The sequence below is a fragment of the Ptychodera flava genome, chromosome 20 (genome assembly GCF_041260155.1).
Source record: "Ptychodera flava strain L36383 chromosome 20, AS_Pfla_20210202, whole genome shotgun sequence".
Taxonomy (NCBI): Eukaryota; Metazoa; Hemichordata; class Enteropneusta; family Ptychoderidae; genus Ptychodera; species Ptychodera flava.
Genome location: NC_091947.1, coordinates 2,317,101 through 2,461,279, shown reverse-complemented (window position 1 = coordinate 2,461,279; position 144,179 = coordinate 2,317,101). Strand labels below are relative to the sequence as shown.

General features: G+C 38.6%; 1 protein-coding gene across 1 annotated transcript; it reads left to right on the top strand.

Moving 5' to 3' along the window:
* Positions 1-50,514: 50,514 nt before the first annotated feature.
* Positions 50,515-121,758, top strand: LOC139119606 (growth hormone secretagogue receptor type 1-like). The gene is made up of 2 exons (XM_070683449.1): positions 50,515-51,073; positions 120,288-121,758. The coding sequence occupies exons 1-2, from the start codon at positions 50,608-50,610 to the stop codon at positions 121,226-121,228; spliced, it is 1,407 nt and encodes a 468-aa protein (XP_070539550.1). The 5' UTR covers positions 50,515-50,607; the 3' UTR covers positions 121,229-121,758.
* The last annotated feature ends 22,421 nt before the right edge of the window (positions 121,759-144,179 follow it).

The following is a 144,179-nucleotide window of genomic DNA, read 5'->3' as shown; positions in this document are numbered from 1 at the left end:
TTAAAAGTTGGTCATTGAAGGACGTGTTTATGAAACTGCGGGCGTGTTATGTTTTGATTAGCGTGAAGCATTGTTTCTGCCCTGAGAGCTCACAAAGTAAGTATGGTTGCTACGCGACTGGCAGAACGATGCCATCTCGTCATACTTTTTGCATAAACTCGTGCAATTATCAACCACAAACAAAGGTCTCAAAAAATCTAACACCTGTGAAGCTCATTTTAATATGAAAAGGCCATAGTCTACCGAGACGACCATGGAACAAAAGCCATGCCGCGTTGCTAGTCTGTTTCTTCTATTTGTCTGTGCGTTGTCCAACAAAGTCCTTCAAAAACAAAAGGCTTTGTTTGTTTGTAATATCTTCAAATAAACCCTGAAATAAATCAGTGACATTCCAAGAATCTACTTCTCAAACATTAAAAACATATCAACTAATTTTGAATTCGTTTCATTAGTTTTGATCTGCGTATCAACAAGCATTTGCTGTTGAACCTGGAAATTTCAGTCCTTACTGAAATTCACTTGTGAAAGGAAACTACAGTCTGAAACCAATGACAACAAACTGAATACTAGCCATTTCCTCACCAATATAGGAATACAACAAGCAACCTAGCGGTCGAAAGAGGTCGTTGTTTTATGTAGAGAATCTTTGACAGCTTACTTAAGGATGGCCTCACCAAAAATTGGAAAATAGCTACAAAATACACAATGAAGATTTCATCATAATTTGAACATATCAAACTAAGATCATTCCTACCAAACCTATCAGACGGGCAATTTTTAGTGACACATTTTTTTACCAAAAAATAGTAAAAATTGCCCCAAAATAAAAAATTATAGATTTCATCATAACTTGAATATATCAAATTTTGATAATTCCTAATGTCTTTAAATGTCTAAAAAGTTTTTAATATCTTAAAAATACAAATTTGCGCATTTCTGCATAAGTTGAACAATCTGAAAAAGGCTATCAGTAGAGACCTATGTCCTAATCAAAGCTTTTCAATTAGCAGTTTTGAAGAAGATTTTTAAAGATTTTTTGACCAAAATGAGAAAAATTGCCATGAAAAATAAAAATTTGAATATTTCATCACAACTAGCACAAATTTGACTAAGGTAATTCTTAGAGACATGTTTACCAAATATCAAAGACGTCGAACAACCAGTAAAGGAGAAGAAGATATTTGCCGAAAAATAGCAAAATTAGCCGCAAAAAATATGAATTTGCATATTTCATCATAATTTTAACATATCTGATGAGGGTAATTTCTTGGGATCTGTAATCCGACTATTAAAGGAATCATACTTGCTGTTTTGAAGACGCTTGGGATGTACAAATTTGAGGACGATGCCAGACATCCACATGTTTATATAAGCTCCACGTCGCTGACGGCAAAGCTAATAGCAGTTGCTAAAAACAAGAGACCTGTTCAGCTACAATACAAAATAATCTAAGATTTGGTAGTATGCTATGATCAACTTAATCTTACTGGAGCATAAGCTTTGAAAAACGCGAAGTCTCCTTAATCAGATGCAAGGGTGAATGAAGAATTGATGCAGAAGTGACAGAACATTCAGAGTGAAAATTTCAGTTATTCTTAGTGGACATTTTTTCCTCTGAATTTTCTGTCGCTTTCAGCTTTAATTTTCCATTCCACCCTTGCATCTGATAAGGGAAACTATACGTCTGTGAAAGCTTATTTTCCAGCGACATTTAGTTGATCATAGCGTGCTACCAAAGCTTATAATTAATCCAGAACAAAAATACAGAAACTTATCAAAATTAAGTTACTGATCCTCGAAAGTTTAAGTCTACATTAGAGATGAACTGAGGTTCTCAAGCTTGAAGCTTGTTTCCAGACAGCTACCTGTACATTCATCTTCTTCAATTTCTGTACCACCGGCTTCTGTAACAACTCTTTGATTTCCAGTTAAATCCAACTTTTCACATCCTGAAAATAATGCAACAATAGGTAATATGGGGCTGATTAGGTTAAGGAAAAAGGAGAGACTTGCATATACAGTGCCTCTTTTCTATACTGTTACAAAATATTGGCTTCTTCTTGTCATCAACTGATGAAAAGTAAAAAGGCCAACTCTCATATGCTGAAACAATACAGTGTTTACTCTGCGATGTTCACTGATGTTTTACATGCGACAGTGCCTACTGAAAGAGATGTGGTGGCTTTGATTACGCAGCGGTACTGTCAAAGGCGAATAGTTCGCGTTCGGGTCAAGGGTTATCGCCACAGTTCTGTGGCGTTGACCCTTGACCCAAAGTACCGCCGCGTATTCGCAGCTAGTGTTTGGTATACCAGACACTGAAAGAAAAAAGGTTTCTTCACGTATTTTACCTATTCCAAAGTACAATACAATTAATTTCAAAAGATAATCATACAGATGCTTCAAAATTTTACACCTTTTTGTAATTTGGATAAAAAACTTACCCTTTCTGGTCTTGCTTCAGCACAATTACGACATCAGCGTACGTTTACGAGAAAAATGTCGCAACTTCCGTTTTGATGCATCATGGGATAAGAAAAGGCACCAAACATGAACACCAAGTGTTTAGAAGTAGAACGCCTCTTGCATGCCGATGTTAAAATTAAAACGTTCATCGTGGTTTTCGGATTTTCTTTTCAAATTTTCAGAATTTCAACCCGTAATAAACGTGTAAAATTATTTTCTATACTTCCTTTTTGTAGAAAAAACATGCTTTCAGCAATTGTAGCCTGGATATAATTTTCATTTAGTGGAAAATTCGTTACATCAAAATCCGTGTACGTTTGCCGGACAGCGAGGCAGTAGTAAATTTAATATAGCCCTATAGTAATGTAAAAAACACTTAAGATTGCTAATTGTTTCACAGTATTGTAAAATTTCTGTAATGCCGAGTTTTCGAACACTTCAAGGAGATGGTTCTTGACACATCGTGTTAAGTTTTAGAACATCATTATTAATAATATGAACACTAGTGTTAACAATATGAACACTAGTCGTTCAAATGTGAACACCTACATCCACATTTTGAACACGTAAAGACGCGTCTGGCGTCCGCTATTTTTACAGTGTAAGTACAATTAAAATAAAAAAGACAACTGTGTGTAATGAGCAGTCAATAGTGAAATTCCAGAAACTGATCTTTTTTGTGAATCTGTTTATTATCGTCTTCATCTGATAACAACATAATTAGTGCAAAAGAAATAGATATTTGTGAGAGGTATGCGAGTTTGTTTAGAAACGTTTTAAGAATCAAATGGTTCAAATGCTTTTTCAAGGATTGTAGTCCAGACTTCAATTCGTATTGACAACATCAACAATATCGTCGACGTCAAGAAAGCTTCGCGTCAGAAAAAGTTATAAGTTGTATTTCTACCGGCATTAGTGAGACAAACAAGATATGTTCTTGTTTTGTAGCATTTAATAACGAAATATTACCAAAAGTTATAGCTATAATTGTCTTTTGAAGTTCCCACACCAGCTGAGGATAGAGCAGCGTTGCTCTGTGTGAATCTCGTGGCATATTTCATCACAAGTGCCACATGTATAGACAATCCCAGTATGCAACTTTCCAATCAAACCTAACCATTTATAAAGTTTCTCCGACGTATGATGAGTTGAATGCACACATCACGTTCATCAGCACTATTCACCAACTTGTTCATGCCTTTGCCCTCCATTCATTTCATCTTGAAGTACGACAACACGAAAACCATAGGAGGTAGGCTTTGAACGATGCCGGTCGCACCACACGCCGAAACTTCGAGGGCGACTTCAGCCTTGGGCGGGGATTAAGAACAATTTTCAAAGTGCTAGGGGCCCTTTGCATATGTGTCTAAAGGGCGTTGTCCTATGTTACCGCTACTGTTGGCAAAGTGTGCAAAATTGTTTCAACTCCATTTGGCATTTCAATGATGACACTACTCCTTTATTTAGGAAGATAGTTTGCGTCACTGCGCGCAATTTTTATTTTTCTTCAGATTGTATCAGCCTGAAAGTAAAATTGTACGTTTTCTACCAAACCATAACCATTTTAATCATAAAGATTGCACATAATTGTTGTTTTCTCAGTCGCAGTAAATACCAGGATTACGTCAGCATGTCTTCAGAGTAAATCAACGACACAAATATGATGTAGGTATCTAGTTCGCCAGAAGTGCCGTTCGTTCATCTGTTGAACTCAAAATTTGTTCGTTTTAGCTGTGTCAGGACTATACCATTATTAATCTTGCAGAGCCAGGGACTGCATTTTCCGGCTTAACATTAAATAGAATTCTCTACTGTCGGCATTAGCCAATGCAATCAATTACTGCACTCCCATTGACACAAAAGACCATACCTCTCATTCGGGTGTTTTTGCCTTCAAACACAGACAAATGTATAACAGACTAGTAACAGGCATTGTTCTAGGTGTGAACTTGAAGCGGTTACGTAAGCCATCCATGTTTGCCACGTCTCAGGAAGCTCTCGACTCTCTTTTCCGAAGAGTGCCGACCATGCACCTTTCAGTAGTTTCCGGATTTTCTTTAATTTTTAAGCGAAAGTATGTTCAAAGCAAAGTTCATTTTGTTGTTGTCTTGTTGTGCTGAGCAGAATTGGCGTGCTGGCGAAAAGTGTGAAGTTTTGAGCGTCAGCGAGGTGAGTTTTACCATTTTAAAAATTCCTCTTACCTTTTTATGAATATATTATGAGCGCGTTTGAACCAAATTTGAAAGTCTTTTATCGATACTGTCAGATTTTACTCAATGGTTTACGGTCAGTCATACTGTCTTTTACACGTTCGTCAAGGAAGGACATGTTTATGAAACTGCTGGCGTGTTATGTTTTGATTGGCGTGAAGCAGTGTTTCTGCCCTGAGAGCTAACAAAGTAACTCTGGTTGCTACGCGACTGGCAGCACGATGCCATCTCGTCGTACCTTTCTTATAATCTCGTGCAATTATCAACCACAAACAAAGTCTCGAAAAAGTTTAACACCTTTGAAGCTCATTTTAATATGAAAAAGGCCATAGTCTACCGAGAGACCATGGAACAAAAGGCATGCCACGTTGCTAGTCTGTTCTATATTTGTCTGTGCTTCAAACAACTGTAGGCTTATCTTCGGCCCTACCCATATGTAAGCTCCATTATCTGTAACTTTTGAGAATGTTTAAATTTATTTTGTTCTTTGTAAATCACTTTGAAATGAATGGTTTGCGATGTCCGATGTTATTGTTGACAAGCCATCCTGCAGCCGTGGCCACTTTAGTGTTGATCAAGGTTACTTGATACAGACAGAAAGTCTGCTTGTACAAAGGCAAAACTAGCTCTGTCTTGGGTTGTAAATGAGAGTTTACGATTGACACCCTGTGCTCAAGATTGCGGTACGATGTAACATTACCATGCACTGGTCAATGTTCAAGTCTTGTTTATTTCAATTTCCCTAGACACACAGTCTGCATGGGACATACAATTTTACTTGATGCTATAGCAGTGAGCTCATGAAAGTTTGTTGCCTCAACAAATTAATTATCTAGTAGAGGCTTTCATGAATGGAGGTGATATCTTGTGTCTCAATTTTTAACACGGGGTGTCAATCGTTAGATCTCATTTACCACCCTTGGCAGGGCCTGTTTTGTCTTTATACAAGCAGAATTTCTGTCTGTATCGACTGATCAAGTAGCCTTGATCAACACTAAAGTGGCCACGGGTAAGTCCACTTGAGTTTCTTTCTTGAACTAAATAGCTCCATACTGTGTTAAATGAGTTATACTTGCGGCTTATACACAGTTGCAATATACTCTAGGAAGAAGAAGAATAAAATATACTTTGCTTTCTTTGCTTATATGACAATACATATAAAATATTATCAAATATTCTTGCTATTCAACCCATAGGGGGATTTTAAATACAATCATTAATTTCGACAAAATCTCAGTTCGGGAACAATTACAGACAATCGTACGCGTTTGGAAATCCATTCTCATATCAAGTTGTTATGATCTGTAGACTCTGCTACTGTTTTGATTTTTGTGAAGCGATGATACTTTATTCTTATTCAAATAAATACGCGGATGATTAACTATATCACATCTTCCGATCTCATTTCCTGTAGCTTCACTAAACATACTACAGTTACGCTATTCTCCGGATCTATGTCGGTAGGAAAGTTGTAAGAGTCTCGGCGTAAGCGTTCTTTTAACACTCATGTATCAGGTATTTTACTTTGGCGCATCATTGGTTGTTGTTACATAAACCATTTATTTTCATCCTTTAATTGATAAATATACGTTGTGGCATCAAGCCGGATGATCAGCTTAAACTTTAAATATGCCTTTACGATCTCTTGTACTTATTTAGGGGCCTTTTCTTCTTCTCCTCCTTCTCCATCATCTCCAACACCACCACCTCTTCTTCTTTTTCTTCTTCTTCTTTTTCCGCCATATTGGATAGACGTACAGAAGAAGGGCTCCTACTTGTTTTGATTTTCTACCAGTGAGAAGTGCCATCCTTCGTCAATTGTCATCTGTTTATGTTGTGAGTAGTGTTAAGTTCTTTGGGGTCTTGTTTCCGGTCCGGTTTCATCTTCGACAAGGCGGATTTCTTTCGATTTTATTTTTTGTCATTTGTTAACCCGTGGTCGGCAATATGGCCGCCCGGGAGGACAAGCCATTTCGGAATCTGACACGCAAGCATGCTGTCAGGTGTACTAATATTGAAGGTGTTCCCGTTGAAAGCTATGTTGAAGAGATTGCAAAGAAAGTCGGAAGTGAAAATGTTATTGCTGCATCTAGAATGAATAAGTCCGTTGTTGTGTTCTTAGCAACACTCGGTAATGTTGAAAGTATTGTTGAATCCAAGTTTGCTTTGTTTGATGAGTTAGTCGATGTGGAACACATGGTGAAACCGGCCTCAAAATTAATTCCGTCAAATGTTCCTCCTTTCATTCCTGATGAAGTTTTGGAGGAACATTTATGGAAACTTGGTAGAGTTGTTGGACATTTAAGAGCAATCCCTCTTGGTTGTAAAAATGCTTCGCTGAAACATGTGAAGTCGTTTAGACGACAAGTTCATGTTTTGTTACACAATGAGAACATCAGTGGCGTAATTCAGATCAAATATGATGACCGTTTTTATTCCGTTTACGTTTCTGTAGATGAACTGCGTTGTTTTCATTGTGGACTAAAAGGTCATATCCGTAAACGTTGTCCTAACTATCATGATCATAGATCGTCAGAAAACAACGATAATGACACTGAAAATGTTCAAAAAGACAATAATTGTGTGGATGAAAACTCAGGTTTAATGGATGTTCTCGAAAGTGAAGCAAATGCAAATGAAGGTGTTAATCAGCATATCAGTACCACAGAATTTAACACCTCAACTTCAAGTAACGCCTCAACGTCAACTCGCTTTGTCGAAAACAATGAGGCACAATCAGAGTCAGCTCACAAAGTCACATCTGTTGATGAAAATTCTGTTGATCAAAGACCTCTCACCAGTAAAAACAGTCAACCCACTGACGCTCAAGAGAACTTAGAAAAAGGTGTTAATTCTGCTGCAAACGTTAACGTCCATGCCGATGAAGACAGGGTACGAACCCCTGCTTCGCCTTCGTTTTCTCCGCTCCCCTCTACTCCCGTTGTATCATTCGACCCCCCTTCTTCGTCATCATCTTCACTTATTCAGTCTCAATCACTTGAGTTTCCTGAGACGCCTTTTTCAGATATCAATGTAAATGAGTCTCAGGATTTGTTTATTTCTCAGTCGCAGTCTCCAAGAAAAGCTTCTCAAAATCAGCTTATTTTGTCAGGAGTAAAAACATCAAACTCCTTTGATGTTCTCAGCGAAATGTCTGATCATGACAATGAGTCTGTTGCGTCTGAAATTTCTGACTTATCAGAATTTCAAGAAAAGCTACAAATCAAGCCGTCTAATTTGCTTGAGTTTTTAGAAGACATTAAAGGCTCTAAAAATATGATAGAAAAATGTAAAGATTACTGCTCAGATTTTAAAGTTCTCATAAAGTCATTTTCTAACTTACGCAGGTCAGATATTGTCACTAGTCAACAAAAAGTTCGTATCCATAAACTTTTGGCAAAGTTACAACAACATGTTAGACAATGTAAAAGCTTGGCTATTACTAAACATGGGAAGTAAAATCGTTCTTGTTTTTGCTTGTCTAGTAATGGCAAGTTTCATTTCTTGGAACGTTAATGGTTGCCATGATTCTTTGAAACGGTATAACATTTTGTCTTCGTTGAAGTCCAATCATTATGCTGATTTTTATTTTTTACAAGAAACCCATTCTACAGTAGCTAATCAGGCGCAGTGGCAAGTAGTTTGGCGCGCGCCTATTTATTTCTCACATGGTACTAGTAATTCTGCTGGGGTTGCAGTGCTGTTTCCACGTAACAAAAATGTTGATGTTGTTTCTGTAAATAGTGTCGTCCAGGGTCGTCTACTTCATTTGCATATTAAAATGGATGACACTTCCTTTCATTTGCTTAATATTTATGCTCCTTCAAGTGGAGATGATCGTTGTATTTTCTTTGAAAGTCTTCGTAAATTTCTTCTTGATTTTGATCTTGATAATGAAAATATCGTCATAGGGGGCGACTTTAATTGTACTCTTGTTCCTGATTTAGATAGGTCGTCTCATATTGAACCACATTTAAAGTCTTCGCAGTTTTTTGCTTCTCTTGTTCATCGCTGTAAGCTTTCTGATACCTGGCGTTATTTTCATAAGCAGGCTCAAAATTTTACGTGGCAGAGAGGAGAGCAAAAAAGTCGCATTGATACTTTCTTCATCAACAAGAGGTTGACTTCGAAAATTAAATCTGTGTCTATTGACTCTCCTACTGATTTATCTGATCACTCTCTTGTCTTAACTATGAATTCGAGTGTCAACAAAAATCCAGTTTGGTGTCTCAATACTAGTCTTCTTAACGATGAAAATTACTGTACTTTAATTAAGGAATTCTGGGAAGGTTGGCGTAATGAGAAGGATAGGTTTTCTTCTCTTCAGTCTTGGTGGGATATAGGAAAACAAAAGATTAAAGAATTAAGTCAGCAGTACAGCGCTGAACGTGTTCATCACTTTAAACGTTCTAAACAAAAGCTTATTGAGGAAATTCGTACTTTGGAAACATTGATTCATACTCAGCCTTCTCTGGAAACAAGATATCATCAGCAAAAAGACTTGTTAGACAGTTTTCAGAAACTTGATACCAGAGGTGCAGTTATTCGTTCTCGTTTTCAACAGCTTAATGATTCTGATACTAATTCACAGTTTTTCTTTTCTCTTGAAAAATACAAAGGCTGTCGTAAATCCATTACTCATCTCCAACGTGAAGATCATACAATTACTGAAAATCAGAGAGAAATTCGTCAACTTACTCGCCAGTTTTATCAAAACCTGTTTACTGCTGAGCCTGTTTCGCCCGAAGCACAAAATACTTTGCTTCATGATCTCCCTCAATTACTTTCTGACAAAGTTACGCAACTTGATGAACCCATTAGTCTTGATGAGTACACCTTTGCACTCAAGAACATTGCGAATGGTAAAACACCTGGTGTTGATGGCATTCCTTGTGAATTTTATAAAAAATTCTGGTCTCTATTGGGGAACGATTTTCACCAGGTTTTTCAAAAGTCAATTTCCGATGGCCTGCTTCCAACGTCCTGTCGTAGAGCTGTTATCACACTCCTTCCGAAACAAGGTGATAACTCCCTTCTTAAGAACTGGAGACCTATCAGTTTGCTTTGCTCTGATTATAAAATTTTCACTAAAGCTTTATCGCTTCGCTTAAAGCAGGTTTTGCAAGATATCATTCATGTAGATCAAAGTTATACTGTTCCAGGCAGACAGATTTTTGACTATATTCATTTAATTAGGGATTGCATTCATTTTCATAATGACATGAATCTTCCTCTTGGTATTCTTTCTTTAGATCAGGAAAAAGCTTTTGATCGTGTCAGTCATCATTATCTTTTCCAAACTCTGCATGCGTTCGGGTTTGGTGAAAATTTCATCAATTTTTTAAACTTCTGTATACTCAAACTGATAGTCTTGTTCGTGTTAACAGTTCCCTTACTGCTTAAGTTCAGTTTTCACGTGGTATAAGGCAAGGTTGCTCATTATCGGGGCAGCTGTATGCAATTGTTATTGAACCTCTTTTACACAGAATAAGACAAGACGACAGTATTCAAGGTGTTATGATTCCAATTCAAGTGATCGTAAATGTAAACTTTCAGCTTATGCTGATGACGTTAATACTCTTGTAACTTGTGATACTGATTTTTTGAGGTTTAAATATTGGTTTTCTGTCTATGAGCATGCCAGTAATGCAAAAATTAACTATCGTAAGTCCCAAGGTCTTTGGGTCGGCTCATGGCGTGGGCGTGCTGATCATCCGCTTGAAATTCTTGGAATGGTATAGGTCTCAAAGTCCTTGGTACTTATTTGGGTAACAGTAACGAGTATTTTTCAAAAACTGGAGTGAGTGTGTTACAAAGATTGACAATAAGTTATCTTGGTGGAATAGATATGCTCCTGCTATGTCATTCCAAGGCCGTGTTATCGTTATTAATCAACTTGCTGCAACTAAACTCTTTCACCGTTTAATTTGCCTCTGTCCTCCTGCTTTTATCATTGATGAAATTCAGCACAAATTTCTTGATTTCTTCTGGCAAGGAAAACATTGGTTGCCAAGTCGTACAATTTTTGCTCCATTGAAGTTAGGAGGGCAAAATCTCATCGATCTCTCTTCACGTGTGAAAGCTTTCAGATTAAATTATCTTCAAAGATACTTGTATTCAGGTCTGGATCATCCTTCATTTTTGTTTGCTGATTTTTATTTTCGGAATGTTGGTAATCTCAAGTACACCTCTCAACTTTTTACAGTGAATTATCAGTCTGTTCCAGATTATCTTCCTAATTTTTATCTTGAACTTTTGAGAGTCTGGAAGTCATGTATTTTCCTGAGAAAAGGTGGACCCCTTTCAATCAACGATATCTTCCATGAAGCCCTTTTTTTCAACGATTGTGTTAGTTTTACAAACCCTCTTGATAGTACTCTTGTTAATCACTTTATCAATGCTGGCATTACAAAAGTTGGAGATCTTTTTGAGCCTTTCCAAAAATCTTGGCGCTCCCCAAGCCATTTTAAAAACATTGTTTCTATTCATTCGGATAGAATTTTAACAAATACTGTCAAGACGTTGGTCGACTCTATTCCCTGTGATTGGAAAAACAAAATCGAAAGTTATTTTGAAGAGGAAGTTGATTTGGATGACGTTCATTCTTGTCATCGTCCTTCGTACTCTTTCGAACTTATTTGTAAAGGCACTGATGACCATATTATTTTGAATTGTCCCTTGTATAAATTTGAAAAGGGTAGCATTTATAAATTCTTGATTATGTCCAATTTTCATAGGAACAATAAACGTCAAGATACAGTTTGGAGAGATCTGCTTTCACTTACGGAAAATATCAAACCTTTGTTCACTTCTTGTTATCTCAGTCCAATTCCCAAAAAGAAGGAGATCTTCAATGGCGTCTTCTCCACGGTGCGTACGCAACTGGCTCGTTTATGTTCCATTCTGGGTATAGCTCATCCTCTGATTGTATTTTCTGTAGTGCCAGAGATGACCTTTTACACATATTTTAGAATGCCCTCGTCTTTCTCCTTTGTTCATTCTCCTTCGTAAACTCTGTCACCGTTTTCTTGGTCAGGAATGCAAGATTTTATTCTGGTGGTTTGTTTTAGGCCCACCCTTTGATAAATCGTACATGGACAAGAATACTTTTGCGCTTTTAAATTTTCTTTTTATGACAGCTAAAATTGCAATTCATGTAACAAGACGAAATGCAATTAATGGTCATGATCCCTCAATCAGTAATATGCTTGTTTCTGTTTTTAAAAGGCGAGTTTGTGCTCGCATTTTAGAAGAATATAATTACTTCACGCTCAATTCAAACATAAGTGCTTTCAAAAACATTTGGTGTATTAATGACGTCATTGCTTCTGTAGACATTGATGGAACTTTTACTATTAATTCAATTTTGTTGTAAAGAAAATGCTTTCACCTCTTAGCACTTTCCCTTTTGCCAAATCCTTTCTCGTCCTGGGCACCGTACTCCTCACGGAATGGAAGGGGGTGGTCAGTTGGGAGGATTCTTCGTAAGCATGTACATGCCAACGAAAAGTTTTCTCAATATACCCCTTCTCATTGGCGGTTAGGTGGCTTTTTTCTGCAAGATGTAAGGTGTTCCTGTCCTATTTCCTCGCAAATTTCTGTCACTTTTTCTTGTTTCGGATGTTTGTTTCGCTTTCTCCTATTCAGTGGAGATTTTTCATGCACCTCGCATCTTGCCTTTTGTCATTAACAAAATTGTGCTTTTTTTCAGATTTAATTGGTTTCCTTCCCCATGTTGCAAGTGATATAGCTACCTGTTTGCCCTTTCACCAGTTCTCTCCGTCTCGCTCCAGCATCAGTTTCATAGTCATTTCGCAGTTTTTGCTGATTTTTTACAGTCCAATTTTGTTTAGTATTTTCAGAAATTGACCATCATTTGCTAAATTGAAGCATTTGTCAGATTTCATTTTTGCTTTTTGTCTCAAAATTTGAATTGTTTTGATATGTACTTGTCTGTACAGGAGACTAATTTTAGTAATAAACGTTTATTTGAAAAATCAAAAGATCTTCTTCTTCTTCCGCCATATTGGATAGACGTACAGAAGAAGGGCTCCTGCTTGTTTTGATTTTCTACCAGTGAGAAGTGCCATCCTTCGTCAATTGTCATCAGTTTATGTTGTGAGTAGTGTTAAGTTCTTTTGGGTCTTGTTTCCGGTCCGGTTTCATCTTCGACTAGGCGGATTTCCTTCGATTTTATTTTTTGTCATTTGTTAACCCGTGGTCGGCAATATGGCCGCCCGGGAGGACAAGCCATTTCGGAATCTGACACGCAAGCATGCTGTCAGGTGTACTAATATTGAAGGTTTCCCTGTTGAAAGCTATGTTGAAGAGATTGCAAAGAAAGTCGGAAGTGAAAATGTTATTGCTGCATCTAGAATGAATAAGTCCGTGGTTGTGTTCTTAGCAACACTCGGTAATGTTGAAAGTATTGTTGAGTCCAAGTTTGCTTTGTTTGATGAATTAGTCGATGTGGAACACATGGTGAAACCGGCCTCAAAATTAATTCCGTCAAATGTTCCTCCGTTCATTCCTGATGAAGTTTTGGAGGAACATTTATGGAAACTTGGTAGAGTTGTTGGTCACCTAAGAGCAATCCCTCTCGGTTGTAAAAATGCTTCGCTGAAGCATGTGAAGTCGTTTAGACGACAAGTTCATGTTTTGTTACACAATGAGAACATCAGTGGTGTAATTCAAATCAAATATGATAATCGTTTTTATTCCGTTTACGTTTCTATTGATGAACTGCGTTGTTTTCATTGTGGACTAAAAGGTCATATCCGTAAGCGTTGTCCAAACTATAGATCTTCAGAAAACAACGATAATGACACTGAAAATGTTCAAAAAGACAATAATTGTGTGGATGAAAACTCAGGTTTAATGGATGTTGTTGAAAGTGAAGCAAATGCAAATGAAGGTGTCAATCAGCATATCAATACTACAGAAATTAACACCTCAACTTCAAGTAACGCCTCAACGTCAACTCGCTTTGTCGAAAACAATGAGGCACAATCAGAGTCCGCTCACAAAGTCACATCTGTTGATGAAAATTCTGTTGATCAAAGACCTCTCACCAGTAAAAACAGTCAACCCACTGACGCTCAAAAGAAAGACAAAAATGTTAACGTCCATGCCGATGAAGACAGGGTACGAACCCCTGCTTCGCCTTCGTATTCTCCGCTCCCCTCTACTCCCGTTTTATCATTCGACCCCCCTTCTTCGTCATCATCTTCACTTATTGAGTCTCAATCACTTGAGTTTCCTGAGACTCCTTTTTCAGATATCAATGTAAATGAGTCTCAGGATTTGTTTATTTCTCAGTCACAGTCTCCAAGAAAAGCTTCTCAAAATCAGCTTATTTGGTCAGGAGTTAAAACATCAAACTCCTTTGATGTTCTCAGCGAAATGTCTGATCATGACAATGAGTCTGTTGCGTCTGAAATTTCTGACTTATCAGAATTTCAAGAAAAGCTACAAATCAAGCCGTCTAATTTGCTTGAGTTTTTAGAAGACATTAAAGGCTCTAAAAATATGATAGAAAAATGTAAAGATTACTGCTCAGATTTTAAGGTTCTCATAAAGTCATTTGCTAACTTACGCAGGTCAGATATTGTCACTAGTCAACAAAAAGTTCGTATCCATAAACTTGTGGCAAAGTTACAACAACATGTTAGACAATGTAAAAGCTTGGCTATTACTAAACATGGGAAGTAAAATCGTTCTTGTTTTTGCTTGTCTAGTGATGGCAAGTTTCATTTCTTGGAACGTAAATGGTTGCCGTGATTCTTTGAAACGGTATAACATTTTGTCTTCGTTGAAGTCCAATCATTTTGCTGATTTTTATTTTTTACAAGAAACCCATTCTACAGTAGCTAATCAGGCGCAGTGGCAAGTAGTTTGGCGCGCGCCTATTTATTTCTCACATGGTACTAGTAATTCTGCTGGGGTTGCAGTGCTGTTTCCACGAAACAAAAATGTTGATGTTGTTTCTGTAAAAAGTGTCGTCCAGGGTCGTCTACTTCATTTGCATATTAAAATGGATGACACTTCCTTTCATTTGCTCAATATTTATGCTCCTTCAAGTGGAGATGATCGTTGTATTTTCTTTGAAAGTCTTCGTAAATTTCTTCTTGATTTTGATCTTGATAATGAAAATATTGTCATAGGGGGCGACTTTAATTGTACTCTTGTTCCTGATTTAGATAGGTCGTCTCATATTGAACCACATTTAAAGTCTTCGCAAGTTTTTCTTCTCTTGTTCATCGCTGTAAGCTTTCTGATGCCTGGCGTTATTTTCATAAGCAGGCTCAAAATTTTACGTGGCAGAGAGGAGAGCAAAAAGTCGCATTGATACTTTCTTCATCAACAAGAGGTTGACTTCGAAAATTAAATCTGTGTCTATTGACTCTCCTACTGATTTATCTGATCACTCCCTTGTTTCTCTTGTTTTAACTATGAATTCGAGTGTCAACAAAAATCCAGTTTAGTGTCTCAATACCAGTCTTCTTAATGATGAAAATTACTGTACTTTAATTAAGGAATTCTGGGAAGGTTGGCGTAATGAGAAGGATAGGTTTTCTTCTCTTCAGTCTTGGTGGGATATAGGAAAACAAAAGATTAAAGAATTGAGTCAGCAGTACAGCGCTGAACGAGTTCATCACTTTAAACGTTCAAAACAAAAGCTTATTGAGGAAATTCGTACTTTGGAAACATTGATTCATACTCAGCCTTCTCTGGAAACAAGATATCATCAGCAAAAAGACCTGTTAGACAGTTTTCAGAAACTTGATACCAGAGGTGCAGTTATTCGTTCTCGTTTTCAACAGCTCAATGATTCTGATACTAATTCACAGTTTTTCTTTTCTCTTGAAAAATACAAAGGCTGTCGTAAATCAATTACTCATCTCCAACGTGAAGATCATACAATAACTGAAAATCAGAGAGAAATTCGTCAACTTACTCGCCAGTTTTATCAAAACCTGTTTACTGCTGAGCCTGTTTCGCCCGAAGCACAAAATACTTTGCTTCATGATCTCCCTCAATTACCTGCTGACAAAGTTACGCAACTTGATGAACCCATTAGTCTTGGCGAGTACACCTTTGCACTCAAGAACATTGCGAATGGTAAAACACCTGGTGTTGATGGCATTCCTTGTGAATTTTATAAAAAATTCTGGTCTCTATTGGGGAACGATTTTCACCAGGTTTTTCAAAAGTCAATTTCCGATGGCCTTCTTCCAACGTCCTGTCGTAGAGCTGTTATCACACTCCTTCCGAAACAAGGTGATAACTCCCTTCTTAAGAACTGGAGACCTATCAGTTTGCTTTGCTCTGATTATAAAATTTTCACTAAAGCTTTATCGCTTTGCTTAAAGCAAGTTTTGCAAGATATCATTCATGTAGATCAAAGTTATACTGTTCCAGGCAGACAGATTTTTGACTATATTCATTTAATTAGGGATTGCATTCATTTTCATAATGACATGAATCTTCCTCTTGGTATTCTTTCTTTAGATCAGGAAAAAGCTTTTGATCGTGTCAGTCATCATTATCTTTTCAAACTCTGCATGCGTTCGGGTTGGTGAAAATTTCATCAATTTATTAAACTTCTGTATACTCAACTGATAGTCTTGTTCGTGTTAACAGTTCCCTTACTGCTCCAGTTCAGTTTTCACGTGGTATAAGGCAAGGTTGCTCATTATCGGGGCAGCTGTATGCAATTGTTATTGAACCTCTTTTACACAGAATAAGACAAGACGACAGTATTCAAGGTGTTATGATTCCAAATTCAAGTGATCAGTAAATGTAAACTTTCAGCTTATGCTGATGACGTTAATACTCTTGTAACTTGTGATACTGATTTTTTGAGGTTTAAATATTGGTTTTCTGTCTATGAGCATGCCAGTAATGCAAAAATTAACTATCGTAAGTCCCAAGGTCTTTGGGTCGGCTCATGGCGTGGGCGTGCTGATCATCCGCTTGAAATTCTTTGGAATGGTATTGGTCTCAAAGTCCTTGGTACTTATTTGGGTAACAGTAACGAGTATTTTTCAAAAAACTGGAGTGAGTGTGTTACAAAGATTGACAATAAGTTATCTTGGTGGAATAGATATGCTCCTGCTATGTCATTCCAAGGCCGTGTTGTCGTTATTAATCCACTTGCTGCAACCAAATTCTTTCACTGTTTAATTTGCCTCTGTCCTCTTTTATCATTGATGAAATTCAGCACAATTTCTTGATTTCTTCTGGCAAGGAAAACATTGGTTGCCAAGTCGTACAATTTTGCTCCATTGAAGTTAGGAGGGCAAAATCTTTTCGATCTCTCTTCACGTGTGAAAGCTTTCAGATTAAATTATCTTCAAAGATACTTGTATTCAGGTCTGGATCATCCTTCATTTTTGTTTGCTGATTTTTATTTTCGGAATGTTGGTAATCTCAAGTACACCTCTCAACTTTTTACAGTGAATTATCAGTCTGTTCCAGATTATCTTCCTAATTTTTATCTTGAACTTTTGAGAGTCTGGAAGTCATGTATTTTCCTGAGAAAAGGTGGACCCCTTTCAATCAAAGATATCTTCCATGAAGCCCTTTTTTTCAACGATTGTGTTAGTTTTACAAACCCTCTTGATAGTACTCTTGTTAATCACTTTATCAATGCTGGCATTACAAAAGTTGGAGATCTTTTTGAGCCTTTCCAAAAATCTTGGCGCTCCCCAAGCCATTTTAAAAAACATTGTTTCTATTCATTCGGATAGAATTTTAACAAATACTGTCAAGACGTTGGTCGACTCTATTCCCTGTGATTGGAAAAACAAAATCGAAAGTTATTTTGAAGAGGAAGTTGATTTGGATGACGTTCATTCTTGTCATCGTCCTTCGTACTCTTTCGAACTTATTTGTAAAGGCACTGATGACCATATTATTTTGAATTGTCCCTTGTATAAATTTGAAAAGGGTAGCATTTATAAATTCTTGATTATGTCCAATTTTCATAGGAACAATAAACGTCAAGATACAGTTTGGAGAGATCTGCTTTCACTTACGGAAAATATCAAACCTTTATTCACTTCTTGTTATCTCAGTCCAATTCCCAAAAAGAAGGAGATCTTCAATGGCGTCTTCTCCACGGTGCGTACGCAACTGGCTCGTTTATGTTCCATTCTGGGTATAGCTCATCCTCTGATTGTATTTTCTGTAGTGCCAGAGATGACCTTTACACATATTTTTAGAATGCCCTCGTCTTTCTTCCCTTGTTCATTCTCCTTCGTAAACTCTGTCACCTTTTTCTTGGTCAGGAATGCAAGATTTTATTCTGGTGTTTGTTTTAGGCCCACCCTTTGATAAATCATACATGGACAGAATACTTTTGCGCTTTTAAATTTCCTTTTTACGACAGCTAAAATTGCAATTCATGTAACAAGACGAAATGCAATTAATGGTCATGATCCCTCAATTAGTAAATGCTTGTTTCTGTTTTTAAAAGGCGAGTTTGTGCTCGCATTTTAGAAGAATATAATTACTTCACGCTCAATTCAAACATAAGTGCTTTCAAAAACATTTGGTGTATTAATAACGTCATTGCTTCTGTAGACATTGATGGAACTTTTACTATTGATTCAATTTTGTTGTAAAGAAAATGCTTTCACCTATAAGCACACTTTCCCTTTTGCCAAATCCTATCTCGTCCTGGGCACCGTACTCCTCACGGAATGGAAGGGGTGGTCAGTTGGGAGGATTCTTCGTAAGCATGTACATGCCAACGAAAAGTTTTCTCAATATACCCCTTCTCATTGGCGGTTAGGTGGCTTTTTGCTGCAAGATGTAAGGTGTTCCTGTCCTATTTCCTCGCAAATTTCTGTCACTTTTTCTTGTTTCGGATGTTTGTTTCGCTTTCTCCTATTCAGTGGAGATTTTTCATGCACCTCGCATCTTGCCTTTTGTCATTAACAAAATTGTGCTTTTTTTCAGATTTAATTGCAAGTGATATAGCTACCTGTTTGCCTTTTCACCAGTTCTCTCCGTCTCGCTCCAGCATCAGTATCATAGCCATTTTGCAGTTTTTGCTGATTTTTTACAGTCCAATTTTGTTTAGTATTTTCAGTAATTGACCATCATTTGCCATAAAGCATTTGTCAGATTTCATTTTTGCTTTTTGTCTCAAAATTTGAATTGTTTTGATATGTACTTGTCTGTACAGGAGGCTATTTTTTAGTAATAAACGTTTATTTGAAAAATCAAAATCTTCTTCTTCTTCTTCTTCTTCTTCTTCTCAGAGGCAGGGATAGGCAGGTTTTGATTTTATTAATTTCGTGTGATCCGGAACGATTTGAACTGAAATTGTATACTCATATTATTATAAGTGATATCACTTTCAAGTTTGTGGAAGAATCAGTTATGTGGTTTGGCGGCCATATTGGTTTTTCCGCCTATTATAACCATGGGATAAACATCTTCTTCTCAAAACCCAAAGCACTATTTGAACAAGTATTTTTCACATATCGCCATTAATGTATTATCTTTCTAGTTCGCGAAATGCATTGGGGATGGTCACTCGGTTAAACGGCCATTTTTGTTTTCGCACAAACCCTAAAATAATGAGATGACATTCAATTTTTTTTAAAAAAAAAAATACTAAAAGACCATTTGATCGCAAATTTTGCACATAGATTCATTAATGCAAGTACGTTCAACACTGACAGCCGCTTGGGCCCCGCCAATGCTGTTTGCAGTTTTCATGGCGTGGGAGTCGTGTGCTTTTTTCTGTAACCTGAGGCAGGGATAGAGTGGTCTCTGCATTAATTTAGCGTGATCCGCAACTATCACGTTCGGGTATTAGAAACAATTTTGCATATATGTCAACTTTGCAACGAACCACCGTGGAAGATTTTAATCCAGCTACTGTCTGATGTCATTACATTCTTTGGCCTACTTTACACGTTTCTCATGCTAACTGTGCCGATTCGGATCTACTTTTTTACCAGCCCAGAGAAATGTCTCCTTTAAATGTGTATGGATCGCTGGGCATATTGTCCCTTGCTTTTAGCAATATTGACTCTATGCCATGAAAATTCGAGACTTCATTGGGGACGCCGTTTGCGGAATGTCTGAAATTTGTTGCGTCGCCAGATGGGAAGAAGTAGTCATCATAGCATTTTTATCTCAGCCGTGACGTATGACTATCACCATACCGGAATCCGTCATCAAAAGCTGCATCAGTAATTTTCATCAAGATGACGAAATCAAATCAGAGAATACATTATTTTTCTCTTGAAATATCCGACTAGTAGTTCGTCTGTAGAAATATCGTAAGTACAATGCTGCAGGAAGCCATTTTCTCTCCGCATTTAAGACAATTCATACGCTCTCGTGCCCAAAACTTATCTATTCATGCATTTATATACGATGAATGCTGATGCGATTGCCGTAAAATTTTTGCCTTGTCTTATCATATGTCCGAAGGTATGTATGTATGTATGTATGTATGTATGTATGTATGTATGTATGTATGTATGTATGCATGTATGTGTGTGTATGTGTGTATGTTTGTATGTATGTATGTATGTATGTATGCATGTATGTATTGATGTATATGTATGTATGCATGCATGCATGTATGAATGAAGGATTGTAATGGGAATGTTTATTTTCCTTTGCTCCTGTTCACTGATTACGATGGAGCAAGCCCTGACATCTAAGGGAGCATTTGATTGTAAGGGAGGGGTCAGTTGAAATCGGAGGGGGATGAGTTAAATTTTACGAAGGTTTGTATGGTTATGGCAAAACACAACAGAATTGACCAAAACGTATATAAAACAAAGCGAACATGGCTTTAATCTGGCTGAACAGGTGAAAGGTGCTATAAAGCAGAAAAGAGCACTTTTGTTCACAAAATAAATTTTCAAGTTGACCAAGAGAAATAAGTTTCGTGCCATGTTCACGATATAACTTTTATAGCACTTTGAATACTGGGGAAAATAGCTCAAATTTTTGAAAAGAATGTGTTACATGAAGTGTTTTTTCAAAGATTTTTTACTTTGCCATTACACACATTTAAACAAGAAATTTGATTTTAGAATTTCACTGAAATGTTGATTCCTTGTACATAATGTAGTCTCTGAGGAAACTGAACAATAGTTTTCATATAATACTATCTAAATCTTTGTATTTATAGACGCTTGATCATTGATATTAATGGATTAGTTCAGACTATGATGGTTACAAGTATATTTGCGTGCAAGAAATTTGATTTTGGAATTTCACCGTAATGTTGATTCAGTATACACGGTAGTCTATATGGAAACTGTGGATATTTTACATAACAAAACCAGTTAATTCTGTGTATTTATAAACGCTCGGTTATTGATATTAATGTATTTGATTACTCTAGGGTGGTTACAAGTACATGTGTGTGCAAGAAACTTGATTTTTGAATTTCACCGAAGTGTAGATTCACTATATTGTAGTCTATGAGAGAATAATGAATATTTTTTCCTATACAAAACTCGTTACATCTGTGCTTTTATGAATGTTTGACAATTGATGAAAATGTATGTGATAAGAATATCGTTTTTGAAAGAGCAGATGTGAGCAACAAATATGATATTGGAATTTTACCTAAGCGATTATTTGTAAAGTTCAAAAAGGATTCTTTCAAAGTTCGAAGGTCTATTTGGAAATTATATTTCATTTAAGATATTATTGATACGGACTGTGGTATCTTGGGGAGGATCACTGATTTTTGTGCATGAAAATTGGGGAGAACCACTCTTTTTCTTGCAAACAGCTTTGAAGGGCACTATTTTTCACCCCTGGGCTTTAGGATGCAAAGTGTTGATGAATCAAATAAGATGAAATTTTTTCGGGAGGAGGGTTCACATTATACAATAGTGATAATTTTTTTTTGGGGGGAGGGGTCAAATTTTAGAAATCTAATTTGGAGGGAGTCCCTTTTTGCATTTCATTTATAGCTTAAGTTCCACCGACCGACCCCCGTAAAAACGTATGCTCCCTAAATAAACCCACATTGGCACAAATAGAGAATATATATATATATATATATATATATATATATATATATATATAATATATATATATATAATATATATATATATATATATATATACATAGACCAAGTTATCCCTATAGTGTGACATCACACTATAGGTATACAGTTTACAGGATTTCCGTATACCCCTACTTCTGACGTCAAAAGTAGGGGTATACGGGGTCGACACTTTTTTTCCACTGAAACTGTTTGTAAGCATTCTCGTGCAGATGAAAATTGAGTGAGCACAAAGGAGTTTACTGAAAAATGCCCTAAAGGTAATAAATAGCGAAAACGTCAAGGTTTTTGGTAGCGATTGTTTTTCTGGGTTTTTTGGTGTTTTTTTTTCAACTTGGGAAAACGAGAGCGTTCACTGTCGTCTGCTCCCTAGGACTGCTACTACAACTGCACTGTGCTATCTCGTTACGAGCCGTAAACAGCCGAGTCATCGCTCAAAATCGACCAATTTATCACCGAACAAGAATCCAACATAAGCTTATATATAAAGAATATGATGTATCAAAATCAACATCTCATCCTGTCAGGTGACGGGTTAAATTTTTATCATCGGCAAAGTGTTGTATTGCTGTTGAACTTCTGTGGTAGGCTGTAATAAAGCGAGAATGTGTTATACTACTCTTTGTCTCGTGCCCATTATTTGAACTCGACTGCTTAGTTTCCATAGCGGTCAGTTTATCAAAGAAGCATACTAATTAATTATGCATTCCAGTTAATGGGTACTGTTTTAAACAAAAGAAGTGTACAGATAACTGGTAAACCGGTACTCTTTTAGACAAAGAAACTGTACTCTGCTGGTAAACCAATACAAAAGAAAAGTCCGCACACGGTTAACCAATACAATACAAAAAAATTACATATTCATTATGGTAACAGCTGAGTTCACTTACATATGAAAAATGCACATAAAGAAACACATGTGACGAAAGTATTTTCCGACTACAAAATTTTACAATATTTCAAAATTTTACTTCAAATATCACATCACCTTTCACGACATTTATTGTGACAAACGAGTTGGCTGATTTTGTGTCAATCTTGATGGTAGATTGTTCATCGTTTGAGTCTGGTACTTTACTATAGTGGCAGTGCTGGATCGTACGCCTTTCAGTTCAGCACTTACATTGATCCTTCGCTGGACGATGTATCGGTATACTCAGATTTCATCAACTGGTCCGTTTGTAGTTTCGTATTGCCGAGCTCCTATGGCCTGTCTGCTCAGCGATCAGTTGCTCGTCCACGTCGAATCACCCCATTTCGTAGCTTTACTAGTAGCTTTCGGAATACGTTCTTGTTGGTATTTGTGGACCGTTCCGTTAATTGTCAACTGGAGGTGGAAAGCGAAATTCTTTTTGGATATTCGTTAGTTTGAAATCTTCAGTGTCGTCCACATCTATCTATGACAAACAATATTCCAAATCCCAGTCAATTTCCGGCAAGTTAGATTCAGAAACATGGACTGCCATCGTACTGGTGACATAATCGCTCAGCATGAAGAAAACGTGCGGTGACTAGGTACGTCTGCCGACAAGAAACAGGGATGAAATCGAAGCATGAGTGCACGTGGTAGAGCTACACCTGCGAATTTGAATAATAATACTTACCCAATCATCTACCTGATAGTTTGTTGTTTTCTATGCGGCATCTGTTTGTCAGTTTAATTATGAAGAAATGCAAATGATTTCAGATTTCAGCTGCATTGTTTTGCGCTTGATTTTGCCCCGTGAGTGTGCATTGTGATGTAAAAGACTTGCGTAACTTCAGCAACACGTACATAATTTTCAAGAATGTCGGTTTTCCGAAAATGTCGCTGAAAACTAGCCAAAATCGCAGTATAAATGGGTTATAGTCCTCGTACTCGGAGGTTTACTAGGAATAGCGGACACTTTTGGGGTCTCAGTCAGGTAAAAATCCTCGGCGCTGCGCGCCTCGAACTTTTACCAGACTGAGACCCCAAAAGTGTCCGCTATTCCTAGTAAACCTTCTCGTACTCGTACTATAACTACCATGTAGTAAACTAACGTCCGACAAACGCTGTTTTCAGAAGCTTGTGCCACTTCGTCGACAGGTCGATAGGAGCCACGGCCACAATTAAGTGTTTTCATAAGACACCAGTAAAATCGAGATCGAAATGAACATTACATGCCAAATGTTAAAAGTGTTTTTTTGCCCTTTGTTTACTGTGATTGATTATGATTTTAGTTTCATTTATAATTAAAACGAACGATGATACACTTTTCCTCTCAATTTCAAACAACGTCCAAGGCGTTGAGAATATATGCGAACGTACGATCTTAATACGGCATCGTACTCCTCCAGTCCTCGCCAGTTTCGAGCAATATAACTTTCCTAGGTACAGTGTGGTTGCATAAATGACCAACAAGAACGATGTGATACAGTTCAGTTGTGGTTTTATTCATATATTATGACCGAAGTCAGGAACTGACAGCAGTAAAAATGACGACTGCAGCATTGCACAGCGTGTTCGTTCGAATCGTACAGTGAACAACGTGTAAGCACCGCTATGAACAGCAAGACAAGGTTAAATTTACTTTACCTTCAAACAAAATAATACATCTGAAGATACTATAATCATCCTCCTTTCCTTTGTCCTCGCTGATAACGGCTATATCCATTCAAGTTTTACGCAGAAAATCCGACAGCGAGAGACTACTCTGACGCATCGTGAGGAACGTGCGTCCGAATGTGAACGGAATCAGCTGGAGCCGTACCACTTCATCCGCCACGCCGTCATAATAGAGGTCCAAATTACATCGCACGGGAAAGTGAAAATAAAAAAGTGGGTCTATGCATGTGATAAATATATAATCTCCCAGTATTTCTCACTCATGTGACGTCATCGAAGACTTGGGTTTCCCCCAACATAGCTCTATCCCCCTCGCCTCGGAGGGATACTGCCGCTATGTTGGGGGAAACCCTCGTCTTCGATGACGTCACACTCGTTCGAAATACTGGGAGATTATATATATATATATATATATATATATATATATATATATATATATATATATATATATATATATATACATTTATATATATAATACTTCAAGTACAAAGTAATGATATCTGTTACTTAAGTTTCATGCATCCTGCAATCATCAGACAGAAGAAGTAGTAAATGTATGTGATAAGAATAGCGTTACTACTTTTTCTGTCTGATGATTGCAGGATGCATGAAACTTAAATAACAGATATCATTACTTTGTACTTGAAGTAATTTTATGTAATTATTTATAACGCTCTGCTTTAGGGTCGAACACTGTAATTTCCCACGAGGACATCAGTATACTTAGAGATATGTATATATATATATATATATATATATATATATATATATATATATATATATATATATATATATATATATATATATATATATATATATATATATATATAATATATATATAAAGCCACCAACATAAAAGAGACGTTACGTACTACAAGTCGTTACAACCGTCCATCAAGAAGTGAGTGCCCGTATTTCCTGCATAGTTTGGTACCGGTGGGAGTATTGACTGTCTTCTTTGCAATATGCTAAAACTTATCCTCACTTCAAAGACTGTGCCAAATGCCACGACTCTAGCCTCTGTTAAACTTGCAAAAAACGTGCGATTTTCATACATAGACTATGATAATCTCTGAAAGTAGGACAGGCCATAGCATTGCAACAATATCATTATTGAAGATGCTGTCATACACCAGAAGGACGAAGCCCTACCAGAATGCAGGAATCACAAACATTATACAAGAGAGGATATTATCGATAGTCTCCTATACAATCTCCCCGGAAGCCCTATTGCTGTGATTTAATAGCGGCAGAGTTGCAGTCCGCTAGGTTCTCCACTTAAACCATTTGCTTATCAAATGAGGAATAAAAATCAGCGGTTACCGTGAAAATCTTGGCAATAGAAAAACAAATTGCCTGAAATTTCTTATCGATATTTGAAATTCAAATTGGCAGCCATCCCTGTATTAACTCTTGTGGGAGAATATTAAATGATACATTTTCCCGAAACAAAGACGATGAAATCTCTCTTACTTCAAGAGACTTACTTCAATTGGGGAAAAAATTAGAGTCCTCGTCGAATATGCGTCCCCGAGGAACATTCTACTTTATGCCATGGAACGCCCAAACAGAAGGGCAACTACCACATCTTTTAGCGTATGTCTACACACATCTAAATGGTTCATTACATCGCACCCAATGTTTATTTCAGCGCAACAGTGACAGCTCTTTAAGCCTTAAAGTGTAAGCGATGTCGAATTTTAGAAACGAGTGATCGGAGAACTCGCATTAGAACGTGAAGTCATATGATTATTTATGTAAAACTTGCCAAGTACCCGACGTCAGTTTTTATAGTTGTGTTGTTAAGATACTTTGCGCTGTGAACATAGAAGTTTTTATTTATTTATTTATTTATTTATTTATTTATTTATTTATTTATTTATTCATTCTGACATCCAACAGGCATAGCCCAATAACTGGATGCAAACAGAGAAAAATTAAAACATGAGAAAGACAAATTACAACATGCAGAAACTAATTTAAAAAAAGGCACTAAACAAATAACAACAGAGACTGACAAACATCAAAAACTCTCGACAGTAAAATGACTATCAGCAAGAGATAATAAAACAGATGACACTTGTGTTTTAAAAGCACTAAGACTGGTAAACAAATCAATATCAAAACGATAGACACTATTTAAAAGTGACATTGCCCGAGACGAAAAACAATATTTAGACAGGTTAACGCGGTGAGTTGGAATCCGGAAAAGGTCAGAAGACCTGAGACGCCTTGGGGGCACAAAGAAAGTGAAGGAGCTATTAATATCCGACAATCGGTAATAAATTGACACACTTGTGAATAAAACAAAGATCTAAAACTTGACGACGAATAAAAGAGGCGAAAGTTTAAAATAAGAACATAATGTAAAATAATTATCAACATTGTACTCCACACCCTCCTTAAAACAAAGAAATTTAATAAATTTCTTCTGAACTCGTTCAATTTTGTCAATGTACGACTTCTGGTGTGGAGACCACACTACTGAACAATACTCAAGGATACTCCTAACAAGTGCAATGTAAATACTTTTGATGGCAGTGGTATTAGTGAAGTCGCAGCAAGTCCGTTTAATAAAACCGACCAATTGATGTGCTCTTTTGATTGTGCAATTGATGTGATGTACAAAGCTTAGATTTTTGGAGAAATAAACACCAAGATCCTTGATGACATCAACACGTGTGATTGATTGCTTATAAAGCTTATAATTGGAATGAACTGGAATACGCTTGTTGGAGAATGAAATAACAAAACATTTTTAAGATTTAGTTTAACTTTCCATGCTTTGCACCAATTACCAACAAGAGAGATATTGATTGCAATAGTCTGCAATCCGATTCAGTTTTGATGATCCGAGAAAATTTCGAATCATCGGCATACAGAAACATGGTCGAATGATGGATAGACATGGGCAGGTCATTGATATATAAATAAATAAAAGCGGACCCAGTAGTGAGCCTTGAGGAACACCAGAGGGAACACACATCTCCGCAGACTCGTGCCCACCGATGACAACCCTTTGTCTCCTACCCTCTAGGTACGAATAAACCAAGAGAGTAGGTTTCCATGTATGCCGTAATAATTTAATTTGTGAACCAAAAGCTGATGATTAACTGAATCGAAAGCTTTTGAAAAATCGGTGTAAATGGTATCTACTTGAAGACCAGTGGAAACAGCCTCAGTAATAAACTTGTTGTATGACAGAAGATTAGTGGCTGTTGATCTGCGCGGAAGAAACCCATGCTGAGAATCGTGAATTGTACTTTTAACGTGATTGTAAATATACTTATGAACTAAACCCTCAAAAATCTTGCTAAAAAGTGGCAAAAGAGATATTGGTCTGTAATTTGTGACATCGTTCCTAGCACCAGACTTAAAAATCGGAACAACATTCGCGATTTTAAAGGCAGACGGAAAATAGCCAGCACTGAGAGACTTATTAAAAATAATGCAGAGCGGGACACTTAACTCATCTGTGCACTGTAATAAAATTGTGGGCGGAATTTTGTCTGGGCCGCATGCCTTACTACAATCGACCGTCTTCAGAGCCCTAGAAACTTCGTCAACTGTAAAGTGCAAATTACTAAAAGTGTCATTTTTGAAAACCTGACAGGATGGGACATCGGTAAGATCAGAATCTGCACAATATGTGCTCAAAAAATAACAACGGAACATTTCCGTGATATCATCGATGGTCGAACATTGAGAATCGTTGTAGCATAAAGTTGAGGGGAAAGAAGAACATTTACGTTTGCATTTAACAAATGACCAAAAGCGTTTAGAATTATCGATAATCGACACCTGAATGTTGTTGATAAACTCAGCATAAGTAGCACGCTGTAGATCTTTGAATTGGGCACGTAAACGAGAAAAGGTCAGGTTTTGTTTCGTCATTAAGTTTTATATTATTCCCTTTCATATATAAGAATAAAATCACCGATTAATTTCTTGGATCAAGGGTGCAAATCACATTTTAGTCAAATCTACCTATATATGAAATTTAGAACTGCTGCTTTTCTCTGTCTTAATATTCTGAGAAAAAAAAACATTGCAGATTTTTTACCAAAGAAACCTAATACTTGATTTTTCGTAGACGGATATATCAAAATAATTGAAAGGAAGTAAACAAGCCAAGAATTATCATATTTCGAAAACTTGAAAATCCTTCCCTGAGGTATGACACATTCTTTCTTTAATGATTAAAACAGGACCTGCAGATTTGTAAATTAAATATAGAGTTTGATCTTCTGTGTCGCGGAGCACGTATTTTCACCATTCTTGCAAAGGATTTTACGGAAGAAAATGGCTCTTCGAGGTGAAATGGATCTCGTCATGGACTTTTCTTAGAAATCCCCTTGTTTTGAATGGTACACAGAAATCCTCTCCATTAACATTGAAAAGCACCTTCTTCGAATGTCTGAATTTTAGAGTACCCGCTCAAATTCTGTAAGTTACAAGTAACAGCCTCTTATAACTAAGTATATATTGAATACTTTCTTCACTATATTTTTAATCCTCAAGATAAAGCTTGAGGAGAAGTAAGTGCTTCTAATCATTTTTTTCAAATCTATTTCCTAATTTTCTATGGATTACACAGATGGCCGGCTCCTAATTCATGAAAACGTTGACGGGAGATTCAAAGTAATAGTTTTGCGATAATATTTCACCGGCAGTAAATGACATCCAGGCAGACAAACTTGATTCTGTTTTATATTCTGTGCTTCTGGTTTCACGGGATTTGTGCGATGTTAAAACCGTTCTGCTCTTTGCCGTTGCAACGATGCTTGAGAAGTTCAGACAAGACGGTGCCTCCTCGGGCTGCGTTACTTACAGTGGACAAATGCTCTACAAAGGAGAGCGATTGTAACACTTTAGCCGAAGATTTAAACTTGAAAGCTCCATAAGCTGTCATACTTTTGATGTCGTTTCCAGTATTTTATTGCCTTCGTAAACTCTTTAATTCTACTCTTCAGCATCGTGTTCAAATGCCTAGAGTTCTACTCGTCAACAGCCTGTACGTCAAAAAGTATTGTTGGGAGGCAAATTTTAGCCCGACTAAAATTCAATTGCCAACGAGGACAGCTTGTAGAATGCAGCCTTATATATTTGCAAGGCTAGAGTTCAACTCTTATAGTTTCTGTGACGACAGACTTAAGGGAAATGAATGAGAAAATGTTTTTATCTACAGAGAAAAAATAACGACGGCATGTATCAAATGTTACTAATAGTGTTTTTAAACGTTGTTTTAATAGAAGACGTACCACGAGATAAATATTACGATAAAAGCGAAAACCTTTGCTGTATACGATAGTTCAGTAATAGTCGTTAAAGGCCGTAAAGCCTATCGTCTTCACCAACATTTTACCTATTATATCAGTGGCGGCTTTGATACCGACATTAAAACACAGGAACATCTCACATTAAAGTCTGGAAGTAACATTTTAACTTCAAAGTAACCATGTAACCGGATACAACAAAAACCACCAAGAACAATCAAGAGGCCTACTCGTCAGTTAGTTTCCGGTTTTAACTATCAACTTGCTCTTAAAAACACATTTTTCACCTGTTCATCTCTCTTGTCTGGCAAATTTTCATCCTTTCAGCATGGAAACCTTCTCATTGTCGATCTTGCCCCAAAGGTGAAGCCGATACAGTCTTCAAAACTAATGATTTGTCGTGGACTGAAAGTCCAAGGTTTCTTCGCAATCGACCGGCCAATTTGATCTATAATACCTGCTTACATGCCAACGCACTCTGCCTAGTGGGCTTGATCTCCGCTGTAATGCGTATCGTTTCTTGATCGGCAAAAAATAATGCTTTGCCTGCGATCATTTATGCTTCGCAGGTCATGTGCACTCTTGGCAATGCTCTTATACATAGCATTTGGAGCTCATCAGGTAGCTTTGACATCAACTGCCGCAAGACTGATCTTTGAATTTTTCCAAATAATGATGAAATTTGCATATGCCAATTTGTTTTCAAATATTCTCATTTTATGGTGATAATAAATTTGAGTATATAAATTTCTCGGTTGAATGTTCCCATTTTATGTTGAAATATTTTCTTCCGAATGCTCAAATAGGCTTCAAACTTGTTAAGCTGTTTTACGGGAACGAACTAACACCGATATGTTCAAATGATGATCAACTTTGCAAATTTTAAATATTTTTGACCATTGCTGCTACCTTTGGCTATCGTCTTGCGGCGCCTTGTGATATTGTTCACAAATCAATGAGAGACAATGCGTACCTACAGTTGTGAAATTGTCTTATGTCGTCATTTGGCATTAGGGGTTAGAGCGTTTGCAGACAAGTACAAAGTAATAATATATGTTACTTAAGTTTCATCCATCCTTCAATCTCTAAAGATTTCTTCTGTCTGGACATTGGAGGATGCATAAAACATAAGCAACAAATATTATTACTTAGTGCTTGAAGTATTTGTGTTTCTATATAAAACTCTCTGCTTTAGTATTGAGCACTACAATATTCCACGAGGACATATGTATACTTATATATATATATATATATATATATATATATATATATATATATATATATATATATATATATATATATATATATATATATATACATATATGTATATATGTAACAGGTCTGACTTGAGAGCGACCGCAGCATAGGGTATATCGTCATTGATGTTTTCAGGCAATAGCATGCTAATTTCTGTGTTTGATGTATGCTGCACATTTTTGCCATTGACGTTGATTTGCTGTCAATTGTTTTCAAGAATGACAATTATAGAGTATTATAGCAATTTAACTAGGAAATGCCAAGTTCACCAACGAAAATTATTTAAAACTGGCAAAGTACATTATTTCGATCAGTTTATTGTAACAGGCGCGGGAACAGAGTCAGTCTAACTAAATGTAAACGAGCACTTGATATTGCCGTCGGTAGCTCTCACTGCCTCAAGCACACGATTTTTAATTCTCGTGTGAGTTGACCGTTTGTTCTCGCGTGAGTTGGCTTGTTTCAAAATGGCGGCGCACTGGGAAGACCGAACCTGGCTTTCAAAAGTGATCGAAAATAGTCATTTCGAACTAAATTTCTCACTTTCTTTGGAACAGAGGGATTCTTTTGTCGAAAAAAAAAATTGTCGAGTAGGATTTGTGGTAGATGACATCTTTAAATTCACGCAATCCATGTAAAAGTATTCAAAATGGCCCCTCCATGTAAACGACCGGCAGTGTACTCTTTTCAAACTCGTAGGTATACAGAGATTCCATTCTAAATTTCATGTACACACGTTAGTCTTGATGCTCTCTTCGCGAGTGGCCGAATATATATATATATATATATATATATATATATATATATATATATATATATATATATATATATATATATATATATATATATATATATATATATATATAACATTACCTGCATGAAGAAGGAGGCATAACTAGGAATAGCTGATATCTGAAGTGGCTTTTGAAACTGTTTCCATTCCATTTAGCGGGCACTTCTCTGCTTGTTATCAGATGATGGCGGCATCTAGATCCAGTACAAGGCTACTCTCTGATTAGAATATCTCCTATGACAGTTCATTTCAATCTGCCCTTCACTTGAATAACAAACACAGCCAAACAGGCAGAGCAGACACTAGCTATCTCCGGAAACCATATTAGCTATGCATGCGTAGCCTATGAGACCATTTATACACATAAAATATCCTCTACCCGTATATTCCTAACTTCGCCCTCTTCATTCTCTAAATAAAATAATTCGTCGACAACAAAAGTCCCTCAATGTCAACAAAGCTGTAAGTGAGAAAAATGGATCTTCTTTTGTTCTAAACGTTCTTCGTTGTCGTTGCATTTCTTAGTCAGTCGTTTGTGTAATTTTTGATCCGTGCAACATTCTATGCGCTTTCAAGATGAGACCGACGGACTCGTTCGACGATCGATGGCTTTATTTATGGATGGTTATGGTAATTGCTCCTAAATGTATAAATGGTCCGTAACTTGTGTAAAATATATTTTCTGTTTTAGGTATGCGGTAGATAGATCATTGAAGTGCGGTATTTGGCCTTCGCGACTATTTATCTGTGTTAGCAGTGGTATTCGGTGGATTGCACGGCGGGAGCTAATATTAGCTTACCGTGACACTCGGAAAAATTAAGGTCAAATTTATGTTTCTGATAAATCGACATTGTCGAGTTCCCCCTAAACTTATCGAAATGCTTTACCTTGAAAGAGAAATATTATATGCGAGAATTTAAAGATTTAAGGCAATTCACTGCTGTATTGCGAAAGAAGAAATTCCTCTTGCTTTTGCATTGATTGCGAAGCTGTTTAATCATCTGCTTCATTTGACGTTTGTGTATCTCCTTCGACGATTTCGACGACTTACATATTCCATCGACGACAGCTTTATGAAACCAGACTCGAGATTATTTTTCTAGGAATACGAGTGCAGAGGTCAACGTTTTGAAAGCAATATAGAAAAACGATAGCAAAAGAAAGTTATGCGTAATTCATAAATTGTAGGACGATTGATTCGCAGAGAAGAAACCCACGAAAGTGGCGTAATATGCCTTAATTCAGTCTGTGCTGCTCAATTTTGAAAGAAGACTTGAAATACAATTCGCCTCGGGGACAGATATTCGGACTCTCAATCTTTTTTACAATTATTTTATGAACCTCTTGTGGAAGCTCATTTTGAAATCGTTTGAGAACCTAAAGTTGTCGCCGTCTTAGTTTTGTTTAAAAATACTAGATGGTGGCCATTTTGAATTTCAAATATTGGTGTTTTTTATGTAATCTGTTTCTCTAGAACACCAATCTGCGGTGACCCATGATTTTATGTTTGTTATTGCTTTGTTAAGAGAATGGTTGAAACAAAGGTTAGTTTAGGAATGATTCAGCAACATTTTAAGTTGTTTTATTTAGACGCGTCTATAACCTTAAAGGTACAAAGCCGAACAACGTTTGCGTCATGCTCCATTATTTTTTCAAAATCAATTTCTCAACAAAATGCCAAATGACGGCATAAGATCACGCCGCAGTATCTGCCTTCACAACTGTAGGTACGCATAAACTCTCATTGATTTGCCAATAACATCATAAGGCGCCGCTAGTTTCCTATGTGCGAGACTACTGCGTATGTAATTTGAAATGGGGTTTGCAGAATTACTTGAGTTTGCTTATGATGTTTACGGATTGTACAGAGTAATATTAGAAAATATGTTCGACATCGCGCCTATATTTGTACTTCCTTAAATATCCGGTCGAGTACTGTCACACTATATGTACCAGCTATGTTAGAGTTTACTTGGGCACATGCGGACTAATACACTATCACAAGCCACACTTACGTGCATGATGGCTAAGTCAACATTCCTGATGTCTGATCATTTACATATTTCATTAAACTGAACCCGCCCTATCAGTAGATATGATTATGTTCATGTGGTAAACGTCACTGTCAACAACATCTGTACGACCAACTTAATGGTCTTGCCACTCGAAACTACCCAAGATTTTAAACTCATTCCAGACTGAAGATAGACAAACATTTTATGAAATAGACATTGCTCACACCGCTGGACAGTGAAACTGAGTTTTATTAGATTTTTTGATGCTTTTTAAATCCGAGGTTATTGCTAGCAAAAATTCAGATAAGTAATGTCACATTTAAGAAATAAAATCATTGGCGCTCTGCTTCTCTTTTAATTATAACTTAGAAAGGTATCAAACCGGGGATGGGTTCACAGAAGTGCCAATACAAAGGCAAATCTCATCGCATTGTTTGATGCAGACGTGAGAGGCGAGCATTTTATACCAAGTAATCAGGTCTACTAGCTAATCAGTCATAAGCAGCATGTACAGTGTCATGGATTCCTCCATTCTTTTAAAAAAATGGTCCAAAGTCCGGCCGAGCATATACAACGGAACTGGACGGGCTGCACGTGTGTCGGTTCGATGCACATTCTTGGCAAACTTAAAAACCGATATGACCGGTACTTTGCGATTTCCATAGTCAACTCATAACAACGATTCTTATTTCCGACTTACACCGCGATATAATCAAATTCAATATCAAATTGATCTCGATTATCCCAGTAAAATGGCAAAATGGTAAATTCGATCAGTGCTAATTAACATATAAATCAGTCGTGGCTTAAGAAGAAAACATCTGCTCTAATGGTATTGCTCGGATTGGTCCATTTAAAAACATTCACACCTGGGTTTACTAATAATCTGTACACGTGGATAGTTCTGCACTTCCTTTGGGTCGAAGCTATCTCGAAGGATGGATGTAATTTACTTCCCTGACTTTTTGGACAGCGATTATGAAAGTGACGTTGAGCAGTATAATGTTTCCCAATTTAACGTTTGCAAGGAGGAGGCAGCATTGGCCAGTGGCTAGAGCAGTGGACTCACGATCAAAGGATAGCGAGTTCGAGCCCTGGCATGGCTGTGGTGTTGTGGCAAGGCACTTTATTCCTCATTGCTTCTCCCCACCCAGGAGTGATGGGTACCTGGTAGGACAGTGTTTGTAATGTGTGTGTTTAGCTCTGCTGCGCTTATTGGCTGCATACGTGAGCTGTTGTTTACTCGCCAGGGAGTTGAGTGGTATCATATTAGGTCCAGTGACAAGGGGTAATAATAATTGTAAAAAGCGCCTTGATCACATGTACCTGTGGATATATAAGAACCCAATATTATTATTATTGTACTTGGGCCTCAGCCCAAGTACATTTGTTTTCATTACGTGGGAAAAAACTATAAGGTATAACCATTTCTGGCTGAGACCAGGGAGGGCAAAATGTCTTGGCTTCATCTTCTTGGCATAATAAATGGCGTAATGATGTTAACTGAATGGAAGTGCTGCTCTCAGCCAGTCTTGAATAAGTGAGATGTGAATATTAATGCTTCTCTATCTGAGTTTTTGCCACAAAATCTTCTGAATATAATCAAAATGTGCATCGAAATGCAACAATTAATGCACCCTCCGTTTCCTAGGCGATGGCACGACCCTTGCTACACCCACTGGACGAGCCAAAGTGGGAGGGGTAATTTCAGTTTGGTCGAACAAGAGGGCTCGAGACCAGAATTTAACATTGAAACTTGAAACATGTTTAATCGCTGACAAGATGTGGACTAGTGTTAATCAAAGTAAAAGTGTGAAAAGGAAAGATTTTATATCCCGGACACAATGAAAAACATAACGACTGGAAGCTGTACCCCCAGTTGAGAATAGTAATGCCCACAGCGATGGAGAACACTTATCCTTGAGCTGAGAAAACCAGACCATCATTTCGAAATAGAGCTGCAGATTCGAGAAGCTCGTTCAAAATAGCTAGGTACACCCCATAAAGGGGTGGTTTCGAGTTCTGAGGGCAAATTTCGCCTCCTTCATATAGAAATCGCACGTTTGTTTTTCCAGGAGAATACACCATTTGACACAAAATTTGCATGTAAAGGGGTCACCAGTAAGCACGTGGTCAAATCTGGCATAAGAAACAATATGAAATGTTGGGTAAAGCCAGTCCAAAATAAACTGATTTGAACTTTTGTGTTTTGTCATTTATACAACTGCAGTAACATTACCTTTTTTGACAACATCACACAATGTCATACGTTTTGAAACTGAATACTCCGACGTATTCTGTGTCTCCTTTGCTAAAAAATATGTTATGCCGATTACCATGTAAGGAGATGACGTCAAGACAGATTTGTAGTGCGTTTGGTCCTGGATGGTGCACGAAGTTTTGTCAAGGTAGCTTGTGTATTTATTTCCTAAATGGGAGAGATTAGGGTCGATCTAACGAAGGCCGAAGAATGTTATGATACTCTAAGCGAGCTAAACTCCAACGCGAATGGTTGGATAATTTGGAGGATGTCTATAATGATCTCGTCTCATTAAGATTATTTGGCGGTCAGTATTGAATTTCAACTGCGTCACAAGTTTGCGAAATGAGTATTCCGTCGAACGGTCAACAAACGATATTTTAGAAATCTGGAGACATGGCACATTGCATTTTTATTTTAGTATTTTATATTTTACAAAAGATTTAAGAAGCAATGATTTTGTCGAAAATTCTGAAAAAATATAGGAAGATTTGATCGCGAACACATTTCACATGGGTCAACTAGCCCTGCGTACGATGCTGTGTTCCGCTACAGCTAATCGCCCCGCTCACCACAGCCCTGCAAAGACCCGTACGTAGGGTCGGTGACTTCAAATCCATTTTGGGACTTGACGTAAAAAGCCAAATTACTGCTGAAATTCAGCGTTCTTGGGCCCAAGTCGTATCCCAGCCTACCTCAGCTACTCGATCGCTTCCAAAAATGACAGTCTTTTATTCACTTCTCGTAAATAACCGTCGATGTCGGCAACTCTCTCGCTAGCCCTGCGTACGATGCTGTGTGTTAGCTGTAGCACATAGCATCGTACGCAGGGCTAGGGGTCAACATGGGGTCGCAGCCATGTTGCCTCAAAACTTATTTCTGTCTGCACTCAAAACTCAAAAATGTCGGATATGAACCTGAAAAAATCGATGCAATTTTGTCATACTTCGGCAAAATTTCAGCCTATAGACAAAATTTCATCTAGGTAAGGTAAATTTACTGAAATTTGATCGACAAATAATCCTGAGCTTGAACGTGACAGCTCGCCTTCTCCGGGAAGTCAAGCATCCAGCTGCCCATACATACACAGTTGCCCATATGGCCAGGTTTATGAGATTGTTTTCAAGCGACGGCGGCAGACCGTACGGGGCTCTGGATATGAACCTACCGCCGGTGTAGCTGTAATAACTGTTGCGTTGTTTTTAGTGCCAACGGACGAAGTCCTGGGGGAGTTATAGGTTTGGTCATGTCAGTCCGTCCGTCCGTCCGTTCACGCAGATATCTCAGACATGCCCCGGTCAATTTCTTTCAAACTTTGCACAAGAATAGTACCCAACCCCATACAGATGCACGTCGATTTGTTTCACAATGCGATCAAATTTGGCAGTGTTAGAGGACTTTTTAGTTTACACCTCCATAGACTCCCATGTATAAGGCAGTTCTCCATAGACTCCGAAGAATAAGGCCAAGATAAATAAAAATTTAGTTTCTCATCGTATTCATATTGCCTAAAGGATGCAGTGACACAGTTTTTTGTCCCCACAAATAAAGTCCAGGGGGCTTATAGATTGGGTCATATCCGTCCGTGAGTCCATCAGTGAGTCCATCGGTTCACGCAGATATCTCAGACATTTTGACAAAATATCATGTGACCTTGGTGACCTTTGACCTCAAATATACATTATTGTCCATAACTCAGTAACCACAAGTGCTAAACCTTTCATGTTGGTATGATGGGACACCTTATGACGCCACATATTGTACACCATTAATTATGCGCATATCTAATTTTGAGCAAGCCAATAGAGCAAGAGGTCTGATTTTTGGTATATAGGGATAAGTTAACAATATAATTTGTTTGACAAAACGTCACGTGACCTCAATGACCTTTGACCTCAAATATACATATTTGTCCATAACTCAGTAACCACAAGTGCTACACCCTTCATATTTGGTATGATAGGACACCTTATGATACCATATATTGTACCTCATTAATTATGCGCATATCTTATTTTAAGCGAGCCAATAGAGCTAGAGGTCTGATTTTTGGTATATAGGAATAACTTAGCAATACAATTATTTTGACAAAATGTCACGAGACGTCAATGACCTTTGATCTCAAATATATATATTTGTCCACAACTCAGTAACCACAAGTACTACACCCTTCATATTTGGTATGATGGGACACCTTATGACACCACATATTGTACCTCATTAATTATGCACATATCTAATTCTGAGCAAGCCAATAGAGCTGGATGTCCGATTTTTGGTATATAGGGATAACTATAGGGTAGGAATCTAAATATGCCAATCTAAATATTAGACATCTACCATCGAGAACAAAAGAAATTTGCTGTAATTTGAATATTTAAGGAGTTTAAGCAATTTCCACTATAAATCAATAACCCCTGCCTCAAACTTCACAAAAGTTGCCAGACATATTTTGCCGTTGTCATGCCATTGCTTCGTTTAATAACCAGTTAATCAAATACCTAATTGACAGGAGGAGATTCAAGACCATATTTGAATAGTAGTATATATTGTCCTCAAAATTACTCTATCACGGCCCAAGTACTCATTGCCTTCAGCAATACTGCCTTGTTATTATTATTATTATTTTAAGTTCCATACTGTTAGTCTCCCTTGAAGACGACTTGCAGGAAGATTTTAAACTTACAAAACCACAAGAACTTTGCCGAACAGATGAGCATAGAGAAATTAACAGAAATTCAACGCTGACAAGTGGCAAGAAATACCAGGAAATCTATCAATTTGGGGATCGCAATAGAATACGGAAGTGACAAGTGAAATATGCACACTGGTGCATGATCGTACTGCAGAATTTGAAGCAGGTGAGTCATGTTTTTGGTTGTGCCATTTTGTCACAGTGGAATCTAGTTTCGAAAAACTGACGAACGTGTAAGCGATGGTATGCTTATATGTATGTAGAAGTGGTATAGCCAATAAGTGATGACGTCAAAATCGCCATACGCAAAAGGATGCCACTATGACATTAGAGCGTTTGTCTTTTGAGTATAATTGTTTGACACACACGGATTTCTTTACTGTAACGTACAAGTTGTTCAACTCTGACTTACAACATAAAAGGATGTGACGATTGCCACGCGCTCTCTTATCGTGCCGACTATTTCAACATAAAAATCGCCCCGAAAAAGTGACAGTTACGGTATTTTCTTCGGCATCATTTTATAAGTGGTGTAGCCACAAACTGATGACGTCAAATCATCTGAGGCGTCTGTGTTTTGTGTACGGCGATTTGACGTCATCAGTTTGTGGCTATACCACTTGTAAAATGATGCTCTTTCTTTTTACTCGGGAATATGATTGGCTCAAAACTTCGCAGTCCGGTCAATCCATAAAGGTGCTACCTCCATGGTCAGCCACGTCACAAGGTTCGCCCATTTTAAAATCAAGGGGCATTATATTTGCAAGGATAAGTAATTTTGGGGGAATATCGAAATCAATGCAGAAATCGAAATTAGATCGAATCTTTATGGAAATAACCAAATCAACCAGAAATGTAGCTGAAGGCGTGCTTCTAATTCGTTATAAATTGTGACCAACGGCACATCAGTTTTGATGGCGTCTTGTGAACTCGACGCCAACATCATTCGTACTCGTTGTCGACCGCTGTAATAGGCTTGCAAAAAATATCAAAATATTCTTTACTGTCAATGCTACCAATCAAAATATCTCTCTTTGCCGTTTGTACGTACAATCTACAAAACCAATGTCCTTATCACCATAAATGTCTTCATTTTTAGCGAACTATCAGTTGCTGGAGATCACTGCTGGTTGCCTTGCCACGACTCTGAAAACGGACGTACGTTCTTCCCTATGCAGTGTACTTTCTTTCGATACACGTCACACGGACATGTTTTTCATTTTTTTTGTCAAACACTTGATCAGAGACACGCACAGACATATATGTATGACCTGACCAATACTACGTAGTTTTGAACCAATCATACGTCTTATACTTTTTCGAGAGGTAACAGTTCTGCTACAGTGTACTGATTTTGTATGGTAAGAGAACGTGCGGGAATCAATACATCCTTGGATGTTGTGTGTTGAGTAAAACAAATTGTTCCTCGCAGTCAAGATATCTGTGTGTGCCAAAAACTGAAACTCCAAACGCAAGTGACAAGCGCTGTAAGAGGGGATGACGTGAAAACCGTGATTGACTTTTTTTTTCAGTCACTTCCTTCTACGTTTCCAAGCGCCAATTCCCACCTGATTCCCCAAAATAATTTCTCATCCGTTTTGGAACGTAAAAATTGAACTCATTTCCATATGTACGCACACACCTTTGACTTCATCACTTATAAGCTATACTTTAGAAGTATAGTTTTTGTTGAAAGTTAAAAATAATCGCTCCTTCTTCACGGCGTTGACGTAGAGGTGTTTTTAGGTCAAAGGTCAAATAGCGTCCAATAACACATAAAAGATATTGTACTTCACTTCAAAATTATTGGACTCCGCGTCCACTGATACTGTAACTTACTGTACGACGAAACTACATAGGTTACAGACGCAGGTGTATAATAATACTGCTCACTATGGATTGTGTTAGCAAGACTAATACTTTGCATGTTATCATACTTTAGTAAGAAGAAGGAAATGTGTATTCCAAGTTGTTTTGCCGTACAAAATCACGGCACAAGCTCTATATATTTCCCCCATGACAAAGCCTATAATGTTGTCCCTCTGAAGTAAAAGATCAAAAGGTCAACGAAGACTTCAAAACACGTACTACAAGTGCACTGACTGACAAAGGCTTTATCAAAGAATCATATTACACCAAGCCCTGTTTTTTAAAGATGATTACACCAAAAACATCTTCTCTGGGTGTAATTTATTACAATTACGTCATACCAGTACATTGACAGCGCAAATGCAGCAATTTGACGTGAAAAGAACTGTGGTATATTCGCGATCTACCACGCTTGGCACAAGCGCGAATTCTCGGCAAGTGCAAAAATCCTTTTTTGACGTTATGATATAATAGAAATAAAGCATACCCAGCGACGGTATATCACTCAGTTTTTACCAGTCCACTTCATATATGCACTCGCTATCTCTCGTGCATATATGTCGCGAACTGGTTAAAATCTCGTGGTATACCATCGCTGGGGGTACTTTATTGCTTAAATATTTCATCCCGAGCGAAACTTTAATGCCCCTTATTTTGGTTTTAATGTTAAAGTTATCTCGGGTCAGTAACTTTTTAACTTTATCTTTTTTTAAATTTATATCAAGTGAAAAAATCGTAGTTTGGTCAAACCGTATGATGACGCTCTCACAAGCAGTGTAGGATTGCAATGGCAGAGACTGGCATTGGTCACGGAGAAACGTCGTCCCCTAGTGACTCAGACGCATGCGTATCAGTGTGTTCCTCGCGGATGCTTTCTACGACCCCTGTGTGACTTATTATATCATAACAGTATATTAAAATTCTTACATGAAACGATAAAAAGAGTATTTTCTCTAATTTAGAGCTCGAGTATGCTCAAACTGTCCTCTATCGCGAATACAGTGCTATTATTTACAATACACGCATCGACCAAAAAGATCGCTGTATTCAAAGTTTGCGCCATTAACATGCCGGTACGGTGCAATAATTCTTTTTAGCGTTCTGCTCCAGACTGACGTCAGAATTGAATAAATCTAGGACATGCTCTGAACGAACTTGATCGGCTCGACTTCGCTCTTTCTATTACTTAAAATTTGAAGACCTACTTATCTGATATGTACGTAGTTTAAATCTAATTTCCCTACGGGCGTTGACTAACATTTGCCGGATAGATTCTGTCATTCAGATAAATCTGCTTCTCTTTCAACAGTGCATTACAGTAGGGTTTAGTTTCGGAGACGCTTTTTTCGTTTAATATAAGATTGATACCTCTTGTTGATATTGTTGTTTTTTTTTTGTTATTTTATTTTCATAAGTGTAGACAAAAGATGCTCCTTATTCTTTTGTTTGTTGGTTTCAGTCAACGATAGAGGCAACTATAATTACTTACCTCTAAGATTTTCACCATTGAACATAATCAAAGACCAAGTCAGCGTTGCAAATGAAGATCATGACCAAGAGAGTGGCTAGGGTTTGAGTTAGGGACAGACTGACTACACAGCGACTACTTTTGATACTCCGTACCTAAAGGTGTGATGCAAATAATTTTTCACATGTGTATAGCTAATTTCAGGATCTCTGGCTTACGAATATAATTTACAAAGTTTTTTCCACTCCCCGCTGTAACCAAATATTTCACTGTGAACTACTTGATCGAATTGAGGCATGTAATGAACTTTGGAGACAGAAATTGATTTTGAACAGACATTGATACGGTTATGAAAATTCGCGGAGAACTAGGTGGTACAATTACGTTCATATTTCATCGTAGAATTTCTGAGTATTTGAAGAATGTCTACGAAACTGAAGATATAAAAAGTTATGGCTGTTTAATATTCATTTAAATTATATCTAAAAAGTGCTCAATGTTATATTTTTGCTGTTATTTCGAATTTTATCCTGCTATGTGGACAGTTTTTCCAAAACTTGACAGAAACGCATTTACTGAAATTTACCACTATTTGACATTGCCTTGGCTAACTCTCTAATGAAAATTAAATTTCGGTTTTCACAAATAATATTCACAGGATTCAAATCAGGTCTGAGTAAGCAGAACTCCAGCAGACTTTGATATAAAAAAATCCTATAGACCGAATGTCATTCACTGAAGTACATGCTACCTTATAGCGAACAGTTTTGATATATTACGCACAAATTTAAGGTGGGTTCAAAAATTGTGACAGTAGAACGCAGCACGGGGACAGAAAGTTGGGCTTTCAAACTTTATTAATTTTCTTCTAATCTACCACTGGTGGGGGCTGCGTTTAAAGCTATTGATGAAAGAAAACTTTTTACTGTCTTAATTTTTCGAACATCGAAAATGTTATTGTTCCCCATAGAGTTAACACAGGGATGGCGGCCGTTATGAGTTACAAATATCGGGAATCTTAGGTAATTTGTCTCTCTAGTACCAAATTTTGCAAGGTGACCTCTGACTTTATTCTTGATTTGGTAAGAGAATGGTTGAAGCATTCCTTGAGGAAAGTTTTTTGCAAATGTTTAAGTCTTTCATTTTCGAGGTGCATATTACCTTCAGCAACGCTTAATAGGGCCAATATCTATCATAACCTCGGTAAGACGTTAGAGAAATCTTTCATTATATCCCTTTCAGGGTACTCTGTTCAGTATTTTGTCATTTTATATTTCCTCAAATACTCAATGTTATCAAGTATTCGACATAGACAACGTTGTGCGCGAAGATTATCCTTGGCAGATGTGGCTGAAGTTTCGCTTGCAATCGATATCCGTTACAGAAACACCAGTTTTTATAGAATTCCAAACCAGTAATAGTCTCTTTCAAACAAATAGGTCTTCGTGACGTCAGAGATGGGGTAAGAAATCCATTAGGGTTACGAAAAGTCCAGCAATGTGGTCTTTATATGAGTAGTGCAATTTGATAATATGCCATTTAATATCTCTAATTTGAAGGGTACTACAGTAACTGCTTATTCAAGAATGAAGTTTAGATTAATTGACGAACTAAAAACTGGAATTTAGGTAATGCGTGGTTAAAGGGAAAAAGGCTACCTGTTTCTATAATTATTCTGTAGAGAGAAACTTTTTATTGCTCGAATCAGGCTTGCCTTACAGATGTTAACTTTATAAAACTTGCTTCATTCCCCGCTTTCCCATCAACCCGCTACTTACATAATGGTTCATCTGTCGAACATTAGATGTTCCCGGGCTATTTAATTCAATGTTGGAACCAGGTTGTACTTCGACAAGAAGCGTAAGTCGGGAAATCTTTTGGGAATATAATCAATTCTTTGGTTCGTCTTTAATTATTTTAATAAGACCAGAGTTCATATAAGTGTTCAAAGGTTCTGTTGTACTCTCAAGTGTTTTGGGACTATCTGACCTTCAACGAATCAATTTTAACCTGAAGAATATCTTCTCCTATTTTGTACAGCTAATCATTGATATCCAAGTATTAACCAACCAGGAAATACTGCAGAACCTTGGAATGAACTTAAACTCAATATATTTCGTACAAAATATCGTCTTAATATTAATGTGGAAACCGATTAGATGTTAACTGATGAAGGCATTGCGAAAAAAGCGTGGCTCAGGTTGTATAGTTCAATACCTTGACTTTTCAAACGGTACTCAACTTTGGAAAGTTGTTATGAACAAGGTAAACGAAACCTTCTACATTATATTGAGGCTGGTGAAATAACAAGTTGTGTCCATGTTTTCACGTATCCACCATGGAACAAGCTGACTGTATACGTCATTATGATGGTTTGATTCATAAACGCAATGGAGGGATCAAGGTAATGGTGGCTTACACTGAATACCTTGAACAGTCAAGTCATCGACTTGCAATGGTATAATACGTGCTGCACGATTACAGGTCTTCCAAAATTGCACATAAACTTCGTGTTTTTTTATCAGATGATAATTTGCAAATATCACCACCATACACGCTTCTATTGTTCAACCAAGCAATGGTCGAGAAATAAATAAATGCTATAATTTTTTTAATCGATTTGCCTATTTTTTAAATTATTAAGAAAACACATGTGGTCTAATATGTAAATCATTATTAAGGAAAGCTACAATGTCACTTGTTCGGGAAATTGAACACAGGTGTACATCTGCGCTTCAACATTACGATAATTAGGTGGTGAGATATGTGATATTCAATGCAGAACGTTTTTTATTAAAAGATTAGTACATATTCAGAAAAATGAATAAAAGTACGCTGTTGTATATGACATAGTCTATGTCTACAATAATATGATTTCAAATATTAATAAATTGACATCCATTCTAGATTTATTATATTTCAGTCTTCGTTGACTTTAAAAGAAAACAATGGCTTGATTTTTTTTCAATTTTCATTTTCATTTTCATGACAATCTAGTGAACATTCTATGATACGGTTCTTTAAATGTCTACAATCCCGATACAAAATTTCTTTAAATTTCTAAGCTGAAAAAGATTGAAATGGGTGATCGGGCTTAGATGTCTTCCCTCGGGTCAGTTATGCATCACCCTACAATTTTTTTTTCAATATATTGAACACACTTGCTCCTATACGATGTGCAACCTAGATAACCAAAACGTTTGTAATGATGTTTTAATCATGTTTTCTAGGGGCTCGTATTTGTAAATAGGTCATATTTTTGAGTTGTGACCAGATTATTTCAGTGCTTTCCGCAAAATGTATTCCAAGTCCACTTCAAGGGTGATGCCTGTTGCACAATGTCTTTGTCTATTATAAACGTAAGATTCAAAACCGAGACATTTACCAAATGCAGTGATCATTGTGACCGCCAACGCCTCGGGGAGTAGCGATGAGTTTCTGGTAACGCACGGCCACGAGGGGTAATAACTGGGCGCTGTAGCAAGAATAAGACCAGATTATAGGTGTTTCATAACACATCACATGCTCATGTTGTACGATGTTAAAGTTTTTAATGTGTTTTGATATTTTGCATCGCAACAATCCATTGTGACAAGTTTACTTAGCGATATTTCCACAGCGGTTTCAATTGTACGTGATTCCACTTTCTTTCAAAAAATATTCAAAGCATGCGCGGCAACATCCTTGGTTGCACTTGAATCTTTTTCGTCGATGAGCTGTTCAAGTTCCTACGCTGTTGGAATGAAAATCTATCCGTTTTAAAGAGATGCTTGTCGCACATCCCGGGCGCACATAACGTTCTAGTCACCCGCCATTGTTTCAAAGCTGTAGACGACACTGCGGTCACGTGACCTGGCACTTTTCCAAATTTGGTCAAAACTATTTATTTTCAAAAAAATACCCTTTGATGTCACTTTTGTCGATTCAGTGGGGACTAGACGTATTCTCGTCATCACATGACGCATTCTGGCGAATCGCGACACAGAATGAGTATGTGGCGTGTTACAATTCCTGTTAGAAACTAGTCAATGTGTGTGAATTTACAACTAATCTAATTCCGTCGCCCCAAGATCAAACTCCCCACTGACGAGAGCTTAAACTTGGTGTAATTTTGTCAAAAATTATTGAAAACATGGGATGAACATGCATATAACAATAGGTGTTTCTTTATATGATTAAATGAAATGATTCTAAAGTTGAAGTAGTATTCTGATAAAGTAAGTATCAAGTAATCATATGCTAAGTCTCAAATACATGATACATGCTATGTGATACATGACCAGATCATGCATGCGTGTATTACCAAATCGGATGATAATAAAATGCAAGAATTCCTGGTCCATGACTATTGTAACATTAACACTGAGTAACAAACAGCAATTATGTCAATGACACCGTGAACTCACATGAACAACTAGGGTTACTGGCAACTGTTGTGTCAGTTATTCATGGAAAGAACAGATGACGTAACCGCTTCGGCAAATGCATGGCAGATGAAATGGCAGGAGAGAGACGAGTTGGCGCAGATATAGCGTTTCGTAGTAGAATGCGTCAAAGGGGTTGATATTCGGACTCTCATTTTTTTACAATTCCTTTCTGGTCTACCGCTTGTGGTGGCGTTTTTGAAGTTCTTGGAGTAAGTAAAATATTCACCAGTCTAGTTTTGAGAAAATAATAAAAAGAGTGTTTTCCCCATAGAGTTAACACAGGAATCGTGGCCATTTGGAATTTTAATATATAAGGTAAATAATTCTCTAGTACCAAAATCTGCAAGCTGACTCCTGATTTTAATTTTTTTATATGTTTAGAGGATGGTTGAAAGTTCCGTTGGGGAAAGTTTGATTGAAGGTTTAAATCGTTTAATTTCGAGGCGTGTACTACCTTAAAGGGCTACTCGAGGCGTGTACTACCTTAAAGGGCTATTCGAGGCGTGTACTACCTTAAAGGGCTATTAACCTTGGATGTCATTAGACTTAAGGGTCGGGGATAGAATATACAGCTAGAGGTCCAAAGGAAACAATTATTTGGTTCGTACTACGAGGATTGTGTTCACTTATCCCCACCCGTCCACAGGAGATGCAAACGAGGGTGTGGCTAATTAACCCGCTTTTACACTTCTTCAGAAACAAAATCGTACTGAGGCATGCTTATTTGCATAGTAAACGCGTACTTTTGTTTTCGCTATAGAATTCTGCAGCAATTTTTACTTCTTTTCATCTACAATTATGAGCGATTTATCCTTAGGGTAATGCTTCTAAATTAATGTGCCGGATATTATGAAGTGTTAACCTATATTTGTAAATATTAATTTCTGTGACTTTATTCGTAAGTATGCTAGGGGGTATTATGTTATGGTTACCTCCAGAAGTAGATCATTGTATGTACTTTAGACCGGCCATGAACGGCTCATGAATCAATAAAACAGCCAGTTTGGTTCTTTCTGTGAAGTCATTGTTACCATAATCACGTGATGATCATACAGCGAACTTGACTAACATCTTTTTTTTAAATAAAAATCTTATGATTGTAATATTGTTTAGGTTCTCCGAGGGGCGTTTGCAGAATGAAATGTTTTGCTCGCATTCTGAAGGAGCTCGTCGTGACTTGCCTTTGAATCGTTCGATTTTTCCACGTGACTTATTTCCCCGCTGTACGGTAATGAGAAAAGAGTCTCCACTCTCTAGGAGCCTTTAAATTCGACTGAGCGCGAGAAAGAGACAGATAATGAACATTCCGACGCGGGAATCCTCTTCGTAGTTTCAACGACAAATTCGTGAATCAAAACTACTTCACACAGTCGATGAAGTGGATGTCCCCGTGAGTTTGGATGGGAAGTCCCGCCGAAGTTTGTTAACACAGATTGTGATGAAAGTACAAGAATTATAAGAATACTGGTGGCGTATCAACTTTTATAGTCAAGACATTTATGGGTACGCTGACTTTAACACGGCATCCCCCCACCAATGGTCACTTTTGAAATCCATCTAAATTTTCATTGATTTGTCAACGCAAGTCAGTCTAAGATTGATAATTGGTAGGGTTTACTTTTTAGCGTGACAAGTCCAGGTAAGTTTGGTGAGAAAGAAGAGTACATATCAGCAAATGCACCTGAATTCCGTGCTTCATTTGCTCCCGTTTTCGTTCGTTAAGCTCCCACCATTTAAGAAGAAAAATAGATAATGCAAAACGAGTTACTCTACGACTTTTTTCTCCATAAACTCTGTTTTCAAATAAGATATTACATTTCGTAAAATAGTGTCAAATATAAACTTAAATAAATCATATTACTAATACTAAAACTGAGTTCTTTCTACCAAAAATGTGTACCTCCGTACCGTCATCCTTCGAGTACAGTATTGCTACAATTCTAAACCAAAAAATAATCCCCGTTCCAAATTAATCTGTTCACATATTGCCGCTACTCCGTTCGCTGTGATTCTGTTCGACCCTTCAGCATTTTTTGTTGTAATGGTGGTTTGTCTTTGCTATATTTATATTCCTCTTCTATCTTTGTTAAAACTCATAATGCCATTGCACGGAATAATCGCCGGTCATCACTGTCATTCTGATAGTCAAACAAACGACGGTAATGAGAAATTAACATTCAAATAGAACGAAAGTGTACCGTCTAAAGATTGCCTTCGTGTGTGAAACCATAGAGAAAGATAGGTAGAGTCGCAACGGGTATTGTTTAAGGCGTGAAGCGGTTACGTAACCCATCCATGTTCGCCTCGCCTCAGGTTGCTCTCGCCTTTCTTTTCCGAAGAGTGCCGACCATGAATCCTTCGGTAATTTTCGGATTTTCGCCAATTGTTAAGCGAAAGTATGTTCGGCAAAGTTTGTGTTGTTGTTGTCGTGTGGTGCTGAGCAGAATTGACGTGCTGGAGAAAACTGGAGTGTTTTGAGCTTCAGGAAAATGAGTTTTACTGTTTTAAAAATTCCTGTCATATTTTTATGAATATATAATGAGTGTATTTGAACCAAATTTGAAAGTATTTTATCGATACTGTCTGGTTTTTACTCAATGGTTTACAGTCAGTCATACCGTCTTTTCCACGTGCGTCAAGGAAGGACAAGTTTATAAACTGCTGGCATGTTATGTTTTGATTGGCGTGAAGCAGTGTTTCTGGCCTGAGAGCTCACAAAGTAACTATGGTTGCTACGCGACTGGCAATACGATGCCATCTCGTCGTATTTTGCGCATAATCTCGTGTAATTATCAACCACAAACAAAGCCTCCTAAAGTTTAACACCTTTGAAGCTCATTTTAATATGAAAGCCAATAGTCTACCGAGACGACCATGGAACAAAAGGCATCTAAGTGTTGCCACTCTGTCTATATGTTTCTCTGTGGTGAAACTTAGTTCCAGACGCCAAAACTATATTGAAAACGTTTCTACATGTAACAGCCCTACTGATTTGAATTGAAATTTTTTCCCCTTTGAAAGCAAATAATATTATTATATTCACATACATACATACATACATACATACATACATACATACATACATACATACATACATACATACATACATACATACATACATTCAGACATACATACAGACATACAGACATACACATGCAAAAGATTTGCATTCTCCTCCCATCATGCACAAACGCGTGAAGATATCTCACAGAAGTACAGTGTGTTTTAACTTCATAATTGAAACATCCAATTTATTTTTTAATAATTCCTGCAAACATAATTTATGAATTTTATAAAAATGTTCATGTTGTTGATTATGATGTTGAGGTGAGGCGAATTTACTCATTCATCAAATGTTTAGCTTTATTTAAATGTGTATGTACCTTAATCCAGCACACTGTGCTTCGCGTGTATATACAATGTAAGCGTACACAAATGACCACCGTTAGGCAAATGTATGGATCTGCATTATAAATGTATACCCCGGGAGAATGTTTCAACGTGACGTCGTGGTGCCAATTCTACATAACTTATCACAATGAATCCACATTTATTAATAGCACAAATCAACCCTAATAGCACTAATCCTATGTTGAGAAGAGAGAGATAGACTTGAATGCGCTGTCCCGACTGAATGACAGAATCACGTATGAAGTCTTTTAAAAGAGCTCTCCCTCTCTATGCTGGCAAATGCTTTCAGATGTCATAGATGTAATTGCTTTATGTTGTCAGGCATTTTCCTGTCTATCCAGTGTGTCGCCGTCAGCAAGAAGTATATGTTGACACAGGCAGCGTTATTCACGGTAATACCGTTCTATGTAGGAAAAGCTACAGTGCATTGGCTCTGGGAAGAACTAATTTCTTTGCGAGGGAGCAAGATTAGCGCAGTCACGGATGTACTCCGTGTTCCGAAGAAGAAACCGTAGGTCACATTTCATCAGAGGTCCCCCCTCGTAATTGACGGTACATTTTAACTTTATCCCTCGACAGCTTGATTTGACAAGGTAAATATCACAAGTTCCAACAGAAAAATTCCTGGAGAAGACCTCTTATTTGAGATGGTGAGCAATCTTAGACAGGTAATGTGCATCTCTTTATGATTGCAGTACGCGTGCGCGAGAGATACGTGTGGGCGAGGCGCTCTCTCTCCTGCGAGGTTGTTAACTTGCCTCTACCCGTTCACATCGCAAAGCTGAAAGGAAAAAGAACCGGTGTGTACAGTGAATGGAATGGCGGGCGCCGCTATCAGTAATAATAGCGAAGATTTCCACTGCGAGCACGCCAATACATCATCGCAAGCGCTGGCGTCAGCAACGGGCACGGGCCGCTGGCACGATGGTGACCACGGCGTTACCGTACGGGACCGAGAATACCACCTTTGAAGAGTTGAGTCCTATCGAAGACAACTCTACCCTTTCAATGTCCTACAATCAAACCAACCCTTCGTTCCAGCTACCGGTACCTATTCTTGCTTTGATCACCGTATCATATGTTATCATATTCGTGTTCGGTGTTGCCGGAAACGGGTTGGTAGCTCTTGTAATCTGCAAGAACACCGACATGCGAGCCTCGACCAACTTTTTCCTGGTGAACCTGAGCATTGCAGATCTTCTGGTGCTTGTTGTGTGCATGCCAGTGGCGCTATTGGAGACATACGTCCTTAGACCGTGGCTACTCGGAGAAACAATGTGTAAGTAATGGTGATCCATAACTCCTGTAATAATAATCACGAATTATTTCAAGTCTGCAAGGCGACAGTGGCAAAAGAAAATGATTTCGAAACCCGCAATGCCGAGCGGTTGAAATTACATAGGGTGTTTTTTTGCATTTGCAACTAAAATGTGCATTTTGAGTACAAAATGCCCAAAAAGCGATATCTACACCAAAGATTCAAGGGAGAGACTGTGCATAGCTTCAGTGTTAAAGATACGCTTTTGTACATTTAGTCATCCGTTTATTCGTGATTTAACTAACGGCCAGCAACTGTAACTTTTGATGATTTCCTCACTATTTCTTATGTCAATTGTAAATTCTTGTTCTGCGAGAGTAACTCCGAAAAGCATGATGAAACGCTCAGTATTAGGTTTTTCAAGAGGACGTCTGTACATGTAAAATACACTGTTACTGCTTACATTTGAATTCTAGTCCGGACCAGAATTCACTTGTCAACAATAACGATGCAGCTTGCACATGTACAGGCCGAGAAGACTAGCTGAATACTGTTTATGCCAAAATACTTTTTGGAGTAGACTAAGAAATTGTGGTGACTTTACGCACAAAAATAATGGGATAAAAATTAAAAAGTTACAATTATACTGGCCCTTTAATTCGCATGACCGACTTTCCGCTTTCTTCTTGTGGTATTCTAAATTCATCATTTTCCTGATCAGGAGAATATCTAGATGGTTTTGATGCCGGTAAATGCATTTGTCATAGTGTATTTCTGTTTTTGTACTTAAAGCCAATGTGACGCGTATCGATCCTCTGTGCTGGCTGTGGAGGATATTGTTCATGTACGAACGTTGGCAGAATAGATTTTAAATGCAATTGTTTTTTTTAATAAAATAGAATTTAAAAGGCGCCAAGAGTCTCACTCACAAAAAAGTGTAATGTGAGTAATTGCCTATATTTATTGATAAGTAATAAATCAAAAAAAAATGTCCTTGTCGATCTTCAGCAAACATTTTATATTTGGAGACAAAACCAGTAAGTACTGGTCTATACATCTTAATTTCTAAGTACATTCTTTAAATTGTTTTCCCCTCACGGAAACCATATTAGCCTTAAAGCGTTGTCGCCACCAGTTTGCCGGATGTTTAAAATCTATTTCTATGGAAAAGTAGTTAGTCTGTAAAAACCCCTTTGGCCGACCAATAGCCCGTGAGATTATCAATTTAGTTTCTGTTGGTAGTTTAAATTGGATTAAACGAAGCGTATCAAACGACTCCATGAACTACAGCCTGAAAACGGAAGCAGCGCGTAAAATGTTGATCATTATATCGCTTCAACGAGGCTGCGTGAATTTACCTTTAAATTATCAAGGAGGGACGAGAGACCAATTTTAATCTGCGTCGCGGTATTTCTGAGTAAACAAACCCATTAGATTTTCTTGTAACCGGAAAGCCAACGTCACGTCAAGTCTTTAAATACGGATTGCGGTTAATAGCTATACTCCCTAGAAATGATAAAAGGTGATTGAGTTTACAAATAAACCAAATTAAAAATACACTACTCAGTCTGTAACTAGAGTTTCTCTCGAGGAATTGACCTTTGATGTGACCGTTTAAAATATCCTTTTAGTAGATGTAATGTTGATTAACGTTTATTGACCGAATTAGGAGTACCCACGTGATAGAAGTATAAATTTCGCGCGCTGGTCATTTTGCCATGGCAAGTGTATAAATGTACCAGCGGCCTCCTTCGTTCGGACGGACATTTGTGGAAACCTGTCACATGATTGAAACTATTTTGGATGGTTGCATAGTGTTAAGGGGTGAAAGAAATGTACAGGTGTACTGCTTGTTTCTCATATCTAGTATTATTTTGCTCTCGTGCGAGAAAGATGATAATATTTAACTTATCTTCCCAAATCGATTCCACCTTGTGCAATTATCCCAAAATCGTGTCAATTGTGTTATGTGCACCGTCTATGTTACATGTAAGTAAAACCCATATGTACTACAATGCAATGAAAACACTATACAGCAATATAAACCACTGTAAAAAGTTCACATTACAGGGGCGGGGCATGCGTGGATTTCCGTGGGTGACGGATAAATATCCCGGCTTGGGCTGTGACAAGAATTACAATAATTTTATTTCAGACTATACTATTTTTACTTCAATCGAGCGAGAAACCCGCTGAAGTGCATTTAAAACGAACAATACCTGTAAATTTTGATGCTACTGCCTTGAGTTTATGGTCCATGAAACACGCATTCCATATTCTTCTCGCTCATTAAAGGTACATTGAATTAGAAATTATTAAAGAAAGATGTCGTCAATAACACTTAGGCCTAATGGCACTCGTTGAGATAGTCGTCTGTCGATATGATTTTGCAAGCAGAACCAGAAAATGTACATGGCATATAGATCACAAATACTGGAACTACGTCAAAAGTTGCACTAATGGATTTTCAGACATGCAGGATTTGTTACACTCTACGCCAGTGGCGTAATTCTACATTTGGGATTTTTTTTCCTACAGATGGTTGAGGCAGGTTGTTTTCCACCGCTGCGGAGCCGAGGTTTATTTTGTCGATCTGATCAACCGAATTCATCCGAAACCATAGTCTTTCTAACTTTAGAATTCCGCCAAGAGTAAGCCCAAGAGCGATTGCGTCATATGTGTTTCAGTGGAAATTTTTGCCAGTGGTCTCAATCAAGGTCGTTTTCAATCAAAGAGGTCATGTAATGCCAATCGCGTCAGCTCTTTTGGAGCATTCGTTAGCAACTCGATTTGCGACGATTTGACGCTTGGGCAAGAGCAGGTAACCTGATCCAGCAGATGCGATTGAAACGTTATTGAATGTGCCTCCGTGTATTGTGAACCCCTCTAAAATAGTGTCTCCATCAAATCTCCATTCGTAAGAATAATCCAAATATTTGTTAAATAAAGTAGACTAAACATACTATATTAGTTTTCCAATCCCATACCAAGATCGCAGAATTCTGTAGTGTACAAATTCTTTCCGAGCATGTACATGTACATGTACCGTTTATCATCAACCTGTACTTTCCTAATTAAAAGCTTCTCTTTGATGATACGGTCCGATCGTCTCCTACAAACGACACGTGTACTTCAGTCGACTACTCAGGATGGCAGAGAGGTCTTTGCTTAAATAATCTGTTGTGCATGCATATACATACATCGATATAAAACACACACACACACACACACATATGTATGTGTATGTATATGTATCTATGTAACTATGTGTTACATATTATTACATATATACCCACATGTGCGCTTCTAATGCCAGTCCTTCCGCGTTTGTGTCTGTCTGTCTCTATATGGGTATCTTCCCGTCGAGTTTGAAGTTGTCGGTCTGTTTACTAGACAATGAAGAGCTCGGCATGAACGTTAGCCATGTTCCACAAACTCAGTATAAAAACGTTTTAAAAATGCATGTCGCCTTCCATAAATAGGAGTTTTAATCGACACTACCATGATGGTTTTGCTTTAAGACATCGTAACCATGGCAATGAATGCGAGAGTCTACCACCAGAGCTTTTTGATCGCGCAATTTTCGAAGAGATTGCAAGGTTTGTTAGAAAATTTAGCTTGTCGAATCATTCAGCGACATAATAGTTGGCGGTAGGCGGTACATTGCTGGAGTGAAAGGCTCACTGACAGCGCAGTAACTATGGGACCTGAACAATTCCTGAAAAATCCGGTTAGGTTGAGAAAACGCGGTTTTATTTTCTTTGCAACTTTGAGGGAAAAGACGTCTTAGATTATATTTATTTGTAATTTATTGGCTCAAATTATGTCCATGGATTACGTAATAAGCATCTTTGATAACCAGGTTGCACCTTATGTAGAATTTTAATAGTGTATCGCAGTAGAAGTTCCCTGAAGACGGAGCGTGTCTATAAGCCAGTTGCATTGGGTACCTTACTTATAATGGGCATCTAAAACAAGCGCACGGCAAACGATAATCATTGCGCTTCCGAATGAAAGTTTGAACGTGCGAAAATCCAACGACGAAGTTTAAGAGTCGGGACTGCCACATACACAATAAATTGTTGAAATACGTTGTTAGAAATTTAAACAACTGAACGCTCAATCTGTACCATGCATATACACGGTTTCAATGGGGTAACCTTGGCACATGTATAGTCACTGCGAATTTGATTACGATAATTGGAACGGAGCGAAATCCTCTCCCTTCCTAAACATCATGAGTTTCGCTTGGTGCAGCTTTAAATTATCCACGGTACCTTTGCATACATGTCTGACAAGGGCTAGACATTATGTTATTTTTTGGTTTTATCGGCCTATCTTTCAGATGTTGAACATAATAACTGACTTTTTTAGTAGTAAGTTATTAAGGGATTTTCGGGTAGGGCCTATTGGCACTGATAAGACTATCAAATCTTTGCAATTGACTGTATGCTTCTAATGTTGCCTATAATGAACAGGTCGGGATGGAACATTATGTCCAGGAGCGGGCGACATATGATGTACCCGGGTATTAAAATGTGCGAAGAAAAGTACGTGCATTGCGCTTAAACGCTGGGCAGTAAATGCGATGGAACTTAGCAATTATACTGAACAAATGCTTTGGGTATATTTACGAATTTCCGGAACTGATTGGGGCTTGCAATACGGAAGTTGAATAATAGTTATGGTGCAATCTTATGTGCCTCCTTCCAAACAGAATGTAGTAAGTAAATTTGATACATTTTTCTCATTGATAAGATGTCATTTAATGTTCAGTTTCCTTAGTAATTGTATCTATTTGTACAAAGTATATAAATGAGCATCGTTTCAGTATGCAGATCAATCGATAATGAGTCATTATCGATGGAGAATATTTATTGGCCGAAAATTGTGCAATTATGTACAAGGTGTTTAGACTTTCAAATGTCTAAATATATCATTTGTAGGTGTTCGAAAGGCCTTGCATCATAACTTCGTTACCAGTCAAAAGATACACGATGTGGTGTTACAGTGATGTAGTGTAGAGGTTGGCGCCAAAGCCATTCTGTCGGTCACATCTGTGTTATGTCAAGCACTTTGCCAGCGTTAGGTTTCACATTATGCTCATCGTGTGTGTTATGGTAGACTTAACGTATCATGTACGTTGAGCTGAGGGCTTTTAATCAGTGGCGTGGATTACAAAAACGAATACAGCAAAGAATGCTTACCCATGCATGTGTTCCCCAAGGCGACGATGACGTAATTCAGTGTTTAACACATTCAGTTCCTCTTCATCTTCTGACAGTGACCCGCAAGCTCCTCTTCGCAGAGAAGATAACTTACGTGCCCTTTCGCCACGGAATTTAACTTGTTTCCACAAATTTCCGTCAAAACAACTCTAGATGCAACAACTTTTCTACAATTTGACGGGGAATTACTTAAATCAAGTAGATAATAGGACGTTGAGTTCAACACCATTAATGGTGCAGGACAGAGACCATCCTCGTTTTGCAAACAAACCTAACGCCCCCAATCTAAATTTAATTTGTCGCCATAGGTAACATCTGCATCTCTTCGTCGCTCACGGTTTTTATGTCAATGATAACGGACCTGCCATCACAAATTGATATCGGCGCCACCCTTAACGCTTATCTTTTAATAGAACGAGAAAAACACGTGCCATATAAGGTCAACGGGTGTCAATTTATAGCTATCTTAGGCATGGTCCAATCACTATCAAGGTAGCAAAAATCGTCGGACTATCGCGACGATCTCTAAGACTTATGGATTTGAACTTTACCCATAGAGACAAATTATCATCGCCGCCATAAATTGCACATCAGCAGCAACGCGATGGTATGGATGCACGTTAAGTTTCACGGCATTGGGCAGTATACGTGAACTAAACTCTCAGTCCATCTCCAGCGCTGGACTACAGACAACGTTACATTCTTGATGGAGAAAACAGAGTTAAACCCTTTGGAACGTCTGAAAACTATTTGTCTTCAAATTGGCTGTAGATTAAAAGAAAAATCAAGGGCGATTGATTGCAACTTCGCATAAAAAACTTATTGATGTTTCAGTCAGAATGTGAGTTTTCCGTTGTCCAAGTTGTTGCGACGATACAGGACGACCATGAAGGCCTCTTGGTAATATTTTGCGAAATCATTGATTTGTGAAGGCGATGATATTTCTGTATCTCAATGGGGACAAACTGTTAGATATACTTCCCCCGAAAAATGGCATTTCTTGATTATAGTTACTTGTGTAATAATTTGAGTAGACGCTCTCCGAGTAAAAATGAATATTATTAAGATAACGTCCTTTGAAACGGCATCTCGCATTATCTCTTTCGATAATGCAAAATCATTTTTCTCTTCGATCGGGAAAAATTACAGCTTCTCTTAACGATAAGATGTAGTATACGGACCTAGGCTGAATGTGATTATACAGCCAGGTTTCACCTCACTAGTACAGTTTTAACCGACCGGTATTTACTGAGATCTACAGCTACGATTTCACATCAAGAATGCATGTTAAAAATAAACTAACAAAGACGCAAAATCTTTAGATTACGCAAATATCAGACTCGAACAAGGTCTGTAATCCACATCTTTTTTTAATTATAGCAACAGCTCAGACATTTCTTCATAGTGTGCTTTAGGCCGGATAATCGGAAAGATGTGGTTTATGATTGCACGACTCCTTGATTTATGCCCGCCTAAGGAATTTTTTAATTATGTAATGAGGCAAATCATTTCTTGTGAAATGAGGTATACAAAGCATAGCGTTACACTAGTCTAATTGGCAGGATATTTTTGTGGCTTTAGCTTCTCAAATCGTGCACGAATTTTAATAAGCGTCGCTCAGGTTGTAATGACGCAAGGCTTCTACCTAAATTTCAATGAATGTTATTTTCAGTGCCAAGTGATCAGAAAAAGGGGAAGATGAAGGCTATAGTTGCTGCCTTCTTAGACTGGTCGACTTTGCAAAGAGGGGTTCCATAAAATGCAGTGAGTGAGTGAGTAAATGAGCCAGTGAAGTATACAGCAACCTCACCACTTCTGCTTTAACTGCAGGTGTATACTCGTAGAGCAAAATATGATGTAGTGAAAAGCGAGCACAAAATACGGAAAATCACAACAGCAACCCGTTAGACGCGGTTTCCAAGTGTAAGTGACTCTCAAACACTCGCCGGGAAAGTCATTTAATTCATTCTCTTGACTAATGTTTGAAAAGTTGGCTGAAATGCACGCCAAGAAAGCTTGCTCAGTCGACTCCAATTTCAATTAAGTATGGTGACGTGGTAAGTTGACCTCGACAATTCAGTGTCGTTTAAATCAGTAGAAAGAATCGAATTATCATCCAGATAGAACTATTTTCTCGTGATGGAGATTATTCGTGGACATCGTCATGACAACGACGGGGAGCGAGATTGAAAAACTATACTTCTGTCAAATGCGGTGCTCAGTTGATGAGTCAGAGGTCTCCTCAAACGCGTTAATTCGACCGTCAATCGGCAATCGGTCATGGCTTGAAAGAAACTGCTTTTTCCGAATAGCATCGTGAACTGCAGATCGCTAATACGTTTAAAAATGTTCCTTCATACACCGAAGGGCGAAACTACATTGCCATTATTTGAGCATCAGTTATGGAAAAACCTGAGCTCGGTCAATTCCTTGGGAATTGGTGCACTCATTGCAGTGTCTAATCTGGAATGCTATATGTACATCGAAAGTGAAACAAATTGCCAACAAGTAGGGAGCAGTCGTTTCTCATTTGTCGCCATTAATAAAACACAGTTTGGGTTGATCTGATTCCCGAAACGTAGAATGGGGAGTTTTGGATTTTCACTCTATTTCAGCCTTATCGAATAATAAAAGACGCTGTTGATATTTTAAAAATCACTGCACAGATTTGACACGCAGTCTGCTGCGATTCAACCTCACGGTAAAAATCTCCATATTAGGCCAAAGAAAAAAAAGAAATGTTTCTGGTCAGGCCTTTCTTTAAAAAATGGTGCGGCGACGCGGCTTTTTTTTTTTTTTTCCCTCCTCCTCAAGGGAGGGAGCAGGGTCAGTTAAAGCGCCAAAGCTTAGCGGCTAATTTGCATAATCATTTGCATATCATTAATTTATATTTGCATATGGATGTAAGCTTGCACATGCATCCACACATACATGTACACTCACAACAAAATGCAATGGTAACACAAAAGTGTGCAGTTTGAACATCATGGAAACTCTTTATTACACTTAAATAAATCATCACAGTATTGTAATTACAATTGCAATTAAAACAGAAGATTCAGATTGAAACTTTGAGAGCAAGAAATGGTTCGTCTCATTGGAGTTTCATTAATACATATATTGCTAATAAATTGTCAAAACTTGCAACAAAGAGGAAAATTCACAAGTTTAAGCTTTACACAATTCAAATGCAATTGAATTTTATATCATTTTTGAACGACAACACCGCGAATAATTTTTTCATCACGGGGATAGATTTCAACCAGCGGCCCCCCCCCCCCCTCCCCCGCATAACTTCTACTTCCACTGAACATCGTCGTTCGATTCTTGATTTTAAAAATACCACCAAGATGATCACAAGACATGAACTAAGTACAACTAGAATCCCTCGAAAATCAGGTGTAAAATCTTTCAGAGAACGTGTCAGAGTGGAACCACACGCGACGCCAGGATCAATGTCAGCACGTTATGAACCTGTCGACCAACATGGCCGCCGCCATATTGAAATTTATGCAATGTGAACTCGATCGCGATCGTGATCGTACTCAGACAAAACTCATCGTTGTACAATCATAATCAACCTCACCAGTCAACTCTTGTTTCTTTTGCGGTCCATTTCATTGATCAAAGCATGGGAATGTGATCAAAGGCCCTGCTAGTGCTACACCGCCTACATACCTCTGTGAACACTTGTCCGCGATGTATGCTGTCTTTGTTGGTCGTTCTGGAATGAAAATTTGTGAACAACCCAGCCGATTCTTCTATTGTTTTAACGTTCCTCTCAACACTTCCGGACAACTTATCTGATGCATACCATACTTCACACCTTTTTCTCTTTCACCAGGTTAAAAGTTGCAGTGAGCGCTTATGTGTAGACAATGCAGGCATCAGCTGGTAGCTACGCAGAGCGTGTGAACTGGCGGTAATATTTTAAAGTGTAGCGGGGAGAATCAAAGCGTAGCGGGGGGGGGGGGGAGGCGAAAGCGTAGCGGGACCGCTATGGCCTGGGGATAACACTGAGTTTTGTAGTTTTATCAATATAGTAACATTTAAACTGTTTATGCAGTCACTGATCATGTGCCCCAAAGAATTTTCTTTCTCTTCAGCCGTTTTGGTTTGGTGTTATAGTAATCAGTATGTAGTTTGCCACAGCCGCCGGCCTCAAACCAGGAAAAAAAAAGGGTGACGCCCTGTTGTTCAAGTGACGCGCGCGCTGACCAGAAACATTTCTTTTTTTTTTTTGGCCTTAGAGAGTTCATGAGTTCACGAAAATTAACCATTCCAAGTCTAACCGAAATCGCTAGTATTCGAAGATACCGACGGTAATGCTTTGTTGCTGCATGCTCGAGAAAACAATGTATTATCGAAAAGGCTTTGTGATAATGTTAACACCGCAATAGAGCGGGTCACTTAGAACTCAGATAACATGCGAGTACGAAGAATTTCTCTTTTCTGTAACAGTAGAAGTTGAACGTTTGAAGATTGCTCGGGACTTTGTTGCACCTTAAATTGTACCTTGAGGCGAGGTATCTTATGAAAGGGCGTTCGTCTCTTGTATTTATATGCAAGTAATTTGATTACTTGAGTCAGTTGTCGGCGGCAATTACCTGTGGACATCAATGGATTTTGATGTGTCTTGCACAGGCGCAATTGACTTCATGTTCACTTCTCGTAAGTGATAGGTCTTGAAATTACGAAACTTACAAGTTCTTACAAAGGTCAGCAAAATTTTCCTCGTCTATGTCCTTGCAACATCGGAGTTATCTAAGTTTCAATTTAAAATGCATTATAGAAAATTTGAGGTCCCAAGTTGCGACAAGACATACTCTCTTCTCAAAATTAGTAGGCATATAATAACCTGGGGGAGAGCAACTGAGCAAACTTAAGGTAATGTACGCAGGTAAAATGGCACAAGGATGTGTGCGATGGCATTATTGCAATAATTATTTTTCGAGACACGTCTTGCAGAAACGAGACAGTTGTTTAACTTCAATCTCAAGCAAATATTTGCCTTGGAGAGTACAGTCACACCAAGACTTAATATTTGTTTACGTGGTTCCCGATCTATTCGATAAACCATCAGAGATAAATAGGTTAAAGTGAGAGTGTTAGTGTTTAATATAATGGGAAGTCACATCATCGAAATCCGAGCAAGGTTTTACGTAAGAAATTAGCTGCCATTTTAATGCTCTTGTTCTTAAAGACGTGTCAATGGAATTGTTGTTAACGTGTAAGGTCCATTAGCTGTTATAGAACATATAATGTACGTATTCGACGTTCTTTTGTGCTATCTCTTACACAAAGTTTTCTCGTCTGCTCATGGATCATGTCGTAAAACATACCAACGCAGCCCTGTGTGTTATGCACTTTGCGGAACATGTTCCTTAGTCTAGACCTGGTACAAGTGCATGCAATGTAGAATAGGGCCTACATGTACGACCTCAGTCGATAATGTCTCTGATGACGTACCACCCACTGCCCCCTCACTTGGAATAATGTCTCATCCAGAGGTGCGCCATTCTCCCACACTTTATACTGTTCAGAAGAACATCACTTTTTGTTCTTTTGAGCAGAGCATACTGAACAACTCTGACTCTGTAGAGCGCCATTGAACAGTACTGAGTTTTGGAGCTTGGCGCTTTATAAGTTCTGTTGATTGATCGATTGATTGATTGTCGCTAGTTTTGACAACTTAATTGTTATGATGATAGTTGGTTTGTAACCACTGAATACAATTACATGAAGATGACAAGGCTACCAAGTTTACTTTGTATCACGGCATGTTAGGGAGCTCGAGAAGAAAGGGGGAATACATTTTGATTCATACGAGAAAATTGTAAGAATATCATCCCAAGTCATGGCTTTGTCTCCCTATGCTGCGGCATTTGTAATACTGACGTGTTTTGTAATAACTTACGCAAAATGTAATAGGGGGTATCAGCATTTTGTAATAACTGACGCATTTTGTAATAACGTCTGCAGTATTTTGTAATAAACCAGTCTACGCGTTTTGTAACAAGGGTATCAGCATTTTGTAATAAAAAATTGTCTACGCAAAATGTAACAAGGGTATCAGCATTTTGTAATAATTCGCACTTTGTAATAACAGTTAACGCATTTTGTAATAATTTTAAAAACGTTTCCCAGTTTTATAACATTAACAGATATTTTATTGACTTTGGAATGGTATTACAAAGTGTGTGTTTACTCGGTAAGTAAGTACAAAAAATTGATCGCTCCCTGACTTTAATTTCAAGTTAGAAAGACTTAATTTTAGATAGCTGTCAATCAATTTTTTACAAACTGATCATCTGAGGCAGGTAACTACTGATTTCGACTGGTTTATTATCATATTATTGAGAGAATCATTGGTATACATACTCAGTTGATTTATTAAATAGAGGATAACGACATTGTTTCTGATGTATTGCAGACAACCAGTAATCTACAGGTTCATACTCAGATAAAATAAAATATAATGACATAAAATAAATTATTATACATCTGCCTTCGCAAACAATAGAATCGAGCTTCCGTAAAAACGGGCACGTAACGGGCATGCGATAACCCCTTTACTTTCATATTTGATGATAAACATTGCGTCATTGAATGGCTTACATGGAGGAAACCCCTAGCGCGACGTCTGTCACCGGCAGGCACCTCCATGTTGTGAGCGAAACTCCATACTGTACTTTGAAAATAACTTCTGATAAAAGAAACGAAGGTAAATGTATTACGACTGTTTGAAGGTGAAAAATATTATGAGGTAATAACGAAAGTGTTCACCAAGACGGCACTGTACAGATATGGCACGACATCGCTGCTCGGCTCGTGCTCGAAAATAGGTCAGAATAATCTGATGTTTTAGTGATTTGATTTGTTTAGTTACTAAAGCGGAAGTATATCTGACCTGTTGAGTATGTATGTATGTATGTATGTATGTATGTATGTATGTATGTATGTATGTATGTATGTATGTATGTATGTATGTATGTATGTATGTATGTATGTATGTGTGTGTATGTATGTATGTATAAGTGTGTCTTACTGCCTGTCTGTCTGTCTGTCTGTCTGTATGTATGTACGTACGTACGTACGTACGTATGTATGTATGTATGTATGTATGTATGTATGTATCTATGTATGTATGTATGTATGTATGTATGTATGTATGTATGTATGCATGCATGCATGCATGTATGTATGCATGCATGTATGTATGTATGTATGTGTGTATGTATGTATGTATGTATGGATGGATGGATGGATGTATGTATGTATGTATGTGTGTATGTATGTAGGCCTCTGTATGTATCTCTGCATCTATGTTGGTAGCGAGGTAGGTAGGGAGGAAAGAGTGCCTGAGTATGCCTGTTTATCTATCTGTCTGTCTGTCTGTCTGTCTGTCTGTCTGTCTGTCTGTCTATCTATCTTTCTGTGGCTGTTATCATTTAATGATAATGGCAGATATTTGGCAGGTATAACCCTAAGGATAGCGAGTCAAATTTAGCTTAATCATAATATTGCAGGGCAGCTTATTCTAGCTAGTTGGCTAGACAAATTTTTACCATTGGAGAAAACACAACCATGTCTCAGTAGATATAAAGTGTCACCTTTTACCTACAAGGAAAAGTGGCAGGTCTGTCGATAGAGCTTCATTTCGTCCTTGTATATTAAAATAAATTATCGTTCAGTATTTTAATTGGCTGCTTCACATCAGTGTTTATTGGTCCCCCGGACGAAGTCTGAGGGGACTTATGGTTTCTGTCTGTCCGTCCGTCCGTCCACGAAGATATCTCAGACATGTCTGGGCCAATTTCTTTCAAACTTGGTATAAGAATAAAGCGCTATGGCATACATATGCACGTTCATTGTTTTGGGTGTGGTATGCATAATTAGTGCTAATTTGCATAATTAGTGATTTTTGAAAATAGAGCTCTGTTTTTTTAAGAGATAGCACCAAATTTGACGAAACTTTGTACACAGGTCTAATAGCACATAAAGACATTTGTCAGTATTGTGTCAATTAATTGCTAATTTGCGTAAATTATGAATTTTCATAATTCCACTTATATTTCGAAAAATACTGACTCAAATTTAATGAAACTTCTTACAGATGTATACATACCAGAGCTGTTACTTTCTGCAAAGGCATTTAGCAGGATTATGTCAATTAATAGCTAATTTGCATATTTGATGATTTTTTTATAATTAGGTTACAAAGTCAAGAAATACCAATTAAAATTCAATGAAACATGGTAGAGATGCTGATATACCAGAGCTGTAACAGTATGCAATGATAGTTAGCAGGATCATGTCATTTACTTGCTAATTTGCATATTTTATGAATTTTTGTAATTAAGGAAATATGTCTAGAAATACGACAGCAAATTTGATGAAACTTGGTATAGATGTTGATCTCAAAGTGTTGTAATAGCTAACAAAGACATTCAGCAGTCTCTTGTCAATTAATCGCTAATTTGCATATTTAATGAACTTTCCTAATTAGTGTGCTGTGTCCAGTAATATTGCGCCAAATTTGATGAAACTCGGTACAGATGTTGATCTCAAAGTGTTGTAGTAGCATGCAAAACATTAATCATATCATGTCAATTAATTGTGTTATTGCATATGTAATGAATTTTCATAATTAGACTGATACGTCAAGAAATACATCTTCAGATTTGTTGAAACTTGGTATAGATGTTGAGCTCATCTTGCTTTAACTGTGTATAAGTACATTTATCAGTATAATGTTAATTAATTGCTAATTTGCATATTTCATGACTTTTCCTTATTAGTGTTATACGTCCAGAAATCCTGCATCAAATTCTATGAAACATCGTACAGATATTGATCTTCCAGTAGTGTAAAACTGAATAGTGACATCCTGTTGATGAATTATTTATTGACTTATTTAATGACCTTTTGTGATTAGGGTGGCACCCCAGATTTGCTGAATAGGGAAAAATGTTTGTAATGAGAGATCTATATTCTGAATGACTGCACTAAATTTGATGACACTTGTTACAGATGTTGATCATGCAAAGATTTACCAGTCAAGAAAGGCATTTTAATTTTAGCAGTATCAATAGCTAATTATAGGAAGTCTCTTCTTTGCTGAACATGAGGACATTTTTGGTTCACATCTGGTGTTCTGACTTTTTATGTCAAGAGCCATTACTCAGACATGCCTAGACCAGTTTCTTGCATAAATTTGAATTTTGACATTTAAAAAGCCAGAGCATGGCATACCTATTTCTGTCAAACTTGGTAAAAAGGACATAACCCTATGCACTACTTATCTACAATCCAATCAAATAAGGGCATCATTCACAGACAGGGCTTTGGTACCCGCATTCCTTGTTTCATGCACATCATATCGACTTCAATTTTTAGTCACTTCCAGTGACAAATTCCCAATTACAAGGGGGGACTATGTCATTGTCAATGATTTGTTTCAGTATATTTTGATAAATATCAGCTGACAGCATTGACATATTAACGTGCCCTCCTCTTATTACCGTAAATCATCGACAATCAACTTTAGAGAAACACATATCATACGTATAGAAGTTGCTTAAAATACTGCAACCTTTCGTACGTTTATTTTCCACTTTAATCGGCCGTTTTATGTCAAATTCACTTTTTCTAACAAAATGTCATGACATCGCGCTTCATATATGTGAAAATGTTACTAGTGAGAGCATGTCTTCAGTTAGCGGTAGTCCGATTATGAAGAGCATTATCAATGAGAAAGCAGTTTCCTGTCACAAAAGTGCATCTCGGCCTCAATTTTGACGTGCAATATAAATTTAAAGAATATACTCGGCTGTGCGTGGTAATTTTGTAAAAATATCCAGTTGCTCTTTATAGAAAAGGTGTACGAAACGTCTTGTGATAAACTGCGCAGAGTTAGAACAGTGCTATGAGCAATCACGTATACTTGATCAGTTTTATAAAACGTAAATCTGTAGAGAGTTGCCAATCATGATCGACAGCTAATATGGAGAGACAGTTTGACCTTGTTTTCCCACGTAACCTGATGTCTGGAATGAAATAAAGAGTCTGAAAAAGTAACTGTGACTGATGTACCTATATCAATTTGAACCGCCATACTGACATGTGGATTTATTTGCCCAGAAGCGATCCATTTCTGGTTTACAAGTAAAAAGATACATATAGAAATAAATTTCAGCTACACCTACTTGAAAGTAAAATACACTAAGGGGTGACCTTGTTGTCATGACTGGGCAATATGGGTTGAAAAAATGTTTCAGGGAAAGAGCAGAGTCGTAACCTTAATGTAGTTCCAGCTGCCTGACATTTGGTTTCACAAAAAGTTAAACTGACTTAAAGATCCATTAGCTGTAACTTTTGGTCATTTTTTTATTCTGTTTGTTCTGTGTATCATCTGCAGTTTCTGGTTTGAATCCTGAACCATGGAGAAATTCTAATATTTAACTCATAAATATACCCTATATGAGTATAATCTGCATTGTTATTGTTTAAATTTTGTATTCAGGTCCGGACTAGAATACATTTATCAACAATAACAATGGTCATTTCACATATACAGGCTGTGTTGGCAAGCAGGACACCGGGCAGTGGTCATGATGATCGGTTATAGAAAAATTCTGTAGTTGATACATTGAAACAGAGTAGTGAAAAATTAGTCAAAAGTTACAGCTAATGTCCCTTTAACAAATTGTCCGAACAACGCCCGCTGAGGTTGATTGGTAGAAGTACGTAATCACTTGTTCTGAACCGTTCGTAACAGTGTTAAAAGTTGAATTGACTCTTGAAATAAGGAAACCACGCCAGTGAACGATTATTTTACTAACAATTACACTCATAGTCGTTGGCCTAATACTGGGAATCAGTTGAAAACAGACCCCTTCATCTGACGTTACTATGATAACCTAGTACTGGTAGTGAGATATAATCTCGACATCATTATATGCTGTTACATTTTTACGTATTCATAAAACCACAAAGCATTTTGAAATACCTACAATATCAGCAGATGTTTATAATTATTACAAAATGCGTTAACTAATGTTACAAAACGCATTTATTACAAAACGCTGATACCCTTATTACAAATCGCGTAAACAATATTTTATTACAAAATGCTGATACCCTTATTACAAAATGCGTAGACCATTTTATTACAAAATGCTGATACCCTTATTACATTTTGCGTAAGTTATTACAAAATGCGTCATATTACAAAATGCCGCAGTACACACCCTATAAATTACTCTGGACTCAACCTCCCTTCCTGTACAGGTACAAAATAGTGTTTCGTTTTATATTTTGATGTGATGACTGCCAAATAATCCACTCCTACGTCAATAAAATGCAAGACGCGAAACACATTTCTCACTCAGATCTGTTAGTCGTGCAGTGCAGAAGTAGGGCCTAAGTGTACGACCTGTAAGGTCGATGATGTCTCTATGTAGGACATGCGTCATCTATACCAGCGAATGTCGGTCTTTTTCCAGAAAGTTCGTGACCAAGTTCACCAACAGTGCCTGAAAAACAATGGAAGCATAATCATACACCTGATAGGTTGGATATCGAATTCAGCACTCTTGCTCTAATTCATTAACGTGCGGCATCGTCAGAAGACCGCCAGAAACGTATCCAACACTATAGGTGTTTTCTTTACTGACAGCACAGTGTAGCCACTGCCCCGAGCTTAGGTGAGTTAATAGAACTGAAAGAATAATGCTCGATTGGGAATGATCCCAGCGCACTTGAGGTCGTGTATGTTAGAGGTATTAGTCGCATTGAGGTGAACATTTCTGCAGGTTGTCGGTTACAACGACACAGAGAAAGCGTTTTTCAAAGATTGCGTTGAATGCGATTCCTTCCAACAAGTAGACTTGTGCGAGTGAGCATATTGCCATTCAATCACAATTCGATTCCCTACGATCATTTCTATTAGAAAGAAGCCTAGGTGATTTTGCAAGAGAATATTCCTCCATACAGAAAATATATTAAATTGAATCCGTGATTTCAGGTGGATACCTCATCGGTGACGCAGTATTGAACGTTCATCAATAGTTCAAAATATCACGCTTTAACTTTAATCCAGTGCGGAAGCATATATTGGATCATATGATTGATAATTTATCTAATTCGTTGTCAAACATATGTAATATCAAATTTTAATGTAATGTTTGTAGTCTACTTTAATTTTTTGTGTATAAATCCACAGTCCCACTTTTACTGTTTAAACCTCCAATATAAAGTGTGCCTTTCTATTTATTTTAGTGCATTTCCAAATATTCACTGGAGTTTACTGTAATCTAGTTATCCTACACCGTGTAGAAGTCGAATCTCCTCACAACCGCTTATTAAAAGCCTATCCATTGAATATTTCGTTGCATCTGCAGCAGGTGTGCTTGTCGAATATTTATATGTAAAACTGATTAAGCATTGCGAGGATTTTCCCCCCAAGGCGGCGGATAAGGACACCTATCAGAGGCATCTAATTTCACCTCACATCAACCTTTATGTTGATATCAGCACACATCTTATTCTTCTGTTTGTTATGTAGGTCATTTCCCCCACACTCATCATGACCTGAGTTCAATTAGTCTAGAACATTCTCAAGGTCACTGCCCTTGATGACCTAACAACCTTGAATTCAATTAGTCATGTTTGGAATGTTCTGGAAAGTTGATTAGTTGTGTAAGGGAGATAATTTTAGAACAGTAATTAGCATGTCAATAAAAGTTCTAGATTGTTCTTATATGCCTTTATAAAAGGGACGTGCACAGCTCCCAGTCAGACTTTTGGGATCGTGTCTCTTGTGTGTTACTAAACTCCAGCAGTAGTCATTCTCAAGACTTTTCAAGACCTTCACTGTCAACGCTGGATTTATACTGTGGTCTTTGTGCAGCTTCAAGCCTGCAAGCCAAAGGACTGTTCATTCATCCAACTGACTGTTACAACTCTGAGACTGGAGCTTTGCCGTCCCAGCTGAGATAAGTAGTCTGTACACTTTTAAAGCTTGTACTCTGTCCCTAACTTAGCAATTAGTTTTGTTTTCGTAATAAATTTTGTTTAAACGGAAACTGCTGAGTTCACCCTTTTGTTCGTTTTCTCTGCACGTAACAAATTGGGGGCTTGTCCGGGATACGAATATTTTGAGCCGTTTGACAACATTTTGCCTGCCTTTTTTAAAAACTACAGTATTCTGTGAACTCAGCGAAATTTAATCATGGCGGAATTTAAACCAGAGGAAATGGATGACCTTGATCAGGACACATTTGATTCCCTCAGAAAAGACGACCTCATTGCACTGGCCAATTTCCTTAAAGTAGAAGTCAAAAGATCTATGCGCAAGAGGGAAATACAGTACCGTATTGCCAAACATCTAGTTGATTTAGGCCAATTTGAGGAATCCACCCTGAAAGATTATGAGCCCGAGTCTACCTCTGAACTCAGAAAATTAGAATTAGAAATGCAGACAAATTTGGAGATCAAGAAACTAGAATTACAAATGAAAAAGAGAGACAGGCATTAGAAAAGAAAAAATACAAATGCAATTAGAAATGGAAGAAAGACAGAGAGAGAAAGATAGGCAGGAAAGATTAGAAATGAAACGTTTGGAGCTTGGACAGTCAGGAAAATTCTTCCCTTCAGACAAGTTTGACATCACTAAGCATTTCAGGTTAGTTCCCCCTTTCCAAGAAAAGGATGTTGATAAATATTTCCTTCATTTTGAGAAAATTGCTCAGAGTCTGAACTGGCCTAAGGAGTCCTGGTCTATGCTTTTGCAGAGTGCTTTGGTGGGTAAAGCCAGAGAAATTTACATTCAGTTGTCAGTAGAGCAGGCTTCAGATTATGATTCTGTGAAGGAATTAATTCTCAAGGGTTATGAGTTGGTGCCTGAAGCGTACCGTCAGAAATTTAGGGATTGTGAGAAGGTGAAGGATCAAACTTATGTTGAATTTGCTCGAACAAAAGAACAACTGTTTGATCGTTGGTGTTCTTCTGAAAAGGTTAGTCAGAATTATGACAAATTACGACAACTTGTTTTGATTGAGGAATTTAAAAGGTGCATCCGGAGTGACATCAAGACGTTTATCAATGAACAAAAGGCAGATACATTGGAGGTTGCTGCACGTTTGGCCGATGATTATTCATTGACACACAAATCTTCATTTCTCAGCAAACCATCCCAGTCCTTTTCCTACAGAAACAATGCAGGTAAATTTAACTCGTCCTTTTCATCCAAGAATTTTTCAAAGGACAGTAGAAAATCAAATGACAACAGTTCACAAAATTCAAGTAACACTTCCAAGTCAAGTACACTCCACATCATCAAATCCCAAGTCTCAATCTCCTTCTGACAAACAGTTCGGTACACTTCTTGTAATTATTGTAAGAAAGACGGCCATTTAATGTCAGAGTGTTTCAAATTGAAAAGAAAACGTGAAGGTCAAAGTGGTCAAAGTGGATCTAAGCCAACCGGCTTTATTTCTTCATCAACTCAATTAGAGTCTAATAATGTGTGCAACACATTTTCTGAGGTTAAACCCCTCTTATCCCCAATTAATGAGGTCAAGGTCAATTCTTCTCAAGATAGCATTATGGGTATTTTCGAGCCATTTATTCATGATGGTTTTATATCACTTTCTAGTGATTTTTCTTCCGCTACCCCTGTCAAAATTTTAAGAGATACCGGGGCTTCCCAGTCTCTTTTGTTGGCAGATACCCTGCCGTCTTCTGAAAAGTCATTTTCAGGTTCTAAAGTTCTTATTAAGGGGGTAGATTGTAATGACTACATTCCTGTTCCTCTCCATAATGTCTATTTGTCTTCGGACTTTGTTTCTGGACCTGTGGCTTTAGGTATTAGGCCTTTTTTGCCTTTTGAAGGGATTCACCTTCTTCTTGGAAACGACCTTGCTGGGGACAAGGTCATTACTAATCCACTTGTGACTGATAATCCTAGTTTAGATCAGGATCCAGAGCCAATTGAACAAGAGATACCCGATTTATTTCCTTCATGTGCCATTACTCGAGCCATGTCAAAGAAAACTTCCGAGAATCAAATACTCTCAAAAATAATGTCACAGATGTTGACTTAAATGACACCTTTCTCAGTCAGGTGTTTGACACGGATCATTCCGTTATCCCTCGTGGATTTGAAACTTCCAGTAAAACTTCTGCTGACCAAAGTCAGACATTTTCTAGATCAAATCTCATTGCAGAACAACACAAAGACCCAGATATTTTGTCTTTGTTTGACAGGGTAGATGATGAAGGTAACACTTCAGATAGCTCTGTTTCCTATTATACAAAATCTGGTATTCTCATGCGTAAATGGAGACCTCCAGATGTTTTGGTTGATGACGATTGGGCTATAAAACATCAAATTGTGGTTCCAAAGCCCTATCGTGCTGAAATATTGCGCCTGGCCCATGAAACGCCCTGGGCTGGTCACTTAGGAGTCAGGAAAACTTATCATAAAATTCTCAGTCACTTTTATTGGCCTAATCTCAGGCAGGATGTAGCACATTTCTGTAAAACTTGTCACACATGTCAAATGGTAGGAAAGCCGAATCAGACCATTCCAAAGGCCCCTTTACAGCCAATTCCTGCATTTCAAGAACCATTTAGTAGGATACTAATAGACTGTGTTGGGCCCCTACCAAAAACAAGATCAGGAATGAGTACATGTTGACAATTATGTGTACATCAACTCGGTTCCCAGAAGCCATACCACTGAGAAACATAAAGACAAAGACTATAGTGAGAGCTTTAGTCAAATTTTTCACTTTATTTGGCCTCCCTAAATGTGTCCAGTCCGATCAAGGCTCCAACTTTATGTCTGGAATTTTTCAACAAGTAATGGATCAGCTAGGCATTAAACAGTATAGGTCATCCGCCTATCATCCAGAAAGTCAGGGTGCTCTTGAGCGATTTCATCAAACTTTGAAAAACATGATTAGGACCTACTGTTTTGACACAGAGAAGCAGTGGGATGAAGGAATTCATTTTCTGCTCTTTGCTGTTAGAGAGTCAATTCAAGAGTCTCTTGGTTTTAGCCCATTTGAGCTTGTATTTGGACATACAGTCCGTGGCCCACTTAAGCTCGTTAAAGAGAAATTCCTGTCTGACGACGATGATTGTCTGAATATTTTGCAATATGTGTCAGATTTTCGTACAAAACTCTCTAAAGCATGTGAATTAGCCAGAGAAAATCTTGAGTCATCTCAGCAGTCAATGAAAACCAGATATGATAAAAGCACCTCAAAACGGAAGTTTGAACCAGGTCAAAAAGTTCTTGTTCTACTTCCAATTCCTGGCAAACCACTCCATGCTCGTTACTTTGGGCCATATCTAATCGATAAGAAATTGAGTGATTTAAATTACATCATAATAACACCTGACAGGCGAAAACAAAAACAGCTATGTCACATAAATATGCTTAAGCCATATTTGGATAGGGATAATCCTACTATAACTCAGCCTGTCAGTGCAGTCAGTTCAAACCATTATGAAGATAGTGATACTGAAACTGACTTAAGTGAAAATACTCTAAACTCAAAGCTGGGCTCGGTCAAGCTTCAGAACTCAGAAATCCTGGAGAAGCTGGAGTCTACAAAGTTGGCACACCTCCAGCCAGAACAACAACAACAGGTAAAAGAACTGCTCCATGAATATAAACACCTGTTTCAAGATGTTCCAACGAGGACAAACGTCATCTATCACGACGTTGATGTTGGGGACAGTAAGCCTGTAAAACAACATCCATACAGACTGAATCCAACAAAAGCGAATATCTCCAGGAAGAAGTCAAATACCTGCTGGACAATGACTTTATTGAACCCAGTAAAAGTAACTGGAGTTCGCCGTGCATACTTGTTCCCAAATCAGATCACAGTTATCGTATGTGCACGGACTTTAGGAAGGTCAACACTTTAACAAAGACAGACACTTTCCCAATCCGAGGATTGATGACTGCATCGACCGAGTGGGAAAAGCCAAGTATGTGACGAAATTTGACCTACTGAAGGGATTTTGGCAAGTCCCTCTGACGGATCGTGCTCGTGAAATATCCGCCTTTGTTACGCCAGACGGATTGTTCCAGTACAAGGTGATGCCATTTGGAATGAAGAACTCTCCGGCAACGTTCCAACGGATGATCAACGACGTCATATCCGGGCTAGACGGGTGTGCAGCTTACGTTGACGACGTCATTCTGTATAGTGACACCTGGGAGGAACACATCAAGCTCATGCGGAAGTTCTTTGAGAGACTGAGTAAAGCAATGTTGACTGTCAACCTTGCCAAATCTGAGTTTGTATGGGCAAGGGTAACTTACCTCGGACATACTGTAGGACAGGGTGAGGTAAAACCTGTTGATGCCAAAATCAGTGCCATTTCAAGTTTTCCCATACCAAACTGCAAACGACAACTGATGCGCTTTCTCGGTATGGCTGGTTACTACAGAAAATTCTGTCCAAATTTCTCCACAATTACTGAGCCTTTGACTAACTTACTTAAAAAGAAAGTAAAGTTTGTTTGGTCAGAGCAATGCCAACAGGCATTTGATACACTTAAAGCCATACTGCAAAGTGCTCCAGTGTTGTCTGCACCAGATTTCACTTTGCCATTCAAATTAGCTGTGGATGCTAGTGATACGGCTGCTGGTGCTGTTTTATTGCAAGAGGATAGTCATGGTGTAGATCATCCTGTTTGCTATTTTTCACGCAAATTTAACAAATCCCAGAGAAACTACTCTACAATTGAAAAAGAGTGTTTATCTTTGATATTAGCTTTACAGCATTTTGAAGTTTATGTTACTTCTTCAAATCAGCCAATAGTGGTTTATATTGATCACAACCCTCTTGTTTTTCTGCAGAAATTTAAAGGCAAAAATCAGAGATTGCTAAGATGGAGTTTAATGTTACAGGAGTTTAATCTTGATATTAGACATATCAAAGGCAGAGACAATTTAATTGCAGACTGTCTTTCTCGTATTTAGAGTTTATTGTTGTTCACTTTCAAGAAGTTTTACTTTAGAAAAAAAAAAAAATTCGAGTACTTAAATCTTTTAAAAGATAACATTTCCAAAAGAAAGATTTTTCTTTGAAAAATTTTCTTTTTTGAAGAGGGGGTGTGTTATGTAGGTCATTTCCCCCACACTCATCATGACCTGAGTTCAATAGTCTAGAACATTCTCAAGGTCACTGCCCTTGATGACCTAACAACCTTGAATTCAATTAGTCATGTTTGGAATGTTCTGGAAAGTTGATTAGTTGTGTAAGGGAGATAATTTTAGAACAGTAATTAGCATGTCAATAAAAGTTCTAGATTGTTCTTATATGCCTTTATAAAAGGGACGTGCACAGCTCCCAGTCAGACTTTTGGGATCGTGTCTCTTGTGTGTTACTAAACTCCAGCAGTAGTCATTCTCAAGACTTTTCAAGACCTTCACTGTCAACGCTGGATTTATACTGTGGTCTTTGTGCAGCTTCAAGCCTGCAAGCCAAAGGACTGTTCATTCATCCAACTGACTGTTACAACTCTGAGACTGGAGCTTTGCCGTCCCAGCTGAGATAAGTAGTCTGTACACTTTTAAAGCTTGTACTCTGTCCCTAACTTAGCAATTAGTTTTGTTTTCGTAATAAATTTTGTTAAACGGAAACTGCTGAGTTCACCCTTTTGTTCGTTTTCTCTGCACGTAACATTCTGTTTGTTATGGACAAGACCATTTTCGGAAGGAGATGGTCATAAGTTTGGCGGCTAAAATTTATTTTCGACTTACATTACATGGAAAAGTTGGAAGTAAAAGAGTCGACAACGTTGAAGTAGAGTAGAAGATAATGCTGATTACATAGCGTGGTTTTACTTTCTTCTGCTCCGAGGAATTGTTACGTCGAAAAACGAGTCATAGTGAGCGGGCAACGCGTCATGTCGGGCAAACCTAGAAAAAAGGCAATATTTCAGTGAATTTTAAGCGGATTTCTGGTCTGGTGAGTCCCTAATAACCAAGCTGTCGGTGAGTGTTGGCAATTTGTAATTTGGATGGAAAATGTTTCTAAATATCGTCGAACAAGCTTGCGCAAAGGGTACTTGCGGCGGAACATGGACGCCAGTCTAGACAATATCCCATAGCTGTGGTGGCGGGGTTAAAATCGTAAAAGTCAAAACCAGCCCTTAAAAGGCAGGAATCCCGTCTGAAAACACCACAGCTATGGACCCACAGCTACAGGTTAAGTAGCTTTCCATGGACGTGTAATGAGAGAGCATTTTTTGTAGCCGAAGGAATATACAACGATTGTCTTACAGTATTAGCATAATCAACATACATCGTCGATGTTCAACTTCAAGTTGACTGTAGATATTAATTAGATAGATGGATAGTATAAGTAGAGTAATAAAGAATAAATAGAAATGAATCTTTTAATTTTATGACCACATTATCATGAGTACTGTGAACTTTTGAGCATCAAGTCTGTTGATTAATCATAGACAGACATGGAGTACAAAGATGTTTGATTTCTTCTGTATGAGTCGGCTGATCTTGCAGAAACGCATTAAGCTTGACACTAAGAATTAATGCCAATAAGTGTTGATCCCGTCTGAAAACACCACAGCTATGGACCCACAGCTACTTAAACTGTACCAGAGCTGGAACATTTGAACCCGCTTGGCTTAAACAACGCGGAATTTCATTTTTTTGCCCTCAAGGATGTCATAATCAGTTTTCTTCTTGTTTTATTTCCTTTATATCCCACGACCCTGATCACTTACCGAACTTCAGTAGTCAGTATGCGTATCCCTGTAACCCCAAAACCACGGAAGGCCCCGGGCGATCAACTCACCTTAAAGAAAATGCACACGTAAGTGACGCCAGTTTAAAGCGCATCTCACGTTCTCAACCTTCCAAACTGTCGAATCGGCCAGTGGTCCGGTCATCCCTGATCCATGGCTTTCGGTCGTCGCCTATATCTTGTTTTAAATATTTAATGCCCAGGAATATTCCGTCGATACGCATTAGCTCCGAAACGTGAGAATTTCGCAATGTCTGTCCTATTAATGACACAGGCCGCAGTAGTTGCCATTCGCTAGTATTTCTAAAATACTTCCAGGGAAAAACCACTGCGCCCGAGAAGAGGTTCTTTGCAGGATATCAATTTCAACATAAAAAGGATAATCAATAAATGAAAAATGTATCGATACTTTCAAAGCTGTATTGATCTGGTGAGTAGTCTGTCAACAATGGCGATGTCAAATTCCTTACCACGAGAAGACGCTATTAAACTAAAAGGCTAGAAACATTTAAATTCTGTGCACGTACTGAACGAGATGTCATGTAAAATCGTAGTCTGTTTGGATATCGGGTGATACCTAACTAGTTTTAAAATTTACTGATGAAATAGAGAATGAAAACTTAATCAGTCAACGTTTCACTCAGCACCGCTGATGATATGTAAGACTAAAAAATGGTCAAACTCTCGTATCGGAAGCACAAATCATAAACGGCGTCAGAAATTTCGGCCAGTGTGCAATGCTGTTCAGAGCGGCCTGAGCACAAAGAGATATCGTCTCGTAAAGTGATAATATTTTATCAGTGCCTTACGTACATTTGATGGAAATTCATGTGTGGCAAACAAGAAAAAATGACACCAGCGTAGGACTGAAACTATTTCTGCGCAGGTCCAGAATTCATTACGCCACTATGGTGTAACCACTTGATCGCGATGCGCATGGCCCTGTCATAATAAACTAGTTTACTCAATTTGAGTTTACGACATATACACAGATTGAACTTTTCCGGTGTCAATAAACTCCAAAAAGCTATCATTCGTTAACCTTTCACAGATATCATTCCAGTTCATCATCGGACGCGACCCATATGTAATCAGCCCTGTATTCGACATGTTACCCTTTTATTAACTCAAATCCGGTTAACAAAGTTTGTATTCAAACTAATACGGATCGTCTTTGTATCTACGAGCTGTGGCTCCAAGCTTTTTCATTATTTTTTGCCAGACAAGCAGTGCGGATGATGCCATTGTAGAGATTTAATAAGCGAAGTCGTCCACAACAAGCACTAGTCGTGACTGTTCATCGTAACTTTGATCCGGAATACGAATGGTATATAAGTCCAAACGCAAATGTAGATACTATTAGGCCAAAACCCTTAAACTTTAAGAAGTCTCTGTAATTTTTTTCAAACACGATACTGCGTTTACTTACAAGGGAGGAGGATAAGTGTTTAGTTTATCCACCTCTCTTTTCTGTTTACAATGAGAATGGCTAGTTACCGCTCTTCAAATCCCGCGGGACTGGTATAACTTGAGCCAGTCCGTTGTAAACTCGTGAAGTGAGTCGTCTTGTTCCCCATGGAAGTTCATCATTGAATTTAGACGAAATCACGGGCCAACACACAGTCTTAAACTATGAAGATGTTTTGTCGTTTAATTTGTATAGTCTGTATTGTGCGCTAATTAGGTTGAGCACCTCATTCACTTAAAATCTCGTTGAATCTCGCTCTGCACGGCAAAACATCTAAGTGTGGCTCTTTCATTGCTTTATTTTTTCCTAGACCATAATTAATATCCGTATCTGTCGATTGTATCTCTAACACAATTGCAGTCGTAAATTCACCTGACATTAGATCAAAAACGGTATGAGAGCTGACGCCTTGATATTTATGTCAATTCTGTCATGGCTAAATTCTTAACTTCAATTTTTCCTGTCAATTATATCAGTGCTAAACATTTGAGTATCAAAATGGGATTGATTATTACCATGACCACGGGAAACGTTAGCTTGCGACTGATAAAGTTCATTTAAACAGTATGAGAGAGAGAGAGAGAGAGAGAGAGAGAGAGAGAGAGAGAGAGAGAGAGGGGGGGAGGGAGGGAGATGGGGAAGATAATTCTCTCCTGTTGTAAGCTAAACACTTTAAAAATTTGTGACTTTGTGACCCTTTATGGTGTATGTATCATATTTCATTTAAACGTTCCTCTAATTTCCAATAAAGAGGCTCAATCAGACACGTCACACGCGCTTTCGATACGTGCAGTGCACACATTAGCGCCGTCAAATTTATATGATTAAATTTCGGCTTGAAATCAACCGCTGTCTTTGAGTTCGGACAAAGCCTAGTCGTTTTTCCGATCGTAATGTGATTTCCGCCGAACAAAGGCTAACCTTGACAGAGTCGCAATTTAACGGCTGGTGTTTCAAGTTACCGATTACTGGATAGACTTTCTGGCCGTCATATAGACCGCAGTTCTCAGCAGTTACAATGACCTGCCGCTGTCAAAAGCCTAGCATATAAGAATTTAAAAGCTTTACCTTTTATTTTCAAAGTCGGAAGCAAAGTAGCGTAAGACAATCATAGAGAATGGAGTTTGCTGCCCTTTCTCAGTGATATTACAGCTGTGAGACCGTTTTTTGTCCAGTTGTCAGCCTCAGCCTATTAAACCGGCATCTCTTGTAACCATGGCGGGATTATCGTACTACGCCAACCGACCCGTATCTTCTCCTCTATGCACACTCTCCAGCCGCCTGACGATTTCCAAATAAAACCAGCACCGCTAAAATGAACAGCTATTTGTGTGTGGATAATCAGTTGATAGCAAAAGGCATGTTGGTAGCACAGGAGTTGTTAAAATTATTTCTCAGCACCGAGGTTCGCTAAGCTCAGTTGAGCTCCACGTTGCCTACAGTTTTTTTTCAAAGGAATATTTCTCATCGGAAGCCCCCATACTATATAGTTTGGAAAAGCAGAGAATGTAAAGTTTACTATGGTAGCAACAGTTTACTTGAAGGGTGAAGTGGGTGTATATTTGGGGTAAAAAACCTCTATTTTAATACTAATGATAAAATTAATTTAAGTGAAAAACTTGATACTATTTTCTGAAATGTAATATTTCACTTGAAGCAAGAGTATATGTAGAAAAAACCCGACTTCTATTTTGCATTATCTGTCCTCATTCTAAAATATATATGTAGAAAAAACCGACTTTTATTTTGCATTATCTGTCCTCGTTGTAAAATGGCATGGATTGAAATACTGACACCAAAAAAGTGATTAAAAACATGATTAGCAAAATTAAAATGCACTATTCAAAATGTAATATAGTATTTAAAGAACATAGTGTGAATATTTCAGAAAATTTAGCCTTCCCCGAATAGGGTCAAATTATTTTGAAATCATGAAATTGAGAGAGAACAGAAGCCAGGAAATCGGGTGATTTGCGTAAATTTGCATAAATTAACACTCCTTTATCACGCAACTCAGGACTGCTTGACAAGCTAAACGATGAGCTAACTAATATCTTAATCTTGGGTTCACAAAGTAATTACAATTGAATGAATATTTGCAGAAATGTGACTTTTAGCAAATACGCTGTGGTGGGTGTATCGCCCCTTAAAATTCCCGGATGAGCCTGACAATTCTGTAGGTAATGATTGCTTTAAAATAAACTGTTCATTGAGTCCAGCTTCCACTGGCAGAAGGCAAGACAGGTCACTCGATGTATTCGTACTGTCGAGTATATCGATGTTTGCAAGTAATTTGAAAAACAGTACATATTATTGCCTGAATACAGGGGTTCATGTGCCCGCGAGCAGGTGACAATTTGCCCAACGCTAGGGGGCAAACTGTAACCTGCTGCGAGGGCAAATAAACCCATGTATCCAGGCAATAATATTTTTATTACATGCCTCTTCACTGTTCATGCTATATGACATTTAGTTACATGCCGGGCATTTTCAAAACAATTTTACCATTATCGACCAGCATAAAACAAATCTGAACGAAAGTCAAACTAGCAGTGCGCGAATGGATATTTTACATTTAGCGTTACGCGTCAACTTTGACGGCGAAAACGTCGAAGGGCTTCACTGGACCGGGTAACCATGGAAACCGGTCAGTACATCGTTCACCGACCCGCTAACTCCCTTGATGCACTGATTTGCACTCACATCGAGGCATGTAATAATCTCATATCATGTATGAGAAATTGGCGAAAATTGCGTTGATTTGCAGGTGTTTTTATTGCGCAGTTCACTGAAGTGTTCAATGCATGAAAAGATAAGGATCCCCGTCAGCGCGTCTGACTGCAACTTTTTATTAGCTGTCAGGCAACTTGTCACATGAAAAGTTTAACGCCAAACTCAAAACATTGTGGCGCGAAACCAAAAACATTCACTCGCCAAAACAATTTTTAAAACCACGCCTCCAAATGTATCATTTTTTTCGAGAAACGTGGTCTTTCTTGTACTCAAGTCTGAGTCACAGACAACATTTTCTCGGTACTGACGGTAGCGTGATGAGGAGGAATAACGTAAATAGAACGCCGACAAGGGAGAAGCAGCTAGAATCGTGGCTAGAAAACATCGATTCTGAACTCCTGAAATATCTGGGAAGCCTTAAACATGCGGGGTACACCAGCCTGCGAGCCATGGCCCGGTTAACTCCCGAGGACATCCAGGACTTTTTACCTGAATTCCCACAGGACATAAACGCCTGCTACTGTACGAGTCGGCGAAGTTACGAACTCCTATCAAAGATACCGGGTCATCAGAACCAGCTGAGACTGACAAGATACCCTCGACTAATCTTCAAGCTAAAGGCACAGGCAGTATCGTAAGTTACTCTAGTGGATTTAATTCCACGAACACTACCATCAAAGTCTCTGCAAAGAGAAAGCGGTCACAGTCACCAACAATAAATGATGACGCGAGTACCGCGCAACAGTATGGCGGACTTGAGGAGACTCCACAAAAGTCACGGTCAAAGAAACACAGTAATTATATGACACCTGTCGAGAAAATGAAGTTTGACATTGAAATGGGGATCGAAGATTCTGATATGACTTTAAAACGTCTAGAAAAAGAGCTGAGCTGTATGCAGGAATCTTTTCGGCCAACAGGTGCAACGAAAATTGGGCCATCTTGCAGTAACTGTCACCAAAGATTGGGACATAATGTGCTCAACTGCCAATTTCCTAAGTGTGAAAGTGCATCCTTTTGCAAGGACATCGGCCGCAGTGAACACAGGAAGGAGAGAAGAAAGATGATCAACATCGGAAACGAAATCAAGTCAGTCAAAGAGAAAATTAAAGAGAAAAAACTACAACTGAAACAGTTCAGTACGGGTATAAAAGCTTCCCAAAGTACTTATGCATCTAAAATAAGACAAAAGTTAATCAACAGCAACAGGGACAAATATTTGTCAGGCGATGGTTCAGTGAATTGGCTGGAAGTGAACACCGATGCCAGAAAACTGGAGACTGCTTTGAATGGTGACGTACCCGATGAGTCAGCAGATTTACAGCAGCTCATCAAAAATTACACAGAGAAACTCCCACGTGTAAATGTAGCAAAGAAAGCTGAACGCAAAGTTATCAGTCTGTGGAAAATGAAAGGAGTGGACTGGCCAGGGCAGAAGACCGAAATGCTATTGAACCTCATCACAACATTGAACACACTGATGTAGACATCGGTACACTGGCCAAACAACATGATGACCTGCTACTGAAGCTAGGAATGGAACAAAGTATGAAGACATACGAAGCGGAACGACAAATGAGCGCGACTCTGATACAGGCCCTGGGACAGATAGTGACAAAATAATAAACAGCGTCTTTGCAGTTTTGTCAAATATGCAGGAACAAATATCCATACTAAGTCAACAAGACACAAGAAGTGTCAAAACAAAATATAATGCACCCCCTGAGTGTTTGCCAGAACCAAAAAAAACTCAAATTCCACCTCAAAGTTTGTCTCTGTCATTGGGTCGTCAGTCTGACAATTCAACATTTGATAACGGCAAATTTCAAAACACGCCTGAAGCTGAGAGTAACAGTACTCACAGGCGTCGGAGAAAAAATATGTTCACTGTTGAATCTATGTTGTCAAAGTCACTGCCAAAACAGCAAAATAGCTATGATGAATCGATGGGTTTTAATCCAACAAACCATAATATTATTAACCCTCTAATGTTTAGACAGCCACCAAATATACCCTACTGGTTATCACTGCCACTGCAGCAGAGTACATTGCCACACATGGTCACACATGGCCAGGGCATTGCTCAATGCCATACCATTCCCCCTGTTCAACCATTGGAAAATAATGCAGGCGATTTCAGTGAACAAGCGCAAAGCTTGGTAACTCAAGGTGAAAATAACCTGTATAAACCATTGCATGATCCCGCCATTTTTTTCCCGGTTGCAGATCAATCTGTCGGAGATTCCATGCAGCCGATTGGTCAAAATTTGTCATCGGCATCTGTAACTGACAATAGTCATGCAAACAATGTAAAAACTGACACCCATATTCCACTGATGAATACTCAATCTTTGAGTACAGTTCCGTTGCCACAAAATACGGAAGATGAAAATACGAGTAATCTGATGGCATTGTATGAATCAGCGCGTCTACTTGGAGACTTGTAGTGAAAGTTCCTGAGTGACAATACTGATTTAAAGTCACAGGTTTCACTGGGACACTGTGAGAACGATAACTTGATCTTGCTCTACACGTATCACAATTTTGAAATTACTGCGATAATTTTGAAACTCTTCACATCATTTTGTTTACTTTGGATTCTATGAGTATAATCCAGATCCGATCTCAGATAAACATTAAACAGCTGGATCATTAGAAATTATTACAAACTTCCTCACTGTGAATTTAAAAGTCAGAAGTCTATATCAAATTTTGGTCACAAAAAAAAGTTCATATTAAATGTATTCATTTGATAATTATAGATTTTTTCATGTTATTTGCGAGTTGCAACATTTTTCTTGTTGCTCATTTGTAAAAGATGAAACTTTTCATGCATAAATCATAGATAATTGGTAGAGCAGACCGAGTTGTTTGAAATTTCATATTGTTGGTGTTCATGTGCTTTTGGCTTTTTCTAGTGTTACAATTTCAATTTGTTTTGATTTTACTTTTTACCTTGGGGTATTTGTTTACGATCCAGCCCATTTGTTATGGACAAAAAATTCAACTTTGAAAATATGTATATTGGCGTGAATTAGAGGGTGACTTATTCAAGACTAATCAAATCAAAATTGTATCTGTTGTGTCAAAAACAGTGAACTTCGTGAATGTCATTCCGTCACGGTCAACTCAAGTTTTGTGACGTCATAAAATCAAACTGGCTTGCATGCGTTTATTAAATACTATAACATGTATTCATATAAATATTGTAAACACTTCGTATTTACGTAGCTTTGCCAGTTTTAAGAAGTAACTATCTAGTGTATTTCTCGTATACGTGTGCTCTACAGCAGGCAAGTTACTTGAAGGCAATGGCGAATTGTTTTTACGTAGTTTTTTTCTTGCTACTAGTCCCTGTTTGGTTGTTGTAATAAAAGTTACATTAGTTTCCTGTTGATTTTATCTGTAGTATTAATGATTTGTTTGCAATAATACGCTTTAATTTTATAAAGAGAAAAATTCATGAAATTCAAAAATAACGCGATGTCCGGGTGCAATCACGATCGAACAACAGTTTTAATAGACATTAGAAGTGTGAACAAACTAGATACGAAACTACGCTATGTTATGTCCAACAAGAGCTAAATGTCCAAATTCAGAAAGCCAACACTGCGATAATAACCGAGAACATCTGATGGTTTTATCTCGCGTAAAGCTTCGAGAACCGCGAGGTGTAGGTCGGCTCTGGCCAGAGCGTTGAAGTCCGGTCTCGACAACGTTTTCTTCAGTTTTCCGAAAACGAATTCGGCAGGGTTTAGTTCAGGAGAGTAATATGGCGTGTATACTAAATAAATACCCATTGAATCAAGCCAAGCGCCCAAATATCGACCTCCTTCATGGTGATGAGTTGGATGGTTGTCGACGACAATGAAATCACCATATTCTAAGACCGGCCGGTTTGTCACTAGACGTACGTTGTCACTTGCGTCTTCAAAAAACTGTAAAAATTGTATGGTATTGGTGTTTTCTCTGATAACTTTGGCATAACTAACCCCTTCTAGACTGACCATCAAATGCAAAGTTACTGCAGGAGATCTCATATACCGCTGTATTTCAACTGCTCTTTCGCCACGCAAAGCGTGACCATATCTGGGGTTGAGATCTTGGGTCAGTTTTATACCAGCCTCATCAAAGAACTGGATTTTGTGAGGGTCTTGTTCGTGCAGAAAGTTCACGAATTCGTTGCAGTAGGAAATATTCGCATCAGTGAATTTCTCATAAGCAACTGGCGTCAACTTTTTGAACGTCCAGGGCCCATCCGATAGACGTGTTCTCACAGCTCGTCCAATCGTACTGATGGAGATATTATCGGCAGTATCGCCATACTCCGCTATCTTTTCTTGAATAGTCCTGTACGTCATAGATGGCCGATAGCGTTTTAATGTTTCAACCAGTTCAATGTCACCATCTTTAAGCTTCGGGTACGATCCCCTGTTTCCCTTTATTGGTTTACATGATACAAAGCGTCGCCATAATTTCGCACCCCATGATCACTAAAACGAAACTTTTCAGCGACCTCGCGAAATGAAGAAAAGTTACCAGTAACTGGATCTCCGCCAAGCAGCAGTATTTCCTGTACAATACAGTTCTGCAAATCTCGGGAGGTAGTTTTCCCCCTTTTCAATCTCCGTCCAGTTGAACTTACAAAATTATATTCTGCCATGTCGCTAAATATGCCGGTCTGCTGACGTGAACGTGGCCGTCGAAGCTGTTTGTGAGCCTTGAAAAAACGTGCAACATAATATTATCATAGTGGGCGTGTCTTTGACTTTGCGGTTTGGCGAGTGAATGTTTTTGGTTTCGCGCCACAATGTTTTGAGTTTGGCGCGTTAAATTCTTTATGTGACAAGTTGCCTGACAGCTCATAAAAAGTTGCAGTCAAACGCGCTGGCGGGGATGCTTATCTTTTCACGCATTGAACACTTCGGTGAACTGCGCAGTATCTGAGAAATGTGGCCATGTTCCCTTGTTATACTACTCGATTATGTGGTTATAAATTATGCGCATATCAAGCAAGAATATTCCCTCGACGTTCGAGCTGTCTATATTCCGACAGTTCTCAACGCATGTCATATTAATATGTATGCCATGTATTTTTCACAATGGTATTTCGAAAAAGACTGTGTTCTTTGTCTACTGAAGTCTCCTAAAGCCACAATATATGAATTGTTTTACAGCTTTATGTTTACTCAAAGGAATCAGAACAACATGTTTTTCTTTTTCGTGTTATCTTGTCAATTCACATCCTACATTACCTGGAGTGTCGACTGCGATACATTATATGTGAAAGAGTCGCGAGATGTGACATCACAAATTTTAAAAAAGCGTCATGGCATTAGACTTCAATCAAGTGTAAGCATTGTGAATTTGGTCTTGCTTTAATGAGTATATTTTGTATGGAGTTCCATCCAATCGAAATTCCGGCCTTAACTTGCGTTGGAAATATATGATACTTTGTGTTGGCAAACACTGTACGAGTCACCTTAAGGTCACGGTCAAATCAACGATGAGGAAAAAGTATTTTTGCATCATCAAATTCAAGTATCTCTCTATTTGGATTCAGCCTGTGTCTGTTTACGATGTTGGTGAATGAGCCGTCTGTTCCATCGGAAAGTGATTTCCTCCGAACGCTGGCTGTCCTTGGAATAATGTATAGGACAGATTATCTCCCCATCGTAAACTGCAGCAGCCACAACGCCCGGAAAGATGTCTCTGTCAAAGGTTTTCTACGTCAGTCGATAATTGCTGTACATTTATCTCTGAATGTAGAGTCATACTAGTGAAGAAAAGCGTTAGCTAATGCTCCAGCTCATGTTAAGCCATGGGTATCCGTCAAAGAAGTTTTATTTGTCGCAGCCGATATATGATCCGTATTAGGACACAGACACTCTCTCAACCACTCCTGGCCGGTCAACTGTTACTTTCAATGTTTATTTTGCAAACATGGCGCTATCAAAGTTACCACTGAAAAACTATTTGAGGTAAAAATCAAAGAAAATGCTCACCAGTAAGCTTATTGATGAGCGAGCAATGTAAATACCAGGCCTGATTGTAGGCGCCAAATAAGAAACTTGATTTCGTTACTAAGCAACAAGGTGAATGAATGACTCTAGGATGACAGCCCGACAGACAGATACGTAGAGACAGAGACACGGGTAAAAAGAGACAGCGAGACAGCGAGACCTGTAGAAAGTTTAAGTGGAAAACAAAGTGACAGAACTTAAATGTAATTCGTCGATACACTTTTCAGATCTTAATCTGTATTTACCCTTGATACACTGTTATGGCGATCATAATAGGGAAATGAAAATATCACTACAAAATCCATCGAAAAGTCATCACTTAACAATGACGATATGTGATACCGAAACGTTTGCTTTCAATCAACAAGTATTTTCCCGTCCATTGTGTAAGCCCAGGGCGGTACGATATGAAGAACCATCAATAATTGCGAAAAGGGTTTTGGATGTTCAATTTTACAATCAAACTCCCAGACAGCTGAATCATATTAAAGACAATTAAGTCTCAACGTCTGCAGTTGTGTATCCACTGTGAACTCGCAGGTGTAAGCGGTTGGTGAAATACTTCCCTTGTTTCGATACACTGAATCAAATCGCAAAGCAGTGCATGGGCAATCCGAAAACGAAGAAGCATAATTTGCTCCATCCAACAACTTTGTGAGTTTTCCTGGTCTTAAACCTCTCCATAGCTGTGGTCCCCTTAACCCTTGTGAAACCAGGGCGATGATCCCAAATAAAGCCCAGACATTTGAAAGGAAAGGGGGCTTATGATGTGCTAAAGGGACACTACAAATGAGATAAGGTCGAGGAGAGTAGTCTTTGTATCGGACAAACAAACTCAAATCGACAAGAACTTTTGATAGATGATTAATCAAGTATTCTCTCATCGATTTCTTCTCAGGGGTTGGCAGCACTTGGTAAGCATCCGTGCATTCCGGAAATGAAAATTAATCACTGCAGTAAATAAATAATACCTGACCAAAATGACGGTCGTGGTGTATTGTGCCCTCGTGATCACATCGCTGTAAAAGCAATCCAACTTATGAGCTCGTTCGGTCAGGGTCTGTGAAAGTCATGATACAATTCGTCAAAAAAGTGTAATTGCAATGGTCGGTGAAGACCTATCCTTGCCTCCTCCATTCCGAATTCATGATAAACCATCGATAAATACTGATTCACCGAGACATCGTGACTTTAAAACAGAATTGACGTCGGCTGTGTACGCGAAGTCTATTGACTCGAAGAAGGCAGGAAAATTAGTCACTCTGATGAGCGCCGCTCGATACAAAGTTGAAACATAAAGGGTCGATTCTTACGGATGCCGTGAGTGAGGTATCGATTCCGGTAAGATCTGCCTCTCATAGACGTGGGGAATGCATATCATTCGAATGGCTCTTTGAATCAATAACCAAACAAAATCAATGGAAGGCGGAAAAACTTGACAGGCATTTTTCAAACGTCCAGCAGGTAATTACTCTCGGTGCACTGTTGTGCGAGCAATGAATACATGTCAAGGGTATACAAAATCTCTTTCAAAATACCCTATTGGTGTAATTAATGTCAGAGTCCGAAATACATTTGGCCGAATGATATGATTCCATCCAGCCACCTGATATTTTTTGCGGGCCTTCCACCCATCGAACATTTTTTGCGGAAAAGTGAAAGCGCGCGATTAATAGCTGCTCGGATTGATTTTGTGTGATATCGGCGTGCGGTGACAGACATGGTTGTAGAATTGCCGATCACTGCCTATGGTGTTACAATATTATCTATTACTTAGGATTGAAAGTAGCTGACAGTTGAAAAGATATTCCCATTTTATTTTCATTTGAGACAATAATCCTGCGTCGTTAGTGACAATCGATGCGTCTCTGAGCGAAAACAAAAACAGCGCTGGCAGATATATGATTTTCAATAACGGTAAAAGAAAATCGGATCGAATGGCGTATATTGAACTTTTAAAAATTCACGTAAAAGCTCTGTGAATATCACTGTCATTGTACAAACGCTTCCTTGAATCGATATGAATAGTGTAGAGAATTACTCATAATTTCATGAAGCATACGAGAAATGTATCATTCATATACATTCCCCCTACACAACACGTACTTTCATCCGGGGATTATTAAGGCTCATATAAGAATAATTTAAGATTAGATGATACATGAGGGTTTGTTTGAGGAGGGGGGGACAGAGGGCGCCAATGTTTTTGAAAATGCATGAAGTGACTGTAGGAAAATATAACTAATAATATAGAGATAAATCGTGTTCAAAATCGTGTTCAAAGTCAGGACGGTGGACGACTTGAAGGTTTGCTGAAATCATGATAGGGTGACTTCTACAAGCAAGTTATTTCAGTCTATAGTACACCTCTGATCAAGCGTGTTTTTGCTTGTGGGAAAGATACCGCCGTCGACATAATGCCGATGATATCTTCGTGAAAATAATTGACCGAGAGAAGTCATGGAGTCAAGTGACATGACTCTGAGCAAAGTCAACCGTTTCTGCAGGAAGACCGTTCTATGAAGTGCGCACTGAATGCAGATTAGTCGCTGTTGTACAGGCTGTACTCGAGGTCGTAGCCGGCTTCACATGTATCGCAAACAAGATTAAATCCAGTCCCGAGTGACTCAATTGTTGACCTTTCTTGCTTTTTTTCTGATCCTCTCATTACGATTTCTGACCTTACATTAACTCGGCCGCTGAAATAGTGTTTAGAGTGTAGGTGAGATGCAGTTGGTCTTTTTCTACCGCGGATTCTGGGAAAGAGGAAAACACCTACGCCATTTGAATATCAGCGAGATTTTTCTTGTAGAGCACTTAACACGATTTTGTCAGTAAAAAAATATCGCACGCATAGAAGGGATGTGACTAGGTCATCAAGATTAGTCATAGGAAAATCTTAAAGAAAATATTACATAAAAGCACCGAACAAACCCTCTGGCTGCAGTTGGAAATTATCGCCCGCTCATATATGTAATTCTGTCTAGTGATTTGTTCAATGACGAGAGATACTCGATGTGGCGTCAGATTTGCATTATACCAAGTGTTAAACCCCATTTGTTAACATTTTCAATGAATGTGTTGTTTTTTGCACAGGAACATTGTACTTCCTCATCAATGCCTCCGTAGAAGTACTGACGCATTTAGGACTGTCTTCATATCATGCCCTTACTGTCAGTCTGCAGTACATAATACAAGGGCGGACGATGTATGATAGGACTTAAGGGTGCAGGGCCGAGAACTTGAAATACTTCACCAAGGCGATGTTCAGGAAAACCTAATCAAAACATTGCTGTACTCATATTCGTAACCAGATATGAACTGAATATGCTCACGTGTTTTACAACAGGTTCATTAATAGTAGTACGCTTCACAGAACAATGAGATATATGTTATCACTATATGTAGCAGGTTTTTTTCAACTTCGCACAGTACTCTCAGAGTTTAATCACTAATTACAAAACTTTATTTTATATGCAAATGAGCTGTTCATTAACTTGACACTGCTCAATGCTTTATGGGACAATTAGATATCCATCAGATCAACATTTGTAGCACGTTTTATTTAATTTTATGCTATAATTTTAGAGTAATGTCACTAATTACAAAGTTCATTAAATATGCAAATAAACCCTAAATTAACTTGACACTGTCCAATGATTCATAGCACAATTAAATATTTATCAAATCAATATCTGTAGCACGTTTCACAAAATTTTGGTGCCGAAATTTCAGAGATATATACGTCATTACAAAGTTTATTAAATATGCAAATGAACCCTTAATTAACTTTACACTACTAAATGCTTTACAATACAGTTAGATATCTGTCGTATCAGTATGTGCAGCAGTTTTCATCACATTTGATGCAGTTATTTCTGAGTTATAAGACTAATTATAAGACTTCATGAAATATGCAAATGAGCTAATTATTAACTTGACACTGCTCAATGCTTCTCATTACAATTTAATATTTATTAGATCAACATATGTAGCAAGTTTAATCAAATTTAATGCTGTAATTTTGGAGTAATATCACTAATTACAAAGTTCATTAAATATGCAAATGAACCCTTAATTAACTTCACACAACTAAATGCTTTTCACCACAATTAGATATCTGTCGGATCAGTATATGCAGCAGATTTCATCACATTTTGTGCAGTTATTTTGGAGTTATATCACTAATTACAAAACTTCATAAAATATGCAAATGACCTATTTGTTAACTTGACACTGCCAAATGCTTCTCAGTACAATTAGATATTTATCAAAACAATATCTGTACCCAATTTCACTGACTTGTGTGCCGTAATTTAAGAGTTATATACCCAATTACAAAGTTCATTAAATATGCCAATCAACCCTTAATTAATTTTACACTACTAAATGCTTTACACCACAATTAGATATCAGTCGGATCAGTATCTGCAGCAGATTTCATCACATTTGGTGAAGTTATATCGGAGTTATATGACTAATTACAAACCTTCATAAAATATGCAAATGAGCTATTCATTAACTTGACACTGCCTAATGCTTCTTAGTACAATTAGATATATATCAAGTATCATCAAGTTTGGTGCAGGAATTTCAGAGTTATCTCACTAATAACAAAAGTTCATTAAATATGCAAATAAGAAGATAATTGACATGACACTCACAGTATCATCATAATGTTCTTAGATTGTCATCTGTGAAAAGTTTCATGAAATTTTGTGCAGTATTTCTTGATATATGTCTACACTGTCATTACCGTCTCCATAGGGAAACCATTGTACGGAAAAAAACGATATTGCATAACTTCATTAATATGCAAGCCACACTAACCAAAATCTAATCAGTTCTTGCAAGTAGCATATGGTACCTGTGTACCAAATCTGACTTGAATCCGTTCAGGCGTTTTTGAGTTATCGTGTAAACAGACAGACAGACAGACAGACAAACACACACACTAACACACACGTACACACACACGGACAGACAGACAGACATCGCTATGACATTAGCCCACGTGTTTACACACGTGAGCTAAAAATGACAACATATATTGAAACAACAAGCGTAAACAATAACGACTCAAACCGTGACCAAAAAGTACATTCTCGATCTTTTCGACGTGAACAAACCAGTTACACTGCCTTCACCAAAATACTTAATGCACTGATCCTTAAATGGCTGTCTTTTTTCTTTGAAATTGTCACAATAGATTAATCACCCATGGCTAATGGACATAAAGCTTCTGCGAAGAACCGAAATCGGGTACTTCTTGAAATGATAAATCTTAAGCTTTGAAGATCGTTTCACAGCAAATTGTAATTTAATGCGAGTGTGATAATAAAATGCCAGCTGCTATCGCTTTTACCTCGACTGTAGTTTCACTGTTCTCAGCTTCGCATCAATAATGGCAATCTTTAAGAAAGGCTTGAAAGCTCCTCGGAAAATCAATTTCTCCTTATCCTCAAGTGCGGTGAAGTAAATCTTATTACAGTTAACAGCGATACTCGCCCATTAAAATCAATGAGCGCTCCTTCAGCATTATACGAAATTATAGTCAGTATCATACCGCTGGAGAGATTCCGCATTGTCGAATTAAGGTTGATGAAGTGTCGTACTTTCTAATTTAAGCATTTTGTTAATATCACTTTTTGTACTTATTCATGAAACTCAGTCATTCCGCCATGTCATTGTATTTGAGGAGAAAGAAGACAACATGTCTTTGCACTGAATGAAAGTTTACATTCGACCCAGTATAACGACTTTCAGACTCTGCGAGTAAATGAGAGACCGTGCACGTTTCGTGATTTTGGTTTCGCAAAATAATGCAAGCTTAAGGATCTCCCCCCGACACCGATCAACAGTTATGGGACATGTCCGTCTAACTAGCAAGTTAGAATGCTTCATTTTTAGACTATTTTTAGACCATGAAGAATTGGAACATATAGGACATCGTTACAAATTGCCGTTTTAGACTGTGAATCGCACGATATCGATTTATTAATGATGAGAGTAATTGAATATAATTGCTTGAATGAAGGTACTAAAATTCCCAATATCTTCTTATCTTCCTGTTTACTTATTCAGGTGTATGCACCTACGATGTACGGCGTACGGGCCCTCGCATGCTCGGGCCCTTCCGCCGTACGACCTCGGGCCGCAAAAGCCGTATCAGGACCGTAAAGGTTTTATCATATACCTTATGGAATGATAAATGTGTAGTTTACATAATATTCAACATTGTTTAGGAGATAAAAGTGCGTGCGATATCAAAAAATTCATCGCCATTTGTGTCAGTTTTCATAAATACGATGGCCGCTTCCCGTCGTGGATTGACGTACATAATGACGTCATTTGTTTACCTGCAGAATTCTAGAACGCGCAAAGCAATATGCGTACTATTACGTGACCAACAGAGATCAAGGCTGAAATCTAGGTGTAAGAAGGACAAAAGCGTGATGTCAGTTTCTTGTAATTTATACTGAACAGGTACGCACTTAGTATACACAGGATTTCACTAGAATTTAGAAATAAAAGCCGATGTCACCGGCGCGGCTCCACTGTCGCCACGCGCAACTACGATCTGAGCGAGCAGACGTTTTCCTAATCTCGCGCTGACTTTGTGTACGAATTGAACGTTTGTGGATAGCAACGCGCGTAGTAACCAGAATCGAGATAGTTCAGAAATGCAGGCGATTGCCCATATTTGGGCACCGGGCCGGGGCGTGATACGTAAAAAAAATGCACGGATCTGAGGGCGCTTTCTCCCATAGCTTTACACAGGCACGCGAATGTAGGTATATGATAATGATAGATAGCGTATTTTAAAAATCTTGTAACATGCAAGGCAGCTATGAGTGCCTACTTTCTCGTCGCATATTCAGTTGTAGAACTTTCAGTTGGCAGGCTCATGAACAAAATATAAAGGTTGCATTAAAACGCATGCATTTCTACATGATCTGTACGATTCTGTCAAAGAATATTATTATATCTCCGGCGGGGAAGAAAAAAACTATTTATTAGCGTCTTGAGGGCATAGATCCAATGATGGAATTTGTCGAATCGGAATATCCATGACGACAAAATTATCAATAATTTGCCAATCATGGTACTTTTCAGGCGAAATTTCATCGGCATTTTCAGCTTTACAAATTGCAAAAGGAGACATCTGTCGGAAACGAGATCGCGGAACCTTCTGCAAAATAGACAACGGCCACTTTTTCTCCCGCAGCTGCTAGAAATCTTTTATCCGAAACAGAGAAGCCGTATTACTCTGTAAAGCCTTAAAAGAAAATGCTGTGTTGTATGTAATGTAGCTATCTACTCTTATCCACTTAAAATATATTCATTGCTACAATTAAAATATTCCTTCTCATGAGTTTCGTCAACATTTGACAATCGTTGAAGAGGAGGAAAATAGTCCAATTTGAGGTTAAGAGTTGAGAGAGAGGATATTATATATATATATATATATATATATATATATATATATATATATATATATATATATATATATATATATATATATATATATATATATATATATACACGACGAAATTGATACGTCTAGGCCCTATTGGTTCACAAAATGTGACATCGAAGTGTGTGTTTTCAAAAGATTTTTCCCCAGGGAAAGTTTTGTGCAGTGCCCGGTCATGTGACTATACGCTTATGTCGTCTTCAGCGTTGAAACAATGGTGGATGACTGAAGCATGGTGAACACGCTCTACATTTAACTAACACAGCACGAATTTCGGGCTGACAGCACATGAGCTTGTAGAGTTCATTGACAACAGATATTCAAGTGCAACCAAGTATGTTAAACGGGATGCTAAGGCCTGCTAAGGACATTTGTTGCTTCTTTTTGTAAAGAAATTGGCCAAGTGACGACTGTTACCCGCTGTGGAGAGCTCGCCCAGTGCATATACATCACAGCACATTAAAAATCAATAAAAGCAGCATGAGTATAGGGCGTGTCACATAAAAACACCTTTATTACACCTTACGTATAATTCAATTATTGCGATTGGCTTATATTGAAAAAAGTGATAAAACATGGGTTAAGAGACTCTTGCCCGGTGTTTAATGAGGTATTCTTTACCGCTGAGGACGTAACTTGAGTCAAGTGCACCTCTATTCTTCTCATAACACATTGTTGTTCGCTGTGGTAAAACAGAGCAGCACGCGTACGATCGCCGGGCGCACAAGCCGACACGCGTAGCTCCAGTTTAGACGACATTAGTGTATGTTGATCAAAGTGTGAGTACATACAACTAGCTGCAAGCAATGCTGCGTCCATTCTAAGAAATTATTTGATAGCAATGTTAAGCATGGACATCGGAAAATAGAGCTGCGCACAGCGTTGATTCTCTGCCTGTACCCACGTTCTTTTGTGACAACGATGTCTACACATAGGTTTCTTCACAGGAAAGTTTTGTTCGGTGTAATGAAATTAATAGCACATAATAGCTGGGTTGAAATCACGATTTATTACCCACTAAATTCAGTATGGTGCTAACGACGGTAATATTTAAATAATAACACACGCCAGCAAGGGCAAGATCACGATTTGTTGCCCGCCCAAGGGATGGTGCTCATGACGGTAATATTGATGATGCCCGAGCCGAAGGCGAGGGTATCATCAATATTACCGTCATTAGTACCAGCCCGAGGGCAGGCAACAAATCGTGATATTGCCCGTGCTAGCGTGTGTTATTAATTTTATTACACCGAACAAACACTTGTTTTCGAAACTGCTCAGAATGCAGTCAAGTGTCGACCGAGACTCGCCACAGTGAAACGTTCTATTTGTTGCTCGATCGCAATGCTACATGAAGTTGAATTAACGTCTAAAAACGAAGACAGCTTTGTTCAAGTTTTTCTCATTTAATGTACTAAACGTCGTCATAAACTTAAGGTCGAGCTAATTTCTTGTACCTTTTCAAAAGCCATTGCTTTACAGAAAATAACAAGCAAATGTACGCGATGATGTGGTACGCGCAGAAAGGACGCGCGGTATTCTAGAACGTTGTAGCGGGCTATATCACTGCACGCGACAGGGCTATATCAGCGCACGCGACAGGGCTATATCACCTAAGCCATGTTCTATCACGTTTTGTTCTATATCACGTGAATGAGGCTCAGCCAATCACAGTACCCGAATAATACGTGAGGTGTAATAATTAGAGGTTATTACCCAATATCGCCTGTTCCTGTGTCGTATCAGCATGAGTGTCATTTGTGCTGCGTCAGACACGAGACGAAGTCGAGTGTCTGACGCAGCACAAATGACACGAATGCTGATACGACACAAGGAACAGGCGATATTGGGTAATAACCGATTTATCATATACCCATGCCCATAATTTTAGGGAATTTTTACTAATAGAACGAAAAACCTTAAATTTTGAGGCTTTACTTTATTACGCCTTGCGCATAAATATCAGAATGTTTATGTGAACAGGCTTCATTCATAAAGTATACGACGAAGATGTCAACATCACGCGCGACATCGCTGCAAGTCGTCCATATCTCAATGAAACCCAAGAAGAAAGACACCGGGATACAAAAATCGTCATACAGAAGGAACATTTTAAAATGCAATATGCTATTACAACTGTAACCGATCAAAAACGCTCAGCTTTAAATCTATCCTGATTTCGATCGTCGTACGGCACGGAGCTCGCGCGGAGAGGGGACGCCATTTTGTTAGTTTACCTTTAGAGTTGCCATGTCAACAGTCGTCGCGCGCGCGACATCGCTGTCACGCCACGCGCTCACTACCTGTTCGGAGGAGACCGTGCACAGTGCCGGCGCCGTGCGAACGGCAGTAGAACTTGGCCAAAAAAATACCATGGGAAAACATTTCAATATGACATCAAATCGATTCCAGCAATCATTATCATTCAAGGCAAATAAATTACCAGGTCCAATAAACAGTAAAAACAAACACACAAAGAAACATAAGATCACTGACAAAATCGGTACTACAATCTTGAACCACTATATAAGTGGTGGTACCAGGTGTCCGGAATGGGTAAGCGTACCCTGCTAGCATGCTACACCCGTCAAGATTGAACTAGTGTGACAAAGTTATTGTACGGTAATTCAGCTATCTGCTAAATTACTGTTCTGAGTCAAAGTCGGGAATACTGTCTTTCATCATCTGAGTGACAGATTTGCCATATTTAGATATAAGATCTCCATATCTACCATAGAACTTCTTAAAAGATCTAACCAACCTACTTTGTGAAAATCCTTGTCTCACCAGCTTTAAGACTAATAAGCTGTGTCTCTCTTGAAAATCTCCATATGAATCACAAGCTCTACAGTATCTCAGTAGTTGTGAAATGTACACACCATAAGCTGGACTCGACGGAATATTACTGGTCAAGTAGGGAAAGTTAATGATTTCAAAATTAAAATCATCCCTTTTATCATACAACTTGGTGTGTATTGCATTGTGTCTAATTTCAATAAATAGATCAAGATACGATGCTGAGTTCATGCTCTCCGTTGTTTCTTTAATTTCCAATTCATCTGGATATATGTGATGGAGGTAATTAGAAATTCCAGGATTGTTCAAACTGATGAGATCATCAATATATCTATAGGTATTATTAAAGGACTTTGCAACTCTTTTAGATCCTGAACTATGAAGAGTCTGCATGAACTCAGCTTCATATGAATACAAAAATAAATCAGCAAGAAGTGGTGCACAGTTTGTACCCATAGGAATGCCTATAGTTTGCCTGAATGTCATACCGGCAAATGAGACATATATGTTGTCAATTAGGAAGTGTAGCATCTTAATTACTTCCGTATCAGTGTATTTGCATTTGGCATCACTGTTGTTACTAAAATAGCCTGAACGTGATATTTCCGTATTTTGCAACCAGAAATACCCGTGTTCCTCGAAGCCCTTCAAGTTTTTACGTCGGCGACATCGCTTCGCAGGCGGGGAGCGGCAGCCATTTTGTTGTTTACGTTGTTTACCAACAAACTGCTAATGTAGTTCGGGAAAACTCTAAAACTGATGACGTTCATCGTGCATATCTCAACGTTTACCGTGAAATATCACGGCTGATATTTTACGTTGAACGTCACTAGGATGTAGCAATATGGGCATGGGTATATGATAATAAACACCTATTGCCTGGTCATGAGAGCTATAGCGCCCGTCTATTACCCCGAGGGGCCGTGTGTTACCAGAAACACATCGCTATTCCCCGATCGAGGCACACACGGCCACGAGGGGTAATAGACGGGCGCTATAGCCCGAATAAAGACCAGCCTATAGGTGTTTTATAACACACCACATGCTCATGTTGTATTGTTGTATAGTTTTTAATGTGTTTTGATATTTTGAACCGTAACCATCCATTGTGACAAGTTTACTGGGCGATATTTCCACAGCGGTTTCACTGAGTTGTACGTGGTGCCACTTTCTTTCAAAAAATATTCAAAGCATACCTAGCAACAATCCTTGGTTGCACTTTGATCTTTTCCGTCGATGAGCTGTTCACGTTCCTACGCTGTTCGAATGTCGGAAAATGTTGGAAAATCTGTTTTAGAGAGAGGCTCATCGCTCACCCTAGACGCACATCACCCTCTGATCACCTGCCATTGTTGCAAAGCTGCAGACGACACTACGGTCACGTGACCGGACACTTTTCCAAATTTGGTCTTAACTATTTCCCTAGGGAAATAGCTCTTCAAAAAATGCCCTCTGACGTCACTTTTGTCGATTCGATGGGGACTAGACGTATCTATTTTCTCGTCACGTGACGTATTCTGGCGAATCGCGACACGGAATGAGCATGTGGCGTGTTATAATGAACACCTATTACCTGGTCATGAGGGCTATAGCGCCCGTCTATTACCCCGAGGGGCCGTGTGTTACCAGAAACACATCGCTATTCCCCGAGGCCGTAGGCCGAGGGGTATAGCGATGTGTTTCTGGTAACACGGCCACGAGGGGTAATGAACGGGTGCTATAGCCCGAATAAAGACCAGGTTATAGGTGTTTTATAACACACCACATGCTCATGTTGTATATGTTGTTAGTTTTTAATGTGTTTTGATATTGTTATGTAGGTCATTTACCCCACACTCATCATGACCAGAGTTCAATTAGTCTAGAACATTCTCAAGGTCACTGCCCTTGATGACCTCACAACCTTGAATTCAATTAGTCATGTTTGGAATGTTCTGGAAAGTTGATTAGTTGTGTAAGAGAGATAATTTTAGAACAGTAATTAGCATGTCAATAAAGTTCTAGATTGTTCTTATATGCCTTTATAAAAGGGACGTGCACAGCTTCCAGTCAGACTTTTGGGATCGTGTCTCTTGTGTGTTACTAAACTCCAGCAGTAGTCATTCTCAAGACTTTTCAAGACCTTCACTGCCAACGCTGGATTTATACTGTGGACTTTGTGCAGCTTCAAGCCTGCAAGCCAAAGGACTGTTCATTCATCCAACTGACTGTTACAACTCTGAGACTGGAGCTTTGCCGTCCCAGCTGAGATAAGTAGTCTGTACACTTTTAAAGCTTGTACTCTATCCCTGACTTAGCAATTAGTTTTATTTTCGTAATAAATTTTGTTTAAACGTTAACTGCTGAGTTCACCCTTTTGTTCGTTTTCTCTGCACGTAACAAAATTGGGGGCTTGTCCGGGATACGAATATTTTGAGCCGTTTGACAACATTTTGACAGCCTTTTCAAAACTACTGTATACTGTGAACTCAGCGAAATTCAATCATGGCGGAATTCAAGCCAGACGAATTTATGGATGACCTTGATCAGGACACATTTAATTCCCTCAGAAAAGACAACCTCATAGCACTGGCAAATTTCCTTAAAGTAGATGTCAAAAGATCTATGCGCAAGCGAGAAATACAGTTCAAGATTGCAAAACATTTAGTTAATTCTGGCCATTTTGAGGAGTCTGCCTTAAAAGATTATGAGCCTGAGTCTTCCTCTGAACTCAGAAAATTAGAATTAGAATTGCGGACAAATTTGGAGATTAAGAAACTAGAATTACAAATGGAAGAAAGACAGAAAGAAAAAGAATTACAAATGGAAAAAGAGAGACAGGCATTAGAAAAAGAAAAAATACGAATGCAGTTAGAAATGGAAGAAAGACAGAAAGAAAAAAGAAGGCAGGAAAGATTAGAAATGGAAGAAAGACAGAGAGAAAAAGAATTGCGATTAGAAGAACAGCGATTACAGGTAGAAATAAAACGTTTAGAGCTTGGACAGTCAGGAAAATTCTTCCCTTCAGACAAGTTTGACATCACTAAGCATTTCAGGTTAGTTCCCCCTTTCCAAGAAAAGGATGTTGATAAATATTTTCTCCATTTTGAGAAAATTGCTCAGAGTCTGAATTGGCCTAAGGAGTCCTGGTCTATGCTTTTGCAGAGTGCTTTGGTGGGTAAAGCCAGAGAAATTTACATTCAGTTGTCAGTAGAGCAGGCTTCAGATTATGATTCTGTGAAGGAATTAATTCTCAAGGGTTATGAGTTGGTGCCTGAAGCTTACCGTCAGAAATTTAGGATTGTGAGAAGGTGAAGGATCAAACTTATGTTGAATTTGCTCGAACAAAAGAACAACTGTTTGATCGTTGGTGCTCTTCTGAAAAGGTCAGTCAGAATTATGACAAATTACGACAGCTTGTTTTGATTGAAGAATTTAAAAGGTGCATCCGGAGTGACATCAAGACATTTATCAATGAACAAAAGGCAGATACATTAGAGGTTGCTGCACGTTTGGCCGATGATTATTCATTGACCACAAATCTTCCTTTCTCAGCAAACCATCCCAGTCCTTTTCATACAGAAACAATGCAGGTAAATTTAACTCGTCCTTTTCGTCCAAGAATTTTTCAAAGGACAGTAGAAAATCAAATGACAACAGTTCACAGAGTTCAAGTAACACTCCCACATCATCAGATCCCAAGTCTCAATCTCATTCTGACAAACAGTTCGGTACACTTTCTTGTAATTATTGTAAGAAAGACGGCCATTTAATGTCAGAGTGTTTCAAATTGAAAAGAAAACGTGAAGGTCAAAGTGGTCAAAGTGGATCTAAGCCCACCGGCTTTATTTCTTCATCAACTCAATTAGAGTCTAATAATGTGTGCAACACATTTTCTGAGGTTAAACCCCTCTCATCCCCAATTAATGAGGTCAAGGTCAATTCTTCTCAAGATAGCATTATGGGTATTTTCGAGCCATTTATTCATAATGGTTTTATATCACTTTCTAGTGATTTTTCTTCCGCTACCCCTGTCAAAATTTAAGAGATACCGGGGCTTCCCAGTCTCTTTTGTTGGCAGATACCCTGCCGTTTTCTGAAAAGTCATTTTCAGGTTCTAAAGTTCTTATTAAGGGGGTAGATTGCAATGACTACATTCCTGTTCCTCTCCATAATGTCTATTTGTCTTCGGACTTTTGTTTTCTGGACCTGTGACTTTAGGTATTAGGCCTTTTTTGCCTTTTGAAGGGATTCACCTTCTTCTTGGAAACGACCTTGCTGGGGACAAGGTCATACTAATCCACTTGTGACTGATAATCCTAGTTTAGATCAGGATCCAGAGCCAATTGAACAAGAGATACCCGATTTATTTCCTTCATGTGCTATTACTCGAGCCATGTCAAAGAAAACTTCCGAGAATCAAAATACTCTCAAAAATAATGTCACAGATGTTGACTTAAATGACACCTTTCTCAGTCAGGTGTTTGACACGGATCATTCCGTTATCCCTCGTGGATTTGAAACTTCCAGTAAAACTGCTGACCAAAGTCAGACATTTTCTAGATCAAATCTCATTGCAGAACAACACAAAGACCCAGATATTTGTCTTTGTTTGACAGGGTAGATGATGAAGGTAAAACTTCAGATAGCTCTGTTTCCTATTATACAAAATCTGGTATTCTCATGCGTAAATGGAGACCTCCAGATGTCTTGGTTGATGACGATTGGGCTATAAAACATCAAATTGTGGTTCCAAAGCCCTACCGTGCTGAAATATTGCGCCTGGCCCATGAAACGCCCTGGGCTGGTCACTTAGGAGTCAGGAAAACTTATCATAAAATTCTCAGTCACTTTTATTGGCTAATCTCAGGCAGGATGTAGCACATTTCTGTAAAACTTGTCACACATGTCAAATGGTAGGAAAGCCAAATCAGACCATTCCAAAGGCCCCTTTACAGCCAATTCCTGCATTTCAAGAACCATTTAGTAGGATACTAATAGACTGTGTTGGGCCCCTACCAAAAACAAGATCAGGAAATGAGTACATGTTGACAATAATGTGTACATCAACTCGGTTCCCAGAAGCCATACCACTGAGAAATATAAAGACAAAGACTATAGTGAGAGCTTTAGTCAAATTTTTCACTTTATTTGGCCTCCCTAAATGTGTCCAGTCCGATCAAGGTTCCAACTTTATGTCTGGTATTTTTCAACAAGTAATGGATCAGCTAGGCATTAAACAGTATAGGTCTCCGCCTATCATCCAGAAAGTCAGGGTGCTCTTGAGCGATTTCATCAAACTTTGAAAAACATGGTTAGGACCTACTGTTTTGACACAGAGAAGCAGTGGGATGAAGGAATTCATTTTCTGCTCTTTGCTGTTAGAGAGTCAATTCAGGAGTCTCTTGGTTTAGCCCATTTGAGCTTGTATTTGGACATACAGTCCGTGGCCCACTTAAGCTCGTTAAAGAGAAATTCCTATCAGACGATGATGATTGTCTGAATATTTTGCAATATGTGTCAGATTTTCGTACAAAACTCTCTAAAGCATGTGAATTAGCCAGAGAAATCTTGAGTCATCTCAACAGTCAATGAAAACCAAATATGATAAAAGCACCTCAAAACGGAAGTTTGAACCAGGTCAAAAAGTTCTTGTTCTACTTCCAATTCCTGGCAAACCACTCCATGCTCGTTACTTTGGGCCATACCTAATTGATAAGAAATTGAGTGATTTAAATTACATCATAATAACACCTGACAGGCGAAAACAAAAACAGCTATGTCACATAAATATGCTTAAGCCTATTTGGATAGGGATAATCCTACTATAACTCAGCCTGTCAGTGCAGTCAGTTCAAACCATTATGAAGATAGTGATACTGAAACTGACTTGAGTGAAAATACTCTAAACTCAAAGCTGGGCTCGGTCAAGCTTCAGAACTCAGAAATCCTGGAGAAGCTGGAGTCTACAAAGTTGGCACACCTCCAGCCAGAACAACAACAACAGGTGAAAGAACTGCTCCATGAATATAAACACCTGTTTCAAGATGTTCCAACGAGGACAAACGTCATCTATCACGACGTTGATGTTGGGGACAGTAAGCCTGTAAAACAACATCCATACAGACTGAATCCAACAAAAGCGAAATATCTCCAGGAAGAAGTCAAATACCTGCTGGACAATGACTTTATTGAACCCAGTAAAAGTAACTGGAGTTCGCCGTGCATACTTGTTCCCAAATCAGACCACAGTTATCGTATGTGCACGGACTTTAGGAAGGTCAACACTTTAACAAAGACAGACACTTTCCCAATCCCGAGGATTGATGACTGCATCGACCGAGTGGGAAAAGCCAAGTATGTGACAAAATTTGACCTACTGAAGGGATTTTGGCAAGTCCCTCTGACGGATCGTGCTCGTGAATATCCGCCTTTGTTACACCAGACGGATTGTTCCAGTACAAGGTGATGCCATTCGGAATGAAGAACTCTCCGGCAACGTTCCAACGATGATCAACGACGTCATATCCGGGCTAGACGGGTGTGCAGCTTACGTTGACGACGTCATCCTGTATAGTGACACCTGGGAGGAACACATCAAGCTCATGCGGAAGTCTTTGAGAGACTGAGTAAAGCAATGTTGACTGTCAACCTTGCCAAATCTGAGTTTGGTTGGGCGAGGGTGACTTACCTCGGACATACTGTAGGACAGGGTGAGGTAAAACCTGTTGATGCCAAAATCAGTGCCATTTCAAGTTTTCCCATACCAAACTGCAACGACAACTGATGCGCTTTCTGGTATGGCTGGTTACTACAGAAAATTCTGTCCAAATTTCTCCACAATTACTGAGCCTTTGACTAACTTACTTAAAAAGAAAGTAAAGTTTGTTTGGTCAGAGCAATGCCAACAGGATTTGACACACTTAAAGCCATACTGCAAAGTGCCCCAGTGTTGTCTGCACCAGATTTCACTTTGCCATTCAAATTAGCTGTGGATGCTAGTGATACGGCTGCTGGTGCTGTTTTATTGCAAGAGGATAGTCATGGTGTAGATCATCCTGTTTGCTATTTTTCACGCAAATTTAACAAATCCCAGAGAAACTACTCTACAATGAAAAAGAGTGTTTATCTTTGATATTAGCTTTACAGCATTTTGAAGTTTATGTTACTTCTTCAAATCAGCCAATAGTGGTTTATATTGATCACAACCCTCTTGTTTTTCTGCAGAAATTGAAAGGCAAAAATCAGAGATTGCTAAGGTGGAGTTTAATGTACAGGAGTTTAATCTTGACATTACACATATCAAAGGCAGAGACAATTTAATTGCAGACTGTCTCTCTCGTATTTAGAGTTTATTGTTGTTCACTTTCAAGAAATTTTATTGTTGTTCACTTTCAAGGAATTTTACTTTAGAGTAAAACAAAATTGAGTACTTAAATCCTTTTCAAGATTACATTTGTAAAAGAAAGATTTTTCTTTGGAAAATTTTCTTTTTTTGAAGAGGGGGTGTGTTATGTAGGTCATTTACCCACACACTCATCATGACCAGAGTTCAATTAGTCTAGAACATTCTCAAGGTCACTGCCCTTAATGACCTCACAACCTTGAATTCAATTAGTCATGTTTGGAATGTTCTGGAAAGTTGATTAGTTGTGTAAGGGAGATAATTTTAGAACAGTAATTAGCATGTCAATAAAAGTTCTAGATTGTTCTTATATGCCTTTATAAAAGGGACGTGCACAGCTTCCAGTCAGACTTTTGGGATCGTGTCTCTTGTGTTACTAAACTCCAGCAGTAGTCATTCTCAAGACTTTTCAAGACCTTCACTGCCAACGCTGGATTTATACTGTGGACTTTGTGCAGCTTCAAGCCTGCAAGCCAAAGGACTGTTCATTCATCCAACTGACTGTTACAACTCTGAGACTGGAGCTTTGCCGTCCCAGCTGAGATAAGTAGTCTGTACACTTTTAAAGCTTGTACTCTATCCCTGACTTAGCAATTAGTTTTATTTTCGTAATAAATTTTGTTTAAACGTTAACTGCTGAGTTCACCCTTTTGTTCGTTTTCTCTGCACGTAACAAATTTTGCACTGCAACAATCCATTGTGACATGTTTACTTGGCGATATTTCCACAGCACTTACAGTTGTACGTGGTACCACTTTCTTTCAAAAAATATCCTAAGCATACCTAGCAACAATCCTTGGTTGCACTTGAATCTTTTTCGACGTTGAGCTGTTCAAGTCCTACGCAGTTGGAATGTTGGAAAATCTGTTTTAGAGAGAGGCTCGTCGCTCATCCCGGACGCACATCACCTTCTAATCACCTGCCATTGTTGCAAAGCTGCAGACGACACTACGGTCACGTGACCGGACACTTTTCCAAATTTGGTCTTAACTATTTCCCTAGGGAAATAGCTCTTCAAAAAATACCCTCTGACGTCACTTTTGTCGATTCAATGGGGACTAGACGTATCTATTTTCTCGTCACTTGACGTATTCTGGCGAATCGCGATACGGAATGAGCATGTGGTGTGTTATAAATGGGCGCTATAACCCTCATGACCTGGTAATAGCTGACGTTTAAGAGATCTATTTCAATTTTTAATTAACCCCAGAGTCTCTAATCTGGATACCGTTCTCCTAAGGACGGAATATTACAAATACAAGAGACGGAAATCGCAAGATAAACACAGAACAACTACTTATAATAGAACATGAAATAAGACCAGTTTTATTTTAAGAAGTCAAAATACATTTTCTTTCGGTAAATGTTATACAATATTCATTTGAAAGATTTATCTGTCGTTTAATTCTTTTTTGTCTTAATGAAGAAGGTCCTTTTCCGAGCTTCCATAGTTTTTTGGAAGTGCCACCCGCGGCCATTCTTCTGTTGTGGCATAACGCCAACAGGTTCTGAATGATGAGCGGCTTGATCAAAGCGTAAGCAATACGGCAACATATTCAAGCGACACACTACCGATTGCGAAAACTGTCATACTTCCTTAATGTGATGTGTGCATTGTTACGTTCAGATATGGCAGATGTGTCTTGGGCAAGATAGATCCAGTTTAGAACTACATCAGATCAGTCGTCGTGTTTTTTTGTATTTATACATTCTTTATTGGTAAAAGTGAAGGAGGGTTACAATGCTTGTCTGAAAGGTGTAACAATACAATTCTCAATTATCGGTTATCGTTTGTAGTATTTTAATCCATGATTTACAACAATGCACCACGAACTAACCTTTACCAGAGCAATTTCTTACTCTGGATAGTGGTTGTGTTTATCCTGTAGCAATATAAATAAATAATCGAAACACTTACGTCCTTAAAAGGTACATCATGGTGGCTAGGTCTAACATCAAGAAAATAGGCTCTTTGTTCAAATCATAAAATTAGTCGTATTTGAGAAGGATATATATGTACAAATAATAATTTTTGTCCTTTTTAGTGAGTATACAGCATTTTGCACCACCCCTCTGTCCTTTGAAGTACTTTAGTTACGGGACATTATTGGCAGAAAGCATGTTCAGGTTCAAGTAAAAACGAGTTCTGATGATTCACCCCTCCCCCCCACACCCACGACATGATGATTGCACTTACGAAAGTAATTGTAAGAAAGCTAATAGCCGCGTACTTTCTCGTTTTGCTTTTAAATTTTTGGTATTTTGTGGCAATCTGGCAGATGTTACTTATACGAACATGTACACCGTGTTTTCTCACTTTCCTGGCCACTGGCAGTGTGGGATCGAAGTGTGGGAAAAATCGATACCACAATTGAGTGTGGTATCGATTTTTCAGAAATTTCAGAAATATTGCACGAGCTCTGATTGGATGATAAACAGCCTTTCGTTCCACGTGCAAAATATCATCCAATAACACGATAAGTAACACACTGACAGGAACTACAATGTAAACGGGTCAGAGTATGGGGCAGACGACAGCGTTGTCGCGATTTTGGATAATGTTGTACGTCATGGGTGATAAACTCACAAAAAACGGCTGAATTTTACAAATAACTGGTGAACATGGGCCACTTGGAACATATAGCCAATTTTTTATTGAATATCTCGTCCATAGCAGATGTTGAAGTATCGGCAGTAGTGTCGTGATGGGGTTTTATGATCAAGGTTCTTGTCTGACTTATATACAGAACTGCGAACGACACCAGTTCATGCTAAGAACACACAAGCTTTATTACTGAACACGCCGTGAGATAAAAAAGGCGCCAACCGGAACACAACTGTAGCAATTACATGTAAAGGCACCAAAGCGCATGCACCGAATGTAATAGAACACCAAAGGATAAACATTTTTTGGCGGGAGATTATAGTCCACAGTCATTGGACGAAAGTTACCGAAGAGTCTGATTGGTAGACGGATAACACATAGGCTCTGCTTAGTCCTATTAATAATGTTCAAATGATGTGTCATTTCTTCTCCGACATTCTCCGGCGACGAAAGATAATCTTGAACACTTTCAATATGAATTATCAATAAATGATTCGTTTGAACAAAAAACTTAGAAATTTCAAAGAGTTAATTGACTCAACAGTTACAACAATTTATGAAAGTTCGGATATTCTCATCCTGGCTGCAATGGCCGCATCTCTGGACGGTCTCCCCGACTCGGGCGGGTCATTGGTTTTCTCAGCAGAAATTTCTTGCCGATGGATGTCTTCCCGCTCGTTCACATCTTTGTCTTCAGATGATGATAATTCTTGAGAGGCTACCTCAAGGGGGTATAACTTGTGTATAGGGCGGTTGGTGTGTCCCCTGGCGGTGGAGATTTCAGCTGATCGCACCAACTTGTCACGTCCATAAACAAGTCTCTTCACAGTCCCGAGCTGCCATTTCATCCTACGATCGATATCACTATGGATCAGTACCACATCTCCCACTTTAATTACATTGTGCTTGTTTCCGGAACCGGAGTGACGTTCTCTCAAAGCTGTCAAATACTCGGTTGACCACCGCTTCCAGAACTGTTGTTGGAGATTTGACAAATGTGCGTAACGTCTGTTAACATCATTGTGGTTTCCAAAAGTCGGGTCTTCGATTTCTTCATCGGAGACTGTGATGTATGGTAGTGAGGTTAAGCTTCTACCATGTAACAGGTGATTTGGGGTCAGGCTAACGTCATCGTCCGCACTGGATGAAACGAAGGTGAGTGGGCGATCATTTAATACAGTCTCAATTTCGGTGACGACGGTAGCAAGCTCATCATACGTGATGAATGATCGACCGAGAACCTTTTTAATCGCATTCTTCGTGAGACTTATGAGCCGCTCCCAAAAGCCGCCAAACCACGGCGCACGTTTGGGTATGAAAGTCCATTTCACTCGCTGAGATGAGAGATAATCTCGAACATCAGGCGTGTCGAGCAAGGAGCGTATCTCCTCGGCTCCAGAGATGTACGTCGAGGCGTTGTCGGATAACATTCGGCTAGGCAGGGATCGTCTTGCAGCAAAACGGCGAAACGCGAGTAGAAATGTTTTAGTCGTCAAATCCGGTACCAATTCCAAGTGTATGGCCCGTGTAACCGCACAGGTAAACAGGCACACGTATGCCTTGTTTTGTTTACCATCAATAGCTTTGGTGAGGAGAGCCCCCGTGAAGTCGACCCCCGTCACACTGAATGGAGGGGTGATGTTCACGCGATATGCAGGCAGCGGAGCTTGGACTGGGTTAGTGTACGGCTTTCCTTCAACTTTCAGACAGGTAACACAGTTGTGAAGAATCTTGCTAACGATACGTCGTATTTTCGGTATCCAGTACTGTTGACGAATTTGTGTTACAGTCGACTGGACTCCTCCATGGAATACGCGTTCGTGTGCTTTCAGAACGACCAGTTTAGTGAATTCATGGTGAGGAGGCAGCAACGCTGGAAATTTCGTGACATAGTCCAATGCTGCATTGTGTACACGGCTGCCACATCGAAGTGTGCCCTCGTTATCGAGAAATAGGTTGAGTTGTTGAACCAACGGTCCGAACCTCTTCACATTCATCCTCATGGAATGAATAGTGTCTGTATATATCTCAGATTGTACGTCTTTAATCCAGATCTGTTCAGCATGTCGTATCTCGTCCGGTGAGACTGCTCCTGACGGCGTGTCTCTCTTTCGCTGCAGTCGAGATTTGAAACGAAATACATACGAAGTAACGCGGAATAGTTTGTCTAACGAGCTGAAACGAGTAATGTCCACCGCGTATTGTATGCCAACGTCAATTGCGGGGTCGATTTCCGTATTTGATGAGCCGATGTTCTCAGTGGATCGGCGAGAAAGATCCTCAACGTGTTGCATTTTATCGGCAACCTCAGCATCGATTTGTGTGTGAGGCTCGATCATGAAGTCGTCCGTTGTAGCGATATGGTGCACTGCGCTATCAAACAGTTCACAGATTGGCCAGTCTCCATTTTCTTTCAACCAAGTAGGGCCGTTCCACCATAGAGTAGAATTGGCTAGTTGATCAGAAGTAATGCCTCGAGTTAACAAATCAGCTGGGTTGTCAGCGGAGGGGCAATATTTGTAGATGTGACGAAAACCATTGATCTCTCTGACGCGATTGCTTACGAAGATCGGCAGCTTCTTGACACTGTTGATCCAATACAACGCAATTTGACTGTCCGACCAGAGATACCGCTGTGTAATGTTTATCTTGCCGGAGAGAGAGCGTTTATTACAATTTGCTGAGTCGAGTGCCAATCAGGGCGGCCATCAGTTCTAACCGAGGCAGTGACAAATCAGACGTTGGAGCGACGCGTGCCTTGGCCATAACGATAGAAGTTTCACTTGAACTGCGGAGATAAACTACAGCTCCGTAGGCGGTAGTGCTGGCGTCAGCGAAAACATGAACTTCGCAGTCGTCGTTATCTTTATTCCCTGAGAAGTATTGGCGGTTTATTGTCGTCTTGCGTGTAGCATTCAAGTCCGCTGCGATCTGTATCCATTGAGAGTTCAATTCAGCGTCGAGCGGTTCGTCCAAGGGAGCCCGCGTTTCCATAGTGACTGCACAAAGAGTTTAGCTCTGATGTGAACTGGAGCTACGAAGCCCAGTGGGTCGTACAGTGTAGCGGAGGAACTGAGAACATCTCGTTTCGTTATCAATTCATTTGGAATAGGCTCGCTATTATTTTCTGAGTAGGTCATCTTGTCGCTATCTGGTTCCCAACGCAGGCCGAGTACTGGTACATCATGGGAGGGTTCGTAGATATCATCCTGTTTTGCGAGTTCACATAGTCGTTCACTGTTGGACGTCCATGAGCGTAGCTTGAACCCACACGACTGCATGAGGTGGTTTGCGTCGTTGTAATATGACACGGCCTTCTCATCAGACTCTGCACCGTCTATCACGTTGTCAACATAAATATTATGTTTGAGGTCATCAGCAGTCGGTATGGAGGCATTACTTTCCAAGTGGGTCTTGATTACAGCGTTGAGCATGAATGGGGAACAAGCCGCCCCAAACAGAACAGACTTGAATTGATAAACATCAAATGGACTTTCGGGATCACGAATGTCCGATAACCAAAGAAATTTGGTGTATTGACGCTCGTCTTCCTCTAGACGTATGTTTAAGAATGCCTTTTCAATGTCACTGACGAAAGCGATTCGGTTAGCGCGAAATCGTAGCAAAATGGCAGGTAAATCATTGATTAATGACGGCCCAGTTTGAAGACAGTCGTTTAGACTTGCCGAGTCAGCATTTTGTTTGCTACTGCAGTCGTATACAATACGTATTGGAGTGGTAACTGAGTCCTTCTTGACAGCTCGATGCGGCAAATAATGTCCTTCAGTTTTGTTGTCATCTTGAATCTTCTCGACGAAGTCTCGGCGCAGTTGATCGGTGATGATATCGTCATATCTCTTCGTTAAGTCAGGGGCCAAACGGCGAACCATAGCGCGCGTGCGATTTTCAGTTGCCGCATAGTTTGAAGGCAGTGGCGGATGATCAGTTTTCCATGGTAAACGGGCAATGTATTTACCATTTTCAACACGTAGATGAGTGTCCCGATATGTTTCGAAGTCGGTATTTTCATCATTTTGCGAGTCTGCCTTCACTCCGATGAGCTCTAAATTCCACCAGTTTCGTATGTCATCGTCGGTGTGTGTTTCTACATTCACGTGATGAATATTAATGTCAGAGTCCAATTTCCCACGCTTTCCAGTAGGACCGGACAACAAGTAGCCGAACTTAGATGATATTGCAGTTGGACCTGCCCCGCGCACGATATGGTTTCCAACAAAGTTCCAATATTGATCAGCTCCGATGAGTACATCAATTTCCATAGTTTTAACATTGGAAACAGGGTGGGCAAGCTTTAATCCCCGTAGATGGTCTGAGTTGAGTATTTCTGCTGACACGTGGTTGAATAGGTTGGACGAAATCTCGGGAATTATCAGGGCGTTAACAGTACTGGTATGCCCATTCTGTTCGTGCAAAGTTACCATTGCACTTTTCATGGAATGAATTTGTTTCGAATTGTCCCCGAATGTTGACAGGCTCACGTTCTCATGAGTGTCCGATTTCAAGTTGAGTTTGTCAGCAAATCGCTGCGTGATAAAAGTTCTGTTGGACCCATCGTCGAACAGCACGGTAGCGTTGATAGGTTTCCTATCGCCGACCGACATAGGAATGACTGCCGTCTTGAGGAGAACCGATCCGTTGGGTGTAGATTTCCCCTTTGTGTCGTCTGTTTCGCCAATGCCACATGAACTTCAGAAGTTCCCTTTTTCTCAGACGGTGTAGCTGATTTGGTGTCATGAAGGGTAGAGAGTGATGTTTACGCTTGCAGATCTTGCAAGTGTAACGAGACTTGCAATCGCTCACGCGATGCTTTCCAAGGCAATTGTAACAGAGACGATCGCGTTTGACAATGTCTAAGCGACGTTTCGGGTCGGTGACAACTTGGCAATCAGTTGAGTAGTGATTTCCCTTACAAAACACGCATGTTTTGATTCTCAAAGGCTTTGTTGTGCGCGTAGATGCGGCCCTAGTATGAAATGAAGCGGTCATATTAGGCTGTGTTGCTGTGTCCGCAACCGATAACTCATCGAGTGGAACTCCGGCTTGAATGGCGTCGATTTCCCGTAGGATGGCTTTGCGCAACTCTGGTAAAGTCCAAGCCTTGTTTCCGTGATCTCTTGCAATCTGTTTCCGAATATTGTTAGGTAGTTTATCTCGAATCATGGGAATGAGAAGTTCTCCATAAGCGTTCTCTTCTTTGCCAAGTGATTGTAAACCGCGAATATGACTTTCTAATGTGTCATAAAACAATCTCAGACTGTTAATGTCACTCGTAGGTTGAGGAATCTGCCACAGTGCAGTCATGTGCGCATCGATGATCAAATGATTCTGTCCGTAGCGTTCGATGAGTAGCTCTAAAGCATGGTCGTAATTGGAGTTTGTCAAGGCGAGACCGCTAATCGTACGGGCAGCTTCATCAGTTAAAACGCTGCGTAAGTATGTGAACTTTTGAATGTTCTCGAGGTTCTTATCATTATGGATGGACGATTTGAAAGTGTCGTAGAAACTCACCCACTCGAGTACGTTTCCTGAGAAAGTTTTCAGCTGTAGTTTCGGTAATGCGACCGTTTTCTTCGATGTGTCTTGAGTAGCGGTGTCGGAGTTCGCCGATGGGCCAGTCACATTGTTCGGTTTGTTGTTTTGATGAAATCAGTGATCTTGTCGTTTCTCTCGAATATCTCGGACATGTAGTCGCCGGATTCTTGGCTCGCAGCATCGTAGCTTGCTTCATCCGTATTATCTAAGATATCTTCTTCGATCTTGGTTAAAGATTCGTATTTCTGAGTTAGTTGAGTGTTCAATGCTCTGAGTATCCTGTGAGCTTCAGTCTTGTTCTCAGCTGCAGCGAACGTTGATGTGAGTTGTTCTGCACGGTTGAACAGCCTCGTCATTTGGGCACGTTGTCCCCTGCGCTTGAGTTTCAACTTGGCCAATTTCGTTGCCATTTGCTCGGCTTGAGTTGGTTGCTGCTCCTCGTCAGACATCCTTATCCTGGTCTCGGCACCAAAAATGTCGTGATGGGGTTTTATGATCAAGGTTCTTGTCTGACTTATATACAGAACTGCGAACGACACCAGTTCATGCTAAGAACACACAAGCTTTATTACTGAACACGCCGTGAGATAAAAAAGGCGCCAACCGGAACACAACTGTAGCAATTACATGTAAAGGCACCAAAGCGCATGCACCGAATGTAATAGAACACCAAAGGATAAACATTTTTTTGGCGGGAGATTATAGTCCACAGTCATTGGACGAAAGTTACGAAGAGTCTGATTGGTAGACGGATAACACATAGGCTCTGCTTAGTCCTATTAATAATGTTCAAATGATGTGTCATTTCTTCTGCGACAAGTAGAACTTGCAACGGAGTTCGCATTAGTGGCATGGAATACTAGATGGTCTCGAAGTAGGATACAGTTTAATAATCAATATTTTCAATGTGAATTTAACGCATTTTGTGGTCATGTGAGAAAAAGAATCTCACACACCAAGGACCTGGGATCAGATTTCTCACACGAGTTGGGGATATTTTGTCTCACACAAGCCGCAGGCTCGTTTGAGACAAAATATCCCCAACTCGTGTGAGAAATCTAATCCCAGATCCTTGGGGATCCGGACTTTCGGAGCTCTAAGAACGCTGATAAGGCAAATACGGCTAGTTTTCAATCGGGTTCGAACCCACAACATACGGCATCAGTCGCCTAGCGGAGAGGCCACAGAGAGAACCGCACGGCTAAATCCCCACTCTCAAAAAAGAGTGGTTCAATAGCCGGCTAAGTTGTTATATTTTTTCTGACTGAGACCAAGGCGTCGACTATTTTTTTTATCTCTGACAGGCTGGACAGATTATGTGAGGCAACTTGATTCACATGAAATTGGGAATCGGGCATGCAATATTAAAGTAAAGCTCTGTAATAGAAGAGTCCTGAGAAAGAAGAAAATATCACGAGTATCACATACGTTTACAGGATTTGAAATACTCACTTGCACACTGGAATTTGCATGACATGTATGTCCATATTACCTTTGTGCAGGTAGATTGCCAGACCAACCTCAACTCTGTGAATGTTAAAAATCATACAACATATAATTTGATCTTTACAACAAAATGTCGAACCATGTGGTAAATTGGTCAATCCCTGGTTCTCGCTTTAATGGTTACTGGAACATACTGTTTATGCTATTTTAGTCCTTTGTCCTCCTTTGAAAGTTGTGCATAGTCAGTCAATTTGCTCAGAGATAAAGCTGACAAAAACCTGCCCCTTAAAAAATTTATACTATACTTTAGTTAAAAATGTATGTAAATAGCCTGACTAAAAGCTAAGTGTCATTCCGGACTGAACAGTCTTGTGAAACGGTGAAACTTTGTGACTAGGCCATTTTGCAGGTACTGAGAAGCTAGTGAATTTTGATGCCAAACCTGACACGCACACAGTGTGCTTGTCAGCAATACAGTCTTTCCGACCCCTGCATTATTATCGAAATCTATCCTCAAAGCCTTCACTAATTGCTTATTTTGCGAAGGAATCCTATCTGTTGACTTTTTAAATGGCTGCTCGCTTTGAGGTGTGACAGGAACAACTTAAGTCGAACAGTTAACATGATGCCTTCTAGACTAAATGGATTCATATTTATCTCGTTGCATGCCTCATAAATTAAATACCTTCGGTCGATAAGACTATTGGAAGTATCCTACGAAAATGGCTAACATTGTCATTTACGACTCCTTAAAGCGCAAGCTAGAGTCTTGAAAAAACAGAAAAAAATTCCACCTGGGATCAGTTTGCCTAAAACCAAATTGAATACAAGTTTAGCATTTTCAAATTCAAAAATGTGATTGACCTATTAAATCACTCTAATGGCGGGAACATGTTATGCTGATGACAACTGAGTAAGCATAAAGATGATAAAGAGAGCCAATTGTATTGATTGCAAACATGTTTAATGAAGAAATATACTATAGAAATAACGGGCGACGCGCTGACCATTAACGTTTATTTGTGGGCAACGGCGAGAGGAAAGCCAAAAATTAACTGGTGAGGCTTGCCGAGCCCGTTAATTTGGCTTTCCTCGAGCCCGCACCCACAAATAAATGTTAATGGTCAGAGCGGAGTCTGTTATTTCCATTATATTATCAGCAAACCCAAGTAAACCGTCAAAATTTCCGAAAATTTCAGGAGCGAACGACAACTGGGCCCCAGAAACTGAGCAATACGCGACGCACTGTCACGCCCGCTGTCATGCAGGCATGCGCATAATCTAAAAAATGTAACGAAGATTGCAGTGTTACTAACGTCCGAGATGAGCGATATTTCAGATTTTTTAGGTGAGGAAACCGAATGCAGGTGTATTGCAAAACGCTTATTCAATGACCGCACCATCATACCACAGTCCCTCTATACGTTTGCTTCCCCTCAGGCTTATGAGACTCTCAAAACAGCCTATACCGCTTCCTAAAACAGATCCAAGGGAAACAAACATTCTGTTACCCGCATGGCCAGTATTGGTATATTCGACGGATCATACAATCATTTCTTGGTTCTCTTGATGATGTCACAAATCATAATAATCATTATGCAAGGTCGCGTTCGATGATATTTTAACAAGAAATCATATTTGGAAGATTGTGTATATCTCTCAGAAAAAAGAAGGTAAAGGAGAAAATGTGGATTATGTGTGCGTGGGTGTGTGCATACATACATGTTGAATGGGTTGATGGATGGATGGATGGATTGGATGGATGGATGGAAATAAACGTGAATGCACACTCATCTACAAAAGAAATGTTTTAATCCTAGCTGTTTATCCTCATTTTATGCGTAAGACATTTATTTAGTGCTACGTATACATGATCAAAAGCAACACAGAGACGATATTGTCGGAGAAGGATAGAAATAGAAGTGCCTTTGATCAGAATTTTGATCGAAACGATCAAAGTATATTGTCACTTGAAAAGATGGTCTTTGTATGAGAGACACCCACTTTCTAGTAGCTCATTCAGGTCACGCGGTTTCGCTCTACATGCGAACTGCCGCAGATTCTTTCGAAGAGCGTTGACTTAACACTTACTGTATCATATTCTTGACGCAAACCACCTTCGAATGGGTTCTTGGTTGCACAAAGAAGGCAGGTCTGTTTCTGCGGCAGTTTGTGAAAATTTCGAAGTTGTCGTGATGATAAGATTACACAGCAAAATAGTAACTTCGGCTATCTCTGTCTTGACCGATTTGTGCAATCGAGGAAAAAGTAATTCAATATACAGACTTAATTCTGTGCCTAAAACTCTTTCACAAGCCTCCTCCATTATGCTCCTTGGAGCAACTTCGCATGATGAAGCAACTAATCTTGTAATCTTTTTCAAAGTGTTGACGTCACTGTTTGCTCGCTTTTGCTAGCGGAATTCAACACGTTGCCCCAGGCTTGAAGTTGTACAACTCCCCGTAATGGTAAAATCATGCCGTTGGTACTCACACACAGTGTTATTCTGCGATTGTTTTCCATTAAAAACCAAGAAAAAAAGAGCCCAAAGGACAAAACGAACTAAGGCAAACTAACGTCAAGAAAGAATACCACGGTTTCACTCTAAGTTGCAAATGCAAACTGACAGTAATTTTCACATCATCCTTACTTTTTCACTTTTGCTGATTTTTCTTATCAGTATTATTGTATATTGGCTTGGTGTTTGGTTTAGCATTGGTTCCATGTTGTCAAGTATTACATGTTTCATCATCAAATATTTCTCCCATTAGGTTAGTATAACATGGTAGTATAAATAGCTTTACATGTTTTGTTAATATCACACCGTTGAGAGTTTAGCACACATTAAATTAGTATTACATGTCATTACACAGCGGGTAACTTTTGCATATTGGATCGGGTGTTATAACAAAAATTGCGTTTGCATGACGTATTTAGTTCAATACAGCAAGTTTTGATATTTATGAGTACAGTATCAACCATTTTTTGCATGTAAAAGTATAATAAAGCTAATGTGGTAGGCAAAGTGGAACACCTGTGTTTTAGAGGATGGTGCCAAGGGCAAGTGCATAAATAGTAATGATACAAGTAAATTAGTTTACAACAGTAATGTTCCGTACTTAAGGTTATTACAGTGTAATAGTGTCAAAGGGAGCATTTTATTGTTATTAGATGACGATTTACATATCAGCCTGTTGAGAAATCAGATTACACACGCCCCTCGTAATCAAAAAGGAGCACCACTTTTGTAATTGTCTTTATTGTTCAGGGCAGGCATACATGAAATGGAACTACTGGCGATGAATACTGAATGCGGTCACCAGTACTTTATCTGCTCCTTGCAGTTATGCATTGAAAATGCGATAGAAGTTAAATTATCTAAATATTACGATCACAGGAAGATAAAAGATATATCGCTTCTTCATTTGTTTAATATCACGACAAGTTTCTTACCCTAAGGGGGACTTTGTTACAGAAATACATCGCTATTGACCAAGGCCGTATGCGAAGGGGTATAGCGATGTGTTCCTGGTAACGTAAGGAGACGAGGGTAATAAAGGGACACTATAGATCGAATAATAGGTTATAGGTATTTTGTAACACGCAATGTGTTCGTGCTATTGTGTGTTATTTTCCATGCACTTTGATGTTTATGCACTGCAAAGATACATTGCGAGAGGTTTAAATGCCTAGTTCTCCAAAGCGGTATAGTATAGTAGTGCCATTGTTTCACAAAAAGAAGTAAACAAGTCATGTCAATAGCATGTCGAATAGCTCAAGATCCTCGGTTGCACTTGAACTTTTGTTGTCAATAAGTTGTCAAGTTTACGCCGTTGGAATAGAAATTCTTGCTGTTTTAGTCAAAGACTTGTCTCACCAAACGCTCTTCACGTAGTAATCATTCATAATATCAAATCTGCAGATGACTCTAAGCGTGTGGTTGCGTGACCGGCCACTTTTCAAAAACATTTCTTCTAGGGAAAATATGTTTTCAAATATATTCTTTGACGTGACTTTTCAAGCATTGAGAGACCAGATATATCTGTTTCTCGCATGTGACATGTTCTGGCGAATCGCGAGACGGAATGAGCGTGTTATAAATTAAAATGTACCATGTTTCTTCATTAGAATGGTCTACACGAAAAGTCGGCGAAGGCAACATATTTATCGATCCAATAGTACTGTGGTCAACCTGACGGCAAAGTAAGGGATTAAACTTTCATTGAAATGACCGAGTTTTTATTCACTTCTCATCAATTTCCTCAATTTACATCGCAAAGCACGCATCACGTTTTTGCTGGTAACAGTGACGTCACGATGGAAGAGACAGTACTGTAGCGTCAGTACGATGAACGTCTGTGTTTTTGAAAGTGTGAAAGGCTTCAATAAAGCATTGTGCTGAAAAGGGCGAGATTTCATTCTCCGAGAAGATTAGTTGGTGGAGGGACTGTCTTGACTGTTGATGGACACATTCTCTTAGGTAGTTGAAGTCATGAGTTGACTGCCTTGGTATCTTTTGGTCGTAAGACACATTTCAAGACGGTGGCAATATATTTAGGAGTTAAGTGTATTATTCGTTTTTCCTACTATTTGAACGAACATGTTCTCACTGATATAAACATTTACATCAAATGTAATACCGTTTATAAAGTACAGTGTACAGATGGAATTGGATGTTAAGTATACCGCCTCTCCAAAATTTATTTGCGTCAGAATCCTATTCGCTAATGGAAGCTGTGATGTTTGAATGACTGTGATACCTTTCCCGTAATGGAAATTGCTACTTGACGTGTTTTTTCATGTTTTTCCTCAAGTAGTTGCCAATGGCGATTACAATTTTTGTTCACCGACTTTAAATTGCAATGACAAAATCTCATCCATAAATAACACATTAACCCCCCCCCCCGCCAACTTTAATTACCTTTATATAACTCTTGATACATGCACACCATTGCAGTGAACAGACTATGTAATCGTATTTGCAAACAATAGTCGAATAATTTGTTCAAACTATGAAGCTGCACTTTCCTCCAAGAAGCAGTTGCGTTGCACTAGCTTACATTTGCAATAAAACCGCGTTAGGGGGTCTCATTATCGATTACCTTAAACCATAAGACGGAAACAAGGATTAACCACAGAATATCTGGGAGGGTCAAGATTGTGACTTTGAGCAGTTACGAATAAATGGAAGATCAAAAAAGAGATGTTGGTAACCTTTGTTAGCTTTTGTCTGACAGATGGACGGACAGACAGACAGACGAACAGACAGACACCAAACATTTGCAAGTGATTGGCATCTATGGTGTCTGGGTCTTTAGAGGAATTGCTTACATGGAGTGATATTACCGCTTAATTGTCTGAGGGACAATTCTTTCAGAAGCCGTGAAATACGACTTAAAGAATGCATTTATAAAATCACCAACTTGAAGCCTTAATACAGAGTCATAGTTGGTACGCCCTTATCGACTATTAAACGGATTTGAGATGTTCATCTTTCAGTAATTGGTTAATAACTAAAGAACGATGCGCTCGTTCGAAAGAGTTTAATCTTCGTGCTCAGCATGCATCAAACGTATACGAGGTGACGTTTGCGCTTGCTCGAAGTAGGTACCATGTCCATACTGTTCGGGTAATTTTCACATTGATGCAGTCGGGCAACTTCAAGCATGAGGCATACACTGTAGGTTGACCACACAAGAGAGCGAAATTTAAAAAAAAACCAAAATTAATCCGTGTCGTTGGCGATACAGAATTGTATATATGTAACCCCAGGGGAAAGATTGCAAATAACATCTTTTGAATAAAATATAACATAAGCGGACTAAAAATCTTGGTATGGATAAACTTTTAATACCTAAGGGAAACGGTCTTTCATAACAGGAGCACCGACGAATAGAGTAAATCAACACAGACGTAAACATATCAATCTTCTATGTATAAAGTTTCAGCAGAATTCATTACCAATGTCATTTTAGTTCAATGGTACATGTTTGTGCGAGAGAGAAAAAAAGTCTCTTAGATTTTTGTTGGCGGTTTTTAAACATGTACAGTAAAGATTCGAAATGTTAACACGAATCTGACTTTGCTAAGCGTCTTAAATACTTTCAGTCCTACGATTTCTCCTGGCTATCATGCTATCTCTGAATAAACAGCGTCATTGAAAGCAAAGTCATTTTTTAGATAATTAAAGTTCAAGTTGCCTAAAGCAACTTGAGATATCCCCTCCTTTTATTTGCTCCGTGATCATGCAACCTTTCACGCAGGAGGTTTTCGTACTTTTGACAACGTTTATAGAGATTTTGATCCCGGCCCTCTTAAAATGTTCATAACTTGGCAGAAGATCCTCGCGGCGGTGATAATTGCCGGGGTGGTGAAATCAAAGTCACTATCGTTCAGGGAGTGTGGTTCTAGTTTTCACAACATCTTATAGGATCCTATTTTCAGGTATCAATTCCCGTGTTTTTACCATAATACGTGTGACCTTATGTCTTTGTATAAATATTTCAAGTTTTAGAACAATATACATGTATGTGAATAAATTATGAGTAAGCTGAGTAATACCAGGATGCCAAGGGAGAATTTTTGTGGCCGTGTGATATGTGCAGTATTTTAAACCTTCTGACAAAATGCAATCGATGAAAGTTCATTTTCGTTTCAAGTTACCCCTTACATTCACTCTTTCTCCAAGAAATGATTTCGGAATTGTGTCGTTTCTTTTAGGCAAACTGGTCCCCTTCATGGAGCATTCAACGGAGCAGGCATCTGTCCTCACGCTTGTCGCCATTGCTATGGAACGATACGTTGCGATATGCCATCCACTCAAGGCCCAGTACACGTGTACGTCCGAACGCACATTTAAGACCTGCATCATAATATGGGCACTGTCATCCGCCGCCAGCCTGCCGTACCTATTCATGGCTAAGTACGAACCCTACGGTGAGGGAGGGGATGCTGGTGACCAGAAACACAGCTGTGCTACCTACGTCACGGGGACGCCCTCAGAGGTATACATTATCATATCAGCCGTAGTGTTTTTCTTCATGCCGATGCTAATGCTTGGGATTCTCTATGGGAAGATTGCCAACACCCTCCGATTCACCCCTGAATCCTGCCATCAGCCAGTCGAGCGGACAATGTATACCAACGGGGACATTCGCGGGAGGAGAATAAAGTTCGACAAAACCCAGGATGCTATGAGGGCGCTGCGTCTGATGGCAATTATCCGCCATTCCCAAGTTCAGAGTAAATCCTCGTTCAGAGACGACGACGGTATGAGGCACTCATCCAATTTGGTTGCACGCAGGAGGGCAGTGTACATGTTAATTGCAGTTGTATCAATGTTCTTTGTGTGCCTTCTTCCCCAGCGGGTCGTATCCCTTTGGCTCGTCTTCAGAGGTAATGTTGAATTTCCGTTCAGCCCGATAGCCCTGTACAGCTTGATAACATTTTGCCGTATTATGCTCTACCTGAATTCGGGCATCAATCCCATCATCTACAACATCATGTCCACAAAGTTCAAGATCGCGTTCCTCAATGTTCTCGGCTTCAGACGCAGGTCTTCGCAGAAAATCCGCCGGGGGCCAACCTTTACCTCGATCTCAAGGGCGACCGGTCTCACGGGCAGCTTACGAAACGGAGGATCAAACGCCACCAAGTGCTGACTGACACCAACTGGCGCATTCTGGCGTCGATAGAACTAAACGGTTTCAAAGGGAACATAGAAAAACACTTCAGCTTTGAAGATGAGATCTTACGAAGCTAGAAATTTACACAGCAATATTCAGGGTGATGCGGTGGCCTCCAGATTTGCCTTGCACAATATCGGATAACATATGCCACAAGAGTGCCAATAGACTTCATGTACTTCAAGATGTCGTTTAGAGTTATTTCAAACTGAAAAACTGAGCCCCGGGCTCCCTATTGTAACAATGGGCATTGTGGACCTGTTTATATTGAACTGGACTGAACAAGTTGTTGTTTGCCTAGATTCTGATTGTGAAGGGAAGACTATATAGTGACACAGTGAGAAGAAGGTGCTGTATTTGGCGGTTACTAAGAGGCCAGTACCACAAGATGTCAGAATAATCCAATCGCTTTCGTTAATTGGTTTTACAGGGAAAAAGACACAATATTTATTGTTATTACTTTTCCGTCTACGTTACCGCTGGCCGGATTCAAATTTTACAATTAGGCCAAAGTAATTAAATTCTTTGTTTTGCGTCCAAACTAAATGGGAAAAGGTACGCATCTAAGAGGCTGAAAAACACACACAAGAAAATTAACACAATGTAATTTGATTGCAGCAAATAACAAATTGAAACAAAAGTTTCGTTCAGAAAAGCTAAGCGGTCATGTCCTAAAATTTCCTATTCAAATACACTGTGTGTGTTTTTCATGAAAACCTTAAAAAACTAGGCGGGTGGGGACACAAAACAAATTACTTTAATTACTTTGGCCTTAGTTAGTTACAAACTGATTTTGAAATGGTATATTTCGTTTCTCTCTGAGTTTCGCCCTGGCTATGAGGACTCGACAAAGACATCTCCTGGTTTGATATTGGTCATGCATTTACAAGGATGTAGTTACGGGTGCCATATTTACTGCTACTCCGCTTTTTCACTTACATTGTCTTGTCGTTCTTAGACTTCCTTTCATCATTTTACTGAAAGAAAGATATTTACTTTATCAAAGAAAATAGCGAAAACTTAAAAACAAAGTTTGTTCAAAAAAATTAAAACCAGTCAAGCAAGCGACAAATCTTTGCCAAGATTAACATTTTGGGAAGTCATAGAGATGAGGAAATCGTAGTTTCAATATGAATCCCGAGGTTTCAATATGAATCCCGAGGTTCGTACGTATATACGCACGTACATAGGTACGTACATACATACATACATACATACATACATACATACATACATACATACATACATACATACATACATACATACATACATACATACATACATACATACATACATAAGATAACATAACATAACATAACATAACATACATAACATGCACATTATCTTAAAACTGTAAAAGTAGATCGAACGGAATGATCTGTTTAGTGCATGAACTGTTTCAGTGGGTTTTACCAATTTTTACTTCAAAATGGACTTTATTCTATTTAGTATTTCATTGGTTGTAAATATTCATATCCTCCTTCAAAATTCTAAAATTATATCAATTTTTCGCGTTTTCATAAAATAAACCCTCTCTATATTGGTATGCACATTTCCTTGTTTTCGTAAGCAGAATGAATTCTAGGAAAATGTTTTAGGGAATCTGGTGCTTAGGCCTATATACCTCTTCTACAACATGATGAATTTTTACAATCCATTTGTGCTTTCTTCTACTATGTGGCCCTTTTACGGGGTTATATGGACAAAAAAGTGTCCCTGACGATCATCACATGTCTGATTAGAATAATTAACAGCAAATAAATCGAATTACCCAGTTGATGGAGCGGTAGTAAACTTTCATTGACAATTTTACTCAGGAAAAGCGGTGTGAAAAGCGTATATAGGAAGAGGCGCCATACAGAGATAGTGTTATTGATAAATTTCGCTACAGTGATGTGTGCTTCGTTGAAAGTAAGCGGGATGATGAAAAACGTATATTCATCATACATTTGAAACAATGTGAAATGTAACTTGGTCTGTCTGACAAAGTGACCAGGCTTCTAAAAGAAATATATTTCTTGGAATTCACTTCATGAGAATGATCCTCAGTTTGAAAATATTCCTGAAAACTGGCGATGAACTGGTTAATTGTATATTAAACTGCTTTCTCGGTTTATTGATTTCCCACCACCCTTGCCTTCATAGTCGCATAGATAATGTCAAGTAGACTGTGTACTGTATGATGTCGTGATTGACACGCAGTTTGTAGTACTCTCTTTTCCGACAATGTGATGATCCATTGCAATTGTCAACTCAGTATTTTGAAGAACTAACACGTTATATTTACAACGTAATTGACCGGATGACATTTGTTCGCATTTTCATATTAACTACTGCAAGGTTGATACGTATACATGTCAAAAATTATTAACAGGGTATAAAAATCAAATCATATACATATTGTAATCATTTTCAAAGGTATGGAAATATATTTGAATTCAAGTGCAATAAAATTCCAATATGTTTATCTCTCTCGTTTGTTGCATTCCAATACTGATTATGTTACGATACGATACAATAAGAAATTTACATAGTGCCTGGTATCCCATCAAAATGTTTTCACTGGCGCGTTACACAGTGTCACATAGGTACGATTTCTCAAAAAAGTAGGTCTTTAGTCCTGATTCGAAAACTTCAGTACTTGATGCAGAACTAATGTGACTAGGCGGTCCATTTAACAGCGTAGCGGCAGCATATGAAAATGAAAGATCACCATAAAACTTGAGTCGTATCCGTGGAATTTTTAGAAATAATCAATCTCCTGAACGGAGAGATCTGGAAGGGTTACTGCGTTCGATGAGTGCAGTCAGGTATTAAGGCACAGAACCGTTAAGAGCCTTGTAGATGAGAAGTAAAATTTTGAATTGAATTCTATATATGACTGGTAGCAGGTGGAAATTCATCAGAATGGGAGATATGTGTTCTTGGTTTCTTTATCTGTGCAATTAAACGTGCAGCAGAGTTTTGTACTCTCTGTAATAATGTAATATTGGATTCAGGTAATCCATATAAAAAAAATTGGCATAATGTTGTGACGCGATCATTTGAAATTTCATTGAAGGTGATCATGGATACTTGTCGAGAACAAACCTAATATTCCTTCACATATTATTGCGTTTCAAAATGCAATGGCTAGTCTGATCGAAATTGCTTTAACTAGGGATGAATTATATATTCTTTCGCAATTCTCCTCTAGGGTAGAGATACAAAAATATTTCTATTGGGTTTAATTTGTTTATTCGAGGTCATTTTTAAGGTTACCATATCATGTGAGGAATATGTCAGGAAACTCCGTGTACTGTAACTCGCCATAGCCAAATCATATGATATCAATGTTTCGAGCTCGCATCGTTCTGATTGGATGAATGCTCACCAAAGCAGTTGTGAACTAGAAATGTATGACTACTAAATCCTTTGCATCGTCATCAGCTGGTCAGATACGGCATGTCGTGCATCGTAGACAAATCTCTTGTACGCCAGCCTGTTGGCGAGGGTATTGCTTTATTACTAAGCCCAAGCCAAGCACACTAGATCTCTCGAAAAAAGCCTTAATGAAAAACGAGCATTTTAAGGTCTTGCCGAACTGTTTCATAGATTATTATCTTTCTTGAAATTGTGGTTGTGTATAACACTGTAGATTAAAGCCAAAAAGAGAGCTTACTGGAGACAATGTAGTGTAGGTTCGACAAACATTGGCACGTAGTATATTAAAGAAAAAAGTTATCAAGCTGAGCGAATTATAAAATAATTTACAGACAAATAAATTCGATCAACACGATTGGAACTAATATGGGATAATTGGATCTTCATTTTTTTCAAATTTTTCAAAAGCGTTCCCATGAAAACAAGTGTATAACTTAAAAAGAAAAGCAGATTTGCAGATTAAACCGACATTACTTCACTATCCAGTTATTCCAAATTAGTTCAAATCGTGTTAATCTTAAAATTTAAGACATAGACATGTTATTCATAAATAAACGACTTTTGAATTTACGACTGGTTTTCTTCCAAATCATCAAACTCACAGTGCAATAAGTATCATAAATTATTTAAAATTAACAAGTTGCAATAACTTCTTTATTTATCAAAAGAAATACTTGCGAATGCTAAACATGGCAACATAGCAGAATCAAATGATAGCTCCACCAGTAACCTTATCTTAAATTTATAACGTCTGTCGGATTAAATATTCATGCCCTGTTATGCTAACAAAACACACACTTAATTCTAAGTCTGAACAGTGTGTTTGAGCCTAAATAAACCGAGAAAAAATGCACATGCCTGTTGAAGTAAAAATATTCTGCAACCTCAAGTTCAAAGAGACTGGTATGCATTCAGAAACTACCACTGTTTTCAGGCATTGCTACAGATTCTGTCGTGCACGTCAACATCTCAAACATCTAAGCAAGCAGTGTAGTCTTTAGAATTAGGTCTGTTAGTGACATTAACATGAACATGCAGCCTCCGAGGCTGAAAAGGTTTCGAATAACTCGGAAACACTGCATGTGTCTTAGTGTCTTTGTCAGTTTAGCACATGCTTATTCAATAATTAAGGTAATAAAAAGGAGAAACCAAACATTTCGAAATATTCATGTTGCTGCTGTATTTTTAGGTAATTATATATCACTAACGTCTAATAAATGACATTGCAAAGCTGACCCTGATCTCTAAGCGATGCCATTTGGACATTTTGCCTTCAGGAATACAAAGACTGTGATAAAGGTAGATTTCAGCGCTAAAAGATAAATTGCAAGATTAAAATACCAAACAGAGATCTGATGGGATGTACATCTGATCGTGACTTTTTTAACATTCGGCATATATAAACCAATGATAAACTAATGATATATATATATATATATATATATATATATATATATATATATATATATATATATATATATATATATATATATATATATATATATATATATATATACAAGTATACAGATGTCCTCGTGGGAAATTACAGTGCTCGATGCGAAAAGCTGAGCGTTATAAATAACAGTAATTACTTCACATGTGGACATGATAGGTTTCCATGCAATGTTTTTCCTTGTATTGGTAACTTGCAACTAGGTCACAGCTTTATTTGGAACATCCTTTATGTTGACGTCTATTGGTCTGGTACTAAAGAACTAGTATTAAAGTAATCAACATACTTCATTGTTTTCGTAAACTTACATTTTGAGTTCACGAAAAAACTGAAGTAAGTTGATTACTTTAATACTACGCCATAGTACCGTAATGTGTTGCCTCTCTATACCACTTTCCCTTCTTTTGAAGAAATTTGCACTTGCTTTAATATTAGTTGCTACACTACCCTTCTCGTTATATTTCTATACCGCATGATGTTGAGTTCATGACTTCCAGACGTTTACACATTAATTGAATGACTGTACTGGTTAGCCTTTGATCCTCGGACGTCATTTGAACCTAACTTTTCGGTCCACTAGAACTGTTGAGGTGAACGGATTTTTTTTGGTTATGATGTGGTTTAATTTTAGTAGGAACACACTTGTTTGTAGACGCTTCCAAAGAAACGAATACACGTCTGAGTTTTCATATCAGTTACTTTGAGGTAGAAAATACTAGAATTATAATTTTATGATATGTTTCATAATATTTTTTAACATGCTGAAAAAGGAATGCTTAAATTAAACATGAAAACAATTGATTATCCACAAGAAATTCTATCTAGAATTACTCGATTTTTAAACTTATTTTTCGTCTATTAGTACACAATAATGCAGTAAAGAGGGGTCGGATACCTTTCGTAAGTACACTCTCAAGCTTGACCATATTGTTTATTGAAGAAGAAGCAATACCCCATTCAATAAGGTCTGAAATCTTTACTCGGGCAAGTATTACTTTATAAATAATGTATTTGTTGCGTCGTGGTAGTTTCAGTTTCAAACCCCGTGTAAAGGCTATGTAAAATTCATAGTCTGTGGGCACGTGACCACGATCACACACGGAAATGCCTGCATTCGGCTCACGCACCGTTCGTGTACGTGAAAGTTTTACGTCAAGCTGTGGCGATCGAATTTTGACAGACTGAATACGTGAACAGATACGGTTGTCATGTCGGCCGGCATGTTTGTTACACCGCTACCGAGAAAATGGGTCGACATTATCCTCAGGTGTTGTTATTTTCAATAATTACGCACGGGTACTGAACAACTTGATTGCACCACCCTGGAAGACTGCCCATAGTTAGATACAAAGCAGTCGTGTTCGGTGTTGTCGTTGACCGCTTGCCAAGAGTCTCTTTCCGTACCGTGACACTGTCATGGCGTTGATCTCTATTTATAGAAATTTAACACGCACGTGAAGTTCAACACTTGATAAAACACAAGTATCAGAGAATATAACAAATCTTAGAAAGTGCATATTTACAATCACATATGCCCCACAAATAGGACTGTACAATTATCTTCACCGTTTTCTGAATAATAGACTACATGGAAGATTTATGAGTTAACCCAACAACATTACTATAATGAAATAAACTATTCCTAAATCAACATTTTAGCGGATTAAATCGGAATCGTATACTATGAGTTTGTTATAATGTTTATGAAACGGACCACACGTAGAATGGGGTGAGCAGAACGCAAACATGGGTAAAATTATGGCGGCGCTCGGAGCACTTTTCTTGCTGTTTTCAACTCCAAGAGACTCGATATGAGTGTTCCTGTATTAAAAGGCGCCTCATGAGACATCTGTATGATTTCGCACGAAAGTCTTATTGACACCAAATGAATGACTAAAAGGAAGTAGCAGAACGCTGCTGGGTATTGCTTCCTGCGCGACTGGATGCTCTAATGATACGAATACGAACTTCTTTGACTGAAGAGAACACCGCGGACCTACACTATTGAGGTTAGAGATCACGACACATAACCGATTGAAAAATTTACCTGAGCACGCTCAATCCCACTTTTTGACGAATTCACATTGTTTGCATTTCACCGAAATGCAATGCACCAAGGGTGACTGTAGGAAATAATATATTTCAATAATACTCATCGTAACACGAACATTAGAAGAAGCTTTTTCACATCGTGACTTCTGAAAACAGTTTTTGAAAATCGCAGATCACTCTATAGTAGTTCTGTAATACTCGTGGATACGGTCATTCGTCACGGTCCAAATTAACATACAAGCTGGTAATTTAATCGTGCTTTTGCAGGCCATATAAAAATAAAAGTGCTTTTGTACTTTTGAAATATATGTCGTCTGTACACTTTTGGTCAGTGAAACAAAATAATAATAATTTATTCTTCTAAAGCGTATAACATAGAAATATACCATCTCTATACGCTGTACAGTTAAAATCTGAATAAATTGTCACACAATACAATAAAACACAATAAAATACATACAATGCATTGGTTCACTAGTCTAAAAATATACACAAAGGTAAAAAAAATTAAAATTTAAAAAATATTTCGTCAATAAATAAGTCTAAAAAGCTGTTTTAAAAAGGTAAGTTTTGACCAGCGATTTAAAATTATTAAAAATGTTGGTTGATCGAATGGCCTCTGGTAGCTTATTCCACAGCTTAGGAGCACACACTTAGAAAGCTCTGTTGCCATAACTCTTTTTCGTCTTAATTTTTGGCTGAACTACTGATACACTGGAATTGCTCCTCATGTTTTCGCGTATCGGCATCCTGACAGTTATCAGTTCAGTGAGGTAGCGCGGCGCCGTATTACAATGAATAATTTTAAATGTTAGACAAAGAATTTTGAATTGAATTCGCTGCTCCACTGGCAGCCAGTGAAGAGCCTGCAGGACAGGAGTCATGTGACACCTATCCCTCATCCTAATCCTGGCTACCAGCCGAGCAGCAGAATTCTGTTTGAGCTGTAATTTATTTATTTCATAATCAGGCAGACCGAAAAGTAAGCTATTGCAGTAATCAATTCGAGACGTCACGAAAGCGTGAACCAATTTTTCTGCAAAAAACTTACGGATTTTTCCTATTCTCCATAGGGCGTGTGATGCAGCACTACACACACTATCCACTTGTGGTAATAAGTAGCACTAGAATCTAGGATGACACCTAGGTCACGGACTTTATCAGATGGTCCCACAAAACTTTCACCAATCCATATATCAGGTGCCAGCCCCCGCACTTCGCTTTTCCTGTTCTTGGACGAGAACCAGATTATTTCGGTCTTCGAGTCATTGTGCGAGTAAATTTGCTCGCATCCAATGACGGATCTCGTCCACACACGCCTCAATAGAAGCGGTGACAGAGCTCGTGGGGGAACCGCACGTGATATACAGCTGCGAGTCATCAGCAAAAATTACTGTCTGAAGTCCATCCCGGACAATAATGTCTTCGAGTGGAGACACGTACAAGGAGAACAAAGAGGGCCCCAGTAACGCCCCCTGTGGGACACCGTGCTTTAGCACGTGCGCGTTTGACACCATCGAGCCACCAATCGAGATCTGCTGCGTCCTCCAATCCATGAACGATCTGACCCAGTCAAGTGCTGGCCCCTCAAAACCAAACCTATGGCGCAGTCTTTCGATCAGGATGTCATGGTCGATGGTGTCAAATGCAGCTGACAGATCAAGTAAAATCAAAACAACATCAACCCTCCTATTGAGAGACGGCACTCGGAGGAGTGCCGTCTCAGTACTATGACCCTCACGATAGGCGGACTGAAATCTGCCAAGCAAGGAGTTGTCACCAAGATATTTTGTGAACTGTATATGCGCACATTTCTCAATAAATTTATCCAGAAACAGACAGTTAGATACTGGTCGGTAGTTTTCACTTCGTTTCGGTCAAGACCGGATTTCTTAATAAGAGGTCTAACTATGGCTGATTTACAGTCTTGTGGAAAGGTACCCCTCGCGAATGACTCATTAACAATCTTCGCGAACAACGGCGCTAAAGACTCAATACAATCCTTTACTAGACTAGTAGGCATTGGATCAATTGCCGACGTTTTTGTCGACATCTGGTTCACAACACGAGTAACATCTGCTATGGTCAATGGAGTAAAATTCATCAACTTTGACTGACAAGGTGTCGAAACGTCATCACATGGGCTGCTGCTGACGAGACTCGAACGAATCAAAGAGTTTGTGCGAACAAAAAAATCTGCAAACGCATCTGAGATCAAGGCAGTTTCCATGTCAGGTAAAATATTCGCTGATGACTTTTTACCACCTGCAATTTCATCAACAATGGCAAACAGCGATCTTGAGTCAGCATTCTCAATACGGTTACGATGGTATGCAACTTTACATTCATTAAGATGAATATTATACAACGCCCTAGCGGTCACGAATGACTGTCTATGAACTTCCAAACCACTCTTTAGGAATTTACGTTCCAATGATCTCAAACCCTCCTTTCATCAAGAAGCTCATTGGAAAACCACGGAGCTCGTGGTTTATCACGCATGACTTTGGTTTTCAATAGGGCAAGTTCATCTAGTGCGTTGGTAAGCGTAGTACGGTAGAAAACGGCCAAGTCGTGAACATTCATATTGTCATCCAATGATTGGATTGATGACGTAACCAGATCCTTAAAATCGATTCAGGTCAATGTTCTTTAATATGCCGTGTTGTTTCACAGTTTTTGAGGGGCTTGGCCTGACAATATTTGACGTGAAATGAATAGCCGCGTGATCAGATGGTAGACAGTAATCAGTTCTGAAATTGGACATACATGTATCAGCCGCACGCGTGATCACCAAATCCAGTGTGTGACAAATGCACAGCTACATGAAATATTATTGATTACTGAGGAACAGTGACAAACGTTAACCGGACAATTTCGTCGACGCACCTTAGTAATTACATACAACGTTTAAAGATATGACAAATATGCTAAGAAACCATCCAGCCGTCTATACGTATGTATGATCCGTCTGTCTGTCTCTCCATCCGTCCGTCCGTCCATCCATAAAACCTACCTACCTACCTACCTACCTGATCTATAGTATCTGATATATCTATCTATCTATCTGTCTGTCTCGCTAGCTAGGTGCTATTGAAATGCAACAACCATTAATCGGGTGTTACTTTGTGGTCTCTTGTACACTTTGAATGGTTATATATGAATAACATCATTCCGGAAATGTTTTTTTAACCCACACAAGCACGCTCGAGATTTAAGGTCAATTTCAAATGAAGTACTCTTACAACTAAATGAACACACACATTCAAAGGTGTTTGGAACATCTGTCCAAAATATAAAGTTACAGCTTGATAAATTTAACACACTCTTGTTACTAATTCTTCATCACAACTATACGTCACAAACCCATTATGCCCAAAGGGAGCGTGGGCGTGTCATTGATCCTTTGCTTGCGTACTTTTAACAGCTAAAGCATATTATGTACTTGGATGTCGTGAGTACTTTTAATGTCGAGACAGTGAAGGCCTGTCAGTATCCAAGATGTAAATCAAATCTATTGTAACATGAACAATCATTCTAAATAAAAATCTTGAATTGTCGCTGCATATATTTCCAACATCTTTGTTTATAAGTCTAAACTGCCCAGCCGCTACGCTCAGAGAAAATAGATTATATCGTCAGTATTATTTTCATCTTTTTGTGGCACGTCAATTCTCGGTAGTAATCTGTAGGGTCTGATTACAACGCACTCCGCTAAATGGCTTCATTACGGTCCTCGACGTTCCGTGTTGAGATGTGCCCACTCTCACAGGGGTCATCCGTGTTTTAATATAATGTACCAACAATTTGACGTGTAATGGCAAGTCATACTAAATGACAATTGGTCGGGGAAGAAATGCTTCTGTCAGTTATCAATGAAATCCTATGACAAGTTAATTTTGTTTTTGAAAAAGTACGTCACTGCTAAGCTTCGACCAAAATCAAAGTGAAACGCTAACCTCGTCGTTCCGCACGCAAAGGAAAATTCACTCATCTGCAGTGGATAAAAATATATTTGTTAACGACTGCAGGCGATATGACATGCTAACGCCCACAGACAGCTTTGTTTCTCGCGTTCGCATTTTAATGGCACAAGTGAACTTAAGTACTTTGCAAATTTCTTCATGTTTCAATGACCTCTCGGGGTCACAATTTAGTGCGCAGTCGAAGTGGCGACGTCTTGTATAAAGCAATCACCGCGCGACTGATTTAGCTGTGATAATATCACACATAGAAAGATGCTAAACTGTTTCAGTGTTGCATCTACATAGAGCAAGTTGCACTCCCATATATTACTTCACAAGATAAACGAGTCATTGATAGTCGAGGAAAGCAAGCTAAAACTAATAATTTGAATGTGATGGCAAATGCACCTGGAAATTGCTTGTACAACAAACACTAATTATTGCCTTCCAAACCACAGGGAAACCAGGCATAATTAAATTTGTGAATAAAATACAAGGACTCAATTCCGTTGTCGTCTATGTTGTTCATGTGTAGTTTGTAATTTCAACCATGTTGCCGCTATCGTTTCAGTATTGATTGCTACCATCACGTCAAGACGCTCCCGTAGAAATACTCCTTTTTCAAAACATTCGTACTACCGGAATGTAACGCCCTATTTGTAAACTGTTTTTAAAAAATGAAATTATCAAATTATTGACATAATAGCACTACTACGCATTACATGTGCTAATTTTGGTATAATCTTGCTTTGTCGAACATTTGAATCAAATCTGAATTTGAATCGAAGTTTTTAAATGATACATGTAATTTTGTAATGTTTTTGTTATCACTGAGGAAAAGAATTTTGTCATATTTTCATACTTTATGCATGTCTAATTCTGGACACCTAGCAATGCATGGAATCAAACAGGGGCATCCGGTTACAGTGACAGTGCAGCATACCTTTTATTGCCCGTTACCCAGGATCTGGACTCAAAAGTCTAAAGCATGGTTTCCCACTCTACTTTACACATTTCACTTACTTCATTGAAACTTTGCGTCATCCTGTCTGCGTTGCTGGATAACAGACACAATTGGTTTAGCGATATTGGCTTTCAGATAAGGTCGTGTAAAATCTAAACCTACATCAACCACATCGTTGACGTTTTTTTCTGTAAAATTAATTGTAAAGGCTTCTTGAGTTGACAAGTTGGTGTCAGTAATTTTTACCTTCGTCTATTTCTGTCTTAACCGTGGTGCAAAATAGATTTCAATGCCTCTTCAGTCTTGCGTTGTCGCGAATAATTTTTTCTGTTTGTATGCCAAAGAGCGACAAATTGGAGTCAAAGAACATAGCTTTTCCCCTTATATGCCCCGATTATATTGGCCGCCGATATAGGCATCTTGTACAAACATTACTACCTGAATATACGGTTTTGCTGGCCTTTGAGAAGGTATGCCATTTACCTTTGTGGATACGTGCTCCCATTCCGGTCCCAAAATCAAATATGTCTAGATGATAATATTTCGTTACAAAATGTTCATTAAAAACAGATAGTTCACATCTGTACTGTTCATACATAACGTATAATAGAATACTTCGGTAATGCAATATGTAACGCTGTGACAACAATAATAGCTGAAAGATTAATATAATGCTGAGTGGCATTGTGATGTCAGGTTTTGTTTACTTTTGTACGTATATTAATGTTGGAATGGAATGCACCTCTGCTGTGATGTATGTGAGAAGTGAAGCGACAGAGATACGCGTATACGAAGAAAAGGGTGAATTTCAAGAGTTATTTCACGTTGTTTCGCTATTTACTAATGTTTAAATCATTTGAAGCGTACAAAGGGCGGCAAGCAAACGACTTTGACATTCTTCAATGTCAATGGCATGGTAATCCTACCATGGTAATCCTATCTGTCACGGACTCTTTAATCTTTGCAAAATATCACCTTAGCACATGTCTCTGTTCAAGTGAAACATCCTTTGGAAAGAAATCCTTCCTTTGGAAAATATCGTGACGTCCCAGGAAACATGAAACGTATTTTAAACTGTTTGTACCTGCATGGATCATAGCTTTGATGCAACTGTTGAAATCATTTACGTCATTGAATATATATATATATATATATATATATATATATATATATATATATATATATATATATATATATATATATATATATATATATATATATTATATATATATATATACAAGGGATGCTGGAGAAATGATTTTACAATGTCATCTCTACAACGTTGTTTCGTGAGTCGCGAAACTCACTCATCAGGAGACTAGACTGGAGTGAATCTACATGGGCTAAACATCGCTGGTTACACAGGTGGTGGAATTTTGGTTGAGATTGACAGTTGTTGCATAACAATATATTGCTGCTGCTATGAATATTCATGTATACGGAGAGGACTGATTTACTTCGATGGATATACCGGGAGTTACTAGTTATTGCATAACAATGTCTTGCTTCTGTGACGGCATGATGACACAAGTTCATTTCTTTTATTGAGTGTGGAACATTCTGGATGGCGGATGATAATAAATTTTTCTGTTAAACAAAGTTGCACCGCTTGTTAGTACTGTCATATGGCTTGGCTTTGGCTAGGACCTTCCATGAGATAGTGTGCGTGATATTGTTGTTCTTTAGCGTCCAAATGTGTTTACTGAGTTCGGTGGAGTTTCTGGAGCGTTCATGTCGGAATGATGTGATGTGGTTTCTGTATCTTGTCTTGAAGTTGTTCTCTGTAAGCCCAACGTACGTTTCGGAGGTGTTGTTGTCTGACCGTGTGACTGTGGCTTGGTAGACGATGGAGGCTTGAAGGCAGTTACCGTCGAGTGGGCATGTGTCTTTTTGCCGGCAGTTGCATGTCTTGCTGTTATTGGTCTCAGTGGTATTGTTGTTGCTTTGAGGCCTCAAAATGCGTTTGTTGTGGCTGTCGATAATCTGCTTCGTGTTGTTCATGGTGCTGTAGCTGATCTTTATGGTGTTTCTGTTGAATATTTTTCTGAGCTTGTGATTTACCGGAAAACATTTGTCTACTAAGGAAAGGAATCTCTGTCCGATGTTGGTGCTTACATTTTTGCTAAATGGTGGGTTGTACCAGATGATGTTGTTTCTTTGCCTGTTTCTTCTTTTGTTTGTGGTTGTCGGTTCGTATCGTAGAGTGTATTGGTATCCACTCTCGTCAAGTGCTTTTTGATATGGTGGGGTAGATTGGTCGAAGGAGGCTTGGTCGGATGATAGGTTGGAGAGGCGTTTGTTGATTCCGGCTGGTATATTCCTTATAGTGCTAATAGGGTGGTTGCTTTCACGGTGAACGTACTGGAGTGTGGTATTAGGCTTCGTGTAGGGTTGATATGTATTTGCGGCTAAGTTGAATGTGACATCGAGGAAGTTGATAACTTGTTTGTTAGCTTCGATTGTGATTTTCAGCCCGTTGTTTTTGAAGATGCGGCAGATTTCTTTTCGATGTTTTCTGTTTTTCTCGGGTTGGCGTCTGAAATGGCTAGTCCGTCGTCTCTGTAAATTCCTATGTTGTTGCCGAATTTAGTCTGTAGCTGGGAAAGAAGGAAGCTGCCTACCAATTTGCATGTTTCTGCACCGTCAAAACTGCCCATAGTTACGTCAAATGCTGTAGTGTTTTTCTTCTGCCATGATTGTTGTTTATGTATGAGGAGGGCGTTTTTGGCGTGGATGATGATGTTTCGTTCATCGGTGGTGATCTTGTCGTAGGTAGAGGCGAAGTCAAGTGCTTTGTTGAGGAGGTCTTTGCTGATGGATGGGTAGAATTCCTCGATGTCGAAGCAGATAAAGTTGTATTTTGCCTTGTTTTTGATAAGCTTGAACCATTCAATTACAGCTGAGGTATTTTTCCATTGGTTTATTTTGGTTGCTGCAGTGATTTTCATGTTTATTCGGTCGAGGATCTCTTTGCTGATTTTGCCTATTTCGGATTTGGTGGGGTTGATCAATCTGCAGGTCGGTTTGTTTGCAAAGTTCGGTTTGTGGTCTTTTAGCGTAATAAATGCGTCTTTGTTGGCTGTAACGTCTATCCTGTCGTCGATATCTAGTTTCGATGCGATGCGCTTGTTCTCTATATGGATGGCTTCGGTAGTGGCGTGGTGGGCTTTTTTGTAGGATTTGCTTATGTTTTGTTCTAACAGATCGTTGTACGTTGAGGGATCTATCTTGTAGAAGTTCGTGGTTTTGTCGGCGGCGATCAGTAGTTTGCTTTCGTTCTTGATACGTTGGGCATCGTCTTTAAGCTTGTTTAGAAAGGGGTTCCTTACTTGTTTGAATTTCGTCGTCTGTACTATATTCAGCATGCCGTCTTCAAATTCTTTTAGCTCGTCGATCGGGGGTGGGTTCTTTGTGGACTTGAAACCGTACGTCTGTTTGCAAGATGAAGTTGAATTGGGATGGAGGAAAAAGTGTGCTATCCATCGTATTCTGCGTAGAAACTGTTCAGTCTTTTCGATGAGGCGGTGTAGATAATCTTTCCTTGATGGGAGAGGAATGTTCTTGGTGGAGTAGCGATGGTGAATTTCTCCATGTCGGGTAATCGTAGAGTGCTCGACAAGTATCGCCTCATCGAAAAGACTGAACAGTTTCTACGCAGAATACGATGGATAGCACACTTTTTCCTCCATCCCAATTCAACTTCATCTTGCAAACAGACGTACGGTTTCAAGTCCACAAAGAACCCACCCCCGATCGACGAGCTAAAAGAATTTGAAGACGGCATGCTGAATATAATACAGACGACGAAATTCAAAAAGTAAGGAACCCCTTTCTAAACAAGCTTAAAGACGATGCCCAACGTATCAAGAACGAAAGCAAACTACTGATCGCCGCCGACAAAACCACGAACTTCTACAAGATAGATCCCTCAACGTACAACGATCTGTTAGAACAAAACATAACCAAATCCTACAAAAAAGCCCACCACGCCACTACCGAAGCCATCCATATAGAGAACAAGCGCATCGCATCGAAACTAGATATCGACGACAGGATAGACGTTACAGCCAACAAAGACGCATTTATTACGCTAAAAGACCACAAACCGAACTTTGCAAACAAACCGACCTGCAGATTGATCAACCCCACCAAATCCGAAATAGGCAAAATCAGCAAAGAGATCCTCGACCGAATAAACATGAAAATCACTGCAGCAACCAAAATAAACCAATGGAAAAATACCTCAGCTGTAGTTGAATGGTTCAAGCTTATCAAAAACAAGGCAAAATACAACTTTATCTGCTTCGACATCGAGGAATTCTACCCATCCATCAGCAAAGACCTCCTCAACAAAGCACTTGACTTCGCCTCTACCTACGACAAGATCACCACCGATGAACGAAACATCATCATCCACGCCAAAAACGCCCTCCTGATACATAAACAACAATCATGGCAGAAGAAAAACACTACAGCATTTGACGTAACTATGGGCAGTTTTGACGGTGCAGAAACATGCGAATTGGTAGGCAGCTTCCTTCTTTCCCAGCTACAGACTAAATTCGGCAACAACATAGGACTTTACAGAGACGACGGACTAGCCATTTCAGACGCCAACCCGAGAAAAACAGAAAACATCAAAAAAGAAATCTGCCGCATCTTCAAAAACAACGGGCTGAAAATCACAATCGAAGCTAACAAACAAGTTATCAACTTCCTCGATGTCACATTCAACTTAGCCGCAAATACATATCAACCCTACACGAAGCCTAATACCACACTCGGTACGTTCACCGTGAAAGCAACCATCCTATTAGCACTATAAGGAATATACCAGCCGGAATCAACAAACGCCTCTCCAACCTATCACCCGACCAAGCCTCCTTCGACCAATCTACCCCACCATATCAAAAAGCACTTGACGAGAGTGGATACCAATACACTCTACGATACGAACCGACAACCACAAACAAAAGAAGAAACAGGCAAAGAAACAACATCATCTGGTACAACCCACCATTTAGCAAAAATGTAAGCACCAACATCGGACAGAGATTCCTTTCCTTAGTAGACAAATGTTTTCCGGTAAATCACAAGCTCAGAAAAATATTCAACAGAAACACCATAAAGATCAGCTACAGCACCATGAACAACACGAAGCAGATTATCGACAGCCACAACAAACGCATTTTGAGGCCTCAAAGCAACAACAATACCACTGAGACCAATAACAGCAAGACATGCAACTGCCGGCAAAAAGACACATGCCCACTCGACGGTAACTGCCTTCAAGCCTCCATCGTCTACCAAGCCACAGTCACACGGTCAGACAACAACACCTCCGAAACGTACGTTGGGCTTACAGAGAACAACTTCAAGACAAGATACAGAAACCACATCACATCATTCCGACATGAACGCTCCAGAAACTCCACCGAACTCAGTAAACACATTTGGACGCTAAAGAACAACAATATCACGCACACTATCTCATGGAAGGTCCTAGCCAAAGCCAAGCCATATGACAGTACTAACAAGCGGTGCAACCTTTGTTTAACAGAAAAATTTATTATCATCCGCCATCCAGAATGTTCCACACTCAATAAAAGAAATGAACTTGTGTCATCATGCCGTCACAGAAGCAAGACATTGTTATGCAATAACTAGTAACTCCCGGTATATCCATCGAAGTAAATCAGTCCTCTCCGTATACATGAATATTCATAGCAGCAGCAATATATTGTTATGCAACAACTGTCAATCTCAACCAAAATTCCACCACCTGTGTAACCAGCGATGTTTAGCCCATGTAGATTCACTCCAGTCTAGTCTCCTGATGAGTGAGTTTCGCGACTCACGAAACAACGTTGTAGAGATGACATTGTAAAATCAATTCTCCAGCATCCCTTATATATCTCGCTCTACTTTTGTATTGAGCATTTTGTATCGGACAAGTCGAACCGCATACTTCATATATATATTATATATATATATATATATATATATATATATATATATATATATATATATATATATATATATATATATATATATATATATATATATATATATAACACACAAAATGTATACAATGTGCCCTCCCGGTTATCACCATAATGGCTTTATGGCAACCTCTCTCTCTCTCTCTCTCTCTCTCTCTCTCTCTCTCTCTCTCTCTCTCTCTCTCTCTCTCTCTCTCTCTCTCTCTCTCTCTCTCTCTCTCTCTCTCTCTCTCTCTTATTCTTTTTCATTTACCAATTCCTATATAATATAATAACATATTTTTACTCCTACCTTATCAATACTGTAGCTGTAGTAATGGCGTTGACTTCTTATATATATCAGGTAAATATTATAGAATAATAGTTTTAAAAAAACGTAGACAAGTACACGTTTACCAAGCATATTTTAACTAGGAACGGTATCCAAAAGCTAGATTATTTCGGCAAGGGACACTATTCAGTGTTTTCAATTCATCAATTCCTATTGCTCATTCCAGCGTTTCTTCAATGCTTTTCATCTATCTCGGATATCTAACTCACCGCTATCATTTTACGTCGTATTACAAATCAAACGGCCCGCGGGGGAAATTATTTGCAAAGAGCCGGAGACGACTTGGCTGGCGACATTTCTCTTATATAGCCCGCAAAATAAGTTCCCATGTTCGGTATGTAATATAAGGTTATTTACAAAATACCGGAATTTATGTCTGAGTACATCGTGCAGTGGAGTTGTTGTCCGCGGTGCGTAGTGTCCACTACCGTACAGAAGCGTACGATGTATGGGGACATAAATCCCGGTGTTTGTGAATGACCTTATTGTTTTATACTCCTTTTTAGTCCAATTCAACCAGAAAAAATCGAAATAATATGTGGCGTTTGAGGATGCCCAGTACACACTTCATCGTACGATCTCAAGCAGACGAGGAATGCGTTCAGCGCGTCCCTCCTGCTAAGCGCACAGAACGAAACTTCATGCCCTACTACAGCGCAGTGCATGTGGTAGAAATTGTAGTTCAGCTGCAGCATAATTTCACCCAAATTCACAGGTTTTGGACTGACCATTATTTACTGCGTGACGTACAGAATGTTTAGGAGTATGTTTTTCGTAAAAAAATTCAAGATCTTCTCTTGTTTTCCCCTGCTTTGAATTAAAGGTGTTATTTGGTCAAAACACAGCGTTCAATAACACCTAGTTATTGTTCTTAGCGTCCTCTGATACCGAAACTTACTGTACGGCAGTACTCCATAGATTATAGACACAGATGTGTAATAATATGAGGTTATCCCACGATATCAACGCTTGGTTGGGACGTATTGCCACGAGTGAGGGTGCGAGCCGCATCACACGAGTCGAAGACGAGTGTGATGCGGCGCGCACGCTTACGAGTGGCAATACGTCCCAACCAAGCGTTGATATCGTGGGATAACCGATTTATCATATCCCCATGACCGTATATTTATGAAAAAGGTAATTAAAAATAAAGAAATTTTATTAGTTTTTGTCAGTTTTTCGAAGGGACTATGTTTTTATATTCTGCCGCTGATCTGAGCGCATTGATACGTTTTGTTACAACAGCTGATCAAGTCGTCGATCGCATCGTGTCGAGTGTGTACCGTCTAAACAGGATTATTTCAGCGCAATTTACCGCAGTTCAGAAAAGGAATGGAGCCAATTTACTTATTCTGGTCACCGTCCCGGTGTTCTGGTGGATCATTATTACACGGCCAATATTGTAAGTTCGAATTCACTTTAATAACTCTTGCTGAAACATGGCTGACGTGAACAGGAACGACGAAGTAGCGCGAAATACAACAGATTGTAAACATCAACTTTTGATTTTCTACAACAACCTGTCCTGTAACACTCTTTAGATCTAAAATAAAGGAACGTTAAATTCATATGTACTAGTAATATGTTTCGTTTTATATTGAAAGATGGATTTGATCGTTAAATGCAAGATGAACATCATAACATCAAAATCGGAAAATAAACAACAATTGATGACGTATAACGTGCCGTATCAGACTGATGTTTTACGTTCCACGTCACGACGTGTCAGAGGAGACACGGATACGGTCATGGGTATATGATAATATATTTTATTACATACATCTCGAGAAAAATATCTTGTAGTTCAAAAGTAAATTTTGAAATAAATATATTTTCAATAGAGGGCAGAAATGAATAAAAATCTTGCATTATGTTGAATTCAAAGCGAAATGCAATCCATTCATATTTATGATGTAATGCGTACACAAAAACAACATTTGGTGCTCCTATGAGCAAACACCATGGCACTCTAATCATGAAGCATAATAAACTCTCACCAGCATAAAATGTACTGAAAAAGGACCTATCGTTAGGCGCAGATTTTTGGTTGAAGTTGTAATTAAGATGAGTTTGTAGTTTTCAGGCGAGACATGTAGGTCGTGAATTAGCTACACTCAGCTCTTTAGGTCCAGTGTCCACACAATGGCCTGCCAAAGATATACTAATTTGCATATTAATGAAATTGACGAAATAGATTTGCATCTCGGAAAATACACTAGCTACACTGGTGTACTGAAAATACACTAGGTAGCTTTAATATGGTCTCTTGACCCGAATCTATCGAAATGCTGATTAAAGTACATTTTCTTTAATTAACACTTGGTGTATTGTAAATGTTACTTTGACTTTCAATTGGAAACGTACAATTATTGAATACTATATGCAAACTTGAAATAACAATATCATTACATAGCTTCATCTGAAACGGTTCGTTAAGGTAAAGGTCCAAATGGTGTGCATATTTCTCCTGAAACACGGGGCCATAAGAAGTTCAAATCAGTTTGTTGTTTGTATTCGCATATTATTCTTTCGACCAGAAACAGTAGGATTTACATTGTTTTTGAAATTCCAAAGGTTTCATTACACAAGTGTTAGCCAACCCAGTAATTTTACATGAACATTTGCTGCACTGTTTCGCTTGAATATGAGAAATAAACGCAATGTTTCAAACCCGGAGAAGCTGAAAATATACGTGGTTTTAATTTCCACCGTATACACGAATATACCTGCGAAAAAGATAACATAATGTTGTTCATTTTTTTAGAAAACGATAGATTCGTGATGTCTATGATGTCATCATAACATCTCAGAAACGGAGCGTAAAACGTTTCATATCGTGCGAAATAACATTATAGCAATTATCAACACGATGTTTAAGAGCGTTAAGTTCAAGCTCCTCTCTAAGGCTGGATAATTGTCAGAATTACGTAAATTCACGACGAAGATATTTTCTCATGTTCCACAACAATGTCAGCTTTGTTAAAGATATACTGTCACCTGTTCTAATTTTGCCACAGTTACCATAGAAAGAGAAAATCTAAACAATCACAGATTTTAAGCGGATGGCCGATTTTTAAAAACAGCCTCCTCACATAGGCATTTTGAATACCAAGGAACGCCACGTTGATGTTATATGGGCATATTTAGATTACAGGTGACTGTATACCTTTAATATCATGCACATTGTATCCATACGCTAAACGTCACCTAGAGGGGGTCTTCAGGAAGCAGTGCAGAGTGGGTGTTTTGACTTAAACATAACAACAACAAAAAAGAAACAGTTGCCGCGCACAGAATAGGATTCTTAATTGACAGTAAAATATCCAGGACTGGTCCTTATCTGTGGTAAGCTTTACTTCCTATTAAATTATTCATCAGAAATGTAATCATGATTTATATTCATCAGAAATTTAGTCATAATTTGCATTGGTATAGAGGAGAAGAAAGAGGCTTCAACCAGGCTTGAATGACCAAGGCATTGTATTTCTGCTCCTACACGTGAAGACAGTGTGCAAGATGAACGTACGTATTACAAAACACTTGCATTTCCTTTTTCCCTCATTATTATTCATGTTTTTCATTCAATAAGCAAATCTTAGTACAAATGCAAAGTATTAATAAAAATTGTTTATCAAAAATACTGATAAAAGGAATCTCTGTTTTATTGAAAATCCCATTTAATTGTTCAGATTCAGATCTAGTTGAGTACTAAAACTATGCTTGCAAATCATGACCTCTTCCTACATGCGTGGGCGTCGTCTTTAAAATTTATAAGAATGTACACTAGCAGCTGCTAGTAATACATCTGAAGAAATGTTTCTTGTCAAAATCAAAGTGTTTCACAGCACGTTGCTTCAGGTTGAATAGCTCTGAATGGAATATCAGAACAAGCTTGTCGATTTTTCTTTAACCCCTCAGCAGCTAGAAATGCATTGGCGAGTAAGAGGGAGACTAATAGGCGGTGAGTTTGCCTCCATTTTAATCGAAATTGAATGGCTGAAACAGAAGAAATTATGAGTATATTAGCATCATTGTGATGGTGAAGTCTGTTTTCAAGATACCATTAACACAATAATCATAAGAGCCCCTAAAAATATTTGCTCTCGTTCTTTGTCTAAACCAGGCAAATGTTAATGAACTCCACATCGCTTTGACAGTTTTCATATGTAAAACATTAACTATCGGCCAAAAGCAAAATGTTTGACATTGTATAAGTTTCAGTGTTAAATGCAATAAGGGCATATTACGTCTTACAGCTTTTTCTATGAGAAAGTGACAGCAGCTGAGAGTTGAATAAATTTACATCTTTATCATGGAAACTTCGTATGCAGCTGCATGACTTCAAATATGACCGCAGATGGACAATTCAGTTTTGAACATGTTAGAAGCATTATAAAAACATTTGGTGTTGTTGGTAAAACGTGAGCAAAAGGTTTTGCTCATTATAATGATATGGAAAATTGTGTCGCAAGTCATCGTTTACACAGGAAACTAAAGACGCCATCAGTCAATTACTAACGTATGAGATACAGTCATGCATTGTAGAGTCCGGGTCGTTGTATTATCAGGTTTGAGCACTTTTCAAGAGTCTTAATTTGCATGTCATGTAATAGCTAATTAGACAAGTGCAATGACTGGTCACGAATGATCAGTGTTGAATGACTACATTATTCACATGCTTTCAGTGGCAGGTTCAAATTCCAGTCATGTTATTTTGAAATGGATTTACTTTGTTCG

Coding starts and splice junctions, on each gene's coding strand:
- LOC139119606 (XM_070683449.1), top strand. CDS start 50,608: ATGGAATGGCGGGCGCCGCTATCAGTAATAATAGCGAAGATTTCCACT. Junction 51,074..120,287: donor GCTACTCGGAGAAACAATGT/GTAAGTAATGGT, acceptor CGTTTCTTTTAG/GCAAACTGGTCCCCTTCATG.